Source organism: Rhinoderma darwinii, chromosome 9, assembly GCF_050947455.1.
Source record: "Rhinoderma darwinii isolate aRhiDar2 chromosome 9, aRhiDar2.hap1, whole genome shotgun sequence".
In the NCBI taxonomy this organism is placed as follows: Eukaryota; Metazoa; Chordata; class Amphibia; order Anura; family Rhinodermatidae; genus Rhinoderma; species Rhinoderma darwinii.
In genome coordinates this window covers 42,702,144-42,843,539 of record NC_134695.1, presented here as the reverse complement: position 1 = coordinate 42,843,539, position 141,396 = coordinate 42,702,144, and the positions used below count along the sequence as shown (strand labels likewise).

The window sequence follows — 141,396 nt, the reverse complement described above, 5'->3', positions numbered from 1 at the left end:
GGATCTGTGCGGTATATACACTGCTGCTATATATGGATCTGTGCGGTATATTCACTGCTGCTATATATGGATCTGTGCGGTATATTCACTGCTGCTATATATGGATCTGTGCGGTATATACACTGCTGGTACATATTTATTTATAGGTTGTGCGCAGTTTATTTTTTGCTTTGCTACTGTTCCATATGCCATTTTTTCTAAATATACATTTTTGCCCCTTGCAGTTAAAGGGGTTGTTCCAAGATTAAATGTTATCCCCTGTCTACAGGACAGGACATAACATGCTGATCGGTGGGGGTCCAACTACTGGGACCCCCACTGATAACTGGAACGGTGGTCCCTTGTACCCCTGAGTAACTGGAGCGGCAGGGTGTATGCTTGACCTGCAGCGTCATTAACTCAGGGGTACGAGGGACCCCCACTGATCAGCATGTTATCTCCTATCCTGTAGAGGGGGGATAACATTTAATCTTGGGACAACCCCTTTAACCGCTTCCCGACCGCCCACTGTATATTCACGTCGGCATTTGCTGGGCTCTGTGCAGTGCCGACGTGAATTCACGGTGGGTGTTAAAAGCGCGATCCGGGTGTCTCAGTGTAGCGCTGACACCCGGATCGCGCTGTTATCACCTGCCTCTGTTCCCGGAGATATGATCGGGACCTGATTAGTTCAGGTCCCGGTCATGTGATCGCAGGGAAAGTGTGTTGTAGCAACGAACTGGAAAGTTTGTTGCTATAACAAACTGGAAAGTTTGTTGCTACAACAAACTTTCCTGGGGACCGATTGCAGGTGCTGCAGTCGGTTATAAGGCAGAACCGGGGGCCATATAACGGCCCCCGGGTCTGCCATGCACAGCAGCCTATGAGAACCAGCCGGATGCTGGTTCTCATAAGCTTCTTGTCAGTGTGACTCTCAGCGTCACACTGACAGTTTATAATACGTTACACTACCTAGGTAGTGTAATGTATTATAGCAGCGATCAGAGCTGCCAGGCTTCAAGTAAAACAAGTAAAAAGTAAAAAATAAAGTAATAAAAAAGTTTTATAAAAGTGTAAAAACAAGTTCTAAAAGTTACAAAAAAAAATAATGCTTTTTTTTCCTATAATAAGTCTTTTATTATAGGAAAAAAATGAAAATGTTAAAAAAAGTACACATATTTGGTATGACCGCGTTCGTAACGACCCAAACTATAAAACTATAATATTATTTTTCCCGCACGATGAACACCGCAAAAAAAATAATTAAAAAACAATGTCAGAATCACTTTTTTTTGGTAATCAACCCTCCAAAAATATAGAATAAAAAGTGATCAAAAAGTCGCATGTACCCCAAAATAGTACCAATAAAAACTACAACCCGTCCTGCAAAAAACAAGCCCTTACACCGCTTTTTTGACGGAAAAATATAAAATTATGGCTCTCAGAATATGGTGACAAAAAATAAATCATTTTATCAAAGTGATTTTATTGCGCAATCGCCACAAAACATAAAAAACGTATATACATATGGTATCGCCGTAATCGTACCGACCCGCAGAATAAAGTAAAATGTCATTTATACCGCACGGTGAATACTGTAAAAAAAAAAAATACAAAAAACGTCAGAATTTATGTTTCTTTGTCACTTTGCTTCCAAAAAAATCTAATAAAAAGTGATAAAAAAAAAAAATCACATGTACCCTAAAATGGTACTAATGAAAAGTACAGATTGTCCCGCAACAAATAAGCCCTAACACAGCTCCGGTGGAGAAAAAATAAAAAAGTTCTGGCTCTCAGAATATGGCGATGCAAAATGTGCAGAGTGTTCCAAAAGCGGATAGGATCGGGCGCCATTTATCAGTGCGACACCGGCCACATATCTGCGAATTATTATTTATGTACCCCATTATTATATCCTCTTATTATGCCCTGATGTACTCTGCCCAATTTACACATACCCCCACATCATAAACTGAAATACCAGCAAAACCCCAAACAGAACAGTTACCAAACAAAATCTGCGCTCCAAAAGCCAAATGGTGTTCCCTCCCTTCTGAGCCCCACAGCGTGACCAAAACACCAGCTTACGTCCACATATATGACATTTTATATCCAGGAGAACCCGCTCAACATTGTATGAGGTATTTGTCTTCAGTGGCACAAACTGGGCACAATATATTGTGCATTAAAATGGCATATCAGTGGAAAATTTTAATTTTCACTTTGCACCATCCGCTACGCATTAACGCCTTGGCGCACCACGACTTAATAGCATGTCGTGGTGCGAGGGGTTATATATGGAGTGGGCTCATGCGCTGCGCACGCTCCATATTCTGCAGGTGTCCGCTGTGTATTACAGCTGACACCCGGGACTAACGGACAGGAACAGCGATCGCGCTGTTACAGGAGCCTGTAAAATGACATTATACTGCAATACATTAGTATTGCAGTATGTTGTACCAGCGACCTAATGATCGCTCGTTCCAGTCCCTTAAAGGGACTTTTGGGAGGTTTCCACTGTTTTGGTACCTCAGGGGCTTTGCATATGCGACATGACACCCGAAAACCATTCCAGCTAAATTTGAGCTCCAAAAGCCAAATATTGTTCCTTCCCTCCTGAGTCCTGCCGTGGGTCCAAACAGCAGTTTATTACCACATATGGTGTATTGCTGTAATCAGGACAAATTGCTTTACAAATTTTGGGGTAATTTTTCTCCTTTATTCATTGTAAAAATTAAACATTTCTATGTTTTTTCAGAAAAAAGTAGATTTTCATTTTCATGGCCTTATTCCACTAAATTCAGCAAAAAAACTGTGGGGTCAAAATGCTAACTATACCCCTAGAACAATTCCTTGAGGGGTGTAGTCTTCAAAATGGGGTCAGTTTTGGGGGGATTCCACTGATTTGCTTACTCCAGGGCGTTGCAAACGCGACATGGCACTGAAAACCAATCCAGCAAAATCTGCGCTTCAAATGGCGCTCCTTCCCTTCTGAGCTCTGCCGTGGGTCCAAACAGCAGTTTAGTACCACATATGGGGTATTGGCATAATCGGGAGAAGTAGCTTTACAAGTTCTGGGGTGCTTTTTAATCTTTATTCCTTGCAAATATTATTTTTTTTAAATATTTTTTCAGAAAAAAAGTAGATTTTCACTTTCACAGACAAACTCCAATAAATATAGCAAAATACCAGTGGGGTCAAGATGCTAACTGTACCCCTAGATAAATTCCTTGAGGTGTGTAGTTTCCAAAACCGTCTCACTTTTGGGGGATTTCCACTGTTTTGGCACCACAAGACCTCTTCAAACCTGACATGGTGCCTAAAATATATTTAAAAAAAAGGAGGCCCCAAAATCCACTAGGTGCTACTTTGCTTCTGAGGCCGGTATTTCCGTCCATTATCACACTAGAGCCACATGTGGGATATTTCTAAAAACTGCAGAATCTGGGCAATAAATATTGAGTTGCATTTCTCGGGTAAAACCTTCTGTTTTACAGAAAAAAATGTATTACAAATGAATTTCAGCAAAAAAAAAAATTTGTCACCTCTACTTTGCTTTAATTCCTGTGAAGCGCCTAATGGGTTAAGAAACTTTCTGAATGCTATTTTGAATACTTTGAGGGGTGCAGTTTTTAATATGGGGTGATTTATGGGGTCTATCTAGTACATAAGGCCCTCAAAGTCACTTCAGAACTGAACTGGTCCCTGTAAAAATAGCCTTTTGAAATTTTCTTGAAAATGTGAGAAATTGCTGCTAAAGTTCTAAACGTTGTAACGTCCTAGAAAAATAAAATAATGTTCAAAAAACTATGCAAATATAAAGTAGACATATGGAATATATAAAATAGTAACTATTTTGTGTGGTATTACTATCTGTTTTACAAGCAGATACATTTAAAATGAGAAAAATCATAATTTTTGCAAATTTTCTCTAAATTTTGGTGTTTTTCACAAATAAGCAATGAATTTATTGACCAAATTTTTCCACTAACATAAAGTACAATATGTCACGAGAAAACAATCTCAGAATCGCTTGGATAGGCAAAAGCATTCCAGAGTTATTAACACATAAATTGACACGTCAGATTTGAGAAAATGGGGCTGGTCATGAAGGTCAAAATGAGCTCGGTCTTGAAAGGGTTAAGGCCTGAACATGCAGTGAATAGTTTTCAGATTATATTACTGGCTCGATGATCACATTCATTCTTAGTCCGGTCTGTGCAGTTTCGGTTTACAAATATTACGGATTGGTAGTACAGATCCAACAGACGTGGACAGAAAGCAAGTACAGCATGCGTTACTATACTGACTGTAAAGTGCAGCGTGCGTTACTATACTGACAGTAAAGTGCCGCATGTGTTACTATACTGACTGTAAAGTGCAGCGTGCGTTACTATACTGACTGTAAAGTGCAGCGTGCGTTACTATACTGACTGTAAAGTGCAGCGTGCGTTACTATACTGACTGTAAAGTGCAGCGTGTGTTACTATACTGACTGTAAAGAGCAGCGTGTGTTACTATACTGACTGTAAAGTGCCGCATGTGTTACTATACTGACTGTAAAGTGCAGCATACGTTACTATACTGACTGTAAAGTGCCGCATGCATTACTATACTGACTGTAAAGTGCCGCATGTGTTACTATACTGACTGTAAAGTGCAGCGTGTGTTACTATACTGACTGTAAAGTGCTGCATGTGTTACTATACTGACTGTAAAGTGCAGCGTGCGTTACTATACTGACTGTAAAGTGCAGCGTGCGTTACTATACTGACTGTAAAGTGCAGCGTGTGTTACTATACTGACTGTAAAGAGCAGCGTGTGTTACTATACTGACTGTAAAGTGCCGCATGTGTTACTATACTGACTGTAAAGTGCAGCATACGTTACTATACTGACTGTAAAGTGCCGCATGCGTTACTATACTGACTGTAAAGTGCTCATGTGTTACTATACTGACTGTAAAGTGCAGCGTGTGTTACTATACTGACTGTAAAGTGCTGCATGTGTTACTATACTGAGTGTAAAGAACAGCGTGCGTTACTATACTGACTGTAAAGTGCAGCGTGCGTTACTATACTGACTGTAAAGTGCAGCGTGCGTTACTATACTGACTGTAAAGTGCAGCATGCGTTACTATACTGACTGTAAAGTGCAGCGTGCGTTACTATACTGACTGTAAAGTGCAGCATGCGTTACTATACTGACTGTAAAGTGCAGCGTGCGTTACTATACTGACTGTAAAGTGCCGCATGTGTTACTATACTGACTGTAAAGAGCAGCATGTGTTACTATACTGACTGTAAAGAGCAGCATGTGTTACTATACTGACTGTAAAGAGCAGCATGCGTTACTATACTGACTGTAAAGAGCCATTAAAGGAGCCCTGACAAGTTTGAACACTGACATTGTTCTTTCATTTTTGTGTTTGAATTTTGGATACACGCTGCCCTGGTCATTTTACTAGTATTTATAGCTGGGGCAATATAGGGATATTTACTACACAATTGCCTGTAGCATTATGAGACCTTGCAGTTTATAACAATGATGTTCAATAAGGGCCTGTTCACATCACCGTTCGATTCCGTTCCGTAGTCGACTCCGCTATTGATTCCGTCGGAAGACCGGAAACCAGCCGGAATGGTGACGAACGGAAGCCATTAGCGATGTTTCCATCAACATTGAGATCAATGGTGACTGAAACGGAAGCTGTGCTGTCACTTTCACTTTCCGTTGCGGGGTTCACCCGACAGAACCTCGGAACGGAAGCGAACGGTGATGTGAACAGGCCCTAATGTATTTTTTTGTTCACACAGCTTTAATTTTTTTGTTTCGTTTTACAAGTTGTTTCTTACTTACAATTTATTTTTAATTATATTTTTTGTGTGGAGGGGGGGGGGGGCGCCATTTCCATTTTCGCCTCAGGCAGCAGAAAAGCTAGAATCGGCCCTGCTGCTGAGGTGTTATCAATGCAGCGTGGCAAGAAGGTGATCAGCCTGTGGCACTGCTGAGGTGTTATGGAAGCCCAGGTTGCTTTGATAGCGGCCTACCGCTTGTCTGCATTGTTGGGTCTGGTGTCTCATCTTCCTCTTGACAATACCCCATAGATTCTCTATGGGGTTTATGTCAGGCGAGTTTGCTGGCCAATCAAGCACAGGGATACTGTGGTTATTAACCCCTTCCCGTCGTAAACAACTTTCAGATTTTCATTTTAGTTTTTTCCTCCCCACATTCCAGAATTCTTTATTTTTCTGTCGATATAGTCCTATGAGGGCTTTATTATTGCGGGACGAGTTGTAGTTTTTCGTAGCATCATTTATTTTGCCATATAATGTACTAGAAAATGGGAAAAAATTATTTGTGAGGTAGAAAATGAAAAAAAAAACAGCGATTCCTCCATGTTTTTTTGCGCGCCGTTTTTACGGAATTCACTGTGCAATTAAAACAACATGTTAACTTTATTCTGTGGGTCAATACGATTATTGCGATACCAAATATATATAGTTTTTTCTATATTTTACTACTTTTACAAGTAAAAACCTAAGTCTAAAAAAGAAAATTTATTTTGCGTCGCCAAATTCCGAGAGCCATAAGTTTTTTATTTTTCCGTCAAGTAAGTGGTATGAGGGCTTATTTTTTGCGGGATAAGCTGTAGTATTTAATTATACCATTTTGGTGTACATGCGACGGTTTTATCACTTTTTATTTCATTTTTTGTGGGAGATTAGGTGACCAAAAAATAGACATTCTGGCGTTTCCAATTTTTTTTTTTACGGCGTTCACCGTGCATGTTAAATAATTATATATTGTAATAGTTCAGACTTTTACGGACGCGGCGATACCAATTATGTTTATTTATTATTTTTTTTTACTATGCTCTAGGGGGAAAATGGGAAAAGGGTTTTTTTTTTAACTTTTAATTTTTTGTAATTTTTTTTTACACAAAAAAAAACTTTATTTAACAAATTTTTACTTTTTTTATTAGTCCCCCTAGGGGACTTCAACCAGCGATTGTTATTACATTAGTATTGCAGTATATCGTGATTCTGACAGGCACCTATTAAAGGGAATGTGTTGGCAGAAAAACATGATTATTTTTTTTTTAGTTAAACAATTAGTGTATAGGTGATTAAACATTGTTCTATTTTTTTTTTTTTTTTCACGAGTCAGGAAATATTATAAATTGGATTCAATTGGATTCTAATTTATAATATTTCCCATTGCTGGTCACTAGATGGAGCCATTCCCAAAATTGCAGCATTGCATGTGGTAAAGCAACCACATTGCTTTATGCTGCAAAATTGGGTAAAAAGCCCTCGCTCTAGTGAGCTCTCGACATCCCCCCCTCCTTTATCCTGGCTAGTGCCGGGATAAACGAGGGGATTCAACGGTCTAACCTCCTACACTGTGTGTCGCCATTTTTTGAGCTAACACACAGTGTAGAAGGTTTACATACAGTAGTAAACACACACAAACACGAACATACATAGAAATCTCTTACCTGCTCCTGCCGCCGCGGCTCCCTCCGGCCCGTCCGCTCCGTCTGCTGCCGCTGGTCAAAGTGCACAAGTCCGGAAGCCGCGACCGGAAGTAGTAATCTTACTGTCCGGCCGCGACTTCCGGTCCACAGGAAAATGGCGCCGGATGGCGCGCATTTCAAATTGGACTGTGTGGGAGCGGCGCATGCGCCGTTCCCACACAGGCGGCGTACATTGAAGTGGATGGAACGGGCCCCGTTCGCAGTCCCTATGGGACTGGAGCTGCCGTATTCCATGTCTGTATGTGTCGTTAATCGACACATACAGAAATGGAAAAAAAAATGGCAGCCCCCATAGGGAAGAAAAAGTGTAAAAATAAGAAAAAGTAACACACAAACACACAAATTAATCCAAAACGTTTTTAATAAAGCACTAACATCTTTAACATATTAAAAAAAAATTGTGGTAACACTGTTCCTTTAAGCCCTATCGGAGGCAAGACTTAATAGGTGTACAAAGATGGCGGACCTGGGGGCGTTCATTAAGCCCCCAGGCAGCCATAGCAACCATCGCCCCTCCCCCCCCCCGCGTTTGCGTTGCGTGGGGCGCGATGAGCTGTTAGAGGGGGTCGCCCCCCTCTTTCTGACGATTTAAATGCTGCGGTTGATATTGACTGCAGCATTTAATGAGTTAAACTAGCGGGATCGCGCTCGAGCGCGATGCTGCTAGTTACTCTGAAGTGTCGGCTGTAACATACAGCCGACACCGGCATCGTATAGAGCGAGCTCACTGCGTGAGCCTGCTACCCGACTTTGGCGTATGGATTTGTCAAATGTCGGGAAGGGGTTAAACCAGGCATTGGTACTTTTGGCAGTGTGGGCAGGTGCCAAGTCCTGCTGGAAAATGAAATCAGCATCTGCATAAAGCTTGTCAGCAGAGGGAAGCATGAAGTGCTCGAACATTTCCTGGTAGACGGCTGCGTTGACTCTGGACTTGATATAACACAGTGGACCAACACCAGCAGATGACGTGGCTCCCAAACCATCACTGACTGTGGAAACTTCACACTGGACCGCAAGCAACTTGGATTGATGCCTCTCCACTCTTCCTTTGGACTCTGGGGCCTTGATTTCCAAATGAAATGAAAAATTTATCTTTAATCTGAAGACAGGACTTTGGACCACTGAGCAGCAGACCAGTCCTTTTTCTCTTTAGTCCAGGTAAGACGCTTCTGACATTGTCTCTGGGTCATGAGTGGCTTGACACATGGAATGCGACAGTTGTAGCCCATAACCTGGATACGTCTGTGTGCGGTGGCTCTTGAAGCAATGACTCCAGCTGCAGTCCACTCCTTGTGAATATCCTCCAGTTGGCCTGAATGGCCTTTTCTTGACAATCTTTTTAAGGCTGCGGTTATCCCTGTTGCTTGTGCACCTTTTTCTACCACACTTTTTCCTTCCTCTCAACTTTCCATTAATATGCTTGGGTACAGCACTCTGTGAACAGCCAGCTTCTTTAGCAATGTCCTTTTGTGGTTTACCCTCCTTGTGGAGGTTGTCAAGGACTGTCTTCTGGATAACTGTCAAGTCAGCAGTCTTCCCCATGATTGTGTAACCAGACTGTTGGACCATTTAAAGACTTAGGAAACCTTTTGCAGGTGTTTTGTGTTGATTCGCTGATTAGAGTGTCACACCACGAGTCTACAATCTGCAACTTTTACCCAATATTCAAATTTTCTAAGAGACAACATTTTGGGTTTTCATTAACTGTTACCATAATCATCAACATTGAAAGAAAAACATGCTGGAAATACATCACTGTGTGTAATGAATCTATAGAATATATGAGTTTCACTTTTTGAATTGAATTACTGAAATAACTAAACTTTTTGATGATATTCTAATTGATTGTGAAAGTCTAGTATATGTGTGTGTGTGTGTGTGTGTGTGTGTGTGTGTGTGTGTGTGTGTGTGTGTGTGTGTGTGTGTGTGTGTGTGTGTGTGTGTGTGTTTTATATGTACACACTGTATTGTGTGTTATTCATGTACAAACACAAGAGGGCACACTAAATCCAGGAATTGCAAGCACCAATATATTCTTGTACAGCAATACAATAGCAATGAAAAGAAGAGTTAATCCGTAACCACCTCATCCATATTTTGTATTTGGGTTTTTCCATCTCTAAGGCAACCTTTGTTAGGCTCTGTTCACATCTGCGTCGGAGGCTTCGTTAGGGACCTCCGTTGCAGTTCCGGTAAGGAATGCCAGAAACTATAGGACAGCATGCTGCGCTATTTCTTCCAGTAAAATGACAGACACCCTCAAGGAAATCCGACGGAACTTATTAATGCCAATGGGTTCCATTGGGTGCTGTTAGCGTTTGTGATGCAATGGCTCCCGCACTTTTGTCTTTTCGTTCTTCTATTTCTATGACTGAACAGAAGAACGGTATTAGGTATGGAATACCATGTAAATTAATTGAATAAATAAAAGGCAACTCACATTGCATGGTAGAGGAGAGCAGGACGGCCAACAAGCAGCAGTCGGGCAGGATAGGCTGAAGATTTGGCAAGCATAACCCATCTATGACCATCATGTTTACATGTATTATTTTGTGGGAAGGGGCACCAAACTGAATCTGTGGCCTGGGTGACAGAAAGCTTTGTACCTGACATTAGAAATCTCTACTGTCGTTATATTATCAGATGCCATAATGACGTTAACCTAGAGGATGCAATACATTTCAGTGAATGGTGCCGTGTTGCCAGTAAGCGCTTCTTTTCATCCACTTACATTGGGGTAATGCGAATGTCTTTAGGGGCTGATATTGTGCCCACTTAGCAGGGCATATAATAGAAGCCCTAATTTACAGAGTTAACCTTATTTCAAACAAGTCTATTAACCCCCATTACTGCAACCAAGCTGGAGTATAATGTGATAGCAATAAAGACCCCCTAATCCTTAAATGGGGTTTCCCATGAGGCACATTTATGACATATCCATAGGATTTATAATAGAAGTCATGCACCGCCCCTGCGTCCCTGCACTAGGAATAACACAGTGTATCATTTTTTCCTGGAATGTTCCTTTAAATACCTTGAAGCCCATATAAAGTTGTGCTGCTGGACCCTTTGACCTTTAGCTACCTCTTCTCTGCTCCGATCATACAGAAATGGTCATCTGTTTAGTCCACATGAGACCTATATGAGCAGGGGCGTAACTAGGGAAGACTGGGCCCCATAGCAAACTTTTGACTGGGGCCCCCCCTCCCCCGGGTGTCACACAACCCCCCCCCCCTTGTAGATAGTGCCTTTTTTACAGACCCCCCTTTTTGATAACGCCATACAGCCCCCGCTGTAGATATCTACAGAGGGGGCTGTATGGTGTTCCCTACAGGGGGGGCTGTATGGCGTTCCCTACAGGGGGGGCTGTATGGAGTTCCCTACAGGGGGGCTGTATGGCGTTCCCTACAGGGGGGGCTGTATGGCGTTCCCTACAGGGGGGGGGCTGTATGGCGTTCCCTACAGGTGGGGGCTGTATGGCGTTCCCTACAGGGGGGGCTGTATGGCGTTCCCTACAGGGGGGCCTGTATGGCGTTCCCTACAGGGGGGGGGCTGTATGGCGTTCCCTACAGGGGGGGGCTGTATGGCGTTCCCTACAGGGGGGGCTGTATGGCGCTATCTACCGGGGGGCTGTATGGCGTTATCTAGAGGGGGGGCTGTATGGCGTTACCTAGAGGGGGGACGGGGGCTGTATGGCGTTACCTAGAGGGGGGACGGGGGCTGTATGGCGTTAACTAGAGGGGGGACGGGGGCTGTATGGCGTTACCTAGAGGCGGGACGGGAGCTGTATGGCGTTACCTAGAGGGGGGACGGGGGCTGTATGGCGTTACCTAGAGGGGGGACGGGGGCTGTATGGCGTTACCTACAGGGGGGATTGGGGCTGTATGGCGTTACCTACAGGGGGGACGGGGGCTGTATGGCGTTACCTACAGGGGGGACGGGGGCTGTATGGCGTTACCTACAGGGAGTCTGTACGGCGTTCCCTACAGGGGGGGTCTGTAGGGAACGCCATACAGCGTCCCCCCCCCAGTAGGGAACGCCATACAGCATCCGTCCCCCCCTGTACGGAACGCCATACAGCGTCGTCGTCCCCCCCTGTAGGGAACGCCACCCTACAGCGCCGTCCCCTGTAGGGAACGCCATACAGCGTCGTTGTCCCCCTGTAGGGAACGCCATACAGCGTCGTTGTCCCCCTGTAGGGAACGCCATACAGCGTCCCCCCTCCCAAAAAAAATGCGACCTACAGTGTGTCCTAATAAAAGACATGTATCCCCTATCCACAGGATAGGGGATACATGTGTGATCGCTGGCAGCGATAGGGAGAACGGGGGACTGAAAGTCCCCTAAGGTTCTCCATGACTAACCTCTGACTTCCGGCGTCTGCGCAGCTCACTAAAAATGAAAGGAGCACTGGTCACGCATGCGCACAAGCGGGCCCGGCGCTCCATTCATTTCTCGGGAGCTGCTGACACAGACCCCGGAAGTCCGAGGTTTGTGATGGAGAACTTCAGGGGACTTTCAGTCCCCCGTTCTCCCTATCGCTGCCAGCGATCACACATGTATCCCCTGTCCTGTGGATATCCTGTGGATAGGGGATACATGTCTTTTGTTTAATGGCAGAGCGGGGAGATACCTCCCTGCTCTGCCGTAGTGTTCATTGGCGTCGCGCTGTAGCAGCCATAGCGGCTGCTAGCGGAGCCTCCGGTCATGGTGGGGGCCCGTGCCGGCGGGCGACACGGGCCCCCTCATGCTGCTACGGCGGTAGTTACGCCACTGTATATGAGTTATTTCAGTTTCTTTCCAGCATTGAAATAGTTACATTTGTCTTTTAAGCATGTGCAGTAGTGCTGAGCAGACACAGTACCCTGTCACATTGATCTCTACCCCCTGGGAAATAGGGGAAAGGTGAGTGTTCGCTTTGTGGGTTATCAAAGTTAGATAAGATACATTTCTACAGAGACTCCATTTTATATATATATATACACTAACGTTCAAAAGTTTGGGGTCACCCAGACAATTTTGTGTTTTCCATGAAAACTCACACTTCTATTTATCAAATGAGTTGCAAAATGACTAGAAAATATAGTCAAGACATTGACAAGGTTAGAAATAATGATTTTTATTTGAAATAATAATTTTCTCGTTCAAACTTTGCTTGCGTCAAAGAATGCTCCATTTGCAGCAATTACAGCATTGCAGACCTTTGGCATTCTAGCTGTTAATTTGCTGAGGTAATCGGGAGAAATTTCACCCCATGCTTCCAGAAGCCCCTCCCACAAGTTGGATTGGCTTGATGGGCACTCCTTGCGTACCATATGGTCAAGCTGCTCCCACAACAGCTCTATGGGGTTGAGATCTGGTGACTGCGCTGGCCACTCCATTACAGATAGAATACCAGCTGCCTGCTTCTTCCCTAAATAGTTCTTGCATAATTTGGAGGTGTGCTTTGTGTCATTGTCCTGTTGTAGGATGAAATTGGCTCCATTCAAGCGCTGTCCACAGGGTATGGCATGGCGTTGCAAAATTGAGTGATAGCCTTCCTTATTCAAAATCTCTTTTACCTTGTACAAATCTTCCACTTTACCAGCACCAAAGCAACCCCAGACCATCACATTACCTCCACCATGCTTGACAGATGGCGTCAGGCACTCTTCCAGCATCTTTTCAGTTGTTCTGCATCTCACAAATGTTCTTCTGTGTGATCCAAACACCTCAAACTTCGATTCGTCTGTCCAATGTCTGTGTGCTTTTGCCCATATTAATCTTTTCCTTTTATTAGCCAGTCTCAGATATGGCTTTTTCTTTGCCACTCTGCCCTGAAGGCCAGCATCCCGGAGTCGCCTCTTCACTGTAGACGTTGACACTGCCGTTTTGCGGGTACTATTTAATGAAGCGGCCAGTTGAGGACCTGTGAGGCATCTATTTCTCAAACTAGAGACTCTAATGTACTTGTCTTGTTGCTCAGTTGTGCAGCGGGGCCTCCCACTTCTCTTTCTACTCTGGTTAGAACCTGTGTGTGCTGTCCTCTGAAGGGAGTAGTACACACCGTTGTAGGAAATCTTCAGTTTCTTGGCAATTTCTCGCATGGAATAGACTATCGAGTTTCACATGAAAGCTCTCTTTTTCTAGCCATTTTGAGAGTTTTATCGAACCCACAAATGTAATGCTCCAGATTCTCAACAAGCTCAAAGGAAGGTCAGTTTAATAGCTCCTCTAACAGCAAAACTGTTTACAGCGGTGCTATCATAATTGCACAAGGGTTTTCAAGTGTTTTCTAAGCATCCATATGCCTTCTAACACAGTTAGCAATCGCAATGTACCATTAGAACACTGGAGTGATGGTTGCTGGAAATGGGCCTTTATACACCTATGTAGATATTGCATTAAAAACGAGACGTTTGCAGCTAGAATAGTCATTTAGCACATTATTAATGTATAGAGTGTATTTCTGTTTAATTTTATGTTATCTTCATTGAAAAAAACGGTGCTTTTCTTTCAAAAATAAGGAAATTTCTAAGTGACCCTAAACTTTTGAACGGTAGTGTATATATACATATATGCTGCTAATTATTCTTTATGTAAATTATAGAACCAAGGCATGAATCATTTTCTACCAGCACAGATACTTCTACTCTCCTTAAAAAAAAAATCAGCGCTGGAATCAGGGAGACAGCGCTATTCAGGTCAGTAAACCTGCAGGGAAGACTGCTGACTTGACAGTTATCCAGAAGACAGTCCTTGACACCATCCACAAGGAGGGTTATCCACAAAAGGACATTGCTAAGGATGCTGGCTGTTCACAGAGTGCTGTACCCAAGCATATTAATGGAAAGTTGAGAAGAAGGAAAAAGTGTGGTAGAAAAAGTTGCACAAGCAACAGGGTTAACCGCAGCCTTGAAAGGATTGTCAAGAAAAGGCCATTCAAGAATCTGGGGGAGATTCACAAGGAGTGGACTGCGGCTGGAGTCAGTGCTTGAAGAGCCACCGCACACAGACGTATCCAGGTCATGGGCTACAACTGTCGCATTCCTTGTGTCAGTCAGCCAACTCATGACCCAGAGACAACGTCAGTAGTGTCTTACCTGGGCTAAGGAGAAAGGTCTGTTGCTCAGTGGTCCAAAGTCCTGTTTTCAGATTAAAGTAAATTTTGCATTTCATTTGGAAATCAAGGTCCCAGAGTCTGGAGGAAGAGTGGAGAGGCATCAATCCAAGTTGCTTGAGGTCCAGTGTGAAGTTTCCACAGTCAGTGATGGTTTGGGGAGCCATGATGTAGGCCAACATTTTGGTTTTAAAAATAATTTTTGAAATTGGGCTTATATAATATTAAAATTTTCTGAGACTAAATTTTGGGTTTTCATTAACTGTTAGACATAATCATCAACATTAAAAGAAAAAAAATGCTGGAAATAGATCACTCTGTGTGTAATGAATCTATAGAATATATGAGTTTGAGAAGGACCTTTATGTATATGCATAAATTGGGAAATGGTGTGTGAAGATAAACCTATGCTTTGCTGCAACCTCTGGTTTTATCTAACTTCTGACATGACATACAGACAGGATAGCGGTGTTGTAGGTCAGTGCGTGCACATTATAGTCCCATTTATTCCTATGGCAGCTTTATCAACATTTGCTTGGATGCAATCAGCTTAGCCAGAAGCACCTTGAATCCCCCTCTGTTGATCAGGGCTGCATAGGAGGTACTGCCATCTGGTGCGTGCCATGGGAGAAGCACCCACACAGTCATAGAAAACAAGAATTCTGGTTGCTGGCAGATGCCACAAGGAGAAGGGAAAGGATGGATCTCACTGTATAAGGATTTAAACAGGTCCTATAAGAGCTGTATGAATCCATATGCTATGAGCTCCCCCTAGTGGCGGCTTCAGACAGAATTTTATCATTTAATTCTATGGCTGTGTGAAGAGAAGCCAGGGATTTGTAGCCTTGTAAAGATAAAGTATGGAATTAAACTGCAGATACTTTTAGGGGTATATTATGAAAAAATTGTTGACAGCAGTCGAAGGGGCACAGCACTAAGCCGACACATAAAGAGGGTCTCGATCAATTAACTGTATGGGACCCTGAAAACTGATGGCAGCCCTGATATTAACTCTTATCTCTGATGGAAATAAAGGAATTGTCCAGTTAAAATTTAATTTATCAGATCCATGTTTTCCCTTGCAGAGACCGTATGTTACTGCCATAGACACTAGATTGTTAGCAGATCCCTCTGAGATCTGTAAGATCTACAAATAAAACTCTAATTTCTATGGCCAAATATAGTTTTCTAGTTCATTGTTAATAAGGCCTTTTTGATTGTATGGGGAAAAGTTATGTAAGTTTTTAGGATACTTTGTGTTTTAATTTCTCATCATCTTTCTGTATGGAGTCAGGATTGAACCCGTGTTTATTGTATTTTTGTGTGGATTTTTTTATTCAGTTCATGTTGTCTTCTTGTGAAGTTCCAGATTATTGTCAAGTGCCAGACTATTAGAACTCCTAGACTATCAGCTGATGGAATTAAGGAGTTTTACTGTTTTTATATGCCAAACATCCATTATCTGGTTTCAGCATTCCTTCCTCTTCTACGGTTTGTGTCTATCATTGCGTGGATTTTAAAAGGTCAGACTCTCCATCAGCCTGACATTCAATTTGCGGTGGCTGTAAAAAAATATAAATATGATAATGCAAAACTATAAAAACTATAGACATGCACTTGCCATGTGGAAAGGAAATTCTAAAAGTCTCCATAGCAATCAGGACAGTAGTCACAATAATGGAGACCACCACTTCTCCCCAGTCAGTTGCATACATACCATAGAGTCAACCCACTAGGATGTTATGGAGACCCACGGGTAGAGGGTCCAAGCCCGGTTTTGCATCAATGGGTGGAGGGAGCTTAAACAGGACTATCCCTCTCCACAGACTCTACAACATTAGTTAACAAGAGAGACTTTTACTATTCCTTTCTCCTACAAACGATGAGTAGTCGGGTAGTTGTAGAAGCATTGGGCACTCTTGACCCCAATGCAATTTCATAATAATTAGAAGATACATTTGTGATGTCTTAGGTGTATATAATTTGTGATGTCATTAGCTTTCTACGAAATTATGGTTTCCATTTTATATACTGTGTATTTCATTGTTTTTCTTCTCTTTTGTACTGCTGAGAAAGTTCTTCTTTTTGATTTTTAGAGACTATCTCAATGCAAGTACATGATGTATGAGTTCTGGTACTTGGCACCTGTGTTATGCTTTGCTTACAAAAACAGTGTAATCTTTTAGATATAACCTCCCCATGAGTTTTATAAGGTCATAGTGACCTTTAAAATATAGATGGAAAGTTTGAAACAATAAAAAGCAGAAACCTCAGATATCACAGAATAACAGACTTATATAATAATACACAATGGTGAGGTGTATATAAACTTTATGGACAGGAGCAACACTGTTTTCACTGTCGGAAAGAACCTTTTACACCCTCATCCGCTTAATGGTATAACTGGCATTGACGGCCCCCAGACGATTAATGGCTTGGCAGTAAACGCTCTTATAACCTAACAAGACCCACAGCCCACAAAAAACAAAAGACTTAATTATGCTTCACTTCTGTAAAATAAAAAAGCCTTACAACTGAACTGATATTTCAACCACTTTAAAGCTAAAAATAAACGCTATTCCCTAACACAATATTATTACCAAAAACAGTCCCTTCATCAACTGGAGTGATCAATAAATTAATTCTCCAACACTGCCCTACAGATGCAGATGGCAGACTATAGGCTGCTGTTTATGGCATTCTGTAGTCTGTCAGTAGATTACATAATTGTGAGAGTAGCAATATAAAATATTATTAGTTCTAGCGTCCTTGGCCGTGAGCCGTCAGGGTTCACACACCTCCCGATGCCCGCAGCCATGGATCTGTGAGCGCTGGTCCCCATCTCCTTCCTAGGAGACGCCAGCGCTCACTTCCGCTCCGGTCCGCTGTGTCCCATAGTGTGCGCGCGCACGCTCGTGCCCACTCTTAAAGGGCCAGCGCATGCACATGAAAATCACCATCATCAACCCACATGATTTCCAGGTTTTTAAGAAGGCCCCAGCCCTTCTGATCCTTGCCTGAGCGTTATTAGTTTATCCCAAGTCTGTCTTGCAAATGTTCCTTTAGTGTTTCCCGTTCCAGTTGTTACCCGTGCCCTGTTACCTATGCCTTTATCCCGTGCTGTGTTCTTGTTCCTGTGCCTACTAGTGTTGGAGTCGTGTCCTACTGCACCTGCTGTCGTTTGCCATGTCCAGTGTCTTCTGCCACATCCAGTGTCTTCTGCCACGACTTGTACTGCCCGCCACACCTGGCGCAACCTGCTGCACCGACCTCCATCCGTGCTGAAGCCACTGTCTGGACTAATTTAGGTATCTGAGTGTTACAAACTGCTGTAGACTTTCATATAGACTGAGACCTGGTCAGCTGCCTCTGCTACGACGGAGCGGCTAGTATACCCTGAGACTGTGACAGTACGCTCAGGCCATGGAACCCGCTGGCCAGCCCAAGACCAGTCCAGAAGATACAGTCGGAGATGCATGACCTTCGCACACGTCAGGATCGACTCCTTGAGGCTGTAAATTCTATCATGGTCCGTTTGGATCTACTCACTGTTCCACCTCCGGTTCTTCCTCCTGAGGCTGTTGCTGTACCACTGCCCGTTGCTCCTCCTGTATGTTCCGGATCCACAGTTCCTCTGCCTCTTCCTCCTCGCTATGACGGTGATCCCAGAGCATGTAGAGGATTTATTAACCAATACACAGTTCATTTTAGACTACGGGCTCATCTCTTCATTTCCCTTCTTGCTGGCAAAGCCCTGGCATGGGCGAACCCAATCTTGGAGCAATAAGGACCTGTATCCTCGGACCTAGCCTTGTTCCTGCAGTCCTTTCGTGCCGTGTTTGAGGCACCGGGTCAAACATCCTCTGCCGCAGCCACTCTGTTGACCCTCAAGCAACAGGGTTCCACAGTAGGGGAGTATGCTATCTCCTTCCGTACCCTAGCAGCCGAGCTGGCATGGAACAATGAGGCACTGGTGGCGATCTTCTGGCAGGGACTGTCTTCTCACATCAAGGACGAACTGGCGGCCCGCGACCTTGTTTCTAGCTTGGATGCCCTTATTCTGTTAGTCACTCGGGTTGACATGAGAATCCGGGAGCGCACTCAAGAAGTTCGACAGGAGAGCCGGGTCCACAGACCAGGACCCTCGGTCCAGAGACCACTATTGCCTTCCCCTACTGCGCTACCTGAAGAACCTATGCAGGTAGACAGAGTCCGGGTGTCTGAACAAGAGAAGCAGTGCAAACGCTCCTCGCTCGCACATGACTATCATCATCATCATCATCAACCCACATGGTTTCCTGGTCTATAATAAGGCCCCAGTCCTTCTGATCCTTGCTTGAGCGTTGTTAGTTTATCCCAAGTCTGTCTTGCAAATGGTCCCTTAGGGTTTCCCGTTCCAGTTGTTACCCATGTCCTGCTACCTATGCCTATATCCCGTGCTGTGTTCTTGTTCCTGTGCCTACTAGTGTTGGAATCGTGTCCTACGGCACCTGCTGTTGTTTGCCACGTCCAGTGTCTTCTGCCACGTCCAGTGTCTTCTGTCACATCTTATACCTCCCGCCACTTCTGGCGAAACCTGCTGCACCGACCTCCATCCGTGCTGAAGCCACAGCCACTGTCTGGACTAGTTCAGGTACCCGAGTGTTACGAACTGCTGTAGACTTTCGTATAGACTGAGACCTGGTCAGCTGCCTCTCTGCCACGGCGGAGCGGCCTAGTGGGTCCACTTACCCTGTGACCGTGACATTAGTTACATAGTTATATAGGTTGAAAACAAAAAACACAGGTCAATCAAGTCCAATCTTTAATGTATATTACTAATTAAGAAAATAGCTGCATTTAAACATTTAAGAGATATGTAAAAGTTTTATGTATAAGAATAGATTTTTCTTTGTTTAAATTCTGTATAGATAAGTCTCAGTTGTTCTGTCTACCCATGTACGTTGTTGCAAATGGTCCCTTAGTTGTATCATGTATCCTGTGTTCCGGTATCCTGTATCCCATATCCAGTAATTGTGTTTGTTCCTGAGTGAAGTCTAGTGTTAAAGTCGAGTTCATCCTCTGTGCCAAGTGTCATCTGCCACGCCAAGTGTCATCTGTGCCATGTGTCATTAGTGCCAAGTGTCTGCTACTCCTCGTGTCTGCTTCTCCTCGTGTCTGCTACGCCATCCGTCCAGGTACTCTTGTTCTAGAGACTGTTATTGACTATACTTTGCCCAGCTGCTACTCCGCTACAGTGGAGCGGCCTAGTGGGTCCACATACCCAATGGCCATGACATATACTGTATATAGAAAGAAGGCTGGACATGCATATCTTATACTGACTACTCTAACACATAATATAATAAAATTTTGACTGTTGTAAGACTACAACTAAAGCTACTGATGGGTCTACTAGCCAAGATCTGGTCATGTGAAATTCCTATAGCCCTTGTATATAATTATTATTATTATTATTATTAATATTATTATTATTATTAGCATCAGAATTCTCCCACAGCTGAAGAGTGAGATTCCAATTATTACATTATATTAAGGAGCTTCATTTATCCATTTTAATACATTCTGGCTTAACCTAGGCCTCATGCACATGACCGTAGCCATGTGCACGCCCGTGATTTTCGCGTCGGTCGGCAGCGTACTGTCAGCCGCAAGCCGCCCCCAAATCGCGGGCAATGCACATGGCCGCAGCCATTATTTTCAATGAGCCCGGACCGCAGAAGACGGCCGTAATAAGACATGTCCGTTCTTTCTGCGGTCCGGGCTCCCGGGCCATGCACAGACCGTAAAAACTACGGTCGTGTGCATGGCCCCATAGAAATGAATGGGGCCGCAATTCTCCCGTGGATTTTCGGGGGAATTGCGGCCGCAAAAGCACATTCGTGTGCATGGGGCCTTAAAATATTGAAATATCAATGTCTAAATGAATGTGTAAATATGTTTTCTGTAGTTTAGACCTCTGCAGAGGAAATGTATAATTACATGGTAGCCATGTAATACATACATGGCTCTAGTCTGACAGAGCAGGAGATGCTGCTTGTAAGCGTCTCTTTGCACTGGCTCATAGAGAGAGGTAAAGAACAAGGGGACGACCCCCTCTATAAAGAGCATATGGCAATTGTGATGATTGAGGGGGAGAGCAGGCTATGGTAATTTTTCTCAACAGGAATGTCGCAGACACAAGGAGTTGTTGCAGAACAAAAATCTTTACTCTCGAGGAGGCACAAGTTTTATAGCTTAGACTCAAAGGAACAGTTACTTAAACAAAATGTGAATAAGCAGAACAGTCCAGTTTCAACAGTGAACCTCTCTTGCAGTGAAAATGTGAAGTAGCTTTGGAGTTAGTAGTGAGATACGCCCAGGGGACCAACCTTCATGTCCAGTCCCTCTGGGAATAGCTTGTCTTCAGTTTTCTCGTGATATATTAGCCAGGTCAATGAGCGTAGTTTCTATGCAGTAAAAAACATCCCGCCTTGCGGTGGGCTCTGGCAAATACCATCGAGTAGCCTAAGACTCTGTTGATCAAAGTTGTGGCGGATTTGAGGTTGCAGATTTATATGCACACTCTCTCCCAGCAGTCTCCAGCTTTCTTAGGGGAATCGCTCTTCTAGCAATTCCATAACACACTAGCTGCGATAGAGCTCCGCTACTCTCGTAATTTCTATGTGGCTCGCAGCCTTTTATTAGCTGCAAACTCACTTTCTCCCAAAGTCTAAGGTAGGTATCACCTCTCTATAGACTCCCTTAGTTTCCTTGGCCCTACTCAGCACGGAACATCTCTCTGAACTGACTGTCTCGGCTCTGCATCCAACACGGAGCTGCCTGACCACTTCACAAAGGGACTGTGCACAAAACACAAACAAATTTTGGCGCCAACCTACCCTTTTTATATATTCTTACTTCCCTGCCTACTGAACGCTACATTGCAACATTTCTACGCCCCACACATTCCCTGACATCATCGCAGGGCCCTAAAATGATTGAACCTGCGCATGACGAACCTCACACGGAATGGTGGTGTTATGACTGCAGACGCAGACTGCTGCCGCTCAACTTCGGCGAACGGCCGCGACCGCACCTCCCTGGCTGTTTGCCAGCGTCTCCTTTCCCGGAGACGCAAGCTGGCGCGGCCTCCTCGTCCTGGACTGTGCGATAGGGTGTCCGTGCTCGTCCCCGGCCTTAAAGGGCCAGCGCCCACACTCTCTAAAAAGTTCATTAACCTATCCCCAGAGCACCCTGGACTATAAAAAGGGCTCTGCCCTTCCACTCCTTGCATGAGCGTTGTTGTAGTTTTCCCATGTTCATATTGCAAATGGTCCCTTAGTGTTATCCTGCTCCCAGTGTTCCCGTGCCCTGCTACCTGTATCCTGTGCTGTGTTTAGTTCTTGAGCCTGTCTAGTGTTGGAGTCGTGCTGTGCCGCCTGCCACGTCTGGTGACATCTGCCATCCCTGTTATCCTCCGCCACGTCTGGCGCAACCTGCCACGCCTGCTGGTATACACCACGTCTGGTGTCATCTGTCACTCCTGGTACCATCCGCCACGTCTGGCGCAACCTGCCACTCCTGGTACCATCCGCCACGTCTGGCGCAACCTGCCACATCTAGCCCCATCCGTGCAAGAGCCTCTGCCATTGTCTGGACTATCTCAGGTACCCTTGCGCTATGAACTCTTATATAGACTGTGCATAGACTGTGACTTGGCCAGCTGGCTCTGCACTACGGTGGAGGGGCGTAGTGGGTCCACATACCCCTAGATTGTGACAGGCGGCAGGGACTGTACTTCCCGTTGTCACTTCTTTGAACATAGCCAGGAGGTTTATGCCAATGGAGGTTTGACAATGGGACAAAGGTAACCATGCAACAGAAACCACAGTACAAGTTGAACAATATAGAACTGTAATGACGGGGGTAGGGAAACGGACAAGTGAGCCCTAATCTACCCGCCACTCTGTCCCTGCCTACTTGCAATGATCCGCCCTAGGCGACGGGGTACAACTGGGCGGCAGTCCCTACACTCAGTAAGTGCACGAGACAAACAGACAAGGGAACACAAAGGGAAAGGGGCAGTTGCCCACGGCAACACCGTGAGCAACAAGAGTGGTGAACGAGCCGAGTCAAACCAGGAGTGCACGAGGTACCAAACGCAGAGCAGGAGAGTAGTCAGAAAGCCAGGGTCAGTATGGAGCAGGATCAAATAGATAGAAGCTGTAGCTGGGCCAGGAAACCACACGAGAAGAATCACAAGCAAAGGAGGAACAGGAAAGGCAGGTATAAATAGACAGAGGGCGGGAGCTAGCTCCGTCTGGCCAGGCTGCGATAGGCTCTCCCACTCCTAAGCCTGCCATCCTGAGTGGTGGAAGATGGAGTCAGTCTCAGAGACATAGGTGCAGACTGATTACCTATGGGAGTATACACAGAAGTTGTGCCTGGCAGATCCTTTACAGTACCCCCCTTTTATGAGGGGCCACCGGACCCTTTCTAAGTGGACCTGGTTTATTGGGGAAATGAAGGTGGAACTTCCTGACCAATACCCCAGCGTGAACATCCCGGGCAGGTACCCAAGTCCTCTCCTCAGGCCCGTATCCTCTCCAATGGACCAGATACTGGAGGGAGCCTTGGACCATCTTGCTGTCCACAATCTTGGCCACCTCGAACTCCACCCCCTCAGGGGTGAGAACGGCAACAGGAGGTTTCCTCGAGGGAGCCAAGGACGGGGAGCAGCGTTTAAGGAGGGAGGCATGAAACACGTCGTGTATTCGAAAAGATGGGGGCAACTCCAGTCGGAAGGAGACAGGATTGAGGACTTCAATGACCTTATACGGCCCAATAAACCCGGGGGGCAAACTTCTTGGACGGGACCTTAAGGCGCAAGTTCCTAGACGATAACCACACCAGATCCCCGACCATAAACAAGTGGTTAGCAGAACGTCTTCTATCAGCCTGAGTTTTTTGTACGCTCTGGGACGCCTCTAGGTTCTTCTGAACCTGGGCCCAGACTGTGCACAGTTCCCGATGAACGACCTCTACCTCGGGATTGTTGGAACTACCAGGTGAAACGGAGGAGAACTGTGGATTAAACCCAAAATTACAGAAAAAGGGGGAGACCCCTGACGAGTTACTGACCCGGTTATTAAGGGAAAATTCGGCGAGGGGAATGAATGAGACCCAATCATATTGACAGTCAGAGATAAAACACCTTAAATATTGTTCTAGAGATTGATTAGTACTCTCAGTTTGGCCATTAGTTTCAGGATGGAAGGCAGAGGAGAAGGACAGATGAATCTCCAACTTTTTACAGAAGGCTCTCCAAAACAAAGAAACAAATTGTACCCCTCTGTCCGAAACAATATTGACAGGGACCCCATGGAGACGCAGGATGTGTTTGACAAACAGAGTAGCTAACGTCTTGGCGTTGGGTAGTTTCTTGAAGGGCACAAAGTGGCACATCTTACTGAAGCGGTCTACTACCACCCACACCACCGACTTGCCTTGAGATGGAGGCAAATCGGTGATAAAATCCATGGAGATATGGGTCCAAGGTCTCTGGGGAATGGGCAAAGAACGTAGTAAGCCCGCTGGTCGGGACCTGGGAGTCTTGGACCTAGCACAAACCTCACGACGTAGGCCTTAACGTCTTTAGGCAACCCAGGCCACCAATAGTTTCTGCCAATGAGGTGTTTGGTACCCAGGATGCCTGGATGACCAGATAGTGCGGAGTCATGGTTTTCCCTAAGTACCCTTAGCCGGTATTGCAGGGGAACAAACAGCTGGTCCTCAGGAAGGTTCCCGGGAGTTGAACCTTGATCAGCCGCAATTTCAGAGACTAAATCAGAATCAATAGAAGAAATGATTATACCAGGAGGCAAAATACAAGCAGGATCTTCCTCCGAAGGAGGGCTGGCCATGAAGCTACGCGACAGTGCATCGGCCTTAATATTTTTAGACCCAGCCCTATAGGTAACCAAAAAGTTGAATCTGGTAAAAAATAGCGCCCATCGAGCTTGTCTCGGGTTTAGCCTCCGGGCAGATTCTAGGAAAACCAGATTCTTGTGGTCGGTAAGGACCGTTACCTGGTGCCTAGCCCCCTCCAGGAAGTGGCGCCACTCTTCAAATGCCCATTTAATGGCTAAGAGTTCGCGGTTGCCAATATCATAGTTACTCTCAGTGGGCGAAAACTTCCTGGAGAAGTAGACACAGGGACGGAGATGGGTGAGGGACCTGGTACCCTGTGACAAGACAGCCCCCACTCCCACCTCGGATGCATCAACTTCCACGATAAATGGCTCCATTTGGTTGGGCTGAACCAGCACCGGGGCCGAGATAAAGCACTTCTTAAGGACCTCAAAAGCCTGGACAGCCTCAGGAGGCCAGTGGAGGAGATCAGCACCTTTGCGAGTGAGGTCCGTAAGAGGCTTAGCGATGACCGAGAAGTTAGCAATAAATCTCCTGTAATAATTAGCGAACCCCAAAAAACACTGTAACGCCTTCAGGGAGGCAGGTTGGACCCATTCCGCCACAGCCTGGACCTTATCAAAAAAATAGTAAGGATGCACTCCTAATCGTTGGTGCTATTATAGGTTCGGGTTGTACCCCACTAGTAGAGATAGAAAAACCTATAAGCACTCCAAGAACAAAAGGTCGTATAGATTCCCAAAGGGAATTATTTATTTCTTATTCATTCCACAGGGTTCAGTATGTACAGAACAAAAAGAGGTATAAATGCAAGCGATCAATATTACAGTAGACGTTTCGGCCCAACCTAGGCCTTTCTCACACTCGCTGCAAATAGAAAACAAAAATATACAATAACATATAACTATTCTTTTTGAAAAGGAAGAAAAAATAAATAATGATACATATACAAATTCAAGCGTTCAAATACAAAGAAATATAAATAAAATCATATACGAGAATAATTGAATGATATACATGGTACTCTGTATAGGCAGTAAGGTATAAACCATATTATCTGACTATTCCAATGATAATCCAGTATGTTAGAGAGTCATCTCCTAAAATAAAATAGAATATAGTATATACAGATACGCAAAGGGAAAAGAACCTCAGAAATATATAACCACTGCTTCTCTAGATAATAATGCGTAAATATAGATAAGATATATAGTGGGAGAGGTATTATAAAAATACCTCTCTAGACCATACCATAAAATACCGGTGTGGAAATAAATGGTGAATAATAATATATATAGATAAAGGGAAGGGAAAGGAAAGGAACAATAAGGAGAGGAACGATAGGTAAAAGATAAAGAAATACACTGTTGTCTAAATAAAAGAATAGAGTAGTGTCATACCTGCATAAACTCAAGAAGGATGTATGGGGTATAAACGGTGTCTACCAGACGCTCACAAGTGTGGGAGATCTCCCACGAGCGTCTGTCATTTAAAGCGCCAATTGCAAAACCGGAAATCCGGTATTTGGCACGCATATCAGTATCGATGCATGCGCAGTATGGGGAATGACATCCCCTGATGGAACGCAAGCTGTCATAGTTGTTATGACGCCCAATGAAGCCGGCATATGATGCGGTGTGAAGTCAAGACGTCCCGGATAGATGCTTAAAGTCGGCTATGACCCGATATGGTGGTCATAATAATGAATGTGAGTGTATCTGATGCATTTAAAGGTTAATGAGTAATGTAAAATATAAACAAATGAATACGTCAAAAGGAATTGGCTGAAGACAAAATTGGCGTAATGTAACAAAAAACTGTACATATCAGAGATCTAAATTGAAAATATACAAAATTATATATGTTATGTATTATGAAGTGAGTGAGGAAACAAAATATTTATAAAGCATTTATATATGGCATATATGTGTCATGTTGCAAACGAGAGCAATATAATATAAAGAAACATGAAAGTAAATAGTGTCAGAAAATGGGTAAAACTAAATTAGAAGGAACGAAAAAAAAAAGGAGAAAGACAAAGTGTGTGAAACCGGTTTTATGGTACCTGTATCTGGTCGTCAGCTCATTCTAGCGTGCCTGAGAAAGAAACAAACATATGGTATTAATAACATGGATCACTGCGGTCGACAAAAAACATAGTAATGGTATCAACATAATAAATCTAATTCTCTGTTCAAGCCTTTAGGTGTCAAGGTATCTACTGTATGAATCCAATAAGACTCCCGTTGTTTTAGTAAGTGTATGTGGTTTCCACCCCTCCTAGGTCGTAAGACCTGTTCAATGATTTGAAATCTCAGCTGAGAAATATTGTGGTTGAACTTGATAAAATGATCAGGGAGTGGTAACCACGTTTTCTTGCATCTGATTGTGGATTTGTGGCTCGAAATCCAATCTCTAATATGTTGGGTTGTTTCGCCCACATAAGTCAAGCCACAAGGGCATTTGATCAAGTATACAACGAAATTCGAGTCACGTGAAAAAACCTTTAGCTGGGAAGATTTTGTTGGTGTGGGGATGTTGAATGGTGTCACCTTTAATAATGTTGGAACAGCACGAACAGTGCAGACATGGAAAAGTGCCATTACGTTTAGTCTGTAAAAAAGTTTGACGCGGTACTTTAGAAAAGCTGCCAATGTCAGCTCTAATAACACGGTCGCGAACATTAGGGGGCCTCTTTGAGCACAACATCACCGGATTCCTGAATTCTTCGATCTCAGGGTAGGCGGTATGTAATACCGACCAATGTCTACGTACGCTCTGTAATAATTTCGGTATTAAGGGATGGTAAGTCAGTATCAGTGGTAGCCTAGCTTGTTTTGGTCCTCTGACCTTAATTTCCGAATTTATCCCTGTAAATCTATCGAGTTCTTTTGATAAAAGTCGTTTGGGATAGCCTCTCTGCTCAAATTTTCTAGACATATTCTGTAGTCTAATTTTTTTAGTGTCAATATCGGATACGATTCTAGATACCCTCGTGAATTGAGACCGTGGTAAGGAACAACGCGTGTTCCTAGGATGGTTACTATTGTAATGTAGTAAACTGTTTCTGTCTGTGGGTTTTGTGTAGAGGTCAGAGCTAAGGGAACCCGTCCCATCCAGTCCAATGATAGTATCCAAAAATGAGATCTTTTCTTTGCTAAAGTTAAGGGTAAATTTTAGTTCATCCCTCACCTGGTTGATGTAAATGACAAAGTCATCAAGTGATCCCATAGGGCCATCCCAAATGCAGAAAATGTCATCTATGTATCTAAACCAGCATAGGGCATGCTGTATAAAGAGAGGATTGTTGTACACATATTCCTCTTCAAATGAAGCCATATATGCATTAGCATAAGGTGGGGCGACATTTTCCCTTTGCGTATCTGTATATACTATATTCTATTTTATTTTAGGAGATGACTCTCTAACATACTGGATTATCATTGGAATAGTCAGATAATATGGTTTATACCTTACTGCCTATACAGAGTACCATGTATATCATTCAATTATTCTCGTATATGATTTTATTTATATTTCTTTGTATTTGAACGCTTGAATTTGTATATGTATCATTATTTATTTTTTCTTCCATTTCAAAAAGAATAGTTATATGTTATTGTATATTTTTGTTTTCTATTTGCAGCGAATGTGAGAAAGGCCTAGGTTGGGCCGAAACGTCTACTGTAATATTGATCGCTTGCATTTATACCTCTTTTTGTTCTGTACATACTAAACCCTGTGGAATGAATAAGAAATAAATAATTCCCTTTGGGAATCTATACGACCTTTTGTTCTTGGAGTGCTTATAGGTTTTTCTATCTCTACAGCCTGGACCTTGGCGGGGTCCATGCGGAATTCATGAGGAGTGAGGATTTGACCCAAAAATGGTATCTCCTGTACCCCAAACACACATTTTTCGGTTTTCGCAAACAGTTTGTGTTCCCTTGTCTGTTTGTCTCGTGCACTTACTGAGCGTAGGGACCGCCGCCCAGTTGTACCCCGTCGCCTAGGGCGGGTCGTTGCAAGTAGGCAGGGACAGAGTGGCGGGTAGATTAGGGCTCACTTGTCCGTTTCCCTACCCCCGTCATTACATAATCACAAGCCCGTATACCTAGTCTACCCTGCTCCCTGACACTACTATGGACCCCCTTGAGACCCTGGCCCAGCAAATGCAGGGTCTCTCCCTACAGGTCCAGGCCCTGGCTCAGAGGGTCAACCAGCCTGACGCTACCATGGTAGTGCCCCCCACCTCAAGTTGCCTGACTGGTTCTCAGGGGACTGGAGGACTTTTCTCTCCTTTCGGGAGAGTTGTAGGCTCTACTTTCGCTTAAAGCCTCATTCCTCAGGTTCTGAGAGCCAGCGGGTGGGTATAATTATGTCCCGGCTCCACGAAGGGCCCCAAGAGTGGGCCTTCTCCTTGGCTCCTGACGCCCCTGAACTTTCCTCCGTTGATCGTTTCTTTTCTGCTCTCTGACTCATTTATGACGAGACTGACAGGACTGCCTTTGCCGAGAGTCAGCTGGTGACCTTACGTCAGGGTAAGAGACCTGTTGAGGAGTATTGTTCTGACTTTAAGAAGTTGTGCCTGGCAGATCCTTTACAAGAACACAGTAAAATGCAAACATAGCATAATACAATAAATGCACCTCATCAAGTAACATTAGGAGATTTATTCCCCTGGGAGCACACTTACACAATGGATCTTATGCACACAAACGTATCGCAGAATCCCCCAACGCATGTGGTATTATGGCAATGCTTCTAGGGGAGAATACAATGTCTCTATACAGTACCACATAGAGTACTTACTGGTCATAATATGGCAGTGCTGCGGGCCCCTCATCAAAGACTCTAGATCTTTGGACTTAATGAAAATGCTATGAATGCCACTGTCTATGGGTTTATAGTTTTGTATATATACAGCACTCAAGAAAATGGCATCAGCACACTGCGAACACTAATGCCACCTAAGCCACTAAATATAAATAAACCTACATATTCTTGTGGATGGTAGGAACCAGGCGTTCTTGCTCCTGTATACACGTTTTGTTTCATTTTGCTGGAATGTGCTGTTTAAACCTATGTTTTTTGTGTATAACATATATGTGGGGTTAGTGACTGGCTCCATTTTTTGATCCTGCACTCCTCCCATTTTGCCCTGAGTGATTTTAACTTATTTTAATGCTGGTTCCTACCATCCCCGAGAATATGTAGGTTTAGTTCCAGTACTTTGTGTCTGTGTAGTGTAGGTTCCCACCTCATAGAGGTCGCCTTGTCGTGACAGGTGGGCTCACGCAATTTGATGAAAATGTGCTCTAAGAACCACCCTATTGTAAGTAGATTTAGCAGTAACGCATATTTATTTATATTTAGTGGCCTAGATGGCATTAGTGTTCGCAGTGTGCTGTCGCCATTTTATTGTGTGCTGTATAAATTTGCAGTCACAGGCGTTCTTGCACCTGTATACTCATTTTGTTGGAATGTGCCGTTCAAACTTTTGTGTTGTTTATGTGATTTAAATATATATATATATATATATATATATATATATATATATATATATATATTGTATTTCTAATGTCGCAGGGTATGAAGCAAGTATTTCCTACGTGTCTCAAGTATCATTCAACTCTGCTTTTACAGCTCTGCGAAAGGACAGTACCCTGTGTACTCTGCTGCGTCTCTGTGTATTTGGGTATGTTTCCGGCAGGGTTTTGTTTTTTTGGGTTGTACATCTTAAGGTAAATATATGTATATGTATTATGTATATTGTTCCCACGTTTGGTTACTCTACCATAATTGCATCTGATATCAATACATCTAAGTGCCCAGAATATTTGATTCATTCTATGTTGCGGTTTTCATCTCTTCTCCATTCTCCATGTACAATTTGCAGTGTATACATTGTTATAATGTTGACAGTAAGGGCGGTGCATTAAAATGTGAAGAATGCAGTTATATAACCCCAGGAAAAATATTTGTTGAAAACCAGATCAAAGAGGATAATAAGCCGTAGAATGTCAAAAGCCGCTTACAATGAAGAAAAGAAGGTGTAGTACCTTGAAGCAGCGCCTCTGTCAACCCTTCCCGCTTCCCCTCCAATCAGCTCCTGTGGAGATAAGTAATACAGCACATTGTAAATACACTTCTTACATTCTCACGTGTATGGTCTACAAGAGCCACACCAGCTTCTTCATCCTTTTGCTTGCTGTTCTCTATATGGCTATATCAATAGTGAATAGGATTGTATCATTTAAAGACAATATAAAGGGAATTTAACCAGTCAAAGGGCATCTGTCACCAATACAAGCCCCTTTAAATAGACCCTGTAAGTGTTGAATGGTGGTCCTATGGGTCTGCGCTTAGCGGTTTAATACCTAGAATCTCGAGTGGTCTAGATGAATAGGTTAATATTGATATCCATTATTCATGGTGGTCTAGAATGGTTATAGATTAATATCTAATATCCATAGGCCTAGGATGGTTATCACTTAATAAGGTGAAGGCGTTAATAGTGGAGGTTTAGAACAAGAAAATGTGCTTATAATTTATTTTTATTTCATCTAAATAGATTCAACATTCTTTATAGAGGTTTTGCTTTCCTTCACACTACCTTGTAGTGAAAGTATAAAATTCTATCTTCCTGTAGCTGCCAGTAGGGGGGAGCTCACAGCATAGAGATTTATACAGCTCCCTATAATAAATCAGTATTCGGTGAGCTCCTAACGACAGAAATATTTTTAACATTGAACTCAATGTTTCCTCTTGAGGGGGTTACTGGGGGTTACGGGTGCTAGAAAATTGTATTTATAATATATCTTCAGGGTGGTGTCTTAGCAGAATCTGGTACAGGCCCGGGGCTTAATTCAAGTTACCTCTGCAAAGCAATTTAAAGAGCTGCATTGGATACAGTAAACATTTGCTTTCACTTCCCCTGATTTGGACTGCGTGCAACTGTATCCACTAGCGTAGTTGTATTAAAGGCTATGTACACCTTCGACCACGATATTTTTTTATATTATTTTTTTATAAAAATGTCTATCAATATGTTCGGTGCAACTTTCTAATTAGTTTTTTTTTAAATTTAATTATATATATTTTTTGAGATACAACTACTTTGTATCCTGTATACAGAGCTGCTGTATCTTACACTGAATCCTGTATACGTCAGGTCTGCGGGACTGATGGGATCAGTGACAGTGGGTCCTGGGTGTCTCTCACACATGGGATCAAGCTGTTACCGATCACATCTAAGTTCATAACTTAGATGTGATCGATAACACGCAGGACCCGCTGACACTGAACCCGCTGAGTATCTTACCAGGAGTAAGCTTATTCATAAGATCAAGGCAAACAGTTACCATATGTCCACTCATTTTCATGAGCGACTAACCCCCTTCTCATAATGTGCCGTGACAATACATAACAATATGGGAGCGAGGGTGGGGCAATTTTTCTAGAGTGCGCTAAGGTCTTGCAAAGACCCCAGGACGCTGACACTTATAAAGCTCAGCCATCCTAACAATGTTAATTAAATAAACCAATAAAACACGGTCATCACGCACAGGGGAAATGCTTCCCCCTGCAACAGTGGCGACATTGGCCCACATCTGACCCAATGACAGCTGTGACTATGCAGCTGTGGAATTTACCCACTAACGTGGCGGGAAAAACATCGAAATACCTCAGGAGAGAGACCATGATGTTCAAATTCCCATGAGTCTACCTCCTGAGGGTCCGGGATCCCACATTCTGTTAGATGGTAAACACTTGTAGTAATGTATTGGGCAGCTGTAAATATTGGAATATACTCTTTAAACCAAGTAATTATGTAAGAAAAGGAAAAAATATCTATTGTTTTCTATAAATACTATGGCTATTCTAGAACGAAGAGGAACTGAAGAGTTACTATATGCAAATGCTCTTAATGCTTTGTCAATTAACACTTTCTATACATGTCCAGCCATTTTAAATTTATGAAGACCAACATTATACTGTGCTATCTATCTATCTATCTATCTATCTATCTATCTATCTATCTATCTATCTATCTATCTATCTATCTATCTATCTATCTATCTATCTATCTATCTATCTATCTATCTATCTATCTATCTATCCAGGGGCGTAGCTAAAGGCTCATGGGCCCCGATGCAAAGGTTCTTCTTGGGCCCCACCCCCCAAACTTCTCATGGCTGACGGCCCGCAGCTTTCAGCTGCATTGCCGTGTCTCCTAAGTGACCCAACGATGCAGCACTAGCAGCCAAGGGCGTCACTAAAATGTCAAGAGAAATAGTCCATTTTTGGGCCCCATCCCCCAAAAATTTGTGTGTATGTATGTATGTAGGTATGTATATATATATATATATATATATATATATATATACACTACCGTTCAAAAGTTTGGGGTCACCCAGACAATTTTGTGTTTTCCATGAAAACTCACACTTATATTTATCAAATGAGTTGCAAAATGACTAGAAAATATAGTCAAGACATTGACAAGGTTAGAAATAATGATTTTTATTTGAAATAATAATTCTCTCCTTCAAACTTTGCTTTAGTCAAATAATGCTCCATTTGCAGCAATTACAGCATTGCAGACCTTTGGCATTCTAGCTGTTAATTTGCTGAGGTAATCGGGAGAAATGTCACCCCATGCTTCCAGAAGCCCCTCCCACAAGTTGGATTTGCTTGATGGGCACTTCTTGCGTACCATACGGTCAAGCTGCTCCCACAACCGCTCTATGGGGTTGAGATCTGGTGACTGCGCTGGCCACTCCATTACAGATAGAATACCAGCTGCCTGCTTCTTCCCTAAATAGTTCTTGCATAATTTGGAGGTGTGCCTTGGGTCATTGTCCTGTTGTAGGATGAAATTGGCTCCAATCAAGCGCTGTCCACAGGGTATGGCATGTAATTACATTTTATTTAAAAAAATGCACTTTTTGAGATACAGCTGCTTTGTATCATGTATCCGTCAGGTCAGCAGGACTGACGGGATCAGTGAAACGGGCCCTGCGCTAAATTATAATCTTAGATGTGATAGATTTGAGGTGGATCCTGCGTGTCACTGATCCTGTCAGTCCTGCTGACCTGACGGATACAGGATACAAAGCAGCTGTATCTCAAAAAGTAAAAATATTTTTTAATAAAATCAATCAACCACACTGATACACACACATACATTATATATATATATATATATATATATATATATATATATATATAATTATAATATAACGTTTTTAAATGTGTACATAGCCTTGTGGCACTATCTACAAGGCGGAGTGCTGTGTGGCACTATATACAAGGGGGAGCGCTGTGTGGCACTATATACAAGGGGGAGCACTGTGTGGCACTATATACAAGGGGGAGCGATGTGTGGCACTATATACAAGGGGGAGCGCTGTGTGGCACTATATACAAGGGGGAGTGCTGTGTGGCACTATATACAAGGGGGAACGCTGTGTGGCACTATATACAAGGGGGAGCGCTGTGTGGCACTATATACAAAGGGGGGCTGTGTAGTGCTATCCACAGCGGTATGTGTGTGGCGCTCTTTATAGGGGGGGCTTTTTGGTGCTATTTACAAGAGGGGGAGGGCTGTGTGGCGCTCTCTACAGGGGGCTGTATGGCACTATCTATAGGGGGCTGTGTGTAACGCTCTCTACGGGGGGATGTGTGATATATAGAGGGGGTTGTGTATGGCGATATCTATGGGGGTGTGTAATATCTACAGGGGCTGTGTGTGGCACTATGTACAGGGGGCTGTGTGTATGTGGTGTTTTACAGTGTGTGGTATTATATTCAGGCGCGCAGTGTTTGGTGCTATTATATTTAGGGGCACAGTATGTGGCACCATGATAACTTTATTTTCGTTTATAGGTGTGGAAATGTTGGAAAAGTGAGGAGACAACTGAGTGGCAAATTCTGCAGAAATGAGTCATGGCCGGGAGAAGTCGTCACGAGCTCTGGACCGGATGGAGAAGAAAAGAGGAAAAAAACGACTAGAATCTGAGACGTCGTCACCTGTGAGTCACTAGATTTATAGAGAATCTGTCACTTCTCCTGACATGTTTATTATTTGAAATCCTTGTATTTCACAAAAAGTCTTTCTGCAGTCCAGGATTGATAGACAATTCCCCTTGTCCGGAGGATGTGTCCCTGCACAGTGTGATACTGTCAGTATGTAGGGACACAGCCCTGTGACAAGGGGAATCGTAACACCCATTTGTTAATGCTTGCCCAAAAAGGTAGTTTTAAAAATAGTTACGGGCGGCGGTGCGGAAGGGGGCCCAAGTTTGGGTAACAGCCCAGGGCCCGTGGTCTACTTAATCCGCCACTGCACATGACGTATTATGGAGGTATTCCCTCCAACAAGCATTGCATAATACAGAACCGTAGGTACTCTATGTGCATGGACCCTAAAAGATGAATGGACCTTCTTTACATATCCACATTCCTTGACCACTACTGGACTGGCAGATACTAAGACTAAGAACTAAGATCCAAGTTCATTCCATATACCTGTTTTTTGCATCTGCTCATCTTTTACCATTAGAAGGTGAGCGATAAATATTCTTTGTATACAAGACTATGTTTTGGTCTAGTTGCTATAAAAATGTTGAAATCTGAAAAGGGAAATTAGTAGATTTCACATAATGTATAAAACATTAAGTAGTTGAGGCTTGTATGGAAAATGTGTATGGGGCAGGTTGTCTTGACATGCAATGTGTCATCACGAAAGTGTACATGGGATTTATATCAAGGGAGTAGAAAAAACATGCATTCCACAAGGGTGTCAGATTAAGTGATGACGGACTAGATTCATTGTGATTATAGTAAAAAGAAGCTAGGAGTGTTACACAATATAACAGAGAAAGGAAAGAGATCTTCATAAAGTTCATTAACAATCGTCTCAGAATTTCCGAACTGTTGCTTTGCAAATGAAGGTTAGAAAATGTACAGCACGTTCCTCCGTACTACTATACAATGTGCAGCGCAAGCAGGAGCCGTCTGTACAGTAGGATTGTCACTAATTCTGTATTCTCTGAACTACGACAGGTGAGAGTCGCTTTAACAGCAGTGATGAGAAAGGAAGCATTCAACGATTGGCAAAAACCAAAAGCCAATCATTTTCCAAATTTAATTGAATCCTACGCTGTGATCCTATTGTACACTATAAAATCTGGGGTGATTTATTTCCAAAGGGGTTTTCCACGACTGGACAACTGATGACCTATCCACAGGATAGGTAATCCGTCACCCGGAACACACACCGATCAGCCGCTCCGGCTGCTTCCAGGCGCCGGATGTTTTGAACGTTATGCAGTAGTTGGAGCCAGAAGCAGATGGTTTCCCATCACAGAATAGCGGCCGAGCTGCAGTACTGCAGCTCTGCTCGTGTTCAAGTGAATAGGAAAAGAGCTGCAGTTCTGCAGAATGGCCGCGATTAAGTGGTCAGAGCCCTCTGCTTCCATCTCCAACTACTGCATACCGTTCAAAACATCAGTGCAGGATCCAGGTGTGGAAAACCCCTTTAATTATTCCTAATGCTAAACTTATATGTAAATACCTTTTTATATGAAAATATTCTCCATGTTTAAAGAGAATAAGTAAAAACTTTAACCTACAGACAGAGCAAACCCACAATGTCAGGAGTCCAAAACCTGTGTCCTTCTGCTGACTAGCCAAGAGGGATCACATAACTAACTCTACAACTGTTCTAGAAGAAACGCACAAAGGAGTTAATTAGATCATCTTTAGGCCAATAAGTGTTCACACTACTCTGCATGTAGTAAACGCTTCCTTCTGGCCCACGATGAAGCCTTTGAAAGAGTCTTACACGTAGATGTTGTGCACCATGCGGCCGATAACTGCACACGGTTTCACCACAAATTGACGTTGTTTTGCAATGCGGTACAAGTGAAGCACATAAAAACCATGCATTGCCAAACGTAGTAATTTGTGGTAAATTGTGTGCCACTTATGCAGCACAGGTACCGGAGCACTAAAGGTGTTGTTTCTTTCCCTCGACATCTGCCCTTGGGGGAGAGGGAGAGGTCCCCGCAGTGGGTTTGGCCAAGTTTTGCCTAATGTATATGGCCACCTTATGGGCACCCTAACTCTTTGAGTGCTGTTCTTAGGAGCCACAGCTGCAAACACAGAGCAATAATACAACTTTTGTGCGATTATTGGAAAAACATGGCAAAAAAACACTAGTTATCCAAGATTATGGCACAAACGCCGGAAGGTATGAAATAACGCTGCATTTTTGTCATGGTACTGCGTAACTGTAGCGTGTTATTTTATGCAAAAATACAGCCCAAAATGCCACAAATCACCCAGTTTTCAATAATCTACCATTAATAATACTATATGAAGAAATGCTGAAATAGGTCCTATAAGTGTATGCGGATAGGAAATATATATCATAAAATTAAAAAAACGGGCAAATCACACTTGTTTTTTTTACAATATATCTTTTTATTTAGTTTTTCTTTCTTTTAAAAAAAATGAAGCGCAAAGATAAAAAGAAAACCACATTATAGCAAACCTCCTATCAAACCACCAATGGCCTATCAATATTACATTTTGAGCTCAAAAGAGGGGGAACCACACAGGTCTTTGTATCTGAAGTTGTAATAGTTATTCTACTTCTTTTTAAATTATATTAATCCATTAAGTAGTGAGCTCGGTTTAGTCAATTTCCATATTCACTGCTCACACCACTCATTCCCTTATAGAGATAACGTTCCGCAGCTGCGGGTGCGCATCTAAATGTGTAACTTAAAGGGGTTTTCCAATGAAGGACATTTATGACATATCCACAGGATATGTCGAAAATGTCAGATAGATGCGGGTCCCACCTCTGAGACCCGCACCAGCAGTGGCGGATTATCATTAGGGCGTTTCGGGCGGTCGCCCGGGGCCCAAGGCTCCCAGGGGGCCCATGACCGCCCGAACCCCCTCATGCCCAGTGGCGTCGCTAGCACCGGAGGGAGCCCCGGTGCCAGGAGCGCACCTGTCAGGCGAGGGGAGCTTCGCTTCTACTTAGCAGCCGTGGTCTGTGCTGCTTTAGAAGCTCCCCCTCCAGCCCCCCTTCCCTGCTCTAAACATCTCTCCTCTGCTGCTAGCTGTCGGGACATGGGGGAGGGGAGACTGTCGGCGGGCTCTGTGCTGTGAGCAGGAGAAGAGCTGCAGTGAAGACATAAAAGGTAAGTACATGTGTGTTTAATGTCCATATTCATGTGTGTTTAATGTCCATATTCATGTATGTTTAATGTCCATATTCATGTATGTTTAATGTCCATATTCATGTGTGTTTAATGTCTATATTCATGTGTGTTTAATGTCTATATTCATGTGTGTTTAATGTCTATATTCATGTGTGTTTAATGTCTATATTCATGTGTGTTTAATGTCCATATTCATGTGTGTTTAATGTCCATATTCATGTGTGTTTAATGTCCAAATTCATGTGTGTTTAATGTCCATATTCATGTGTGTTTAATGTCTATATTCATGTGTGTTTAATGTCCATATTCATGTATGTTTAATGTCCATATTCATGTGTGTTTAATGTCCATATTCATGTGTGTTTAATGTCCATATTCATGTGTGTTTAATGTCCATATTCATGTGGGTTTAATGTCCATATTCATGTATGTTTAATGTCCATATTCATGTGTGTTTAATGTCCATATTCATGTGTGTTTAATGTCCATATTCATGTGTGTTTAATGTCCATATTCATGTGTGTTTAATGTCCATATTCATGTGTGTTTAATGTCCATATTCATGTGTGTTTAATGTCCATATTCATGTGTTTACAAGGTGTACTTTGTGTATAATGTGCATACTCGTGTGTACTTTGTGTACTATAAATTCGCTGTTTAAATTGATATAAATATAATTGTGCTCCCACAATATGAGAAAATTCAAAGGTTCACTGAAGTGACAACTGAGTAAAATATACCTTTTATTAGTAACTCGTTTTTAAAAACAGGGGTAACACACCACTGTGAAATAGGCCCCACCGTGTAAATTAAAAAATGAATTAAACAAGAAACACTGAGTCATTGTGATAAATATATCTCAGTGTTTATAACAATATTTTACTGGAACCAGCATTTGTCCTGGGCACAGCAATAGTACAATCCCCAAAAAGCACCAGTGTCCATGAGCAAACACCGGATCTCCTAGCGCTGGGTGTAACACAATGCTACTGTCCCCTATGCAAACATTCCATGTACAATGAAAGACCCTACGCGTTTCAGATACTCATCCTCAGGGGTCCGTATCTTGGTCACTCTGGCCTCGTCGCCAGCTATAATAATATTCAACAGCAGATATTCTGCTGTGCGTTACGGGAAGATGCTCGTATCGATGTCAACGGCATACTTCATTACAGGCGCTGGGTTACTATAAGCACCACGACTCCACCCCTCGTATTTGGCGGCGCTACATGAACTGACCAATCACAACGCCCTCACGATTCATGACACCTGCCCATGTGACCCCTCGCCGTCAGCTGACAGCCAGGGGTCATCATCGACCGCATCAAGCCGACCGCGCAGGCGCAATAGAAGCCAAGGACATATCGCCCGGACTGCCAAGTTAGAGGAAGGTAAGAGCAAAACGATAATTGATTTGTAAGTATGTTTTGCGGGACAGTTACCCACCGCAAGTGGACTACCTCAAAGAACAACTCTATAGTTTATAAACACATGTTGAGTGGACAAAAATGCAGGGTCCCTCCCACTTAGAAATTCTGACAAAAAATCTCTTCATTTGTTGCCTGGCCAAGATGGCCATATCAAAAACAAAATGCACTATGCAACATACAAAAATACACCACTCACCCAAAAAGGCAGCCCACGGTGAAAACCGGCCGCCTCAAGAGGAATGGAATTGCATATTAAATAAAGCATGTATAATTGGTCTGCTCGTTTAAACCCGCTGGTTGTATACATGCCAATCTATGGATCCATTGGGCTTCTTTGCGTAGAATTAAATTGTCCCAGTCGCCTCCTCTTTTAGGGGGTCTAATGAGTTCAATTGCTTGAAACTTTAAACATGCTGCACGGCCTTGGTGTTTAGCATGTACATGCTTTGATATTGAGGTGTCCCTAGCGTGGATAATATCTCCAACATGCTCCCTTATCCGGCGCCGAAATTGTCGTGCCGTTTTGCCCACATAGTTTAGGGGGCATGGGCATGTAATAAGGTAGACTACCCCCGCTGTTTTGCAATTGACAAAATCCCGAATGCTGTACTTTTCCTGTGTTGCAACACTGATAAAGCTATTCCCTTTGAGAATAAAGTCACAAGCTTTACAGCTACCACATCTAAACGTGCCTGGTGTTTGTCTGTCCAACCACGTACCCCTAGGTATAATGGGGTCAAAACAACTGTGCATGACTCTGTCCCTAATGTTTTTCCCTCTCCGGTACGTGACAGAGGGCCATTGTGTGATCTGATCTACCAAATCTGTATCAGAGCTGAGAATACGCCAATACCTTTTCAGGATTTGCATAATATCATTTTGTTTAGAATCATAGGTGCCTATGAGTCTCGTAACTTGTTCTTCTTTACGTTTTTTAGGAACCAGAAGACATTGCCTGTCTGTGTCCCTTGCTCCCTCATAGGCCTTTCTGATTACACCCTTGGGGAAACCTCTGTCCTTCAATCTTGTTTTGAGTTCCTGAGCCTGACTCTCAAAATCACCCATGGAGCTACAATTCCTACGTACTCTCATAAATTGGCCTTTTGGAATGCCACGTTTGAGGGGATAAGGATGACAGCTGTTCCATTGCAAGAAACTATTGGTTGCTGTTTCTTTACGGTGTACCTTGGTGCGAATTGTGCCTTCTCTTGTTTTTATAATTTTCAAATCCAGAAAGGACAATTCTTTTTCACTGATCTCACATGTGAACCTTAGCCCTATATCATTGGTGTTGAGGGCTGCTACAAAACTATGGAACTCCTCAGCTGTTGAGTTCCAAAGAAGCAGCACGTCATCAATATATCTAATCCATAATCCAACGGACGAAGTCCATTTGGCAAATTGGTCCCCAAAGACAATAGTCTCCTCCCACCAGCCAAGAAATAAATTTGCATAGGTGGGAGCAGCAGGACTCCCCATTGCAGTGCCACATTGCTGATGAAAGATCTTGTCTTCAAAGATAAATATATTTTTTTCAAGAACAAATTGTAGTAACTGCAAAACAAATTGGTTATGGGCTACAAACTGAGTGCCCCTTGATCCAAGGAAGTACTCGACTGCCTTGCACCCCAATTTGTGAGGTATGGACGAATACAACGCCTCAACATCCAGGCTAGCCAACAGTGTGTCTTTTTCCAAAGTAATACCGTCAACTTGCTTCAGAACATCCATAGTGTCACGTACATATGATGTGAGACTTAAGACAAAAGGGCGCAACACCTGATCTACATATGTACTCACATTTTGAGTTAAATTGTTAATGCCTGAAACAATAGGTCTGCCACGTAAGGGGGGATACCCTTTGTGGATTTTGGGCAGGCTATAAAAACACGCCATGATAGGAAATTGTGGGAACAGGAACCCAAACTCACTCGCACTGATCAAAGATCTGCTCTTTGCATCACTCAAGATGCCCAGCAGCTCCTTTTTGAACAGTGCTGTGGGGTTGTCCTTTAAAATGGTGTAACAGTCAGGATTGAGTAAAATGTCCTCACACATTTTTTTATAGTCATCTCTACTCATGATTACGATGTTCCCACCTTTATCAGATGTCTTTAGAACAATATTTTGTTTTTTCTCTAAAGTGGTCAGAGCTACTCGTTCGGACCAGGACAAGTTGTTGTCTATTCCCCTAATGTCCTGACTAAGATTTTTGATCTCATCCCCTACCATCTCCACAAATAAATCCACATTGGTAAAATCTCCTATAGGTGGCAACTTCCTACTCTTCATTTTGAGATTGGTGAAAGGACCTAGACCTGGGGTTCTACCAGATTCCTCTAGTAACCCCTCTAAGGCCACAAGGCCTTCCATATCAGATTCTTCTAAACCCAATTCCATACATTTTTTCCTATTATGGTGTTTGAAAAATTTGATCCATTTGAGCTTACGAGCAAACAAATTAAGATCTTTTATCCAAGAAAATGAATCGAACTTCACTGTGGGGACAAAGGAAAGTCCCTTTTCTAATAGCGTACTCTCTGATGTACTCAAATTGTATTCAGATAGGTTTATGATTCGTAGCCTATCCGTACTACTTCCCTTCACTAATCCTTTTGTCCCCTCAGCATGTAGCGGGAAATGGGGGGATTGTTGGCTAAAAAATTATTGCCACTATTAGAAGAAGCTCTAGCACGGCCTCTATTTCTGCCTCTAGCTCCTCCCCTGTATTTATGTTTCCCACCGCTACCACCAAAGAAAGGGCCCACTCTTTCAGAGTCTGTTGTTTCACTCTCTGATGTGGAAGGGTCAGAATCCCTCGGCCCTCTATTAGTTTGTTGATATTGCTGTTGTTGGGTATTAACAAAGTCGTAAGCTTTTTTCTCCCTAAATTCCTGTAGGTCTCTCTGGAACTGGAAGTGTTTACGTTCCTTTAAATGATTAGTGAACCTTTCTAGAGTTTGTTGTAGGATTTTATCTTTTTTATCAAAACCAGGGGTATCTACCAAAGACTTAGCTGCCTCGATCTCTTTTTTGAGCTCAGCACTAATAGAGTCAAACTGGACTTTCTCTTCCTCCACTAAAATCTGCATAAGCCTGAGTGAACTCCCTGTGATCTCCTGTTCCCACCTTTCTTTTATATTAGTGGTTTTTAATCTTGATGCTGGAACAATGGGGACCCTAAGGCCTCTGGGAACTATATTGTTTTTTAAATAGTTTTCCAAACTCTGAATCTCCCACCAGCTCCTAGTATAATCCTTATGTAGTCTATTAAGGTTTTTAAAAGTAGATTTGAGAGATGCACCTTGTGCTGTATACATCAGTTCACATTCAGAAAAGACACTTTTTGCCTCACTCATCCACCCTTCAGTGTTTAAATCAGAGAGTGCAAAGGCTGCCATACCCAGATATAATGAAAATAATAAACTGTATGGATTTAATGTAAATTCACTGTTTAAATTGATATAAATATAATTGTGCTCCCACAATATGAGAAAATTCAAAGGTTCACTGAAGTGACAACTGAGTAAAATATACCTTTTATTAGTAACTCGTTTTTAAAAACAGGGGTAACACACCACTGTGAAATAGGCCCCACCGTGTAAATTAAAAAATGAATTAAACAAGAAACACTGAGTCATTGTGATAAATATATCTCAGTGTTTATAACAATATTTTACTGGAACCAGCATTTGTCCTGGGCACAGCAATAGTACAATCCCCAAAAAGCACCAGTGTCCATGAGCAAACACCGGATCTCCTAGCGCTGGGTGTAACACAATGCTACTGTCCCCTATGCAAACATTCCATGTACAATGAAAGACCCTACGCGTTTCAGATACTCATCCTCAGGGGTCCGTATCTTGGTCACTCTGGCCTCGTCGCCAGCGATAATAATATTCAACAGCAGATATTCTGCTGTGCGTCACGGGAAGATGCTCGTATCGATGTCAACGGCATACTTCATTACAGGCGCTGGGTTACTATAAGCACCACGACTCCACCCCTCGTATTTGGCGGCGCTACATGAACTGACCAATCACAACGCCCTCACGATTCGTGACACCTGCCCATGTGACCCCTCGCCGTCAGCTGACAGCCAGGGGTCATCATCGACCGCATCAAGCCGACCGCGCAGGCGCAGTAGAAGCCAAGGACATATCGCCCGGACTGCCAAGTTAGAGGAAGGTAAGAGCAAAACGATAATTGATTTGTAAGTATGTCTTGCGGGACAGTTACCCACCGCAAGTGGACTACCTCAAAGAACAACTCTATAGTTTATAAACACATGTTGAGTGGACAAAAATGCAGGGTCCCTCCCACTTAGAAATTCTGACAAAAAATCTCTTCATTTGTTGCCTGGCCAAGATGGCCATATCAAAAACAAAATGCACTATGCAACATACAAAAATACACCACTCACCCAAAAAGGCAGCCCAAGGTGAAAACCGTCCGCCTCAAGAGGAATGGAATTGCATATTAAATAAAGCACGTATAATTGGTCTGCTCGTTTAAACCCGCTGGTTGTATACATGCCAATCTATGGATCCATTGGGCTTCTTTGCGTAGAATTAAATTGTCCCAGTCGCCTCCTCTTTTAGGGGGTCTAATGAGTTCAATTGCTTGAAACTTTAAACATGATGCACGGCCTTGGTGTTTAGCATGTACATGCTTTGATATTGAGGTGTCCCTAGCGTGGATAATATCTCCAACATGCTCCCTTATCCGGCGCCGAAATTGTCGTGCCGTTTTGCCCACATAGTTTAGGGGGCATGGGCATGTAATAAGGTAGACTACCCCCGCTGTTTTGCAATTGACAAAATCCCGAATGTTGTACTTTTCCTGTGTTGCAACACTGATAAAGCTATTCCCTTTGAGAATAAAGTCACAAGCTTTACAGCTACCACATCTAAACATGCCTGGTGTTTGTCTGTCCAACCACGTACCCCTAGGTATAATGGGGTCAAAACAACTGTGCATGACTCTGTCCCTAATGTTTTTCCCTCTCCGGTACGTGACAGAGGGCCATTGTGTGATCTGATCTACCAAATCTGTATCAGAGCTGAGAATACGCCAATACCTTTTCAGGATTTGCATAATATCATTTTGTTTAGAATCATAGGTGCCTATGAGTCTCGTAACTTGTTCTTCTTTACGTTTTTTAGGAACCAGAAGACATTGCCTGTCTGCGTCCCTTGCTCCCTCATAGGCCTTTCTGATTACACCCTTGGGGAAACCTCTGTCCTTCAATCTTGTTTTGAGTTCCTGAGCCTGACTCTCAAAATCACCCATGGAGCTACAATTCCTACGTACTCTCATAAATTGGCCTTTTGGAATGCCACGTTTGAGGGGATAAGGATGACAGCTGTTCCATTGCAAGAAACTATTGGTTGCTGTTTCTTTACGGTGTACCTTGGTGCGAATTGTGCCTTCTCTTGTTTTTATAATTTTCAAATCCAGAAAGGACAATTCTTTTTCACTGATCTCACATGTGAACCTTAGCCCTATATCATTGGTGTTGAGGGCTGCTACAAAACTATGGAACTCCTCAGCTGTTGAGTTCCAAAGAAGCAGCACGTCATCAATATATCTAATCCATAATCCAACGGACGAAGTCCATTTGGCAAATTGGTCCCCAAAGACAATAGTCTCCTCCCACCAGCCAAGAAATAAATTTGCATAGGTGGGAGCAGCAGGACTCCCCATTGCAGTGCCACATTGCTGATGAAAGATCTTGTCTTCAAAGATAAATATATTTTTTTCAAGAACAAATTGTAGTAACTGCAAAACAAATTGGTTATGGGCTACAAACTGAGTGCCCCTTGATCCAAGGAAGTACTCGACTGCCTTGCACCCCAATTTGTGAGGTATGGACGAATACAACGCCTCAACATCCAGGCTAGCCAACAGTGTGTCTTTTTCCAAAGTAATACCGTCAACTTGTTTCAGAACATCCATAGTGTCACGTACATATGATGTGAGACTTAAGACAAAAGGGCGCAACACCTGATCTACATATGTACTCACATTTTGAGTTAAATTGTTAATGCCTGAAACAATAGGTCTGCCACGTAAGGGGGGATACCCTTTGTGGATTTTGGGCAGGCTATAAAAACACGCCATGATAGGAAATTGTGGGAACAGGAACCCAAACTCACTCGCACTGATCAAAGATCTGCTCTTTGCATCACTCAAGATGCCCAGCAGCTCCTTTTTGAACAGTGCTGTGGGGTTGTCCTTTAAAATGGTGTAACAGTCAGGATTGAGTAAAATGTCCTCACACATTTTTTTATAGTCATCTCTACTCATGATTACGATGTTCCCACCTTTATCAGATGTCTTTAGAACAATATTTTGTTTTTTCTCTAATGTGGTCAGAGCTACTCGTTCGGACCAGGACAAGTTGTTGTCTATTCCCCTAATGTCCTGACTAAGATTTTTGATCTCATCCCCTACCATCTCCACAAATAAATCCACATTGGTAAAATCTCCTATAGGTGGCAACTTCCTACTCTTCATTTTGAGATTGGTGAAAGGACCTAGACCTGGGGTTCTACCAGATTCCTCTAGTAACCCCTCTAAGGCCACAAGGCCTTCCATATCAGATTCTTCTAAACCCAATTCCATACATTTTTTCCTATTATGGTGTTTGAAAAATTTGATCCATTTGAGCTTACGAGCAAACAAATTAAGATCTTTTATCCAAGAAAATGAATCGAACTTCACTGTGGGGACAAAGGAAAGTCCCTTTTCTAATAGCGTACTCTCTGATGTACTCAAATTGTATTCAGATAGGTTTATGATTCGTAGCCTATCCGTACTACTTCCCTTCACTAATCCTTTTGTCCCCTCAGCATGTAGCGGGAAATGGGGGGATTGTTGGCTAAAAAATTATTGCCACTATTAAAAGAAGCTCTAGCACGGCCTCTATTTCTGCCTCTAGCTCCTCCCCTGTATTTATGTTTCCCACCGCTACCACCAAAGAAAGGGCCCACTCTTTCAGAGTCTGTTGTTTCACTCTCTGATGTGGAAGGGTCAGAATCCCTCGGCCCTCTATTAGTTTGTTGATATTGCTGTTGTTGGGTATTAACAAAGTCGTAAGCTTTTTTCTCCCTAAATTCCTGTAGGTCTCTCTGGAACTGGAAGTGTTTACGTTCCTTTAAATGATTAGTGAACCTTTCTAGAGTTTGTTGTAGGATTTTATCTTTTTTATCAAAACCAGGGGTATCTACCAAAGACTTAGCTGCCTCGATCTCTTTTTTGAGCTCAGCACTAATAGAGTCAAACTGGACTTTCTCTTCCTCCACTAAAATCTGCATAAGCCTGAGTGAACTCCCTGTGATCTCCTGTTCCCACCTTTCTTTTATATTAGTGGTTTTTAATCTTGATGCTGGAACAATGGGGACCCTAAGGCCTCTGGGAACTATATTGTTTTTTAAATAGTTTTCCAAACTCTGAATCTCCCACCAGCTCCTAGTATAATCCTTATGTAGTCTATTAAGGTTTTTAAAAGTAGATTTGAGAGATGCACCTTGTGCTGTATACATCAGTTCACATTCAGAAAAGACACTTTTTGCCTCACTCATCCACCCTTCAGTGTTTAAATCAGAGAGTGCAAAGGCTGCCATACCCAGATATAATGAAAATAATAAACTGTATGGATTTAATGTAAATTCACTGTTTAAATTGATATAAATATAATTGTGCTCCCACAATATGAGAAAATTCAAAGGTTCACTGAAGTGACAACTGAGTAAAATATACCTTTTATTAGTAACTCGTTTTTAAAAACAGGGGTAACACACCACTGTGAAATAGGCCCCACCGTGTAAATTAAAAAATGAATTAAACAAGAAACACTGAGTCATTGTGATAAATATATCTCAGTGTTTATAACAATATTTTACTGGAACCAGCATTTGTCCTGGGCACAGCAATAGTACAATCCCCAAAAAGCACCAGTGTCCATGAGAAAACACCGGATCTCCTAGCGCTGGGTGTAACACAATTCTACTGTCCCCTATGCAAACATTCCATGTACAATGAAAGACCCTACGCGTTTCAGATACTCATCCTCAGGGGTCCGTATCTTGGTCACTCTGGCCTCGTCGCCAGCGATAATAATATTCAACAGCAGATATTCTGCTGTGCGTCACGGGAAGATGCTCGTATCGATGTCAACGGCATACTTCATTACAGGCGCTGGGTTACTATAAGCACCACGACTCCACCCCTCGTATTTGGCGGCGCTACATGAACTGACCAATCACAACGCCCTCACGATTCGTGACACCTGCCCATGTGACCCCTCGCCGTCAGCTGACAGCCAGGGGTCATCATCGACCGCATCAAGCCGACCGCGCAGGCGCAGTAGAAGCCAAGGACATATCGCCCGGACTGCCAAGTTAGAGGAAGGTAAGAGCAAAACGATAATTGATTTGTAAGTATGTCTTGCGGGACAGTTACCCACCGCAAGTGGACTACCTCAAAGAACAACTCTATAGTTTATAAACACATGTTGAGTGGACAAAAATGCAGGGTCCCTCCCACTTAGAAATTCTGACAAAAAATCTCTTCATTTGTTGCCTGGCCAAGATGGCCATATCAAAAACAAAATGCACTATGCAACATACAAAAATACACCACTCACCCAAAAAGGCAGCCCAAGGTGAAAACCGGCCGCCTCAAGAGGAATGGAATTGCATATTAAATAAAGCACGTATAATTGGTCTGCTCGTTTAAACCCGCTGGTTGTATACATGCCAATCTATGGATCCATTGGGCTTCTTTGCGTAGAATTAAATTGTCCCAGTCGCCTCCTCTTTTAGGGGGTCTAATGAGTTCAATTGCTTGAAACTTTAAACATGCTGCACGGCCTTGGTGTTTAGCATGTACATGCTTTGATATTGAGGTGTCCCTAGCGTGGATAATATCTCCAACATGCTCCCTTATCCGGCGCCGAAATTGTCATGCCGTTTTGCCCACATAGTTTAGGGGGCATGGGCATGTAATAAGGTAGACTACCCCCGCTGTTTTGCAATTGACAAAATCCCGAATGTTGTACTTTTCCTGTGTTGCAACACTGATAAAGCTATTCCCTTTGAGAATAAAGTCACAAGCTTTACAGCTACCACATCTAAACGTGCCTGGTGTTTGTCTGTCCAACCACGTACCCCTAGGTATAATGGGGTCAAAACAACTGTGCATGACTCTGTCCCTAATGTTTTTCCCTCTCCGGTACGTGACAGAGGGCCATTGTGTGATCTGATCTACCAAATCTGTATCAGAGCTGAGAATACGCCAATACCTTTTCAGGATTTGCATAATATCATTTTGTTTAGAATCATAGGTGCCTATGAGTCTCGTAACTTGTTCTTCTTTACGTTTTTTAGGAACCAGAAGACATTGCCTGTCTGCGTCCCTTGCTCCCTCATAGGCCTTTCTGATTACACCCTTGGGGAAACCTCTGTCCTTCAATCTTGTTTTGAGTTCCTGAGCCTGACTCTCAAAATCACCCATGGAGCTACAATTCCTACGTACTCTCATAAATTGGCCTTTTGGAATGCCACGTTTGAGGGGATAAGGATGACAGCTGTTCCATTGCAAGAAACTATTGGTTGCTGTTTCTTTACGGTGTACCTTGGTGCGAATTGTGCCTTCTCTTGTTTTTATAATTTTCAAATCCAGAAAGGACAATTCTTTTTCACTGATCTCACATGTGAACCTTAGCCCTATATCATTGGTGTTGAGGGCTTCTACAAAACTATGGAACTCCTCAGCTGTTGAGTTCCAAAGAAGCAGCACGTCATCAATATATCTAATCCATAATCCAACGGACGAAGTCCATTTGGCAAATTGGTCCCCAAAGACAATAGTCTCCTCCCACCAGCCAAGAAATAAATTTGCATAGGTGGGAGCAGCAGGACTCCCCATTGCAGTGCCACATTGCTGATGAAAGATCTTGTCTTCAAAGATAAATATATTTTTTTCAAGAACAAATTGTAGTAACTGCAAAACAAATTGGTTATGGGCTACAAACTGAGTGCCCCTTGATCCAAGGAAGTACTCGACTGCCTTGCACCCCAATTTGTGAGGTATGGACGAATACAACGCCTCAACATCCAGGCTAGCCAACAGTGTGTCTTTTTCCAAAGTAATACCGTCAACTTGTTTCAGAACATCCATAGTGTCACGTACATATGATGTGAGACTTAAGACAAAAGGGCGCAACACCTGATCTACATATGTACTCACATTTTGAGTTAAATTGTTAATGCCTGAAACAATAGGTCTGCCACGTAAGGGGGGATACCCTTTGTGGATTTTGGGCAGGCTATAAAAACACGCCATGATAGGAAATTGTGGGAACAGGAACCCAAACTCACTCGCACTGATCAAAGATCTGCTCTTTGCATCACTCAAGATGCCCAGCAGCTCCTTTTTGAACAGTGCTGTGGGGTTGTCCTTTAAAATGGTGTAACAGTCAGGATTGAGTAAAATGTCCTCACACATTTTTTTATAGTCATCTCTACTCATGATTACGATGTTCCCACCTTTATCAGATGTCTTTAGAACAATATTTTGTTTTTTCTCTAAAGTGGTCAGAGCTACTCGTTCGGACCAGGACAAGTTGTTGTCTATTCCCCTAATGTCCTGACTAAGATTTTTGATCTCATCCCCTACCATCTCCACAAATAAATCCACATTGGTAAAATCTCCTATAGGTGGCAACTTCCTACTCTTCATTTTGAGATTGGTGAAAGGACCTAGACCTGGGGTTCTACCAGATTCCTCTAGTAACCCCTCTAAGGCCACAAGGCCTTCCATATCAGATTCTTCTAAACCCAATTCCATACATTTTTTCCTATTATGGTGTTTGAAAAATTTGATCCATTTGAGCTTACGAGCAAACAAATTAAGATCTTTTATCCAAGAAAATGAATCGAACTTCACTGTGGGGACAAAGGAAAGTCCCTTTTCTAATAGCGTACTCTCTGATGTACTCAAATTGTATTCAGATAGGTTTATGATTCGTAGCCTATCCGTACTACTTCCCTTCACTAATCCTTTTGTCCCCTCAGCATGTAGCGAGAAATGGGGGGATTGTTGGCTAAAAAATTATTGCCACTATTAGAAGAAGCTCTAGCACGGCCTCTATTTCTGCCTCTAGCTCCTCCCCTGTATTTATGTTTCCCACCGCTACCACCAAAGAAAGGGCCCACTCTTTCAGAGACTGTTGTTTCACTCTCTGATGTGGAAGGGTCAGATTCCCTCGGCCCTCTATTAGTTTGTTGATATTGCTGTTGTTGGGTATTAACAAAGTCGTAAGCTTTTTTCTCCCTAAATTCCTGTAGGTCTCTCTGGAACTGGAAGTGTTTACGTTCCTTTAAATGATTAGTGAACCTTTCTAGAGTTTGTTGTAGGATTTTATCTTTTTTATCAAAACCAGGGGTATCTACCAAAGACTTAGCTGCCTCGATCTCTTTTTTGAGCTCAGCACTAATAGAGTCAAACTGGACTTTCTCTTCCTCCACTAAAATCTGCATAAGCCTGAGTGAACTCCCTGTGATCTCCTGTTCCCACCTTTCTTTTATATTAGTGGTTTTTAATCTTGATGCTGGAACAATGGGGACCCTAAGGCCTCTGGGAACTTTGTGCATAATGTGGTACTTTGTGTACTATGCATACTTTGTGTATAATGTGCCTACTTTGTGCATATTGTGTGTACTTTGTGTACTGTGTGTACTTTGTGCATAATGTGTGTACTTTGTGCATAATGTGCGTACTTTGTACTGTGCGTACTTTGTGCATAATGTGTGTACTGTGCGTACTTTGTGCATAATGTGGTACTTTGTGTACTGTGCGTACTTTGTGCATAATGTGCGTACTTTGTGCATAATGTGCGTACTTTGTGCATAATGTGCCTACTTTGTGTACTTTGTGCATAATGTGGTACTTTGTGTACTGTGCGTACTTTGTGCATAATGTGCCTACTTTGTGTACTTTGTGCATAATGTGCCTACTTTGTGCATAATGTGGTACTTTGTGTACTGTGCGTACTTTGTGCATAATGTGCGTACTTTGTGTACTTTGTGCATAATGTGCGTACTTTGTGCATAATGTGCGTACTTTGTGTACTGTGCGTACTTTGTGCATAATGTGCCTACTTTGTGTACTTTGTGCATAATGTGTGTACTTTGTGCATAATGTGCCTACTTTGTGTACTTTGTGCATAATTTGCGTACTTTGTGCATAATGTGCGTACTTTGTGTACTTTGTGCATAATGTGCGTACTTTGTGCCTACTTTGTGTACTTTGTGCATAATGTGCGTACTTTGTGCATAATGTGCGTACTTTGTGCATAATGTGCGTACTTTGTGCATAATGTGGTACTTTGTGTACTGTGCGTACTTTGTGCATAATGTGCCTACTTTGTGCATAATGTGCGTACTTTGTGCATAATGTGCGTACTTTGTGCATAATGTGCATACTTTGTGTACTGTGTGTACTTTGTGCATAATGTGTGTACTTTGTGCATAATGTGCGTACTTTGTGCATAATGTGCGTACTTTGTGTACTTTGTGCATAATGTGCGTACTTTGTGCATAATGTGCGTACTTTGTGTACTGTGTGTACTTTGTGCATAATGTCTGTACTTTGTGCATAATGTGCATACATTGTGCATAATGTGCGTACTTTGTGTACTGTGTGTACTTTGTGCATAATGTGCCTACTTTGTGTACTAGTGTTTAGGTAGTGTTAGCAATAGTTACGGCGCGGCAGGGTGGTGGTGGAGAAGGGGGGCCCAAGTTTGGGTAACAGCCCAGGGCCCATGGTCTTCTTAATCCGCCACTGCGCACCAGTCTCTAGAAGGTGGCCCGCTAAACCCCGTTCTAGATTTTTTGTACTCATGCTGCCTCCCGGCCACGTATTGATTACATGGTCAGGAGTTACGGAAACAGTGTAACTCGCTGAGCTACACTGTTTTCGTAACTCCCATAGAACTGAATATTAGTTATGGAAAAAGCGTAGCAGCGCATGAAGCTATAACTATTATAGCTTCAGATACATCTTCAGATCTGCGTGGCTCCCCTCTTTTGAGCTCAATATGTCCCATATAACTGAATAGTAGTTATGGAAACAGCATAGCTCGCATGCTACGCATGATACTACTATTGGAGCTACAGAAACAGAGTAGCTCAGCAAGTTACGCTGTTTCTGTAACTCCCGACCATGTCTCTGAAGATTTGTACCTGTGGAACGAGAAAACCCCACGCTGTATGAGTGTAGAGCGATTTACCGCTACAGAGCACGCCAGACACCTCCTCCTGTTGAGGAGGGGACAGGGTAGCTGCGAGCAAAAGACAAATGACTCCAGTATTCGTCTGGGCCTTCTTTATGTTCTAAGCCATCTGAGTTTCTTTGGAAAAAATATGTAGACTAAGTCCAACCATACCCTGAAATTAGCATAATAGCGAATGAAAATTCCATCATACTATCTACTATTTCATTCTACAATCGTACAATATCTGACACCTGATTTGTCCTCTTCCTGGGATGTGATCTCCCATTGTTCCGCCAATATCACGACCATGGAATCAGCATACAAAGTTCTCTCTCACTTGTACCTTGTCCCTGGTCGGATCGCACATTCTGTCCTGGGGTACCCTGCTTCTTGCTTCCATGGTTGCCCAGAGAAAGGGGACTTGTTACATGCCCGGTGGACCTGCCTCAGGGTTGTTCGCCTTTGGGTTAGAATTTTCAACCTTACCCACGCTGTCTTCCACACCCCAGTAAGCTGGGACCCCTGGACAGAACTGTTTCACCTTCGACCGCTGGGACTTACAGGCTTACAATTCAAACTCTTCACTTTTCTCCTTCTGGCAGCAAAGCAGACCATAGCTCAAGCGTGAAAAATACCCTACTCTACCATTCTCCACTGTTAAATCCAGATTAGATAACTGTATGGTCAACGAATATCTCTCTAGTCTCCTGAATAATACGACAACCCGTTTAGAAAAAATATGGCTTCCTTGGATTTCTTAAACCCATCTATCGATGACCCTATCTTCCATGATCCAACTCTGATCTAGGGGTTCACCATGTTCGTTGCTGGCGTATGGCCCTTCAGGTTGAAATCTCTTATCCTCTCCTCCCTCTTTTTTCCTCCTTTTCTCTTCCTCTTCTTCTCCTCTTATCTCTCCCTGTCTCTAGGGTGAGGAATTTTCTCCCTTATTCCCTTAACTTTCTACCACCGTTCTCCTCTGTGTTTCAGTTGTATTACAACCAAATTCTGTGGTTGTAAATTCTATGTTATGCTATGTATATATTATATAGAAGATTGTTTTATATGTATTACGTCTGCTGCCCATTCAGGCGATGTTATCAAGATCTGTTTTACTTGTATTTTATGATAACATTAGTTGGTTTTACCCATTCTATTCTTGTAAAAACAATAACAATTTTGAAAAGAGAAAACTAATGCAGTTACATATTGGAGAAGTGGTGTAGTCCAAGGCTCCACAATAATCAAATCTCTTCAATACCTTATGATATGTTATGATAATAAATGTTTACTCATCCCCTACCCTCCCTCTACCCACCCCATGTGCCCCAAGGGAGGAGAAGAAAAAAAAAAAAAAACATAAATAATTTTTTAACAAAGTCGCTTCAAATTTTCAGTTCTGATCTAAACTTATCTAACCATAATAGACACAGAAATTCAGATAAAAACAATTATCTCTCTTCCACCCTTGATATGAGCACCTTTAATTGAAAAACCTCAGTAGATAAAATAAAAGGTATTACATCGACTATATATAGAGTGTCACTAGGTTCAGACTCGACAGCGATCACTTTTCCTTCACAATAAAATTGGAATAGGATATTGGTTATACCTCCTCTCAGCAATGGGGGCAGATATATAATTTTATTCCTAAAGTTTTGGTCAATCATAACAGCAGAATCACGCAATTTATGTTTGTACACAGGTTATACTTAACTACTAAATTTGTAAAGAAAATTGGTAAAAGAACCACAGATGAGTGTCCAAAGTGTCGGGGGCCAAAATATGATTGGCTTCGCATGACATGGAGATGCCCCAAATTGTTTCTCTTTTGGAACAATATTGTATCCCTGATGGGACCTATATACCACAGGACACGAAAATGTGTCTATTGGGCGATAAGAAGTTAATTTCATCTAGTGGAACCCGTGCTATAGCTATTTTGAGAATCCTTTTCGTAGCAAGAAAGACTATTGCATTATTGGTGGATGTCAAATACGGTGACCTCCCTTGCAAGATGGAGACATGAATGTCAAAGATACTTACTTTAATGAGGTATATGTATATAAAAAGAATGGAAAAATGGCTGAACTCACACCTTCATCATTTGAAAAATATGGCAGTGCTAATTTTCCAGCAATAGCTTTCTTCCCACAAGGTTACACTGCTCCAGCAGGTATTGGTCAGGAACATTTACCTATTTTAAGGTTATAAAGTGCATGTTCACACTGGGTGACAATGCTTTCTCACTGTCGCTGTAACATATTTATACAGTTTAGACTCTTGAGGACTTGTGTCTAATTATATAAATCTTAAGGCAAAACAACGGCACTCAGGAAGGAACCTTTATTATAGTATCGAAAGCAAAGGACAATTACTAAGCTCCAAAGACTTTGTATTTGCCCTATAATAACTTCGTTTTCTCCTTTGCCTTAAAATCTGGTTAATAATCCCATATATTCGAACTGTTCATATTCTGATCTAAAATAGAAGAAAAGAATCCACTGGGAAATTAGATGCCAGATGGAACTTCCTTTAATGAGAATAGAAGGAACAGGAGCTTTGGGTTATTTAGAATTTCTCATTGGACTGCTACAATGAGAATGCAAATAAAGGGAAAAATATACTACTTTTCTCAGAATATTTTGACTTATTTTAAGGTTATATATTTAGGAAAGGTTCACCTAAAGATTTATACACATATGTGTAAATGATAGTATAAACTTTTCCTATAAGGTCTCATGCACATGGCCGTATTATGGCTCTGTTTTTGGTTTTTTTACAAAGCCATATTAGTGTGCCCATACAAGTGCATGGGGACTTTACTATACCTCTGTATGGCTTTGTATGCTGACTAATTGTTTAGTGTTCCTTTGAAGGGGTCATAAACTTTTACATGGAAAAAAAAAAGATAGACTTTCTAATACTGTTGCAGTTCTACCTCTCGTACATGTTTGGGGCTTGCAAATAGAGCAGTTTTGTAATATCATGTTCTTCAAGTCTTGTCTATGAAGTACTCTCTCATTTACAGAAGAGCCTCACAAGTTGATAAATATCTGCAGGCACTTGGCAATGTCTTTGCTGGATAGAGGGAAGAGAGCCAATTTGGAGGAAAGAGTTCCAGTTTGATCATATTGTTGGACAACTCCCAACAGTCCAAAGGATTTTGATGAAAGCTTGTTGATGGTTTTTCACAACTTGTATGATCTTCTTTATGCCTTATCTGGTAATATCAGTGGCTACAATGTTCATCAGACATGGTTTCTACTGGATTCTATGTAATCTGAAGTTACCAGACAGTAGACCCTTTTAAAATTAAATCCTGATGGATGGTTCCATCATAACTCCAATAAATATCCAAAACATTCTTTATCGGATACAATTGCTTTAAATGGACTGGAGTTAGGGGAGAAGGAAGAAGTGTGAATTGCCCAATTCATAGTGTTGGAGTCCCTCAGTATATGACTGGCTATAGAAGACATTATTGCCTTCACGCCAAGATGTGTTTAGACTATCAATCAAACTTCCAAGTTTTTGCCGTTCACCTAAAATATGTACAGGATAAGACAAAGTCACAGCAGCAGTAAGTGAGAAAGCTGCACCTCTCTTAGGCCTCATGCACACGAACGTATTTTTGTCCTCCCGTAAATACTGGCGTAAATACGGGTCCTTGGTCACACGTATTCGACCCGTATTGCACCAGTATTTACGGACCCGTGCCCGTAAATACGGGTCCGGTGTCACCAGTATTCCACCCGTATTTACAGGCACGTTTTCGCTGCAAAATTGCACTGCAGTAATCGTCAGCCCTTCTCACTATCAGTGCAGAATAAAAGTAAAAGAAATTCATACTTACCCGGCCGTTGTCTTGGTGACGCGTCCCTCTCTTGACATCCAGTCCGACCTCCCTGGATGACGCGGCAGTCCATGTGACCGCTGCAGCGGTCACATGGGCTGTAACGTCATCCCAGAAGGCCGGACTGGAGGAAGAAGCAGGGAGTTCTGGGTAAGTATGAACGTCTTTTTTTTTTTACAGCTTTATCTATATTGTGATCGGTAGCCACTGTCCCTGGTGCTGAAAGAGTTACTGCCGATTGTTTAACTCTTTCAACACCCTGGACGGTGACTATACACTGACGTCGCCTAGCAACGCTCCCGTAATTACGGGTGCACACACGTAGTCACCCGTAATTACGGGAGCCCCATAGACTTCTATGGGCCTGCCCGTGCCATAATTACGGCCTGAAATAGGACATGTTCTATATTTTTCAACGGCACGGGCACCTTCCCGTAAGCATATGGGGAGGTACCCGTGGCCAATAGAAGTCTATGGGCCCGTAATTATGGGCCGTAATTACAGCCCGTGATTACGGGCGTTTTTACGTTCGTGTGCATGGGGCCTTAGGCCTTATTCACACGACAGTGAAAAAAAATGTCCATTAAAAACTGCATCAGTCTGTCTCTAAATTTTCACCCATTTCTAGTCCGTCTGTCCGTTTTTAATGGCCGTGTGATATCCGTTTTGCATCAGTTTTTCATGCCACACCAGTCTCCCTGTAGATGATGCCACACCAGCCTCCCTGTAGATGATGCCACACCAGCCTCCCTGTAGATGATGCCACACCAGCCTCCCTGTAGATGGTGCCACACCAGCCTCCCTGTAGATGGTGCCATACCAGCCTCCCTGTAGATGGTGCCATACCAGCCTCCCTGTAGATGGTGCCACACCAGCCTCCCTGTAGATGGTGCCATACCAGCCTCCCTGTAGATGATGCCACACCAGCCTCCCTGTAGATGGTGCAACACCAGCCCCCCTGTAGATGGTGCCACACCAGCCTTCCTGTAGATGGTGCCACACCAGCCTCCCTGTAGATGGTGCAACACCAGCCTCCCTGTAGATGGTGCCACACCAGCCTCCCTGTAGATGGTGCCACACCAGCCTCCCTGTAGATCGTGCCACACCAGCCTCCCTGTAGATCGTGCCACACCAGCCTCCCTGTAGATCGTGCCACACCAGCCTCCCTATAGATCATTGCCTACATACTCATGGGTGCAGCGCTGTCTCTTGTCTTCTTCAGGTGTGGTCACTCGTCTGCACGGGATCTGGCAAGGCAGCGCGACGGGGCGATGGCGTCATCGAGGCGCCTTCAAACCCGTGAAGACGAGTGACCATACCTGAAGAAGCGCTGCAACAGTGAGTATGCCAACGACAGCCAGCAAGAGAACTAGTAGTTCCCTTGCCAATCCCCATGTAACAGATCCGTTTTTAACGGTTGTTACATGTATTGACAGCCGTTAAAAACGGATCCATTGACTTCTATGGGGGCCGTCAGGCCGTTAAAACGGCCCAAAAATTGGACATGTCCTATTTTTTGATGGCCATTATTTACGGGCCGTTAAAAAAACAGCCGTGTGAATGCACCCATAGAATATCATTGTTCTGAAAACGGCCATGTGAAGGCCGTTAAAAGGACGACCATCACACGGCCGTTTTTTACTGTCGTGTGAATAAGGCCTTAGGCTTCATGCCCACTTCAGTCTTTTCCTTCAGGGTGCTATCCGTTTTTGTCACTGATAGCACCCTGAACACATTCATTTCAATGGGCCCATGCACACTTCAGTTATTTAAACGGATCCGTTGTTCCGTTCCGTCAAAAGTAGAGCATGTCCTACTTTGGTCAGTGATTCAGTGACCGTGTGGCCCATAGAAGTCAATGGATCAGTCAAGGCTTCCGTGTGCCGTCCGTTTTTGACGGATCCATTGCCATAGCAACGGCTGGGTGAGTCAAAGTTCACAGACTCACAGACTTCAGTACACATTCATTCCTGAAGATGGATGTGGAGAGACTCATAGCATTGGTGCATGATCACCCAGAACTATGGGAGACGCGGGCAGAATGCTACCACGACCACTATAAAAAGGCCGCCGCGTGGGAGGAACTTGCCCTGGAGCTTTTGACGCACAAATGGCAGCAGGGAACTAGTGCCCAGCATCACAAGATAAGTAAGTAAGTGCACACATTTCACTCCAAAAATCCAAAAAAAACAAAGCAAGCCAAGCAGAGTAATCTCAAACTGTTCTCTATGCTCTGAAAGCCTCAGAAAACATCACCAAAAACTTCTTGTAACCTTTCTATGGCTGTTTCCTGGGACATGTGACAAGTTCAAATGAAGTTTACCTTCATTTTTAAACGGAAGCCAAACGAAAGCACAACGTCTGTGTAAAACGGAAACAAAAACAGACACACGGATCCGTCAAAAACGGCCGATAAAACGGTGATGGAAGTGTGCATGAGGCCTTAGGCCAGTTTCAGATGACTGAAATCTGCGATTCTGCTGACGTTAGATCATCGTGGTCTAAGTTCGGTTCAGTAGAACTCCTGGAGGTCCAGGTATTGCGGCTGTTATAGGAATGCTAAACTACGACCCCATTACGGCCATCTGAGACTGGTTTTAGGCTGTATTTACACTTGTCTACTGTTTGGGCCCATTTGGACCATCTTTTGACCTCAGATGGTCAGAAATGGACATCAACATGTAACCTCTTGAATTTAATAAAATAAATTTCTGCTGAATATGTCATCCGTCAGTCATCCATTGTGGCGAAAGACCTTGTCGGCACTAACAAAGCCATCCATATGTCAGTCACAGTTTTTAATAATGAAGTCAATGGGACACCAGATCAAAATGGTAAATGTCACAGATGATTTTACATTTTTGCCACCATCATCCCATTGATTTCACTGTAAAAAAGTTATTTGGAAAAACTGACGACCACTTTATGCATTTGTCATCCACTCTACAATAGGAAAGGTGACAAATAAGTGTGACAGTCTTATCAACCTTTTGAATTTAATGAGTTGTTTGCTTAAAGTAATATGTAAGTTACTCATAGAGCGGAGTCCTATATTTTTCATATTTGTTAATGTCAGGTATTTACTTGCTGCACCATCTGGTCATATTTTTCATTCAATAATAGACGCTGAACAAGTATTTTTCCTCAGTTGGCACTGAACATATCGTTCCCTTTCTTTTAATTAAATTAATTCAGGTAGAGAAGAATAAAGGGCTGATGATTTAATTGCTACGTCTTTTGTTTTTTTAAATCTTAAAACAATAATTGGATGAAATCTAAAACTTTTTCACATTTGTTGATTCAAGTCTAATATGTAAATATAGGATTACTAAGTGAAGGATCCTGGAACGATCACTGCACTGTAATCCTTGAGAGGAAGGTGCCAATCTTCTTACATAATATCTTGAAATCACATGTCATGAAAGCATTTGTCTTCCCCTGCAATACATTGTCTGCCTAGAGCTAGGTGTATCCATTAAAGCGCACATAACCATTCAGGTGACTTTTCAGAGTAAGCTGTCATATGTGTGTACATGAGGTATAACACTCTTTATTGGCCATTATATCACTTGTATTCTGCATTTTTTTTTAATCAGTTTTCCCCTCTCTTCTTATATTTACTTATACTATTGATCTATGCAGAGTTTATTTAAAGATCTGTTCCTATTTAAAGGGGTTGTCCAGGCACGGACATCTAATGACCTATCCACAGGATAGGTCATCAGTATATGATCGATGGGGAGCAGATCATAATCTGCCCCTATTCACATAAATAGGAGCAGAGCTGCAGTTCTGCAGCCCAGCCGCTATGCAGTGTACGAAGTCATCTACTTCCGGCTCCGTACTCTGCATACACTGCATAACATCCAGCGCCTGGAGGCAGCCGGAGCAGCTGATCGGTGCGGGGACTGGGTGTTGGACCTCCATCGATCATATACTGATGACCAATCCTGTAGATAGGTCATCAGTTATCTGTGTCCAGTCAACCCCTTTATGGATTAAGTGGTTACTTATGGATTGTGCTATATCTTAGTATGTTTCTAAACTGGTTTCCATATGCTTAATGGTAAACATTGACTTAAAGCAGTTCTCCGGGTATAAATTTTTGCAATTATGGGCTCACACATTGTAATATATGGTGTAAAGTTAAGGTCATACGATGAGATCCTCCGGTGCAACGGGCTCTGACATAGTAATGGGCTCCAAAGGTCCAGCATAATATAACACCATTTGGGACTGACTTTGGAGACAATCACTTGCCACTATGGTCTATTTCTTATGGGTTGATTCACAAATTTGACCTTATTAATGAGATGTCATGTGCGTACAAAGTTTATGATGGAATTACAAGTCGACTTGTTCTGTATTATTGGAGGGTGGGAATTATTATCTCTACTGGACCCAGGGTACCCCAGTCTGACACTGTGGGATCTTTGCCGTGGGGGCAGTGGTGCTTGTTTGCCAATTCGACCAAATTGACTGAATTGAATAAACTACACATACTGCTATCACATTGCTGTGGCGCCTTTTGCATTGTTTACTGCTTTCTTTCACTCAGCCATGTCAAACCTCTTTTCCATTTTCAAATGTTGGAGACTACACTTTATTCTGTTCAATAATCATGTCTTAATGCACTTTTCTTACACATAATATTCATCGACCAGCCACGACATTAAAGGGGTTTTCCGGTGAAATAAAAGTGATGGCCCATCTTCAGTATAGGCCATAAATATTAGATCAGTGGGGGTCCGACTCTTGGCACTCTGGCGAGTGCTGCTTCCCCTTCATTTCTTAAACAGCTCCATACTACACTACGAATGAGTGTGGATATCACTGTACCTTTTTTAGAGATGTATATGTGCTATGAGTCACATGGGCACTTATGAGTGATTTACATCATCTATGTACTGGAAATGTACGGGACTTCAGTAAATACAAGCCCAAAGGCTAAATTCACACAGAGCAAATATGCTGCGCAAAAGGTACAGAGTGTATCCGCCCTGTTGCCCGCAGGGAATTCTGGCCGGAAGACCACACCAAAATGTGGTGCAGTTTTTCGCCCGGAATGTCCGTTGTTGAAATCCTGCAATGCAAAAATATAAATGGCTATGCTTACCATGGCGGCGCATCCCTCCGACGTCCTGATGATCCGCAGCCCTGGGATGACGTTTTATTCCATCTGATTCTGGGTAAGTATTAGGGCACATTCAGACGTGGCAGAATTGCTGTTGAATTCCGCTGCGGACAGTCCGCAGTGGAATTCTGCAGCAGCCGTTTTTTACATTTGTTTCTATACATATTTAGGAAACTTAAGTTCAGACGTTGCAGGGAAATAACTGTGTGAAAATTAGGCTGCGGTGTAGAATTTTCCCTCCGCAGCATGCACATTATATTGCGGAGAAGAAGCGGAATTTCACTGCGGATTTCAGCATTTGCATTGCAAAGGCTGAAATCTGCAGCAAGTCTGCTGTGATATCCACAACGTCTGAATTACCTGTCAAATATGAAAAAGCAACATTTTCAGCGGAAAAAGAGTTGTTTTTTTCCTGAGTTTCTTTTTTTGCGGTGGAATTGCAGCTCTTCCGCCGCAAAAATTGCAACATCTGCTATTTGTTGTGGGTTTTGTCTCCCCATTGAATTAAATGGGAAAAACCCCCAAAAAAAGAATCAGCGATTACGCAAATACAATTGACATGCTGCGTATTATAAAAACTGCACCCCATGTCAGTTTCTGACCGTCTTTTCCGCTTATTACTTACGCAGCGTGTGGATGATATTTGTTCTAATCTCATCCACTCTTCTGCTACTGTATCATGCTGCGGATTTTCCACGACAAAATACGTTTGGGAAAAACCACAGTATTCACGCAACGTGTGAACTTGGCCTAGTTATCATTTTGACAGCAGTTTGTGATCATACTTCTGTTCAAGTTAGATGTGGCTAATTTTAGTGAAAACCATGTCTTTACAACTGTGTATCAGCAGCTCAGATCTAGCCATTATTATGGACTACAATAAAGTTCCCTTCACCTTTTGTTAAATACATACTCCACCTTCGGATAAATACACTGTCCGGCTTCTGGTGTCATCGAACAACAACACCCAACACTGCCTGGAGAGCCAGGTGCGCATGCACCGTGCTACATGTCTGCGTTTGGGAACTAGAGACTCCTGAGGAACCCGAGATACCTTTTATTATGGCATCTCTAATTCCCTTGTGGATCTTGTAAGTGCAATTGCTTTTATACAGTATGGCGTGTTACGTGTAAAATAATACAATATCAGGCGTGGGTCTTTATTTTCTTCTCAATCTTGAAGAAACTCGACAGTACATTCCAGTGCTGGTTACCCCATCCACCTTATGTGAGCATCAGAACTGGAAAATGGAGCAATGGAAGAAGGTGTCCTGGTCTGATGAATCACGTTCTCTACAATATAATTTAGCTGACCGGGTGCGTGTGCGTCACTTACCTATAGAAGAGATGGCACCAGGATGCACTATGGATAAAAGACAAGCCGGCGGAGGCAATGTTCTGCTGGGAAACCTTGGGTCCTGGCATTCGTGTGGATGTTACTTTGACAGGTACCATCTACCTCAACATAGTTGCAGACCAAGTACACCCCTTTATAGCAATGATATTCCCTCATAGCAGTGGTCTCTTTCAGAAGGAAAATGCGCTCTGCTACACTGTTGTTCAGGAATGGTTTGAGGAACATGACCAAGAGTTCAAGGTGTTGACTTGGCCCCTAAATTCCACAGATCTCAATCTAATCAAGTATCTGTGGGATGTGCTGGAAAAACAAGTCCGATCCATGGAGGCCGCACCTCACAACTTACAGGACATAAAGGATCTCCTGATAACGTCTTGGTGTCAGATCCTACAGGAACCTTCAGAGGTCTTGTGGAGCCCATGCCTTGACGGGTCAGAGGCAGAGCTGTTTTGGCGGCATGAGAGGAAACGACACAATATTGGGCAGGTGGTTTTAATGTTCTGGCTGATCGCTATATATTCATTAAATGTGAGCGTCCAGTCTTTAGTTCCTTATATCTAAAAAGCAAGTACTGCGCATGATGTTTCAGCAAATCCTACCTTGTCGTTTTATTAAGGACGAGAATGTTGAAATCACAGAGAGTCGACTGCCTCGGCCATTATGCAATGCGGGAATTACGGGCGTAAGTTTGACACGTCTGTAACAGAGAGGAGTTTTGTCACAACATAAAACGGTTTGTATATTCACTGAATACCTGAAATATGTGGATGACATTGACAAGTAATACAGCAGAGCTAACACCGCTAGAGTATGGATACACATTAAGACAGCTGTTTAAATGAGTTTCCAGACTTGCACTGCAGCGACTGCCTTAGACCAACATTTTTAACCTTTTAGTGACTAGATGCATTTTGTAATTTTGTGCGGTGTTGGTAAAATAGCTAAAAATAATTTAGATTTCATGTGAGATACATGGATTTATTTCATATCCTTTGGATACCTAAGGCTTCGTTCACATCTGCATCAGGGTTCCGTTCTGGCGTTCCGTCGAAGCTTTTCGTCAGAACGGAGCCCTGACTGAAACAAACAGAAACCATAGGTTTCCATTTGCATCACCATTGATTTCAAATGTGACGGATCTGGTGCAAATGGTTTCCGTTTGTGTCCGTCATTTTGGGGGGATCAATAGCGTAGTCGACTATATATACAAATATTGCAAGTATAAAAATAATAAAAATTTACAATATGTAAGTTGATACTACAGGTAAATGATCACTAGTTACAGTTCCCATGGAGTTGAAAATACAAACATTCTTTATATTATTCTTGGAATTAAATACATACTACATATCATTCTTGAGTAACCAAGAAATATTTGTTTAAATCCTCCAGCTTACACACCTTAAGAATATGAGAAGAGAGAACATGGGAGAGACGTGAAGCCAAGTTACTAAGATTACGCACTCATAAATTATGTAACCTTCTCTGCTAAGGTTCAACTCAGCATCACTTTGATTTGAATAGGATTCCAGGGGAAACGTGATGTGGGAACTAATGTAAAGACAATCACCACTTTTGCCTCCTATATAATGTGTATTCGGTAAATATTGCCAATTTCAAGACTGCATTTTCTTATCAGGTAGAGATTATGTACCCTGAGGGTAAGTTCACACGGCTTATTTTCAGCTGTTTTTCGGGCCGTAAACGCACCAAAAAACAGCTGATAAAATGGAAGCTGAGCGCCTCCAAACAGCTACCTATTGATTTCAATAGGAAAAATCGGTGTTTCGTTCCAACAAGGTTTTTTTTTTTACGCAGCCGTTTGAAAAAACGGCGCATAAAAAAAAGCCTTGTAAAAACAAGTGCATGTCACGTGGTGCTTTTCTGTTTACATTCATTATTTTACTGCTGTTGCGCGAATCACGCGCGTCCCACGGAAGTGCTTCCGTGTGGTGCGCGTGATTTTCACTCACCCATTGACTTCAATGGGTGCGTGATGCGCGAAAAACGCTCAAATATAGAACATGTCGTGAGTTTTACGCAGCGGACTCACGCTGCGCAAAAATCACGGACAGTCTGCACTGCCCCATAGACTTGCATAGGTCCGTGCGACCCGCGTGAAAACCACGCGGGCTGCACGGACGTAAATCACGTTTGTGTGAATCCGCCCTAAGGCCGATTTTCTGCCTGCCAAAAACTCTGTGTGAACCCAGCCTTACGCTTGTCAAGTACAGCCTGGCATTGAACCTCATTGCTTGTATTAATAAGTGATAAGTCCTATTTAAAAATCAGGCTTTAGTATGTTGCAATTGTAAATATTTATCCCGCTTTTATATTCATACGGTTGATTGAAAGTGGAATTATCCTTTAAAGCCAAGGTTTACCTCTAAACCCTCTCTTATGTATTATGGAATCACTTTTCGGACAGTTTCACATAGTTTGGCAGCGTTTTTCATAGTGATTGTGATTTGGGGTTTGCTGTGGCCAGACGTAAGTTAAAAGTGAATAGCAAAATATTGAAATGTCTCCGTACATAAATAGTGTTTTGGTTTGTGGCGTATTAGTGGCATTTTTGTTGAAACGCAGCCTCCTCTAGGTAAAGCTTTTCTCAGGCGTTTTTCTTCATATGCTTCTTAACCCTTTCCCGTCACAGGCATTTTTGGGATTTTCGTTTTAATTTTTTCCTCCCTACCTCCCAAAAGCCATAACTTTTTTATTTTTCCATCGATAAAGCCATATGTGGGCTTGTTTTTTGCTGGACGAGTTGTAGTTTTTTACGGCACCATTTATTGTACCATATAATGTATTGGGGAAAAAAATCTTTGTGGGGTGGAATAGGAAAAAAACTGTGATTCCTCAATCTTTTGAGGGGTTTCGTTTTTACGGCTTTCACCATACGGTAAAAATGGCATGTTAACTTTATTCTACCGTTTAATACGATTACAGCAATACCAAATTTATTTAGTTTTTTTTATGTTTTACTACATTTACGAGGAAGAAACCGTCTTTCTAATGTCTTAGATGCTGCGATTGTGATTGATCACAGCATCTAAGGGGTTAAATGTCCAGGAGCAGCGCTATTGTTGTTTCTGTCCGTTAGTCCCGGGTGTCAGCTGTAATACACAGCAGACACCCGCTCAGCGGGTGAGCCCGCTCCAAACATCACCACCCCCTACACAATGACATGCTATTACGTCTCTTCAAAAAGACCTAGAAAAATGCATGAACAAAATGACACTAAACTAAAAAAAAACACCATAAAAAAAATGCTTCAAACTGCTGATGGTTTTTAAGCGCATTTTAAAATGCAGAAGAAAAACCTTGTGTGAAGGAACCTTACATCAATTTCACAAAGTTTATCTATTCATTGAATAGCTCCCTTCACAGGAGCAATTTAGGAGTGATCCTGTTAATTGAGAAGGCAAGGTCTTGTAAATAAAATCTCTGCATACTGTCAATGAACACAAGAGATGGTCTTCTGTGTTTCACAAAAATTTTTTGTATTTTTGTATTGCATGAGCCCAACTTTACTCATTTCATAATTTTCAGTTTCAGTTGCTCAAAGCAACCAATCACAGTGCAACTTTCTTTTTTCAAGAGCAGCTTAAGAAATGAAAGCTGAGCTCTGATTGGTTGCTATAGGCAACAAGGCTAGTTGTAATATTCTGGAATCTATTGACTGGTATCTGTATTTGTTCAAAACACGGCTTCTCAAGCCGGGGATTCCGCTCCTGGAGGAGCCCTTGGCATCGCTACCCATAAATGGACAGTCATGTCAGGGGTTCCTCCAGGAACGGAATCCTAGGCCAGAGCATCAGGTAAAGTTCTGGCTGAGGATTCTGCTCCAGAAGGAGCCCCTGACGTCACTGTCCATATATGGATAGTGACGCCTGGGGCTCCTCCAGGAGCAGAAAAACAGGCCAGATCATTGCTGATGCTCTGGCCATGGAAAATGGACAGTGTCATCAGGGGTTCCTCCAGGAGAATCCACGGCTAGAGCGTCGGCAACGCTCTGGCTGGGGATTCCGATCCTAGAGGGAGCCCGAATGGCGCTATCTACAGGGGGGATAATCTACTCGGTGGGGTGTGGTGCTATCTACAAGGGGGGTGTGGTGCTATCTACAAGGGGGTGTGGCGCTATCTACAGGGGGGGGTGGCGCTATCCAAGGAGGTGTGTGGGGCTATCTTCAAGGCAGATCTGGTACTATCTACTTGGGCACTGTGGCACAATCGAGAGGGTACAATGTGGAATTATCTACATAAGCACTGTGTATAGCACTATCAACACAGGCAATGTGGCACTATGTGGGCGCTGGCACTTTATATGCGGACCTATGGCACTTTATACGTTGGCAGTGTTGCACTATGTGGGCACTGGCACTATGTGGGCACTGTGGCACCATGCGGGCGCTCGCACTATGTGGCCACTGTGGCACTATCATCATGGGCACTGTGGTGTTTTCACGGGGTTTGGACAAAAAAAACCCTGACAAATGAAATCCATCCGTTTTTTAACGGCCATGAAAAATGGATGACAAATGGCCTATTAAAAACGGACAGACGGACTGGAAATGGATGGAGATTTGGAGACACACTGATGCAAAATGTCCATGAAAAACTAACAGTTGATCAGTTTTTAATGGCCATCTTTTTTGCACTATTGTGTGAATGTCTTCTTGGGTTATGCCTAGCACAGGCCTGAAGAGACAGTGCATGACTGGTATTCTCTCTTTGGTGCCCTTTGTATCCCTCTGTCATTCACAGCCCCTCAGTGGAGACGTGGCCATGCATTCATGCTATTTTCTCCATTGCAGTTAATGGAGTTGCAAAATACCCTAAAAATTGGAACCCCACCTTCCAGACATTATGGCATTTAAAGTCAATATGCCATAAACATCCCAGGTGGGGAGACCTTTTAAAGTTTTAGTGCGGCCCCTTGGAGTGGTACAATCTGACAATGTGGCCATCAGACCAGAATGGGTTGAACACCTCTGGACAGGGTCCGTATTCATTTTTAGGTGTGATGAAGGGAGTCAAATGGGCAGGGCATATGGTAAAAAACATGTGTGCACCGCTTAATTCATCGCTTCCTGGAGTCTCCCTGATGTCATGTCTCAAAAATAAGCAAGTATAATGTCATTAGAAATGAATAAGGCCTCATGCACACGACCGTAGCCATGCGCACGGCCGTGGTTTTCAGGTCGGCCGGCTGCAGAGTGTCAAATCGCGGGCCGTGCACATGGCCGCGTCCATTATTTTCTATGAGCCTGGACAGTGTGCATGGGCCCATAGAAATGAATGGGGCCGCAATTCTCCCGTGGATTTTCGGGGGAATTGCGGCGGCAAAAGCACGTTCGTGTGCATGGGGCCTAATTCTGCTGTACATTATTTTTGATTCCCTATAAGAATCTTATGTAACCACATTCGGTCTTCCCCTTACATGGAATGAGCAGGATGACTGTGGAATATGACAGTAATAACTAACACATCGCCGTTCCAAGTCTTCAGCTGAATGGTATGTGGTCTAATTTTAGATCTGGAAGCTCTGGTAGATTACATGAACATCTCAATTTCCCACTCACAGCTGGATCTTTTAAATTAATCTTTGAAAATAGATTTAATACACAGTAAGATTATGTGTCAGTAACGTCCGTGAGGAATGCGTTCAGATAAGAAAAATGATTGGGAGGAACAGCAATTAGGAAAAACTGATATAATATACTAGGTAGGAATATATGGAAAAACGCAACAAAATGTCAATGAAAATTCTAAAAGAGAATACTAAGTAATACGAATAGACATATATTTTACAACTTAGGGTATGTTCACACGCCCTATTTACGGACGTAACTCAGGCATTTTACGCCTCGAATTGCGGCTGAAAAAACGTCTCCAAACCGCAGGCGGGATTTTTTTTTTACGCGCCGCTGTCAGAAGACGGCGCGTAAAAAGACACCCGCCTCAAAGAAGTGCATGTCACTTCTTGGGACGTAAATGGAGCCGTTTTTCATTGACTCCAAAACCAGCTACAGTTACGTCCGTAAAAGACGCCACGAAAAACGCGTGCACTCGCCTGAAAACAGCTCCGTAATTTCAGACGTAATTGGCGTTGCCGTGTGAACCTACCCTTAAAGTGAAGCCCCACATTATAAACGACTTTATTGCATTAAAAGGGTCAATCCTTCAGGAAAATTCCTCTCCATATGACCTATTAGGGAATATGGACATCAGAGAGGGAGGACCCACGCTTGGGTTCTTTTTGAACATGGGTTGTCTCCATATAACAACTTCTTGACGGAAATTTCTTATAAGCAATTGCCTAATATATAGCTGTTACCCTATCACTATCTTTATGAGGAGGGGAAGACTTGGATAATACAAGAAAACAGCAGAAATCGATTTCATTTTCTACATTTGTATGGGTTTTATATGGCATTTTACTGGAGTTTTTAATATGTATTTTTTTGGACAAATTTTTTTTGAGACATGAGACATACTCTATATAAAAAAAAACAAAACTATTAAAGTCTATGGATTTAAGCACCATGAAAAACATCATACCCAGAACATCTGCAATATGGTCAAGATACGCTTAAGATCTCATTTAACAAAACTGTCTTAGGCCCACTTCACACAGAGTTTTATGGCGCTGATTTTAATGCGGAAAACGCAACAGAAACCGCGCCAAAAAACTGCCAAAATCGCCTCCCATTGATTTCAATGGGAGGCGGAGGTGTTTTTTTTCCTGTGAGCGGGAAAATCCTCTTGCTGGAAAAAAAGTGATATGCTCTTTCTTCCTGTGGTTCCGTCTCTGACCTCCCATTGAAACCAATGGGAGGCAGAGACAGTGTTTTTCGCTGCGTTTTTTTGCCTGCGGTGCTCAATGGCCATAGCTGAAAAACGCAGCGAGAAACGCTTCAAAAAACGCGGCAAAGAAAGTGCCGACAGGTCAAAATCTGCCTCAAAATTCCTGACGGAGTGGCGTTTTTCGGCCGTGGGCATTGAGCCAAAAAAAGCTGCGAAAAACGCTTTCTCTGTCTCCCATTGATGTCAATGGGAGGTCAGAGACGGAAACGCCCGAAGAAAGGGCATGTCGCTTCTTTTCCCCACGAGCGTTTTTTCTGCTCGCGGGAAAAAGACGCTTCAGCCTCCCGAGGCGATGTCGGACATTTTTTGTCACGGTTTCCAACGCGGTTTCCGTGGCAAAAACCGTGGCAAAAAACTCAGTGTGAACAGGACCTAAACCCTCTGGATATCAGCAGCTTTTTTCTGGAAATTCCCATTTTTCTTTGCTTCCTTGTTGGAATGTATTCTTGATAATAAGCGGAGGTGATCCATCACCCGCCGGTCGGGGATAGCAGCAGCTGACAACTTACTATTCGAACGCACACACTAGTGTTGTACCTAGCATGCACAACCAGACGAGGTGAGCGCTTATAATCCTTAAAACGCTCACGTAGAAACCTGTTGGTTTTATTAGACAATTTGGCCCCCTCTTTTTTCTCCTAACAGATGAACTGTCCTTGTTGCCCATAGCCACCAATTGCAATTCAGCTTTCATTTTTTCGGAGCAGTTTAAGAAATAAAAGCTGAGCTCTGATTGGTTGCTATAGGCAATAAAGTCAGTTTTTCTGTTAGACAGTCTGGATAAATATAGCCCATTAGGTAGAGATATTTATAGTTTCCGATAGATTAAGGCCATGTTCAGACGAGGTAGATTTGTTGTGGGTTATTCTCATGTAGAAGATTTTTCCACTGCGGATTTGAGACATACTGTGAATTACAAAATATTAGCCAGCCATAAATTTGGCTAAAAACACCTGAATAAAAACACCACTAAAAGCACAGCAGAAAACGCCTCAAAAAGCGGTGTGTGAATGCAGTCCGAACATAGCAAAATCCAGTAGGCACATATTAGGAATTTGATCCTTATACAATTTCCCGGTTAAAGTGACTTCGAAGGCAGAGATTCATTTTACAGGGGGGGGGGGGGGGTTGAAATTGACATCCCTGATTTGCCCTCTTCTGTGACTTATTATAATACTTTATTCTCCTGTCATCTAAGGCTACGTGCACACGGCCATTGTTTTCGTCAGTGTTCTATCCTGATAGCACACTGGGCCATTCATTTCTATGGCCCCATGCACACTACCGTGTCGGTCTCACCTATTCAAGTGTATAGCGACATGAAACCCACGGGCAGCACACGGATGCCATCAGTGTGCTGTCCGCATTTTGCGGATCCCTTGTTTACTGACCACGAAATACAAACGTGTGCATTTAGCCTAACAGATGGTGGATTCCCAAGGTGATAACCAATAATGCCGGCCATTACTGGGTCCACGGGGATTTTTAACCAAATTGGAATGAATTTGCATTGTTACATCCCCACCCTGTTTCCAGTTCCCTCTTTTTTACTGCTGTGCCTGTATACAGCTGGATATACTAGCTGGATATACATTGGACATTTCTTGAAGGATCTTCCTCATTTTCAAAGGTATTTCCCAATGAAGTGATGTGTATAAGGACAGTCTGACGTTCCCCATCTCCCATCCACTCTATGGACAGTTTGGATTTTATCCCCTGTGATCCCCTATTCCACTGTGGAGATAAGAGGCACCAGATGTGTCTGGCAGCTTCTTGTCATCTTACAGAAACGACATGCATGCTCGGCCAAGTTGAACGTGCATGTTTACGAAAAAATAGTAACATTAAAGTGTTTTCATTCCGGAATCATGAATAAATCTTATTTATTGTATTATGAAAAGTTACACAATGTAATAATATACTTTATGTATCAATGTCTACTGTAATAAAATTGATATGCAAAGTATTCATTTATTATCCGTAGCAGGGAATACTGTTCCTGACACAGCAATCTATGGGACTGCTGAAATGCACCACGTTCCGTGTGTTTTATGGTTTTACATGGTAGTAAAAGGAGATTTAAAAAAAAAATCCTGTTAATACACTACTGCGAAAAATACTTTTTAAAAAATATATTTTTTTTAAAGGCACAGAATGGTCTATTCATTGTGATTCTATTCCACCAAACCAGTAGCTAATCACTGGGGATCCCTGCTAAAACCTAACTTTTGTTACACCCTTGTGTGTGGATGTTATGTCGCCAGCGGGGCTCACACTGTGATTTTAATATGTGCAGCCCAGTGTATGATCGTAGCCTTGGGGTTATTCTGATGTCATTTATTTTAGTAGTGGATAAAAGGCTTAGGAATGTTAAAAAAAAACACTGTTCAAACACAATGGCAGAACAATACAGGGTGCTGAACCGACAAGGACATCCAAAAGACCCTGAGATCCTGAAGCTCAAAGCAATATCATGCCCCATCCTCCTTGGCATTACGTACAGGACAGAATGGCAGTGGCCACCTTTATAAGCTGTTGATGTTTCTCTTAAAGGACTTGTATACAAATGTGTTGTTTAAAAACGCATGATGTAAAAATCTGTAGGAACAATGCATTTTTGTAGGGGGGCATCTATAAAAGAAATCACCCAAAACCCAGAAACTGATCCAGTCAATCATATCTACATTTGGCAGGGAACATAGGCTAGCTTTTTTGGTCATATACCTTTCAGGATATATTTAGGCGTTGAGGTTGACGTTGAGGTGCGGTTGAAACCGCATTAAAAAAACCTGCAAATCTAACATTTGTCAATCACTTGTGACAAAATTATAATTTCTCATAGAAATATATTGATCTACCAAATTTGTGAGGCCGTATAGGCACATGGGGCGGAAATTATACAGATTTTTCTACTGGATTTGCGGATGCAAAAAATGGCAACATAATACAGTACCAACTATGTAGATGAATTTTCGTCAAATCTTATCTGCATGCTGCAGAAGTTTTCCGCACGGAAATTGACCTGCCGTGTGTATTTTAAAAACTGCTGTTGTGGATTTTCAATGTGGATTGCATTCCTTTTAATGAGAGGGGTGAAATCCACAACATATTCCGCAACAAAATCTGCATGTGTAACATGCAGATTTTGCGGCGGATTCACCACAGATATTTGGCAGATTTTTGTGCCTCATGTGAAGGTACCCATACACTTCTATAGGTGCCATATTTTAACATTTCACAACTTGGAACTTGTATGGACCCATAATATGCCCATGTGCATGATCGTTTACTGGTATAAACAATGTAGAATGTTGACCCAGAGATCTGTCCAATTGCCATTAAGCATTCATGGATTATTTCCACTGTAAGGCAAAACGCACTATAGCTTTCTAGAGTTTTACCTGCTTCTGGATCAACAGGGGTTAATGAAGATTTATCTTTTAAACAACCCACTTGATTTACTTAGCCATGCATAGTGAAATTGTTTTAAAACATTCTATGAAATTACAACACTGTGGATTTGTCCTATAGAGAAGCCTATGAGAAAAACTCGTAAAAAAACGCTATACTGAGAGCATTTAAAAAATGAAAAACGCCACTGAACCCAAAGACGCCACAAAAACGACACAAACCAAAACACTTTGTGTGCAGACTTTATAATAATTTACTATAGACTTTAAGGTAACAGCTGACCGCAGCGTTTTTTTACCTTAAAAAACCGCAGTGAACATGCGAACGTAAACGCCACAAAAAAGTTGTGTGGCAATCCAGCCTAAAACTCCTTCAAGATACAAAACCAACACAGAGTATGGCAAAAAATGTTGGTTGTTCCCAGTCAGCTGTGTGTAAAATGTGGTGCAAATATAAACAAAAGTTTTGGAATTGTGGAAATCACGGGATCGATAAACATGTTAATGATATGCAAATGATAAAAAAAAATGGAAACAAATTCTTCCAAACATCTTGATTTATTCAGTGTCGAGTATGAGTGCCATGCAGGCCATGGTAGCACGTTCTAGGCCACACAGGCTGTTCACAGTAGCACAAGCAACATGCCCCCTGGCGTTGTCCTGTTGAAAAATGGCTTCTAGGACACTTTGAAGAAATGGCTGTACCACTGATTCCACGACCAAATCAATGTAACTCCGAACTGTTAGTGTACCTGAAATGAAGACTAGAGCGGTCTGATTACTGTACATTATACCACCCCACACCATAATCCTGGGGGTAGGAACGGTGTGACATTCTCTTGTGAAGGCCTCTTCATGGCGTTGCCCACTTGGTCTCTAGACCAATCTCTGGCTATCATTGCATCCGAAACAAAAGCGGTACTCATCCAGTCTCCATTTTCGTCTTGCTGTGCACCATGATAGCTTTTGAGAGCGGTAGCGTGCGGTCAATGGAACACCTGTAGCTGGAAGTCTGACTCATAGCCCAATGTCGTGCAAACATCTTGTAATGGTTTGTGTCGACACTGGTTGCTGCCTTAGGCTTGGGATGTAATATGCAATTTCACTTGCAGTACAGAATGGATTACTACATGCCATTCTTCCAATCAGGCGATCCATCTGTGCAGAGGTTTGCCTCCGCGCATCTCTTACTGCAATTCATGTTTGTTGTAGTTCTTCCAACCTCTGGGGCACGCAACGTTGAACAGTGCTGACATCTCGGCCTAGGTGCGTAACAACCTGCCAGAGTGATAAACCAAGGTCTCTCAGTTAAAGGATTCTGTGCCACTAAGTTTGCGACAAGTGGTGATAACTGGCACATCAACGAACAGGAGGATCGCACAATCAACCCACACCACTTGATCCGATTTTTGAGGTTTCATGTGGTTACACAACTTTGCTTTTAATCTGGTTTTTATGCCTCCCCCACATGCCACAGATCGGAGCTCGGTGTTTGAAAATGTGATCATTTGCAGATCTTTGTGACACCTGCTACTTCCTCGATTAACATAACCTTACGGCTCGCCCTTCTTAGTGTTGCAGTTTTAATGTTGAGGAGTATAGAAAGATAACTGCTTGAAGAAATCTATTAAATGTCACCAATCATTTCTAATATGGCGTAGCATCTCAGGTAAAGGACCTGGGAAGATGTCAATCCTTACTTCAACAGTCAAGGCACAGGTGCCCCTAGACATTTTGGACACTTTTTCTCATTATAGCGATAAAAAATAGGCTTGGTGATGAAGTAATTTTTCTGGATGATAATGCATCTTGCTCAGAGCAAAGAGTGTTAGGGTATGTGCACACGATAGCTGCCTTTTACATCTGAAATTACAGACTGTTTTCAGGAGAAAACAGGTGCGTCGTTTCAGACGTAATTGCTCGTCCTTGTATTTTGCGAGGCGTCTGTAATGATGGGGGTAGGGAAACGGACAAGTGAGCCCTAATCTACCCGCCACTCTGACCCCGGCCTACTTGCAACGACCCTCCCTAGGCGACGGGGTACAACTGGGCGGCGGTCCCTACGCTCAGTAAGTGCACGAGACAAACAGACAAGGTACACAAGGCTAAGGGAAATGGGGCAGTTGCCCACGGCAACACTGTGAGCAACAAGAGTGGTGAACGAGCCGAGTCAAACCAGGAGTGAACGAGGTATCAAACGCAGAGCAGGAGAGTAGTCAGTAAGCCAGGGTCAGTATGGAGCAGGATCAAATAGTCAGAAGCTGTAGCTGGGCCAGGAAACCACACGAGAAGAATCACAAGCAAAGGAGGAACAGGAAAGGCAGGTATAAATAGACAGAGGGCGGGAGCTAGCTCCGTCTGGCCAGGCTGCGATAGGCTCTCCCACTCCTAAGCCTGCCATCCTGAGTGGTGGAAGATGGAGTCAGTCTCAGAGGCATAGACTCAGGTGCAGACTGATTACCTATGGGCATATACACAGAAGTTGTGCCTGGCAGATCCTTTACAGCGTCTTTGACGGCCGTAAATTTGAGCTGTTCTTCATTGAATTCAATGAAAAACGGCTCAAATTACGTCCAAAGAAGTGTCCTGCACTTCTTTGACGAGGCAGTCATTTTACGCGTCGTCGTTTGACAGCTGTCAAACGACGACGCATAAATGACAGGTCGTCGGCACAGTACGTCGGCAAACCCATTGAAATGAATGGGCAGATGTTTGCCGACGTATTGTAACCGTATTTTCAGGCGTAAATCGAGGCATAATACGCCTCGTTTACGTCTGAAAATTGGTCGTGTGAACCCAGCCTTAAAGCTTTTCTTCATGAAAGGCATAACAACTCAATGACACGGCCAGCAAAAAGTCCACATCTCAATCGGATGAAAAATTTACGATGGAAATGTAAAAAAATTGGCCTAGGACAAGGCTCCATCCTGCAAGTCTGATTTGTCAACCACTTTTTGAGGAATACTCCTATCACAAAATACAGGCAAGATAGCCAGTGTAATGCAAAATAAAACATCTTTATTAGATACAAGATAAAATACAGAATATAGAGTGGAACGACAAATCCATGATACAATTATCCCCACATGTAAATACTAAAAACCTCCTATAGAAGAAAAAAATAAAAATACATGGGTAAACACAGCAAAGTGCATTATGTCAATGGGCACGGTGGTATTGCTGGATGTAAACAGCACACTGTAGAGGCAGCATGGTGGCCACGCCCACACTATGGACGCCACCGTAATCTACACCATGCTGCCTCTACACTGTGCTGTTTACATCCAGCAATACCACCGCGCCCATTGACATCATGTCAGTAATCACGTGAGGACACTTTAAGTATAATTACAGGGGATGGTGCTAGTCATCAGTATCGTTTGTTACCACATGTGTGGGGATGTTACAATTGGCCAGACTTCCTTTATATACCCTCCCTTAAGATAGCTGGGTTAAGACCCCCGGACGAAGAAAGTGGCGAAACGCGTGTTGGGGATCAGGGTCCCCCTCTTTTGGTCTGTATTCTGTCCTCCTTTTTGTGCCTGTCTAGTTTAACCCCTTCCCGCCGCAGCCCCTCCCCACGTTCCAAAAGCCATAACTTCTTTATTTTCTCGTCGATAAAGTCCTTTGAGGGCTTGATTTTTGTGGGATGAGTTGTAGTTTTTTGTAGCACCATTTATTTTGCCATATAATGTACTAGGAAATGGGAAAAAAATTATTTGTGGGGTAGAAAATGAAAAAAACAGCGATTCCTCTATGTTTTTTTGCGCGCCGTTTTTACAGAATTCACTGTGCAATTAAAACAACATGTTCGCTTTATTCTGTGGGTCAATACAATTACGGCGATACCAAATATATATAGTTTTTTTCTATATTTTACAACTTTTGCAAGTAAAAACCGAAGTGTAAAAAAGAAAATTTATTTTGTGTCGCCAAATTCCGAGAGCCATAACTTTTTTATTTTTCCGTCGATAAAGTGGTATGAGGGCTTATTTTTTTGTTGGATAAGCTGTCGTTTTTAATAATACCATTTTAGTGTACATGCGACATTTTGATCACTTTTTATTTAATTTTTTTGTGGGAGATTAGGTGACCAAAAAAAAAATATAGAGATTCTGGCGTTTACAATTTTTTTTTTTTATGGCGTTCACCGTGCGGGTTAAATAATGATATATTGTAATATTTCAGACTTTTACGGATGCGGCAATACCAGTTATGTTTATTTTTTTATTTATTTTTTTTACATAAAAAATAACAACTTTATTTAACTCCTTTCTACTTTTTTTTATTAGTCCCCCTAGGGGACTTCAACCAACGATCGTTAGAGCGCTTGCACGATATACTGCAATACTATTGCAGTATATCGTGATTCTGACAGCCATCTATTAAGGCCTCGTGCACATTTCAGACACCGTTTTCACGGCCATTTTTGACGGATCCGTGTGCCCGTTTTAGCGGCCGTGTGCACTCCGTGTTTCCGTTTCCGAACACCGAGCATGGTACTGTCCAGGGTGCTGAAAGAGTTAATGGGTTGCACTGATCGGCGGTAACTCTTTCAGCACCCTGGACAGTACCATGCTCGGCGCTCGGAAAATACAATTTGAATGAAATATTTTTATTTTTTTTCATAGTTCATACTTACTTTCCTCCTGTCCGGCCGCCAGGGATGACGTTTCATCCATGTCACCGCTGCAGCCAATCACAAGCCCTGCCGGAGGTGCACAAAGATGGCGGACCTGGGGGCCTTTATTAGGCCCCCAGGCAGCCATAGCAACCATCGCCCCCCCCCCCCCCGCGATTGCGTTGCGGGGGGCGCCAATGAGCTGTTAGAGGGGTTCGCCCCCTCTTTCTAACCATTTAAATGCTGCGGTTGCTATTGACTGCAGCATTTAACGAGTTAAACTAGCGAGATCACGCTCGAGCGCGATGCCGCTCGTTACTCTGAAGTGTCGGCTGTAACAAACAGCCGACACCGGCATCGTATGGAGCGGGTTCACTCCGTGAGCCCGTTCCATACTTCCCCTACCTGAGGTATGGATACGTGAAATGTCGGGAAGGGGTTAATTGCTTTCTCTAACTCGACACTTGTCAATATAGGGCTGCTGCATTTATTGTTCAGGCACTTGCACTTTGCAGAGTTTACATATGTATTTTATTTATTTTTTTATAGGTCACATGGGAAACAACGTCATCCCAGGAGGCCAGCCTGCAGGAAGGAGGAGGGTGTTCTGGGTAAGTATGATTTTTGTATTTCTTCCGGCATTGCGATTTTTGCGGCGTAAACGCTGCAATTACGCCGCAAAAGTCACAATGCTTGGCTTTCTGTTGCGGATTTTGCCTCCCCATTGAATTCAAAGGGGAAAACCCACAATGGAAATTAGACATTTGCACTTACCTCCTCATAGAAACCGAACATGTTGGTTAGGCACGACCTGTCCTCATGAATCTATGCTGGTTATTAATTATTAGTTTATTCTTCGCTATATACTATTGCAGTTCATCTCTTAGAATACCATCAAATATTTTACATACCACAGATGTTAGACTTACTGGACAGTAGTTACCATTTTCTACCTTCTTAAATATTGATACAACATCAGCCGTCTTCCATTCCTGTGGCACTGATGCTGTTACAAGAGAGTCGAAGAAGATGAGATATAACGTTCTATCAATTACTGAGCTCAATTCCCTGAATGCTCGTGGATGAATGCCGTCTGGGCCAGGGGATTTATCAATATTTAATGTGCTCAGATGCAGCTGTACTTCCTTTTGTGGTTAATATTGTGGGAGAACTTTTATTAGGGTATGTTCACACAGGCTATTTTCAGACGTTTTTCAATCCCATTGATTTAAAAAACGGCCACATAAAAAAAAGCATCGTAAAAAGAAGTGTATGTCACTTCTTGAGCAGTTTTTGGAGCCGTTTTTAATTGACTCAATAGATAAACAGCTCCATTAAAGAGCTTAAAAAATGGCTGAAAATCAGGAGGCTGTTTTCCCTTGAAAACAGCTCCGTATTTTCAGACGTTTTTTGTTAAGCGTGTGAACATAGCCTTACTGTTGCCCTGAATATCTGTCACTGGGAGAATATCAGTAAACATCGAGGAAAAGTATTTATCACAATGTACATACAAAGCGATCCCAAAGTGAAAGGAGAAACGTTGCTGTGTTGAAGCCCATAAGATACAATAGTGATTATTTCAGTATTGTGGAGGCTGGAATACGAAACTGCATCAGTCATGAAGGAGGGACATTAATCTGGATATCTGTAAATACGGATAGCTTAACGGGGTTGTCCAGTGTCAGCAAATTAACGTTATTTTTTTTTGTACAATTAAAAGTTATACAATTTTCCAATATTCTTTCTGTTTTAATACCTCATAGTTTTCAAGATCTCTGCTTGTTGTTATTTAGTAGGAACATTCATTGTTTACTTCTATTGGATATAATTCTGTCCACGGTCATGTGCTGGACACACAGATGCACGGCTCGTTACAGTTACAGTATGTGTATCAGAGCTGTGTCTTCTAACGAACCGTGCACCTGTGTGTCCATCACATGACCGTGGACAGAATTATATCCAATAGAAGTAAACAATGAATGCTCCTACTGAATGACAACAAGCAGAGATCTTGAAAACCGTGAATAATTAAAACAGACAGAATATTGGAAAATTGTATAACTTTTAATTAAAAAACAAACACATTAATTTGCAGAAACCGGACAACCCCTTAAGCTATCCGTATTAACAAATATCCATATTAACCCCTTAACGACATGTCACGTACATGTACGTGACAGCCGACAAGGGAACGTATGGAATGGGCTAAGCGCGCTCAATGCTGAGCGCAGGTGTTGGGTGTATTTTATAGCCGATACTTCATTGCAACGGGCGGAATCAAATATGACTTTGATTCTGTCCGTTTAACTACTTAAATGCTGCGGTTATCCAAGCCGTTAGAAAGAGGGTGTCAGCTCCCTCCAACAGCCCATCGCCCCAACACCCTCCCTGCGCTATATTGATGGAAAAATAAAAATAGTTATGGCTTTTGGGAGGCGGGGAGGAAGAAGCAAAAATGAAAAACTGAAAATTGGCTGCGGATGAAAGGGGTTAATTTCTCTGCTTCATGACAACAGCAATATTGAAATAAACACTATTGTATCTTATTGTGGTTGTCTCCTTTCACTTTGGGATTCCATTGTTTGTACATTGTGATAACTTTCTGAAAGTGAAGTACATTTACCTGCAGTCCTGTGTAAGACCACAGATAACACCGCGCGATCACACAACGAAAGCAAAGCAAATGACCCACTCAGCTCTGCTGCATCTGCAATGTGTGATACGGTATCAGTTCCTCAAGTTTCTGAAAATTCCGTAAACTTCCTTCTGCAGAACACCCTTATCCGACATGCTAAAAAAATGTACGCTTGATCTGTATGAGCCTGTTCTTTTCCAGATTGTTCTGTCCTGGTTGGTTGGGCCTCTCGCCCTGCCCTCTCCATGTCTCCCAGCCTCATCACTGTCATGCCGGTTATGTGACTAAGCCTGAGCCCATTCATAAGATCAGTAAACTGAGCCATGCTGACTCATGCTTATAGCATGAAATGTGTAGGACCGCCCCCTACATTCCAGGCCCCGCCCCTACATCATCTAACTACCTGTTACCAGCTATATATAGCAGACAAGAGGCTTGCTGCACATGGAGAGATCTGGGCAATCGCTAGGATCACAGGACTGGCTGCCTCAGTGCTGTCATCTCTTACTGGTAAGAAACTTGCAGAGGATGAAATCTGATCTTACTTTACGTTGCCATAAAATTATTAAAGAGACTTTACAACTATATAAATATGGCTGAAGTAAAAGTGCACAAGGAGTGTTTTAACTTGTATTAAATACCGTCCCTAAGTTGGGACTGCAGCTGTGTGAATGTCCAGATTGCCTAGTGATACAGCACATGTGGCTCATCTGTTGTGGAACTATATCTCCCAGCATGCCTTGCTGTCAGGGCATGCTGGGAGTTGCAGTTTTGCGACCGCTGTAGACCCACAGGTTGGAGATCACTGATCTAGTCTGCTATAGGGTCATGATACATATGTAAATACCATGTGCTCTTTTAAACCAGCAATATTTCCATCCAATGTCTCTGGTAATACAGAGGTAAAATTACTTTCCACTGTTTGTGGGTCATTTGCTTTGCTATACTGATAAAATTGTGGGGTACACGGGGTGAGATTTATTAAAACTAGTGCAAGAGAATGGCAGTTGCCCATAGCAACCAATCAGATTGCAAGTCTAATTTTTTCTAAGAGGCCTGAATAGTTGCTATGGGTTTCTAAGAGGTGTGATTGGTTGCTATGGGTAACTGCTCCACTTATCTCTTGCACATATTTTTCTACATTTTGCCAACAGTGTTCAGTGGATTGAAGGCTCAAACTGTTATCACTTTACAATATATGTATTATAGATGGCCCGGGCTAGACAACCACTTCAGTTGCATGATACGAGCCAGGATCGGCTTATTGGGGTCACGCAACTTTTCCCAGTTTGTGTTGCGCTCCCCTGGAGGTGAATGGGCAAAGCAGCTTAACAGTTGCGCGATTGCTTGGTCCTGTTTCACTTGTATTGGAATCAAACGGCTGAAGTCTGTCTATCCCAGGTTATGGGGCTGCCACACACTGTCACGTGATAGCAATGCTGCCTGCATGCGACTTTTTCATCCTGTGTCTTGATGTTTTGTGCGTGCAACAGTTTAGTTAAAGTAGCCTGATGGCTGCAAGTTGTTGCACCGCTCCGTGTATTCCTATAGAATGCAACTGTTGTGCTACAGAATGTCAAACTCTGATTTACCGCCTTCCCGTCACAGCGCTGCCTATATACGTCCTAATAGAAAATGCCACTTTAGATTGCGTCGTGAATAGGTGACTGCCCGGTCCTCGTAGGGACAACGGTTCCGGAGCGTCCTTCTTCGACCCCCCACTAACTCCCCGCCTCTGTCTCTACCTGTGGTGGGGATTGTGTACCTGATTGGCTTGATTAGAGTCCTAGGTCAATAGCAACTGCAGTTTGACAGAGGGAGGGGGCTCCCTTCACCTGCCCATCGGTGTCCCCCCTCAATGCTTTCGTGGAGTGCCAATGGGTTTCAGCTGGGGTCCTAACAGGCAAAAAAAATAGAAAATAGTTAGGGTAATGTCCCATTCGTACCCACCTGTAGAAAAGATGATAAAATACGATTTTTAAACCACAGTGTGAAAAAAAAACACAAAATACATTGCCGGAGTTTTTTTGAAATAAAAGTTAATCAAGAAATTATATGTACTGTTCATATAAAAAAATAAATACAACTCCTCCTGCAAAAACTACCGCTGCTTTGTCAGCAGAAAAATATTCGTTGTAGCTCTTGGAATGCGTCGAATGCAAAATGTAAAAAATCGCTTGGTCTGTGCAGCTGCTGTCCCCATATGCATCAATGAAGAGGTCCTCTCCATTAGTCTAGAGGCGTTACGAAAAAAGCCAAGTGCTGCCTGATCGCCTCTTTCTGTAACTTCCATGGAGACAGAGAAACATGTCATTTGTATTCTGCATATTATTCCTGTGCCTTCTCTGCTCACTGCAAATTCAGTCTAGAGGTGAAGACCTGAGTAAGCTGAGACAGACTGGTTGCTAGGGACACGGTGCCTGACAACCACGTATAAAAGCTGTAGCTGTTGTGCGGTGTATACCCTAGTAACCACATTGCCTCAGATCATTCCCCTGTTCAGGTCAGTGCAGCGAACTGTCTGGAAAGGAAACATTTAGCTTGGCAGCAGTCAGTCTATGGCTACATGCACACATTGCGGAAAATACTCAACAAAAAAAGCGCACCCGAAGGGGTGTTTTTTAAATGTGTTTTTCATTGTGATTTTTACATTTTGCCATGGAAATCGCTGCATTTTCATGCTGTGGGTTTCGCTGCGTATTTCCGTATAACTACAGGGATAGAATTCGCATGTGGGGTAATTTGACATGCTGCTGTTTCAAAAATACACACCCTAAAAATACTGCATCGTGAACATGAGATTCCCTGGAATGCTGGTACTGTACTACGCTGCGGTTTTGCCGCACGCGAAACTGCACGTAAAATGTGTCTTGTGCATTGACCCTATCAGTGTGTGTGTGTGTGTCAGTCACACCTCTCTAGTCTGCGATGTTCAGACTATTTAGGCAGCATTGATGCTCTGGTACATATTACAGTGATCATATAAGGGACTGCACAGTATCTCACTAATAAAATGAGCACCAAGTACACATGACAGCAGCGTCATCCGACATAACAGGCGCATGCCGTAATGTGGTGACATATCACACAGTTAATCTATCACCACAACTTCAGACCAGTCATTTGCATAAGAGAAGACCAAATGAAGGCATTTAATATATAGATATCAGTTGGGGGTGGACATATCTGTACAAATGGGAATATATAATGGATCTCTTGTACACTCAACAGGAAGAAAAAAACATGCGTAGGGGACAAACGCAACCTTCGTGTAGATAACTTTATCTTGTGTAATATACATACTAATGGCATTTATTCGCCTAAAATAGCTGCTTCATATTGTCCCCAGGTGTGACCTGCATAGTATAAACCTGTGATGAGGTGTGAGCTGGCAGAGATCTTGAGACGTAACTCCATAAACTTTCTGCAGAGTCACTGTTACTAAGGTTATCCCTAATATATGTGTGTGTGTGTATATGTATGTATGTATATATATATATATATATATATATATATATATATATATATATACACACACCTACCTCCCTCCGGTGTGTCCTTCTTGGCTTTACATTTCACCTATTTCTTGTAAAAATATAGTCTTTATGTGAAAGTGTAGTAGTGCAACCTGTACTAAATTCATGTGTTACATTATTTAAGGGCTTGTTTGGTTTCCGTCGGAGGAACCCATCAACGGAAAGGCAAACTGAAACCATGGCTTACGTTTTCATTGCCATTGATTTCAATGGTAGCTCTTCCGTTTCTAATGGTTTCCGTTTGTCTCCGTTCCATATGGTTTCTGCCAAAAAAAAGAAACCTTATGTCGACTACGCTGTGGATTCCGCCCAAAAAATGGAAACCGTTCAACGCAAGAGTTACCATTGAAATTAATGGTAATGCAAACGGAAGCTATGGTTTCTGTTGATGGGTTCCTCTGACGTTACCCATCAACCGAAACCAAACGCTGATGTGAACACCGCATTAATGTTTTGCTTTAGGGGCCTGGATAGGTGTTTATTTAGAGCTGTGGAGTTTGGTGGTATTTATAAAGTAATTATGAGCATTCTTTATAAAAATAACAATTCTGGAGCATCTTTTCTGATGGTAATAGTGGTCTATTTATGTCTACATTTCCAGGAGGAATAACAGAGGAGCCACACAGAACAGGGCTCAAGAAAAATATTCCAGCATTATTTCATAGGCAATACAAGTATTTACTAAAGAGGCATGCTAGGAGAGATACAATTCAATGCCCAAATAAAATTTTTATTCTGGTGGTTCAGGGCAGTGAGGGTTTACTTGCTCCACTCTCAGGTTGATTCTGGGGTTAAGCCCTTGGGGCTCTGTACTAATACCCAGTTTGCTACCCCTTAAAACTAGCCATGAGCCCAAAAGAACTGGTAGCATGTATTGATACAGACCGAGCACCTCTGCCCCACTATTTCGCAGCTCGGTTATTTATTTCTACTTGGGAGGGGGGGGGGTCGAGCTACGTACTTTATCTCTCACATACTGTATGTGATGTACAATCATTTGCTTCTCACAAACCATACACGAGACTGTGTATTAACAGGGGGCTGTGCTCCTACACGTAGTCTTTATTTACAAACTCTCGGTTGTACTATAGAACATGTGCCAGCACAGTCACGTGGCTGGGTGTGGTCTGCGTGCTGGGTAATGATTAATACGAGACCGAACAGTGGAGGGATCCAGGAGGAGGGTGGTATAAAAGTGACGCAGGGCTGATAATGCCAATCTATAAAAACCATGTCAAGTTTATAACTTAACTACCAAAAAGTAATAACCGCCGTAGTCACATGATATTTATATATTTATCATGGAGATTACCCATCACTTAGCGTCTTGGGCTACATGCATATTTTGCTGCAAAAAATATGCACCAAAACCGCAGCAATGTGCAGGTAAAAACCACACGTGATCGTGCATTATTCTATGCGTTTTTCGGCTCCTTTTTATTCTACGGGTATTGGTACTTATTTATTTTTTTGCCAGCACTAGGCAGATACAATTCGCAAGCGGAAACGCAAGATAAATTAACATGCTGCAGATTTTAAACTTCGCACCGCAAGTCAATTTATGTGCGGAAAAATACTGCAGCGTGTACATGAGATTTCCTGGAGTCTCATTGAATATGCTTGTACTGTATTACGCGGCGGTTTTTCTGCACGCAAATACACTGGGCAAAACCGCACATATTACGCATCGTGTGCATTGACCCTTGAGGCCTGGGCAAATACATGGTCAGATGATGAGCTGGTATAAACGCTCGTTCCTGATCATCGTCCAGTGCGATTAGCTGACGACTTGCTCCTATGTCGGCTGATCGCGTCGTTTATGCTGCCAGAAAAATGTTTTTGTTGGTAGCAGATCTCCCTGTGTAAGCTGGGGATATGCTGCCGCCAAGATGCAAAATATGAGGATGAACAATCGTATTAACGGTTCCCAGGTGGGTTGCCACCCTAGATTCCCAGATTCTTAAAAGAACTATCATATCACTGATCGTTCGTCTCCATATTTCTGATCATTGCTCCATGTAAATTAAGCAAACGAGCGTGATCGACATGCTGTTATCATTGATCACCGCTCGTAACCAAACAGAAATCTGGGGAAGGGTCCCCAACCAAATGTGTTACCCTGGGGTCTCCACCAAACCTTACTACAGCCCTGGCAGGCCATATTGTCTGTTACCCAATTCTACAAATATAATAATGGAATTCACTGTGGGGATCCAGGTCTCTTACAAAATGTCATACATGTATTTAGTGGGGAAACCTCCTTTAAGCTTTATTTACATAAAACCGGGAAAAACTTCAAACATTCTTGTTTTTAAGAGCTTAACCATACAGTAGAGGGTGTAAGTTATGAGATTGTATTAAAACCCCACCTCTGGCATTCTACAGAGCAATGTCGTTCCTTGAAGGATTCCAATAAGTTTACTGAAGTACAATTTGTACAAGTTTGGCAGATACTAGAATAATGTTCCTCATTATGTAACAGTCCAACGCAACTGCACAGGTTTAATGAGTAGCTGTCAAACTTTCCTCCCCCTATTAAATAATGGAGGATGGGACAAATCCTATTTAGATTGCTGGCGTTCACCTATGAAATCTTCTCTTATGCACTGGATGACGTCCAAAGTTGTTTCTGTTGCCTATGCAAATCAGACAAACCGGTGCCCCTTGTTCAGTGGAATCTCGGTCTACTTGTCACACACTGGGTCTGAGTCACGTGAGATTTAAAGCTGTATTTAAGTGAAAAAAGGTAGACCCCTGCATTTCACAGAGTATATGTCTAGTCATATGGAAGGGAAACGTAAGAGGCCTTTCTTAAAGGACAACTCCACCTGGACATGCCTTTTAATCCTGACTCCTCTTCTGTATGTGGTATAGTGTGATCCAGGCTACATTACTTTAAAGTGTAGCTAAACGTTTGACAAACTTCTGACATGTCATAGTGACTTGTCAGAAGTTTGGATTGGTGGAGGTCTGAGCACGGAGACCCCCACCAATCGCTAGAATGAAGCAGCTGAAGCGCCCGTGTGAGCGCTCAGACGCTTAGTTTCTGTTTGGTGTTTTCCAGAAAGCCAATGTATTGGAGTACGGGCTCATAGACTTTCTATTAAGTCCGTACTCCAATACATTTATAGCCGTAAAAAGCCGAACAGACACGAAGCGGCTGAGCGATCACACGAGCACTTCAGCTGATCCGTTCCAGCGATTGGTGGGGGTCTCAGTGCTCGGACCCCAACCAATCTAAACTTCTGACATGTCACTATGACGGGTCAGAAGTTTGCAAACGTTTAGCTACACTTTAACCACCTTGAAGATCTACACTAGGCAGTAGAATTGGGTGGGGTTTTTTTTTTTGCTAATGTATCCTTATGAGAAGGCTACTTGCATCCATGTATAATATTTTTTTTACCTAGAAATTTCCCTTAGTTAAATTTGTTAGGGGCTATTCAGACATGCAGTTTTTCACGCAGCGTGTTTCCGTTGCGTGAAACTCACTGCATGTCCTATTCTTGTGCGTTCTTTGCACATCATGCACCCATTTAAGTCAATGGGTGCGGGAAAATCACGGACAGGGCACGGACGCACATCCATGATTCTCGCACAAGTTCATAAGAAATCAAGAGTAAAAATAGACGTGTACATAAACAGACAACAACTGATGCCACACGGAACTACAACGCATGACAAACGTGTCCGTTTTTTGACACTGACCCTTTCGTGTGAATAAGGCCTTACACAGACCAATATGACCGCTGTATTTTACCAGTAAGAATGCATGAGACTGCAAAGCATAGGATCTGTGACTGACATAAACAGGAAATGCGGGTTTGCTGTCGTACAAAAAAACTGGTCTCTCAAGTCAGCTGTTAAATTGCTGAATGTAGCTTTCTGTAAGCAGAAGAACATGTGATCTGGGAAATGTGTCTTACAGATAAACTGTATGTCCCTTAGGGCTTATTCAGACAAACGTTATATAAGTCCGTGCAACGCGCGTCATTTTCACGCGTCTCGCACGGACCTATAAGTCTATGGGGCCGTGCAGACAGGTGTGTGATTTTTACGCAGCGTGAGTCCGCAGCGTAAAACTCACGACATGTCCGTTCTTTGTGCGTATTTTGCGCATCACGCACCCATTGAAGTCAATGGGTGCGTTAAAATCACGCGCACCACACGGAAGCACTTCCGTAGGATGCGCGTGATTCGAGCAACAGCTGTCAAACTATGAATGAAAACAGAAAAGCACCACGTGCTTTTCTGTTTACAAACATCCAAACGGAGTGTCATAATGATGGCGGCTGCGCGAAAATACGAGGATGACACACAGAGCTGTTAAGTACCTTTTGCGCATGCAAAACGCACACGCTCGTGTGAATCTGGCCTTAAACGTTCCTACACGCGGGACAGGCAAAGGCCATGTACTTCCTTTTTAAAGCGTGCAATTCTCAAATGAAGGATTTACTATTTATGCAATTCTCTACTATATTCATGTAGGTTCACCATTCATGTCTTAAAGGCCCTTTTACACGTGCCAATGATTAGGTGTATGAGCGTTTATCCGAACGCTCGTTCTCTATCATTTCCCTGTGTAAACAGGGCAAAGATCCACCGATGAACGAGCAAAAAAAAAACTGAGCGCTAGTCGACAGCACATCTGTGATGTGCTGCCCACAAGATGAAAATGCATGGGGACGAGTGGTTGTAAGGCAGCTAACACTGCCGGGATCTGCAGAGCATTGCTGAGTTTTAAATGTAGCATTAAGATAGTTTTACATGGGCAGAAATTAATGAGGGGTTGTCCAGTCATAAGAAATTGATGCCTTTCTTCAGGATAGGCCGTCTATCTCTGATCGGTGGGCTCCAACACTCCCGCTGATTAGCTGTTTTGAAGGGGCCGCAGCACTCGTACGAGGTCTGCTTCCCCTTCATTCCTTATCTGCTTATACTGTGAATCGCTGACACTTGTAGCGGCGGTTAACATTATTACAGCTTTCTCCTATTCACTTCACTGCAGAATGAAGTGGAAGCAGCACACCTACAAGCGCCGTACCCTACCAAAACAGCTGATTGATAGGGGTGCCGAGAGTTGGATCCCCACCAATCGGATATTAAATGGGGTTTTCCACCTTCTGATGACCTATCCACCGGATCCAAATTGGTGCGGGTCCAATACCCAGACCCTGTGCCGATCAGCCACTTCGGCGGGCTGCAGGCATAGGATGTTATCGCACATAATGCTATATACGGAGCTGAAAGCAGTTGGCTCCGTACAATGTATAGCGGCCGTGCTGCAGGTCTGCTCCTATTTGCTTGAATAGGAGCAGAGCTGCAGTACTGCAGCTTGGCCGCTAGTCCGTGGACAGAGCCAACTGCTCCCAGCATGTACGTCTGGTGCACGGACCCAGCTAATCGGTGCGGGGTCCGGATGTCGGACCTCCACAGATCATGTACTGATGACCTATCCGGTGGTTAGGCCATCGGTTGTCAGAAGGTGGAAAACCCCTTAATGGCCTTCCTGAGGGTAGGCAATCAGTTTCTTATGAGTAGACCTCCCTTTTTCACATATCTGTGCTTAATTGCCAGACAAAATTGAAATTTTGGGAAAGCTGTGGACCACAAACTTTTGAGTAGTCTGGCATGGACTACTGTATTAATGTATATGTTTATTCCTTTATGACCATATACAAAAATGACTTAGTTTTACTCAAGGCCACTAAGATAGCAGAACGCTGATATGTAGAAATCTAAGTGACTGGATAAAAGTAGTGACTATCCCAGTAATAAATGAGTGCGTTCTATATACAGTTGTGTAATCATGTAGTAAGGCCAGCCAAGTGCATTATCGATTTTACTGCATTGAGCGTGGGTTAGTTATTAATTGTGTTTTGGTTTTTTCCCTTTGTTAAACATTAATTTATGTATCGTAAATTACGAAGGGGAGGAGGGGAGTGTTAATGACCATATAGGTAATTTTATCTTTATGACCTAATGACTCAACCCTGTCATAAATACTATATCTAAACCATAAATTAAGGAGCACACTTTTTTTTTTTTTTTTTTGTATGACCCATTACTGGCTAGAGAAGCTTTACATGTAACTCTAGCTTAACTTATCAGCCCAGAAAGTGGATTCCTAGAATTGACCAAACTTTCACCATAGGTGAAGGGAGGTCTCTTATCACAAGAGGCAGGCGACTGAGATGCTTACAGTCTGTGCAAAAACGGTTAAACCCTTAAGACAAACCCCTATAGGATGTTGCAGAAGGCTCCAATTAGAAAAACTGTATTCTGGGGAATATGACGAGCTTCTCAAACTTCAACATTCTGATTATATTAGGTGGGTATTCCAATAGAGCAGAATTTAGTATAGCTGGCCTGTAATAAGCTATCCTCTTCATGAAGATATTTGATATGGTGACACCCAATTGTCAATATATTCATAAATTTCCAGGAGGAATAAAAGGAACCACACAGTTCTAAATTTTCCAGAATTGTTATTTCATAGGGAATACAAGTATTTACTGAAACAGACCTGCTAGGAGAGGTACCATTCTGTGCCCAAATAAAACTTCCATTCTGGTGGTTCAGGGTAGTGAAGGCTTAAATGCTCCCCTCTCGGGTGTTCTGAAACAGGGGCTCTGGGTACGGCTGGGCAATTTTTGTCCAAATTGAATCTATATATAATTAATTTTTTTTCAACCCTATGGGCAAATTTCGATTTTTGAATCTCTATTTTCTTATTACTGTTAAATAGAAAAAAATACCAAGACATAATTGAATACATTTTCTTTATACAAACTGTTTAATATTCCTTACTATAATAATTGTAGGTAACTTTTAACCTCTACAAATACTTTTTTCTTTTTTAATCAGAAATACAATTGGAAAAATATATACCTAACGGATTTAACTTCTGTTAGCCTGTTCCCCGGAAAACAGGTTAACACTGTCTCGCTTGAAATAAGGGGCTTATTTACATATCGGGCACCAAATATAATGTTCGCCGATATGTAAATAACGGAGGAAGTTAGAAAAAATTATTTCAAGTGAGATGGTGTCTGTAAAGCCCTGCCTGTTACATGCTGCACACGTATGGGCAGGTGAAAGGTTCTCTAAGGCCAGATTCACATAACAGTGATTGGGCCCTGAAAAACGGTTCGTGTGTCATCAGTACATTAGAATGGGCCTACTGGCATTGTAAGCATTTAGGCTACGTTCACACGACCATAAGGAAAAACTCAAAAATGGCCATTAAAAACTGATCAAACGTCAGTTATTCATGGCCGTTTTGCATCAGTGTGTCTTCAAATTTTCATCCACTTCCAGTCCATCTTTAATGGCCGTCCTTTTGACGTCACAATGACGTTTCATCTTTCCCAGGACAGGAGTCCCCGGCCAGAGATCTTGTGATGCTCTGGCCGGGGACTCTGCTTCTAGTGGGAGCCCCTGAAGTCGCTGTCCATATAACCGATACTGAAGTCCTTTTACAAGTAACACATTTTCATTTAAGATCCGAGAAAATTTGTGTTACTTGATCTAGACCTACCTTGAACCAATAACATGAACATTGTAAGCCATTGTATCTGTCCCTTCTCCAACCCTTTTTTGGATTTTGAAAACGTATAGGACTATATAGAAACATATCACTGACATTAAATGGGTTAAAGAGTGCTATTATGATTTTGTAGTTGGCATAAACAGCGATTTGTCTAAGGTTTCTGTTATCATAATTAATCTTACGGGGGAAGTGGCATGACAAGCAGGTACAGTATATTGATGGGCAGGGCTGTGAGTGGCATTGACAGATGAAATCTTGATTTTATTCCTAAAAGACAAAAGTTTTTCACCCACTGCCAATCATACACCAAGAACTTGCCAGTTTTCTTTGATTCACTTGAAATGTAGGCGCTGGCAGGGCAGCTTACTATGGGCTACCTGCCGGAGAACCGAGAAACCGGTTACAACCAAAGTCCACATTGTAATTTTTACTACTTCTACATGAGATATATATATATATATATATATATATATAAATTTTTTTTTTTTTTTTCTTTTAGAATGTTTTTCCAAATAAAGTGACTCCAAGTTATAATTCAAGCTTGAGACGTTTATATTTGGGTCATCAGAAATACTGTAAGCCCCAGCAATTCAATAGAAACATGCAAAAACTGCAATGATAGAATCTTCTATACCCATGAATATACAAGTGATTTTGGCCAAAGCTGGTAGTCCTAATTCTTTGGCCCCTTTTATAGTGTAGGGTGAGGTCTCCCCAACCATTAGTGCTACTATGTCTTACTGGATATCTATTGATCATTTGATAGACAAATAAAATATTATATGTATGTGAAGCAAAACTTAAGCATCTTTACAAATAACACAATGTCTTCTTATTACAGAACCTTGGATTGGACTCATAAGTGACCAATATGTCTACAGAATTAGCAGAATACCACACCAGTTTAAGATCACCGCTTCCAGTGCTTGTTATAGGTAAGTTTCTGGCTCCTAAAAGCAGGTGTAACGCTTTATATTGGACTAAGCCTATAAACCTAGCTGGATGCCGGTCTGTTGCTAGCATAGTAAGAACTTTAGTGAAGTTCCAGGGACAGTGACCCAGAGTAGCACAGTGGGAACAGATTTCATCGACATCCGTGCAGGAGAAATTATTCAGCGGACAGAGACAATGAATGACTAAGACCGTTATTGAGTGAGTTCAAGCTAGCCTGGGATTCGGAGTCTATGGAATTCCCCGTTCTTCACCCGCAAGGAGGCATTGACTTTGCCGGTAAGATTCCCAGGTCGCAGTCCCCAATAGATAGTTAGATGGCAGGTGTGTAACGTCTCGTGGTCAAACAGATCAGGGTCAGTAACAGGTGGGCAACGTCCAGTCAAGTAATCCGTATCCAGAGACAAAGTCAGATTTAGGCCAGAGGTCGAAAAAAGATTAAGCCAGGTCAAACGCAAGGGCTGATAACCTAGTAAGGAATTGCAGGAGAAGTTCCCCTTTAAAGGAATGTAGTGATGAGGAGGCCAGATGCTGGAGCAGGACAGTCAGAGGAAATCTGTGGCGTCCCAACGTCATGGTGATGCCACAGCTCTGAAAGGCCCATGGCTGACACCAGGCACCGTACCCACGTCACATAAACCTCCATAATGTCATTTGCATACTGGATTTGTGACCATGTGTGCGTCAGATTGATTCAATTCACCAGTGACCTACAATTCAGCTCAATTAGTGAAATCCTTGCTTTATAGACGCACAAGGACGAGCTACAACTTGTATTTCATTACATAAGTGACCTTGCCCAATCCAGCTGAAGAGGCTGCCCAGCAGGTTCTCCATAGGGTAGTAACACTTTATTGTTGTGGATTTAGCAGGGTCTCCTTAACTATCTCAGTGGGAAAAAACATTCATTACATTAGTGACATATTCCCACAGAGCAGGGAAAGCATTTCTATTACTATAGTCAATAATGCACCATAGAAACTTATCAGACTTACATTTACTGCAGTGAGTGGCTTGTAACAAATGCCCTTGAATTCAAAGTATTCGTCTGGGGAGATTTTATGTATCAGACATAAAGAAATTCACTACATTTTTAAGTATATTGTAAGCCAGGGGCACACATACGACTGAGGCAGCCCCGGTAGATTGGGGGATTCTCAGACCTACCATCGATCAGTCATTGCTTCTAGTGATATGCCATCATTCTTGTGGTGGGAGACCCCCTTTAAAAGAATGATCCTAATAAGACAAACTCTTTTTATCTGAAAAGTTTCCAGTTAATAAGTTAGTCAGGGATTTAAGTGCTCCTGGGATCACCGTGATCCGTTGTTGGTGAGGCACAGGCACACGGGCTTCCCATGTAATGCACAGATGCGCCAGGCTCTTTGTAGCAGCTCAATGTTCTGTTTAATGGCGTGTGGGTAATGTATTTTGGGCTCCTATCTCCCTAATGGGGCATCTGGAAATGGGGTTGTCTTACCAGACAACACTTTATGATATTAAAATCAAATTGATGATAGAAATAATTATTGCGATAGTTTGAGGGGTGGATACTTTAAGATGGGCATGACCACTGTTATTACAGGCACTCAGAAGACTTCAATATTACATTTTTGGGCTTTATCAGAAGAGGGTCACAATATGTGTCATTGGGTAATATAATTTGAAGTAGATTACTTCATGGCGTGACCTTTTAAGAACCATTTTGAATGTTTTCTATTTCCAGGTAATGGCCCATCCGGCATCTGTCTCTCATATTTGCTGTCTGGTTATACCCCATATGTGAAAGACAAAGAGATGCATCCAAACCACTTGTTGCAAAGAAAACTTGAAGAATTCCCCAATGTTCCAATCACTCAACAGGTTAGGATTTTTTTTGTAGTCCTCATGTAAATACTATGTTATATTGATATTATGTATGTATTGTATTCTCCCCTTTTCAAACACCATTTATCAGTATACATATAGTCTTTATTTATAAAGTTACTTAACTTTTATTTTTACATTCTTTGCTTTACTTGTTTAGTACTGATTCTGAGTTAAAGCCTGTATTACATTCCAGAGCTGCATTCACAATTCTGCTGTCTTATTCAAAACCACTCTAGAATGAAGCTGAGCTTCAGTACCAAACCAAGCTGTATGGACAAGAGCATCACTTTGTTGGTTACTGCAGTGAAGGGTCTAGCTCCCCAGCAAGCATTGCAACTCCATAGTTCTGTTGATCAATAGGGAATAGGACCCCCAATTAATGGTCACACAATGATGGTCTGCCCAAAATATCTGGAAAAACCCCTTTAAGCAATTGATGATCAATCTTTTGCATTCACCAAAGGTTTACACTTTGATAGTCATCTTTGTTCATCTTGTGCTCTCTAGACAATTGTGATTTTATGTATTATATATTTTTTTTTATTACCTTTTCAGGACCTAGAGTATCTATCTGAGGGTTTGGAAGGCCGTTCCAACAGCCCCGCTGCTCTTTTGTTTGATACATTGCTCAAGCCAGACACTGATTTTCTGGGCGATGTGGATTCTGTATTGCATTGGACTCTAGAACCCGAAAGAGCAATTCCTCACCTGGTGATTGGTCGAGGCCCCCCTGGTGGAGCATGGAATGTATGTATTCATGGAAAACCAGTTAATATCCAGAATTAGTACCAGGCAAGGGAGGGGCATCCATTATAACCAGAACGTGAAGGCTTTAATGTCAGCAACATCTACTGTGTCTACTCTAATTCTTTATCTAGCATAGCTTACATTCATATAAAAATTTTTTAAAACTAATACAATATACTGTGACCACATATGGCGTAAGGTCATTGAGACATATAACGAGTATCACAACTTTGTATTTCAGGCAATTGAGGGATCGATGATAACTCTTAGCCGAGGGGACTGGATGGGGCTCCCTGATTTATCTTTTAAAGACTGGATGAGGACGAAAAAAAGGTGAGATCAAAAGTCAATCCAGACATCTAAAGTTTTTCTAATCCAAGTTAAAAGAAAACTCTTTTGTTGCCCGTTACTGCGTTCAAGTAAAATAAATATTCATCCCAAAAAGAAATCTACATAAAGCTGGTGTAGATTTGACTTTCTGGTGCATGGATAGCCAGAGATGCACCAAATTTATTAAGAGGCGTGTTCCTCTTAATCAATTAGCCGCATCTTACTCAAGTGCACTTTAGATTACGACTGTTTTATTAAACGCCAGTCTTCATAAATACCACCAATAATTCCAACATAAATCACTGGTTGCTCCCAATGGACTGGCTTTGTGGCTCCATATCTTAAACGGGTAGTCTCGCAACGACAGTCCCTTTCCATATGCCCCATTAGGACATATGGGTGTCATAGCGGAGGTCTAATAGCCAGAGCAGAGAGCCAGTAATAGGGTGGCTCTACTGTTTGTAAATGGCGTTCATGGGGGAATATTGTGAATTGACTCCCATAGTCCCTTACACATTCCTATATGATATATAAATTGGCCTTGTGAGGTTGCTTGGAAAAATATTACTACATTGGTACTATCCCAAGAAGACCCTACTTAAGCCTTTGCAAAATGGTGACTTTCTATGTGCTCATATCACAAGGAGCGATGCTTGGTTATGTATGGGGATGAGCAATCGTTACGATCGCTCGTCCCCATACATTTCCATCATGTCGGCTGCACGTTTTCCGGTTTACACAGATGTGCTGCTGACAACATAGTATTTATGACTGCATAAATTATACAATCTGCCGATGAACAAGCGTTTGCTTGTTCATCTGCTGATCGTTGCCCTGTTTACACAGGTTAATGATCGGGAATGAGCGTTCATATGAATGATTGTTTGCTGGATAGTTGGCCGGTGTAATCTTTAATCTGTTGGGCTGGAGGGAGCAGAAAACATCTAAAGGGTGAACATGATGATAAAGTTACAAAAGGCTCCGCTTTACAATACAGCAGATACCATCTGAAGCGGATAATTGCTGTAACATTAGCACATAGCCTCCAGAAATTCTTATCACCCCTATTTATCTCAGTTATTCATACTGCACATAACTTGCATATGACTATAACCATGTCCTGCACAGCCACCCATACAATTATATCAAATATTATGCAGCCTGCTACATTAAAGAGCTTTTAACGGTTCATGTACTCGGAATAATTCTGAAGTTTTTAATGTTCGGCTAATCAACTATTTCCAAAATGACAATGAAGCTTCTTGCGACGTTCACAATAGAATCTATTTTCCCCCTTCCCACTCTGAGTAGAACTTAAATTTGATAGATATTTTAAAATAATGGGTCCTGTCTGGTGACAATTAAGCTCATGACGTCCAACACGTTTCTGCTCAAACATTAACAAAAAGACGACTGAGCAGGTGTACAGATTTAACAAACCGGATCTAATATCACTCAAAGAAGCTTCGATGGTTACATGTTATAATTTTCAAAATCATATTGAAGGGTTTATATGCGTTATAAAAAAAGTTTGCTTTCTTCCCAAAATCGCATCACTCTTGTCTATTAGTTGTGTCTGGTATTGCAGCTAAGCCTTATTCACTTGAATGGGAATTGGCTGTAATACCAGACACAGCCCATGAATAGGAGTGGTGCTGTTTTTGGAAGAAAGCCGCTATATTTTTCTATCCTCGGCCAGCCCCTTTTAAAATAATACGAAGTAGAATATAGAAGCACAAATGAAACATGCATAATATCAAGTTGAGAGGTTCTTTATGTATAGTAAGCGCTGCTAAACTAATAGCACATGTGGCGATGTATCTTGTTATAGACGCCACATGTCTTATTCTAGAAATATTTGGACCCTGCAATGCTTCTGGACCGTGTGTCAAGAAAATGGCGACAGACCACTGCCAGCACTAATGCATAAATATGCATTACTGCTAAATCTACTTGCAATATAGAGGTTCTTGGTGCACATTTTGCTCAAATTGTGTGAGCCCACCTGCCACGACCAGGCGCCCTCTATAAGGTAGGTCCCTACACTGCACATACACCCAGAACTGGGACTAAACCTACATATATCTGGGAATGGTAGGAACCAGCATTAAAATTATTAAAAGCATCCCATCATTTTTGTTAGGTTATGAGAGAATATGAATGTATAGTACAAAAATCACTTGATGGCATCAGTTAAAGACCTTTTTAAATTGAGCTTCTTTGGGGTGTGATTCCCTATCTCGCTGAAAAGACCTGAACATCTCATTGATCTTCAGTTACCAAGGTAATGGAAGTGTTCTTTAAAATAAAATGATGTGAGGCCTACATTATGCGAAGTCTATATGATAATAAGCTGATTGTAATCTATGAATGGCATAGTTTGTGTTCTCTTCAGCAATATAAATTATTCAATTCTGCTGAATGTTGGCCGTATAATTAATTTTGTCTTTTATTGTTTTTAGGAACCTCAGAAATGATAGGTCCACTGCAGGGGATATCCTGAATTACTACCAGTACTACATAAAGAATAAAAGACTAGAGGATAATTTTATATCTGGTGCAGTGGTAACCTCTGTCACAAAAATCACCGACATGGAAAACACTAACACTTTTGGGAATGAGATCATTTGGAATAATGCAGAGAATGAAGAAGATAAAAACCAGGGCAAGAACGTCTTCCAAATCAATGGATTTATCAAAAATGAACAAGGTCCCAAGCAGAACTTCTGTCTCTATGCTGAAAATGTCGTACTGGCTACAGGCACAAATGACAGCCCTTCATGGCTGGGTATCCAAGGAGAAAACCTTCCATTTGTCTCACATCAGATCTCTGCCCTTGAGGAGGCACTAAAATCAAAGCGAGTTTGCCAAGACTCTGACCCGGTGCTAATCATAGGGGCAGGACTGACTGCAGCAGATGCCATTCTGCTTGCGCATCATTACAACATCCCTATAATCCATGCTTTCCGAAGACGAGTGAACGATCCGGCACTCATCTTCAACCAGTTACCACATGTCATGTACCCAGAGTACCATAAGGTACACCAAATGATGAAAGAACAATCAGTCTTTAAAGGAGGACCCTACAAAGGCTACATGAGTCTTCCAGAACACCATGCTATGTGTTTTGATGACCGCAAGAAATGCACCTTCAGAGACAAGCATGGTCAACACAAAACATTCAACGTCTCTATGGTTCTTATTCTTATTGGTTCCAATCCAAACTTGTCTTTTCTTCCTAAAAATGGTAGGGACCTGGCTCTGGATACTGAGCAACCAGTCAACTCTAAAAGGAATCCCTTTGATATTTATCCATTCACATACGAATGTATTCAGCAGAAAGGACTGTATGCAGTAGGACCTCTAGCTGGTGACTATTTTGTACGATTTGTTCAAGGAGGAGCATTGGCTGTTGCCAGTTCTCTCCTAAAATCTCAGAGGCCCCCTAACGATATACAATAATGCATTCCATGATACTTTCAAGAGCTGCAGTTCAGGTCGGCAACATCAACCGGGCACGTGGATATTTTTTCATGAAAAAAGAAAGCATGTCTCTTAGCCGACTGTTTAATAAAGATGAAATCTGTAGACCATTCCAGCTAAGGAGAAAATACTATTTTCTGTCGACTGTTTCCATCATTTTATAAGCTATCATTTGTATAGACTTTTATTTATGTAAAAGAATGCAACTTGACAATTTCTGTTTGTTACTATTACACAACCATATTCTGCTATTGAGATTTTATAAATAGTATATAGTTCAATGTATGAATTAATACATGAGACTATCACAATCTTTTTATACTTAAATATATTGTTAAAAAATGTATCGTATTTTACCCAGACACTCTACACAACAAATTTGCCAGCATGTATAAATGTTCCTTTAAATCTTCGAGATAATGGAAAATATGTGTATGTATAATATATTTCTACTGTTAGGGCCCTTTTGTACTGGCCAATTATTGGGCAAACTAACCTTCACAGAACGAATGTTCCCAATCATTGCCCTGTGTAAACAGGGCAACGATCAACCGATGAATGAGCAAACGTTTGGTCATTGGCTGATTTGATGATTTCGACTGCATAAAGGATACAATGTCTGTCCCGTCCCCCCCCCCCCCCCCCCAAACATAGCGCCTTGTGAAAGGAGCAAAGGTACATCTATCAACTAGCTATCTCGTTGGCCGGCGCTCGTTTACACGGCCCCAGTCTGGCAGTGTAAGACCACCCTTAGGGTATGTTCACACATTTAGCAAAAAACGTCTGAAAATACGGAGCTGTTTTCAAGGGAAAACAGCTCCTAATTTTCAGACTTTTTTTTTTTATTTTATTTTTTTTAAGCCACTCGTGATTTTCACGTTTTTATTTACAGCCGTTTTTGGAGAGTTTTCTAAAGTCCATGAAAAACGGCTCCAAAAACGTCAAGTGTCCTGCACTTTTGACGAGGCGTCATTTTACGTGCCGTATTTTGACAGCGACGTGTAAAAGAGGCTCGTGTGAACAGAACATCGTAATTCCCATTGAAAGCAATGGGCAGATGTTTGTAGGCATTTTTTCAGGCGTAAATCGAGGCGTAAAATGCCTGAATTACATCTGAAAACACTGAACATACACTCAGAAGCCAATTCAAAAGAAAAGATCGAATTTCGGATTATCCAGTTGGCTAAATTACAAAGCTATCTGAAGTGGGAAAGGGCGTGCTTGGCTTGGTGGCAGTCTGGTTAAAAATTGAAGAAGACTATCGGTCCAAAATGTACTTTTAGGGTAATAGATATGCAGCTTGCTAGGCTGAAATTGAGGCTGTTGGGCAGCAGGTCACAAGGTCCATCAGATGACAGACCACTTTCCCCTTAGGTCCTGTTTACATTTTGCATCAAGGTGAACCAGATTTCACAAGATCCCGTTTACAATACTCAATGGAGAGCAATGCAGACTTTAGGATAAGTTCTGTTTTAAATTACTACGTTAATGGCCTTTTTCTTATTGATCTCCATGAGATACAAATGCGCCACAAAACTTCAAGTAAAGACCATTCTTACAATGTGGTCTTCTATAGCATGAGTTCTACTTTGCTAAAACTGCAAAATGGGTTCTGTTTTAGGGAATTTTGAGTTAGAGGGGAGTCTTCCATTCAGGATCCTCCTATATTATCCAGAGCCTCTACAAAGACACTCCACATGCGTGCATTACATGAACAGCCATTGGTATCAATGGGAATCTTGTAATACTTCACTTCGCCTGCGGTGGCACTGCAGTAAAATTTAACACTTGCTGCCAGATTTCTTCTTAGATTAGCTGATTTCTAAGTTTCCCCTTAGCATCATACCCAGTGTTTAGCTTGTCAGTAGAGCCTTCTATCAAAATAGTATTGTTTAAAAAGGACAACTCCTCTTATCAGGCCACACCACTACCACTAGGCCTGAACAGAATGTTATGGCCAAATTAACACCTAGTGGAGAAGAGGCAGCCGCTCCCTGGTCAAATCGTCCCATGAGATCTCTAATGTCAATGTGATAATCTAACTTAACATTTTTGCTAAATATAACGCTAATTTCTTCCCTATTTAGACTTGAGAAATGTAATTTAACATTCTAGTTTTTAAACCGTCAAAATTTAACCTATAACTGTTAAAATTAATATTGCTGAACTCCTCGTACATTTTTACATTCTATTTAAGATCTGAAACTGTGTGTGTGTATATATATATATATAATATGTTGTAGTTTTAAACTATTAATTTTTGAAGTGTGTATTTTTATAACTACTGCTAGAGGGTTTTATATGTTAATCTCTTTGTACAATAAATGACATTTTTAAAGCTGTCAAGTCTTCACATTATAATATGTAAATTGAAATTTGTGCATATTTTTATATGTATATTTGTGGTAAGGGAGTTTAAATGGAAAGTACCATAAACTGATGATCCTTTTCTGAAATCGCATTAGACTGTAGTAAGTTTGAACTGAGAAGTCGGATGCCATGTCTTGTTAGGAAACCCCTTCAACTGAGTAATTGGTTCACATATGTCTAAAAGAAAAATGTAACCCGTCCGTTGTGGGGAAATTTGGGTACTGTGATCGCACTATAGACTGCGGATACCGGTCCATAAATATGGGTGACTACAGAACCATATTTATGGATAGATGAAAATACGGTCATGTACACTGGGCCTTAAACCTTAGTTGCCATCTTGTTCTTATCTATGTTTTACCATGGTGAGGGATCTCAGTGAGATTTAAATGAGTTGTAGTTGATAAAGGAGGGGGTGTGAGGGTTTGGAGGAATAAGGTAATAGCACTGATGATGGTCAGGGGTCTTGGCAAGATTGGGGTAATTAGTGCGGTTTCAAAGAATCTAGATAAAAAATTTTTACAAACAAGTGTGTGCTGAGTTTATAGTCCTGAATTACTCCCATCTGTCCTCTTGCTAAACTACCACATGTAAGAAGTAGGGGACAACTGAAAGTGACTGCAGGATCAGACTACGGGTTGTTTATAATCTGTAACCATGGAGACACATCTCTGCATAGTAGCTGTTTACACAAAACATGTGGGGCATTTTTAATTCAGACTATTAAAGTTGCTTAATTTTAGTTCCTTTCTAGAACTTACATTAGGTCAAAGACATGTAGGTCATTAAACCAATACTAAGCATTAATGTCCCTAATCTTTGTATATAGTAATGGACCGATTGGGATTAATGGAAATGTTAAAGGGTTGTTCCCAATATAGACATTTATACCATATTCAAAAGATACGCCATAGATGTGGATCCCGCTTTTGGGATCTGTGCTTATATCAAGAAAGCAGGTGCCCTGAACCTTGACATGCCTGGTGAGGTGCCCACCAGCCACTGCATCCAGGTGGAAAATAATTGGAATGGTGGCAAACTATTCCCTGCCTGGATGATGTGAATGGTGGGACAGGGGTTGGTGATCCCCATTTTAGAGCTGGGTGCAGGTCCAAGAGGTAGGACCCACATCTATCAAACATCTATGGCAAACCCTGTGGATCTGAGAGATATATATATATATATATATATATATGTATGTGTGTGTGTGTATCTGAGCTGGGAATACCCCTTTTAATCTTACCTTTTTTTAGTTTTTGCTAAATTTCACTCATCTTTGTAGACATAAAAAAAAAAATACTATCTTATTTGGTTGACAATTATTTGATTGTTGGCCCCACTGGTATGGAAAAAAATATATACATTTTCATGAATATTAAGGTCTTCTAATCTTATAACAAACAAAAGAACTCTTCGCTGAACAAGTGGAATAATGGTCCCCAAATTTGACATTGCAATGCTTCTGGTCATCCTGGGTTCCTTAGGTGCAGTGGTGTACATAGAGGATGGGGACCCCATAGCAGGGATAAAATAGAGACTGCTGTCAGAAGCTGCTTAGCACTTTTACACTCCTAATCTCTAAACATGAGGTCCTGGCACCCTATCCCATTTCTGATATTTTTCACTTTTCGGCACCTGCAGAGACCAAATTCCTGTACAAGATCCTACCACCTATTAAAATGAAGGTGTTAATTCTTCCAATCGATCCTTAAAATCCCCCCTAAGTTGAACAAATGCCTCTACATCACAGGTGGCAAAATAGTCATGCTCTTCTGAAGTAGCACCCGCCAACCGGTTTAGAACCTCTGATATATGATTGAAGCACAAACTAGAAAGAAATTGTGAACCAATATGGCACTACATCTAAGACTCTCATTGCCCAAGAAAATGGGGTGTCCTGGGTATTGTAATTTGCAATAGAAAGCCGACGATAACTGGATCTGTTGTGTGGGGGTGTCGAGTTCTGAATGGAGGACACGTAGGAGCTGAGTGAAATGGGCATTTGAATTTGGGAAAAAAAAGATGTCAAGACAACCCTATTAATGGGCACCGGTCTCCGTTTGAGTGGCCTCCGATGATCATGATAAGCTGTTCTGTAACCATGCCAGACTAGCTGTAGAGCAGTTTGTACTCTCAAACTGGTTGAAATAACTGGCAGAATGTTGGCATGTGGAAGAGAGCCAAACATTCATGTTGCATATAATAACAGAATCCTCCCTACTTTGTGAGCAGCGTCCCAGAAATATTGATGTTGAACATGTTGGGATATGTATTTTACAGTTCTCAGATTCAGGACATGCTGTATTTTTGAGGATTTGTCAATAGAAAATTAAAGACTGCTTGGAGCAAGGTATTATAATTTTCAGAGTTGACTTTTACATGTTCTAATACATAGACTGATAATGTGCGTGCACACATGAGTTTCTTTTTTTTTCTTTTCTGTTTTTATTTATTTATCAAAGGTGAATGACGGAGAAATAAAACATTTCACGACTGTAGAACATAGTTATGACATGTGAGCACCAATGTAAATTATACCGTCATAGAGAACACAAAAAAAAAAAAGAGTGTGAACCGGAAAGGTGAAGGAAAGAGCGGAGGAAAAGAAGGGTATAAACGGGGAACTTATCCTCAGGGTCCACCCCACAAGCAGACGTCTCGTAGGAGGAATACTTAAATACAATTACGCACTATTAGGACATTCGATCAAGATACTCCGAAGAATTCGCAAAGCTTACCCACGGAGAACACACACACACACGTACACACACACACCCCACCCCCCCCCCCCCCCCCACCCACCCACCCCCCGGAGGGAAGCCGTAAGCTCCGCCATCCGTTTTACTTCGTGGATCTTCTGAAACCAAAGGCGTACCAAAGGGGCCTCTACCTGTTTCCACATAGCCGGAGTGCAAGCACGTGCCGTGTTGATCAGATGCCGTATTATTGACTTCTTGTATGTGGAGATCGGGATGTCACACAGATGAAGCAGGAAGAAGCCCGGGGATCTGGGCAACATGTAGTCAGTAAACCGAGATGTTACATTCCAAACCGTCTCCCAGAACGTTTTTAAGCGCTGACAACCCCAAAACGTATGTAAGAGATCACTGACCCCCACCCCGCATCTCAAACACAAAGGAGACACCTCTGGATAAAATTTATTAAGCCTGGAAGGGACCCTGTACCACCTCGTCAGAATCTTGTATCCCGCCTCCTGAATTCTACTTGATATAGAAGACTGATGAGTCATGGTATACAGTCGAGTACGCTCATCCGCGATAATACTTATGCCAAGATCCGTCTCCCACTTAGCCAAGTATGAAGGGTGTGTGTCTGCTGTTGGGGAATTTATGAGACTATAGTTTACCGAAAGGGCGTGAATGACCGAGCCCGACATTGTGCAGAGCATTTCAAATGTTGTAAGATCACGCGAAAATTCGGACGCAGGAGCAAGAGATAACAGAAAGTGACGGAGCTGGGAGGCCTGCCAAAGCGGAAGGTGTCCCGGATCCGCGCCGTCCGCTAATTGAGATGTCGTCTTCCAACTGCCGTCACTGATATAATGCCAGGCCTGTGTCGCTCCGACTAAACGTTTGCGGGAAAATGGCCCGGGGTCACAACCCGGCTGAAAAGAGGGATTGACTAATACTGGGTATAGCGGTGATGGGGAGATCCGTAAATGTTTGAAAGCCTGCATCCACATGAAACGCAAAGTCCTTCAGACGCATGGCCTGATTACTCACGGATGTGGAGAGCGTTGACACCTCAGAGGCTAAGGATCGGTTGTTGTTCTCTAGACGAGTGACTCGGTCGTCCAGGGAGCGCACAGATTGGGAGACTTCCAACAAGGCTTTGGCCTGTTTTTCCTCCAGCTGAGACATGTGCGCTGCCATGTCGGCTCGTGTGGGGAGAGCTCTTACCATCTCCCATAGTCCAGCGAGGGTACGGTCCACCTGTGTGCCCAGCTCCTGAAACCCTATGGAGGGCACTACCGGCAAGGGAGAGGCCGACAGGAGAGCTGCCGGAAAGTCCTGCGATAGCTCCGGCAGGACGCACGTGGTCGGAGCAGTGGAGGACGCCATGACAACTGCAGCAGTTGGGCTTCTGCTGGTGGGCTGGCGCTGGCTATAAGAAACGAACCAGGGAGGGTTCACGGGAGGCTCTGGGTGTGCCGGGCTTAGATTTGCCCCTTGGCATGGCTTCACGGTCCAGTACTGGGTGAGTAGTCGCTGTTAGGTTGGCTGATGTGTCCGGAGCTCCGAATGAGTGTTGCCTCACACCGCCATGCCCAAGCCACACCCCATGAGAGTTTCTTTACTCTTCTACATTACTTGAGAGTATATAAATACTTATGTACTTATTAAACTGAACCTCTGTGGAAGACCTGCAGAAAGGTACTAAATGACTTGCTCAAGTCTGAAATGGTTCGACCAAAAGAAGTGTTCATGCAGGGTTTACATGAAAAACCAAGAACGGGCAGGCACACCGCCTATCTATGGAGTGCAAAGTCTATGCCCTAGAACAAAGAACTAAAGCTACCAGCGGTAGTAGGGCAATAAAAGAGCAGCAGTATCGCTCGTTTTACACTGAATCCGTCAGTCCCACGGACCTGATAGGATCAGTGTCAGTGGGTCCTGCATGTCTGTGACACTGACTAATCTATTTATTCAAAAAAAAAAAAAAAAAAAATGCCCTCAAATGTGTCTATAGCCTTTAAAGACTAAGTACACTTTTGAAGCCTTTTTTTATTTTTTTATTTTTTTTAATAATAAATCAATGTTTTGTTTCATTTTGAACAACTTTTGTATTGGTTTTTATTTAAAAAAAAAAATGTTTTACTTTTTGTGATACAGCTTTTAGGTATCCTATATACATATAAGCTGTGTCTTGCATCCAAAACCAAATCCATTAGGTCAGCAAGACTGACTGCTTCAGTGACAGGCAGGATCCACCTGTTATCGATCACATCTAATTTCAGAGAAAACATCACATTTTATTTTCACAATAAATTTGATAAAATTCCTACTGGCGCTAGTGGTGCACACACGGCCACAGTCAATATTTCACTTTGGGATGCACGAGATTAGTTACGGGTCAGGTTCACAAGATGTCTGGCTTGTTCTGTATGAGCAGCAGATACAGGGTCAAAGGCACCCCTTCTTGATACAGGGGCTATCTGCTTTACACATGTTAGGCCTCAAGATGGTGGCTGCTAACTTCATTACTTCAGGCCTAGTCACCCATGAGATCGTGGCTCCTGACTGCTCTGTAAAAAGATTCTGATAGTTTCAAAATTGGACCAACTCCCAACCCTTAGTCTTTCTCCAGTGCTGGCCACTGACCGATACACCTCTCTGACTGTCTTAGGTCAAATCTCACTCTCTTGCACCCCTTTACTGCTACCCGCTCAGGTATCTGTACAGTAGTGGTCTGCCACACCACCCTCTGATCGCTGTTTAGGACCTGTCGCCACCCTAGGCCCAATGATACATACTAATGATGGTCCTCATCCGTCCAATGTAGCCTCCTCCGTTCCAGCTCCTCACAGTTAATCTCTTGCCATGTTTCAGCTTTCACTACTTTCCTTAATGCAAAATCACCTCTCTCCCTTGTAATCGCAGAGCTCAGGTCATGTGAACTTCCTTCCAACACAAAACTGTTTGGCGGACTCACTGATATTTTATACTCTAAGCGATGCCCCCAGGCAAGATGATTTAGATGTGAACAATCAATAAACACAACAAGATGCAATATATACACAATGTCTTTGGAGGTCGGATTAACCACTATCTTCTCCTATGTAGCATATCGTAGCATATCTTCTCCCATTATTGCCCGACAGTGGCCGATGTAACCACTGCCACCTAGTGGCCGATGTAGCCACTGCCACCTAGTGGGGGGATAAAGAAGACAGCAGCTACAACACAGCATAGCAGTTCAACAATACTTTACTGATGATGTCCATGTACAGCAATTCCATCATCTAACATTTTAGCAATATATAAGTAGTGAGAGTAATCTCAATATGCTGCAGAGTGGGATCTGTGTCTCAGGAGAAAGGCCCTACCCCTGAATATTTGAAGGTGTAATGAAGTCCTGCAATAAATAGTAAATGTCATATTAGTGCATGCTAAGCTCTATTAGCTATAGGATCTATTATTTGGCTTTTGAGGTCCGCATATGTCCATTGAAAATTGGGCACCCAGATTCCAGATTGGAATCCTCTCTGCAATAACAGCCTGAGGGACTCCTAGAAAGGGCTGTCTCCAGCAGCCCCATAGAAAGTGAATGGAGCGGTGGCCGAACATGCGAAGTAGCAATCCATTCATATGGGGCGCACAGGGACGCCATGTATTCGGGAGTCCATTCTCGGGATCGGTGGGGGTCTCAGAGGTCGGATCCCCACTGATCAGATTTTTATCACCTATCCTGTGAATAGGTGATAAATATTGTTTATGGGAAAACCCCTCTAATACATCTTAAAGAAAAACAAGAAGCCCATTTCAAATAGTTTTGATTATAAATATCCTACCCTTTTGTGTGTACAACTCTTATTAAGACCTTGTGTAGTCTGATAGTGCTGTCATGTGTTAAGGTCCTTTTACACTGGGCAATTATCGGGCAGACAAGCGTTCATAGTATGCTCGTTGACGATAATTGCCCTGTGTAAACAGGTCAGCTATCATAAGATGAACGAGAAAACGCTCGATCATCTGCTGGTCGTATAGTTTAAAAAAACTGAAATATTATAGTTGATGGCAGCACATCTCCCGATGTAAACAGGGAGACGCGGTGCCGACATCATAATAATGTATGGGGATGAGCAATTGGAGTAATGACCGCTCGTCCCCATACTAGCTTCTTGTGACAAGAGCAAACGAGCGCCGATCAACGAGCTGTCTCGTTGATCGGCGCTCGTTGCACTGGCCAAAATTGGCCGGTGTAATAGGGCCTTTACTCCCTTGCATCTGCCCTATACTTATTGCTACACTACTAAATGTACATTAGAAAAAAGTAGGGGACAGATGGAAGTGAATATAACTGCAGGATCAGACTACACAGGGTTTGTTTGTAGTCTGTAACCATGGAGACACAAAGACCTACATAGAAGGTGTAGATACCAAACAGTAGTTTATTTTTCATCAAGAATATTTTCAAAATTGCTCCATTTTATTATTTTAGATGCATTGGAGAAATAAAACAAAAAATTATTGTGAACGTGAACATGCCCTTTAAGAATATCAGAAGTGACCTTGCAGTAACAGAAGACAGCCCTATGTGTCCTGTAAAAACTATATATAACTAGTTTGGTTTAACTAATCTAGTAAATTAAGAAGTGGAAGAATCTATTGCACGTGAATTCTGTGTTTCCTTATTAGCACATATTATTTTTATTGCATTTTCTAAGTAACCGTTATCTACGAGAGCATTACGACTGCCATAAAGATAGCAGATAAATAAGAGTATTCTCATATGAAAACAATGTAAGCACTGAACGTACAAGAGGCAGAGCTCTTTTTTTTCTGCTTGCTTTATGGAAAACTACTGTTGTCAAATATTTCTTGAGATTTGTGAAGTTTGGTTATTCGGGTCGCTAATCCGATACCTCGCAGCTTGACAGTTTTATTTTAATTGGTGGATAAAACTTTAATCTTTCCCCGTTCTGTCACTTGAATTAGTTTAAGGGGTTATGTAAAAACTGGAAATAAGCTAAACAAATTCTGACGTACCGTAAGAGATATATTAAAAAACCGCTCATCACTGTATGGGTTTTACTTTGTTACTTAGAGAAATTGATTTTCGGTTAATAAATGTTCACTTTACAGAGAAAGATCACTCTGAGACGCCATTATGTAAATGTTATAAAATATTTCACTTAAGAGGAATTTATCTAAGACATCTGGTTTGCATGTCAGAGGCTTATGGGAATCTCAGGCTATAGGCACAGAATGTTATAATTGGTACCTGTGTTTGATAAGAAATGGCAAGGATAACAGTGAAAGGAAGAAAGTGGTTTTGATAGCTGAGCCGGCTGCACTATAGTTCTGTATTAAAAATGATCAATTATAATGTGGCCTCCTATTCTTATTCTTCTTCAGCGATCAGGGACAATGACTTGAATAGTAGAACTATTATGCCAAACCCAGAGTGACAGAGAATGAATTACATACACTACATGTAATTATTATACCAAATCGGTCTGTTATGCCTGGGCCGAAAAATGGAGCGCTCACAGTTTGCAATATATATTTCCTGCAGTAATTCTGTTCCCCAAGAATATTAAGGACCTTACACGAGGACCTTACACGGACTGTATACAAAGCATCCACGGACAAGTAATTTGTACGACCTTGGGGAGGGTACTTCAAGTGCTTTTTTGACTAAATGAAATTATAAAAACACGAAGAACCCCTTTAAAATGAAACGTAATATAGTTCAACTTCCATATATGTTGGTACGCCCTGTTAACACAGGATAACTATGGTAAGAATTTTGGGTTGTTTATATGGATTGTCTGGTTTATCTGAAGCTACAAGGAGAGCCTCTCTTGCTCTGGAGGACTAGGCGTGCCTATGTATTATATGTAGCACATTAATTTCAATGGGCAATGTGTAATGCTTTATTTCTCCTACGGTGGTGCTACAGAAAAATTGAACACTTGCTCCCATAGATTACAGCTGTTCACAAGGAGACCCAGCAGCAGAACAATCAGCTTATTGTCGGGGGACACTTCTAACAAAAAGGTATTATTCAAATCAAATAGGATAACACCTTTAAACAAGAGGTAGAGACACTATTGAAAGGAAAATCAGTGAAACAGTAATCAATCCAAAGTGACATTAACAATGCATTAAACACATAGGTTTTGCTAAATATTTTCTCTTACTCTGAATTTTTCAGCTCAATTCCCATCTGCATTGTGGCTTCCATTTAAAACGGAGGTCACAAGCAGTGCTAGATCCGTGGCACGTCATATACCAATGGTGCCCAAAGGATCCCATTCACTTATAATGAAGGCAGTTGGGTACCGCCAATGTGTCGTCATTTTGACGGGAAAAATAGCACTGCATGCAGCTCCATTTTTTCCATCAAAGTTAACAAGCATATCAGCGGAACTTGACTGTCAGGATTTGAGACTCCTGTGTCCCAGGCAGTGGCTCGTCTCATTGAGCCATCTGAAATGTATGGAGGTATTTTTTAGGCGTTGTATGGTGGTATTATTTGGGCACTGAATGGCAGAATTCTGCGAGCATTGTATTATTTGGCAATATTTGGGTATACACAAAAATTACTTTGCTTGTTGCCTTGGGCACCAGTTTCTAGAAAACCGGCCCTGAACCTATAGGCAAGAATATGAACTTAAATGGTCAGATAATTTGAATATTGGCTGAAGATTTAAGCTACACCTATGCTTTTGGTTTAGAAAAAAATTCAAGCGGGATAGACAAAAAATTCACTGTATAAGCCAGCATATAATAAATATTTAATTATACAATATATAGAGATATCTACACTCACCTGTCCAGCACAGTGACATCACACAAGCATAGAGATCTGACAGTGTCACCCCTTGGCTTCAAAATACATTTGCAAGCAATGTTATATACGGTGCTGCCATACTGCGCCTACAGCTCTGTGATACACAACCATAGGGACTCTCTGTACCGCTCTACAGGGTCTGTGCAAGAGGCTTTGTTATCTGCTTGGACCCTACTGGACCTTATCCCTTATTCTACCACTACCCATGGCAGCTAGAACTACAAAAATAGAGGTTCCCCATCTCAATACACTTTTCGTTTTTAAGAACAGTCGCTTTCCTGCTGTTCCAAATAGATGCCCATTGAATTAATATATAAACCAGATGGCACATGTTTCAGATGTGATGTCAGATGTAAACAGTGCTCATCAAAGATCCATTGATTTTCTGGAGCAAAGGTGAGTACAACGGAGATAGCTGGAAAATTCCACGCACACACCTTGAACCAGGCAAATTACTTACTGTAGATATTTACCATATTTACCTTAATAGAGGTCAAGTCTTTAGATAACACCTGCAGATCATTAAAATGTATTGCCACATGTACAGATGTAGCAGAGCTGAATATATTGCTATTTATACCGATGACCCAAATCTGAATTTATCATTGAGCTGTTTCTTTTGTGCATTACAGTAACTGAATGAGTACCTAGTGCCAAATAACTCAGCTCTGCTGCATCTATATGTTTTATACCTGAGTGCAATTAGGCATTCAGAAACAGTCAACCTCACAAGACACAGCTTTACGCTTCACACTTGCTCTCATGTAGCTCTAGTAGTGGTATAGGCGATGTGCTATTATATAAGCATTTCAGGAATTGATTATACAACTAAAGTACAATATAAAGGACTAGATCAACTGCTGGGAGTAGTACGGACCCGCATGGGACTTCATATACCGCCGTATAATGCTCCGCTCGATGCCGTATGTATGGAGCTATTCGCCCCTAGAAGCAATCAGAATTTGATGGAGCAGTCCAGGATTTTGTCTGTAGAATTTGTACGGTATCTAAGGGCTTATGCACACGACCGTAGTGGTGTGCACGGCCTGTGATTTGCGGCTCGGACGGCTGCGAAGTGTCATCCGCGGGCCGTGCACATGGCCGTGTAGATTAATTTCAATGAGCCTGGACTGCAAAATGCGGCCGTAACAAGACATGTCCTATCTTTTTGCGGTCCAGGCTCCTGGGCAATGCACGAACCGTGGAAACCACGGTCGTGTGCATGGGCCCATAGAAATGAATGGGACCGCAATTCACCCGCAGATTGCGGGTGAATTGCGGCCGCAAAAACACGTTTGTGTGCATGAGGCCTAACAGAAAAAACTCTGTATGCCTCCACGTAAAACACATATATATATATGTATAGTAGAGGCCCCATACACCTTATAGGTACCCTATTTTCCGTCTCCTTACGGATGCATAACATGGCTGTGTTAGTGAGGCCTCGACCTCTCCATTGGGAAGACTGCAGACTGGAGGAGCAACAGCTGTGATTTATTCTACATACATATTTTCTAACGCACACCCATCTAAGGCTTCGTTCACATCTGCGTCTGGACTCCGTTCATGGGTTCCAACTGAGCTTTCCGTCAGGGGAACACTTAAACGAAATCCAAACTGAAACAAATGGAAACCATAGGTTTCCATTTGCATCACCATTTCTGTCAAAACGACGGAACCCTTACACAGCGGTGACAAACGGAAACCATTTGCACTGGATCCGTCACCATTGAAATCAATGGTGATGCAAACGGAATGGGTTCCCCTGACGAAACCCATGAACGGAGTGCCAACGCAGATGTGAACGAAGCCTAAGATCTATGTAGAAGAAATCTCTCACCAGGGCTGAGGGCTTTAGTTGCTTTAGTGAGCGCTTTGGCCCCTTCATCTCACAGTCAGCGAGGGTTCACATGTTAACAGACGCACAAACTGGGATTGGATCCAAAACTAGAGAGAGGTGTAATGAAGAGGGAATAGAGACAATAAAAGAAAACTGGTCATAGAAAAGTATATAAAAGTCAATTGAGGGTAGGGAACTTCCAGGAAAAAAAGCATAAAATAAAACAGAAAAACTACTATAACTTTATTAGAAGGTTCTGGTTGTAGTCGGATTATCAGATTTCCAGGAATATCAGATTCGAGGCTTAATGCTCTTCCCACTTTGATCCAAGGTTTGGAAAATCAAAACATCACAGATGGATAATGCATTGAGCCACAACCATTATATGAGATTCTTCATGGCTGCAAGGGTGGATTCAAACATGGTAGATTTTGTTGTAGAAATTTCGGCGACTAAAAATCAGTTCCATTCATCTAAATAGGGTTGTTTCTGCAGCAGGTGCATGGATTTCTGCAAGTTCCATTCAGATGAACAGAACTGATTTTCAGTCACACAAATTTCTGCCGCATGTGACTGCACCCTTAAAAGGGTTGTCCCAGAATGAATGAAAAAAATAAATAAAAGCAGACATAATGCAGTGCACGACATTCTCTTTTTAACTAAGCTAGAACCAGTCCTGTATCTTACATGGATCCCGAGATCTCCCCATTCATTGCTCTGATTGCTCTGCTAGATTTTCTTCTGGCCGGCAGCTCTAGGGCGTTTCCTTTCTGCTGCAGCTCCTCCCCCTCCCTGTCATAGCTTGTTTAGACAGATCGTTCTGTTTCACTGCCTTCGCCTTCTCTCTAGGAGAAGATTTACAAATGCCCCCATTACATGTCTTTTTAGAGGGAGAGCCCAATGCCATAAAACTGAAGAAGAGGGAGAGCCTGCAGCTTACACACAGTGAGAGGATGAGCAGGAGAGAGGAGAGCTCAATGCTGAATGTAAGCAGTGCTGTCTACAGGCTCTCTTCATCTAAGCAGACTGCTGGCTCTCCTGTGTGTTTCTTACTGTGTGAGTCTCTATTGGCTGGTGGCAGTTGGAGAGTGCAACTGAGCATGTGCATCTTCCCTCATTCAGCTCAGTAGGAGGACGTGCACATTTCTATACAGACGGAACACCAGGTGGCGCCATTATTTTGTATTAAAGGGAATATCTTGAAACTGGAGCATTTTTTAAATATTGGGTAAATTACAAAACAAATTCATTTTTAATGCGGAATTATATTGCAATAACATTTAATACTAGGACAACCCCCTTAAGAGCTGGTAATGAGGCAAAAGTATCCACTAAATCTCTTGCTGATCTCCAACTCCCTGGAGTCTGACGATGAGGAGATCTTGGAGATACCACCTGTTTTCCTCTTGGATCTTGACACACTCAGGACCTGAATGGAATCGCTTCATGAAACACTGTATCCTCTAAATAAAGAAACACCTTCTCCAAAGTCATACGTACAATAGAGGCAAACCATGCGTTCACTATAGGACCCGTGAGAAGAGGGACCCAGCTCAGGCTACCAAGTGAGGAGGAAACACCCAGAGGGTATTGTGGCCCTTTTTTCCTACAAGTGATGGTAAGAGTGTGAGGGGGCAACAAGTTTTGGGCCCTACTGTACTGGAAGTTGGCGTGTGATGGTGTTAAACTGCACAAGCATAGGGCCTCAATACCAATATATTTTAAACATATTGGTCGGCATTGCTAATGGGAGCAGTCTCTGGCTGGCACTTTTATGTAGCACTCTGTATTGCACGCTTTATGGGGGCACTCTGTCAGTATTTTCAGATTCCATGGCAACTAATCAGGTTTCAGCTTTCAGTTTTCCATTACAGATTAGAGAATAAATGAAGTAATTATCTGATTGGTTGCTATGAGCAATCACGTTGTGTCCTCTTGGGTTTTTTATGCCTGATGCCCGGAGTCTCGAGCAGCATCAGGCGATCTGTATCTCTACTGCTCCCATAGTTCTTTTTTTAGCCTTTTTACATTAGGTTTTTACAGTTCGGCAATATCCTTCTTAAATGATTTTGCTCAAGGTTAGCTCTAATTATTTTTGGCAAGACAATCTCTAATTCATTTCTAGCATTATAGTGGCTAATGTGTTCTGAGGACTGATGTTAATGAACGGAGAGAAATGTGATAATGAAATCTGATTTTTCATTTTTTTTATTCTGCGATGTGATAAATCATGGGTGTTTATGGTGGAGGAAATGGAATTTTGAAGTGGGAATTAAATAAAAGATGGAGTGGCACCCAGGGCATTGCTACTGTGGTGGTTGATATGGCAAGGTTTTGGTCTGTAAACACATCTGTAATTTAAAGTTTCCAAACATGATCATTTTATTTAAGTTAATATAGACAGTAATCATTAAATCGTACTTTTAATTTTCTAATATAATATCATTTATTTTTGGAATATAATACAACGGTACCAGAAATGTCAATGTCAGATTATTAGCAATGCATTCAAAACAGACACATATGCATGCGCGCACACACACACACACACACACACACACACACACAGGCACACACGCACACATACACAGGCACACACACACGCACACACACACATACACGCACGCACGCACGCACACACACACACACAGGCACGCATGCACGCACGCACACACACAGGCACGCACACACACACACACACACACACATGCACACACAGACATGTATAGTTACAGGGTGATCGTCTGTAACGTAGCATGGGTTATCTGCCAATGTGAGAGCTGTAAACTATTTTACCCCCCCCCCCCTTTTGCTGATACATAGGAAAGGTTAGCGCCGTTACCTCCTCTTCCCCCTGGTACTGGAACCTAGAAGTGTCCATCATCCCGCCTTCCCCCCCTTTTGGATGTATTGAGCAGTTTTTAGGTTTGTAATGATATTTCTCTAATGTTTTCTCTTCAAGTCACAGTGGCGGTCAGATAAACAAATGGAGAGTTAGACCAAACAACGAATAAATTAGGAGCTTGAAACCAAAAGGATAGATATATAGACATAGATATATAAAAATGTAAATCTTTTATTTAGTTACATATTTAAAAACAGAAACATGAATGTTTACATACATTGTAAATAAATATTTAGACACAATGTATCAAAGAACAATGGTATCAACAATTTACATCGCTATTTTTAAATGGACTAGAGTAAGTCTATATGAAGTATTGTCTATAGCATAAGAGAAATCATGGTGGATGCATAGGTATATATTTAGTGAAAAAGATTTAGGTATTCATCTATGCTGAACAGCCAACCATTTTATATAAGGGAAAATAGACCCCTGCAAGCAGTAAATACTCGGTAAACTACAGGGACAAATGTTGTATCACTATTTCAATGGTATAGCATCATGCACTAGAAATAATATACTGAGTTATGTTTTTTTTTAAAGTATAAGAAGTTCAATATTAGTATGACTTACTTATCCTTAGAAGATATTTATTTAAGATATTTACTTGCCTGGTTTCAAGCTCCTAATTTATTTGTTGTTTGGTCTAATATATTTGAGGAGTCTAACCACCGTAACAGTGTTATGGACTTTAAATGAGTACAAACAAATGGAGAGTGGTGGGTTGAAGGCAGACTTGCTCGCCGGGAGTCTGGTGGTTTGACATAACGCTTCAGCCCGGAAAAATATGTGCCTTAAATGTTTGGTTACGTCATTCAATTAAATAAACTGTGACCAACCCTCATCCACAAAAAGCTTGTTGTCCGTGTTTTTATTTAGTATGGGACGGTTAAGAGGTATTAGGTATTACCCTAGGATCTCAGCAGTCAGGACTCATCTCCTATTGCACTAACGGCTAGTCCAGTTGGGTGGCATGACCCAAGTAGCTTACACCCCCCCACTCTTTAACCCCAATTCAGTGGTTGTAACATGGGCACATAGATGTCCCTATGTAAAGTGCACCTGTCATGGTCTGTATGCTAAAGATTCACTGCTGATAAGGCTATAATAGCAAAATAGTAACATGATTGCTTTAAAGCATCACCATGCCCCTATACAATGCTGCTATATAAAGCAGAGGCGTAGTTATAAGGGGTGCAGAGGCCAAAGTCGCACCCAGGCGAGTGGGCCCATAGACCCCTTTGCCACTACACCAGTATTATAAATAACACTTAGTAGGCGGGTGCCCTGTTTCAGATTTTGCCTGGGGCCCAGGTGCTTAAAGTTATGCCTCTGATACAAAGAAGTACAAATATCAAGTGACTAAACTGCATCTTAAAGGGGTATTCTAGCATTTTTTCACTTATCTCCCGGATAGCAGAAATTGCTAGATCGGTGGGGGTCTGAATGCTTGGACTCTCACCAATTGCCAGAAAGGAAAACCCTGGTTCTCCGTTCCCCCCAGCTATATGACAACGGATAGGAGGAGTTTGGAGGGAGCGGGGGCCGCACATTTAAGTTGCAGCTCCATTCAAAGTCTATGGGGCTGACGGAATCAGCCGAACAAAGCGCTGGAGTACCACTTTTAATGAAATCCACATTTTTTTGCTTGTGCTCCTTTGGACCCTCAGCACTCCATCATTTAATAGCCAATGGATCAAACACTTTTGGACTTTGTTTTGTTTGCTGCTAATTTAGAAATCTCTCCGGCTTTGTGTTTTTGCAGCAGTTTCTAGAACGTGATCAAACAGCATTTACTGATCACAGGAAGGAATAGAGCTGCCAGGAGCTGACGGCTTAGTGACCTTTATCCAGCCTTCCCCAGTGTCTGTATGCATTCTATTAGTGGCTGTGACAGTGACTGTCTGAGTAACCCTTCCAGTTCCATGGTCACACTCACTGGAAATTTCCTGAAAAAAAAAGCAGATACATTCAGCCAGTCCTTTCCTCTACGTCCTATTCTAAAGCCTCAATTCCAGCAAGATCTATATTTCATCTTAAAGAGGCTCTGTCACCACATTACAAATGCCCTATATTGTAAATAATATGATCGGCGCTGTAATGTAGATTACAGCAGTTTTTTTATTTAGAAAAACGATCATTTTTGGCGGAGTTATGTCCTACATTAGCTTTATGCTAATGTTTTCTTACTGGACAACTGGGCGTGTTTTACTTTTTGGCCAAGTGGGCGTTGTACAGAGGAGTGTATGACGCTGACCAATCAGTGACCAATCAGCGCCATACACTTCTCCCCATTCATTTACACAGCACAAAGCAATATAGCTATATCGCTATGTGCAGCCACATAAACACACTGTAACGTTACTCAAGTGTCCTGACAGTGAATATACATTACCTCCAGCCAGGACGTGATGTCTATTCAGAATCCTGACACTTCGCTAACACAATCCCAAAACTACAGCACAGCAAGCGTAATCTCGCGAGATTACGCTGTAAACTGTCATTTAAAACGAGATTAAGCTTGCTGTGCTGTAGTGTCGGGATTGTGTTTGCGAAGTGTCAGGATTCTGAATAGACATCACGTCCTGGCTGGAGGTAATGTATATTCGTTGTCAGGACACTGCAGTAATGTTAGAGTTTGTGTATGTGGCTGCACATAGCGATATAGCTATATTGCTTTGTGCTGTGTAAATGAATGGGGAGAAGTGTATGACGCTGATTGGTCACTGATTGGTCAGCGTCATACACTCCTCTGTACAACGCCCACTTGGCCAAAAAGTAAAACACGCCCAGTTGTCCATTAAGAAAGTCATTAGCATAAAACTAATATAGGTCATAACTCCATCAAAAATAGTTTTTCTAAATAAAAAACACTGCTGTAATCTACATTACAGCGCCGATCACATCATGTACAAGATAGGGCACTCATAATGTGGTGACAGAGCCTCTTTAAAGAAGCTGCTAATATCATTCACACATATGTGTTTAAATGGCTATAGAATTGGTCAGACCCAGAGACATGTGAGGAAAAGTTGTGATCATGGGGGCCTGGATTTTCTGGACTAATTGTTGCTACGCTGCAACATTTCCTGATAGGACGACATTGAAGTCATGTCGTGGTAGTGATTATCCGGTGATTTTACCACATCTCACATGTGTCCAAATATCACCATTTATCTCCAGATTTACAGACAATATTCTCATTAAAGACCATTACAGACATGCTCTCCACAGCTTGAAATGGCTGATAACAGGGAGCAATGATTAAGAGCACACAGCAAGACAGACATTAGGTCTTGTGTCTCTTTATATTTGAATCCTTTAAGATTCTATATTTTTTTAATGGAATTTCTACTTTGTTGTGCACAACCCTATGGCCTTGTTTACACAGTGCAGATTGATGCAGATTTTGCATGCATTTTTTAAACCAAAACCAGACTTGGATACAGGGGAGGAGACACTTTAATGCCTTCATTTATAGATTTCTTCTATATGTGCAATCATTTGATTAGATACTGAGGGTAACTAAACTTTCAGAAAACTTCTGACATGTCATAGTGACATGTCAGAGGTTTTGATCGGTGGGGGTCCGAGCACTGACACCCCCACCAATCATTAAAACGATGGGGCAGAAGCACTCGGGTGAGCGCTGAGCCGCTTGGTTTCTGAGCAGTTGGTGTACGGGATCAATAGAAAGACTACGGGCCCGTACACCAACTGCTCGACTTTCCGAGAAAAGCCGATTAGAAATTAAGCTGCTCAGCGCTTCTCCTGCTTCATTTTAGCGATTGGTGGGGTCTCAGTGCTCGGATCCCCACCACACAAAACTTCTGACATGGACATGTCAGAAGTTTTCTGAAAATAGTTACCCTTTAATAAATAGACATTTATTTTTTACGTATTCTGGGAATGAATCCCTTTAGGAAAGCTTCACAAATAAACCTTAAAGGGTAGTTTCTGTTTTAGACATTTATGTCATTTCCACAGGATAGCCATAAATGTCTCATAGATGGGGGTCCGAACTCTGGCCAACACCGTTACAAATTGATGCCCTATCGTAAGGATATATATCAATGTATATTCCCAGAATCAACAATTATCACCTAACCACAGCATAGGTTATAATTGTCTGATCCCTGGGTGCTCCACCGCTGGGACTCAGCGATCGCGAGAACAGTGGGTTTCGAACCTCCAAATCCTCCTTACTGTACCCCTTACAGTGAGGAAGAGCTTGAATGGAGCGGTGTTCGAGTATGCGCCCGTCATTCCATTTAATGTCTATGGGAATGATGGAAACAGGCGAGCACTGTAATCTGCTTTTTCCGTTATTCCTATAGATTTTAAATTGAGCAGCAGTGCACATGCTCGACTGCCACTCCATTCAATGTCCTCCTCACTGCGGTCGAGCTGTGGATAGGAAAATGGGGTTCAGTACCCCCGTTCTTGCGATCTGTGGGCTCCCACACAATTATCACCTATCCTGCAGTCAGGAGATCATTTTCAATACTGGGAAAAACCCTTTAATGTCCTGAGAAGCCAACTCAAAATCCAGACCTCAATCCAACTGAGAAATAGTAGCTGGATTGGAATCCTTTTCACTTATGGTCCCAATGCAAAATGCCAAATGCACTTCTACAAAACATGAGGGGTGTGAATGGTTATGCGTTTAATTACTTTGCATTTCATAACCTTAATGAATATAGAATATTTTGTTTTATCTTCCACATTATTAAATCTTTTTCTAGTGATTAGTGTCAAGCAGTGGTAAACAAACAAGAGAGGGGGCCCCCATAGCAAAGATGGGCCCCCATCATGGTGCTGGGTTTGGCCAACCAGAACAGAAGTGCCCAGTCTTTGTATCCCCCTCTATGGCATTTATACGACACTTATGCCAATTCCCCACCCTCTAATGATTTTTTAGGCGAACAATGAAGTTCCCCTGTAGAGGGAAGAATAAAAGACAAGAATGGCCCTACATAGAGTAAGTACGTTCACAACATATTACTTGTGATACAGTTGATGTCAAGGCTCACATTGTCATGTTGTGCTAAATTGTAAGCACAAAACAATATTTAGGTTTATACAGGTTTAGGAGCTGCTGCCGGTGCCAAAATCTCCTCTGCGAATAGAGCCCACTCTGCTGGGGGTGTGCAAATTATCCAAAATTCGACCAGCCAGGATATTTGCTCCAAGCTGGAAAAACAACACTTTTCTGGTGCAATCCCTATTCAGAGTCACTCGTCTGATAAAAAATTACTTTTATTTCAGGAAACAGGTCTCAGGTCTGTCAGTTATAATAAAAGTCATTTTTTATCATACGAGTGACTCTTAATAGGGATTGCGCCAGAAAAGTGCTGTTTTTCCAGCTTGGAACAAATATCCAGGCTGGTGGAATTTTGGATAATCTGTAGAGGGAAGTCCTGCATGGGTTCTTACCACACAGTAGCAAAGATGATAGGACAAACCAGGCTTGGGCCCCTAACTCTAAGGGCCTATGTGGCATGTAGACCCTTGGTGGCAAGAGAAACTAAACCCACAGAATGAAACATGAAAGTCCAAGGTTTATGAAAACTTGTCACCTTCCATGTAGGTACATCAAAGCTTAAAGGTGTTTTACAGCCACTAAAAATTGATGGCCTATCCACAGGATAGGCTATCAATAGCAGATGGATCGGGGTCCAACTTTCGGGACCGCCGGCGATCAGCTGTTTTAAGGGGGCCACAGCGCTCTTCTTGCTCACTGTGGTTCGTCGACATGCATTTAGCGGCGATTCACAGGTATTGCAGTCTTTTCTGAGGATAGGCCATCAAATTTTAGTGGCTGGAAAACCCCTTTAACCAATCATTATATACAGTGCAGTGTACACTCTATATACACCCAGCCCTTGCAGCATGACTTCTAAAGCAAACCGGCAGCTATGTAAATACATTATACGATCTAAACAAATGACCAGGCTGTGAGGATGTCTAAGCCATATGTATGTTGTTATAGATTGTCTATTGTGTTTACTTGGCTGCCTGTACTTCCTCTATAACATTTAACCCCTCGCAGTCACAGTCATTTTTCGTGTTTTCGTTTTCGTTTTTCACTTATGGCCTTCCAGGAGCCATTACTTTATTTATTTCTTGATCGATTGAGCGGCGTGGGGGCTTATTTTTTGAGCCGTAGTTTTTATTGGTACCATTTTTTAGGTACATATGACTTTTTGATCACATTTTGTTACATTTTTTTTTAGTTCTAAGGTAACAAAAAAACATTAATTCTGGCGTTTTGAAACTTTTTTTTACGGCATTAACCTGTTTTTATTTTTTGTATTACTTTAGCAAAAAGTGGGAAAAGTTTTTTTTGTACTTTTAATATTTTTGGGGTTTTTGTACACTACTGAAAACGTAAATTATTTTTGATACTTTTTATTAGTCCCCCTAGGGGATTTGAACCAGCAATTGTCAGATGACTGGTTCAATACACTGCAATACTAATATACTACAGCGTATTGTAGTTTTCACAAGCTCCTGTTAAAGGGGTTGTCCACCGGATAAGTCATCGGTATAGGATCGGTGGGGGTCCGGACCCCACAACGATCAGCTTCTCCAGCTGCCTTCTCTCACCGGACGTCCATGCCGGTAGCAGATGGCTCCAGCCACGGAATAGTGGCCGAGCTGCAGTACTGGAGCTCTATGTCACGGCGCGGGGTGTGGACCCACTGGGCTGTACCGCGTAGCGGAGTAGCAGCTGGCCAACAAGGTACAAAACAATGTCTATAGTTCAGAACGGGTACCAGAGGCAATGTAGACAGTAGCGAAAGCACGACTTGACTTTCACAGCAGGTGGCACCGTGGATGCAGCAGAAGACACGACTTCACTTTCTCAGTAGATACGGTAGCACGGGATACAGGGTACAGGCAGCAGGAACGGGTAACACTGGTAACTGGAAAACACTGGGAGACCATTTGCAAGACAAACTTAGGTATACAACAACGCTCAGTCGAGGAACAAGTGGGCAGAGACCCTTTTTATAGTCCAGCAGCCATTTGGGCTAATTATTGGTTGGTGACAGCTGGACGTGTACTGGCCCTTTAAGGCCGTGCACGCACGGGCGAGCGTGCCCTGCGGGAAACAGTCCGAGGACCCGGAAGTGAATGCCAGCGGAGGGAGCTGACGCTGCGAAGACAGATGTCCATGGCCGGGGCCGTCAGAGGGTAAGTCTGAACGACGGCCCCCGGCCATAGACGTTACACTCTGCTCTTATTCAAGTGAATAGGAGCAGAGCTGCAGTTCGGCAGCACGGCCGCTATGCAATGTACAGAGCCAATTACCTCCGGCTCTGTACACTGCATACTGTGCAATGACATCAGGTGCTTGCAGGCAGCCGAAGCAGCTGATTGTGTGGGGTCCGGGTGTTGGACCCGCACCGATGATATACTGATGACCTATCCGGTGGATAACCCGGTAGTGGACAACCCCTTTAAAGAGGCTCTGTCACCAGATTTTGCAACCCCTATCTGCTATTGCAGCAGATCGGCGCTGCAATGTAGATTACAGTAACGTTTTTATTTTTAAAAAACGAGCATTTTTGGCCAAGTTATGACCATTTTTGTATTTATGCAAATGAGGCTTGCAAAAGTCCAAGTGGGCGTGTTTAAAGTAAAAGTCCAAGTGGGCGTGTATTATGTGCGTACATCGGGGTGTTTTTACTACTTTTACTAGCTGGGCGTTCTGACGAGAAGTATCATCCACTTCTCTTCAGAACGCCCAGCTTCTGGCAGTGCAGACACAGCCGTGTTCTCGAGAGATCACGCTGTGTCGTCACTCACAGGTCCTGCATCGTGTCAGACGAGCGAGGACACATCGTCACCAGAGGCTACAGTTGATTCTGCAGCAGCATCTGCGTTTGCAGGTAAGTCGATGTAGCTACTTACCTGCAAACGCCGATGCTGCTGCAGAATCAACTGTAGCCTCTGGTGCCGATGTGGCCGACACGATGCAGGACCTGGGGCAGGAAGTGAGTGACGTCACAGCGTGATCTCTCGAGAACACGCTGTGTGTCTGCACTGCCAGAAGCTGGGCGTTCTGAAGAGAAGTGGATGATACTTCTCGTCAGAACGCCCAGCTAGTAAAAGTAGTAAAAACGCCCCGATGTACGCACATAATACACGCCCAGTTGGACTTTTACTTTAAACACGCCCACTTGGACTTTTGCAAGCCTCATTTGCATAAATACAAAAATGGTCATAACTTGGCCAAAAATGCTCGTTTTTAAAAAATAAAACCGTTACTGTAATCTACATTGCAGCGCCGATCTGCTGCAATAGCAGATAGGGGTTGCAAAATCTGGTGACAGAGCCTCTTTAAGCCCTGTTAGGCAACCAATCATCTATGGGTTTTAGTGTAATGTGCTGATCACCTTGCTAGGGGGCAGCAGAACATCCTTTAGGCCAGGATCACACACAGTTTTGATGCAGTTTTTGGCTCCGTTTTTGACCAAAACACAGGAGTGGACTGGACTCTATAAAAGGAGATCCAAATTTTGGCTTCGACTAAAGAAAATGAGTTAAAAACGGCATCAAAACTGCATTTGTGATCCTGGCTTTACCTACAAAATGGTGTGGTACAGATAGTACTGTCTCCCTGTCTCTACCTGCGTGCTGAGTGCTGCTGCAGCATCTCTCATTCCTTCTATTACTCATTTTGCATGAATCCTGAGTTTGGACTCAAACACACAGTCATATTAAGGATCCATGTTGTACAGATTTATAATATGGTGCCCATATACTGCTGTACCACTATGTGCTTCTGGTTTTTTTATTCAGAAGCACACATGCTCCACCTCAAGCGGTGTTAGGGTGCGCTCACATGTGGCGTATTTGAATTGTAAAAACTTCGGAAACTACAATGTATGTAAGCCTATGGAAAAAAAAATCTGCAACGCAGACAAATTTCTCTAGTTCTTGAATTGTGAAATATTTTTGGCGGTAGGCATACATTGTAAAGTTTTCTTCAGCATAGCTTTACACTGCGGAAATACAATGCAACATGCCATGTGTAAGCTCGCCCTAAGGCTTTATTCAGACGAACGGGAATTACGTCCCTGCAACGCGTGTGTTTTTCACGCGCGTTGCACGGACCTATATTAGTCTATGGGGCCGTGCAGACATGTGCGTGATTTTTACTCAGCGCGAGTCCGCTGAAAAAAAGTCACGACATGTCCGTTCTTTGGGTGTTTTCCGCAAATCACGCACCCATTGAAGTCAATGAAGTCACTTCCGTGCGAACAGCGTGATTCGCGCAACAGCTGTCAAACTCTGAATGTAAACAGCACCACGTGCTTTTCTGTTTACAAACTTCCAAATGGAGTGTCATAATGATGGCGGCTGCGCAAAAAGCACGCAGCCGCGCATCATATGCTGCTGCCACACGGAGCTGTTAAGTGGCTTTTGCGCACGCAAAACGCCACATTTTTGTGTGTGCAAAAACGCCACGCTCGTGTGAATCCAGCCTTACAGAACTATTCTCCCCTAGAATACGCTGCGCACAGAGGCACCGTAAGGTTGGCACATGGAATGGCTCCATAATACCAAATTGTAAGGACTCCATGTGCCACTGAGCAGGCTTCATACACAGCTATAGCGTATGCATAAGACCTTGCAACCTATAGTAGGTGTATGTGCCATTTATAATACTGGTGTACCAGGGCCCGGTTGCGACTGTCATCTCTGCGCCACCTATGGCTTTGACCCTGCGCTATGGGGCACATTTATCAATTTATCTACGCAAGTTTTGCCAAGCAGTACTATCTGAATTTCAAGGTATGAAGTACAAACTTATTTATCTAGAAAAGTCATGTTAGCATTAGGTTGAACTTGAATAGTACCATGTTTGCTTCTTTTTAATGGTTTACTGCTCGGCTTACTTAACTGATTTCTTATCGCTTGTAAATACCTAGTAGTGTTTTTCTATTATTGCATTTCTGTCTTTGCTGTAAGATTTCTGCTTTTATTATTAAAGTGGATCTGTCACCTGCACATGGTGTCCGATTTTAGGGCAGCATATTACAGGGACAGGTCTGGTCGACTATTAGTCCAAACTACACAAAAACAAGTCTGTGCTGTTTGGCTGATAGAGCCTAAGGAAGAATACAGCAGACTCAGTCACTGGTGAGGGGGGGGGGGGGAGGCAGGGAAAGGTGGGAGCAGCACTCTCATCATAAATCCAGCAGTTTGTTTTGTGTCAGTTGCTATTAGCCAAATGCCACAATATTTTGTTATGCCATTTGGACTAATAGTCCCTGTAATATGCTGTCCTTAAAGTGACTGTCCAGTCCTGAGCTTAAAAATTATATTTAAGTCAGTACCTAGAGGTGATGCTTACCAGCTATTTTATCTCAGCTCCATTAGGGCAGAGCTGTGATCTGTGACTACAGTTTAGCTACAGAGTATACAGAGAGTCTGAGATAATCTTAGACACACCTCCTTTCTCATCATTGGTTCAGGCTGTTGCTCTCTCCCGCCCTACTTCAGCTCGGTCTCTTCAGATTGGCTGTTGTGTATAAACACAGGTCCATTACCAGTAAGTCAGTTCATGGAGAGCTGATTTCTATTACAGCAAGGGCAGTATCATTAGAAAGTACACATTAATAAACCACCATTGAGAAATAAGATGATTATCATGTAACTGTCACACGTGGAGTGAGAGGAATGAGCCTGAGGCCTAGTAAGGGGGAGCGTGGAGGGTTGCTTTAAATAGGACACCATATTAAGATGACAGCTACATATCTATCTTTATGTCTACAACAAAAAGAGGGAACACTCCAAACGTTTTCAAAATGAAAGAGTGTTTTTTTATTCACCCATCAGTGTGCGACGTTTCAGCCCCGGGTTTGGGAAAGGCCCATGCTTGGGGCTGAAACGTCGCACACTGATGGGTGAATAAAAAAACACTCTTTCATTTTGAAAACGTTTGGAGTTTTACCTCTTTTTGTTGAAGTCTTTGTGAGAAGGGCTGGAGGTTGGGACCCTGAGGGTTGCACCCATACATCTGCTATCATAGTGCTGCTCTCTTTGGATTTTCATTTTTATCTTTGTATCTATCTATCTATCTATCTAATATCTATTTCATATCTATCTATCTATCTATCTATCTATCTATCTATCTATCTATCTATCTATCTATCTATCTATCTATCTATCTATCTATCTATCTATCTATCTATCTAATCTATCGGTCCAGACAAGCATCTGTCTGTCTGTCTATTCATATATCTCTCCAGTACCAGTCTAGTAAGCATAGAAGACTTTTTCTTATTATTACCATATTCTACTTACAGTTTTTCGCAATTGTTTCTATACTTACATAAATAATACAAAATTATCAATAATGTTGAAAAAAGATTCTAATATTTTAGGCTATGTTCAGAAATAACCTGAAAATATAAAAGCTGCAGCCATATTCCTCAACAGATAGGGCATGCAGATTTGAAAATTCCCAGCATGCCCACAATCAGCTGCAGACTTTCTCCACAGCACATGAATGGGGTTTTGTAAAACTTAATTTACATGTATTGTACTGCACTTTGTATGCGATATGTGAACATGGCCTTAGGTTCTTTTAAATAGCACTGCACTTTGTATAAATCAATAGTATAAGCAAATATAAGAAACTTTGTAATATATTTTATTAGTGAAAAAATGTCTCCTGTCAGCTACACTGCTCCTTACTGCTGTGTAATCTCTCTCATGCTGCTACGGTTTTCTATATATGTAATAGATTGAAATAGAACAGGATCCTCTTCTATGTACAAGGTAAAGAAGACATGATAGCCATTAGGCTGCACTCACTAGTTCAGAGAAAACACATAATTAGAGATAGAGCCTGCAGCGGGGGAAAACATGCATAAATATGCCACATACAAGTCATATAATGGCCAGAAATAGTGTTATTACTCATGTACACACATATGACAGCTTATTCTGAAACGTCCTCTCAAAGTGTAAGTATGCTTTAAAGAGGCTCTGTCACCAGATTTTGCAACCCCTATCTCCTATTGCAGCAGATCGGCGCTGCAATGTAGATAAGAGTAACGTTTTTATTTTTTAAAAAACGAGCATTTTTGGCCAAGTTATGACCATTTTTGTATTTATGCAAATGAGGCTTGCTAAAGTACAACTGGGCGTGTTTACAGTAAAAGTACAACTGGGCGTGTATTATGTGCGTACATCGGGGCGTTTTTACTACTTTTACTAGCTGGGCGTTAGGAATGGGAGTGTATGATGCTGACGAATCAGCATCATCCACTTCTGTTCGTTAACACCCAGCTTCTGGCAGTTCAGACACACAGCGTGTTCTCGAGAGATCACGCTGTGACGTCACTTCCTGCCCCAGGTCCTACATCGTGTCGGACGAGCGAGGCCACATCGGCACCAGAGGCTACAGTTGATTCTGCAGCAGCATCAGCGTTTGCAGGTAAGTAGCTACATCGACTTACCTGCAAACGCCGATGCTGCTGCAGAATCAACTGTAGCCTCTGGTGCCGATGTGTCCTCGCTCGTCCGACACGATGCAGGACCTGGGACAGGAAGGGAGTGACGACACAGCGTGATCTCTCGAGAACACGCTGTGTCTGCACTGCCAGAAGCTGGGCGTTGTGAAGAGAAGTGGATGATGCTGATTCGTCAGCATCATACACTCCCATTCACAATGCCCAGCTAGTAAAAGAAGTAAAAACGCCCCGATGTACGCACATAATACACGCCCAGTTGTACTTTTACTGTAAACACGCCCAGTTGTACTTTAGCAAGCCTCATTTGCATAAATACAAAAATGGTCATAACTTGGCCAAAAATGCTCGTTTAAAAAAAAATAAAAACGTTACTCTTATCTACATTGCAGCGCCGATCTGCTGCAATAGGAGATACGGGTTGCAAAATCTGGTGACAGAGCCTCTTTAAGTAGCCACCCTTTGTCTTGATAACAGCTTTGCTATCTTTTGCCATTCTCTTGACCAAATTGCATTTCCAACAGTTTTGAAGGATTTCTCATACAAACAAGCACTCATTGTCGGTTTCATTCTCTAGTCCAACTCATCCCAAGCCATCTCCATGGCTAACATCTAGTCTAAAAGAAGGTTAAGTGATACAGAAGGTCAGAGGTTTGACTTAAAGGGGGCGTACAAAATTAGAAAAAAGTGTCTGCTGCTTTTTTTCCTAAAAAACAGCACGCTCTTGTCCATTGGTTTTGTCTGGAATGGCAATGCAGCCCCTCTCACTTGAATCGGACTGAGCTCAGTGGCGTAGCTATAGGGGTCGCAGCGGTCGCACTTGCGACCGAGCACCTAAGCCTGGGGGCCCGCGGGCCCCCGTTGCCAACCGGCGCTAACTGTAGAAAAGATTTTTTTAAACTATTACTTGCGGTGACGCCGGCACTAGGCAGGGCCCTCACATGACGTCACGATCACATGGTACACTCAGTGAGGGGCGTTCCAGGCATTCAGGAAGAGAATGCAGCGTGGTGCGGACGGAGGAAGAGAGCCTGGATGCACTGGAAGTTGGAGCCGATCATCCGACTTCTCTGAAAACAAAAAGACCTGGTGAGGGGGCCCGTAGTTTAATGTAATGTAATGTGTAGTGTAGTGTAATGTAATGTATTGTATCGTGCCGTCTGTGTTTGTGGTGGAGAGAGGACAGCACAATACAATATATTACAAACTGTGGGTCGCGACTCCCTGGGGGCGTCGTGTGAAGACCTCCGGGGGTTGGGAGCCACTAAACGAGGTTCCTATTCCAACTGTATCTGTGACGTCAGGACACAGATACATTTGAATTCAATGCTGGAGCAAGGAGCTGACGGCCCCTTGCTCCAGCATTCACTGTGCCGTCAGCCATGAACGCCGCAGCCATGCGCGATGTAGTGAGGTGATCGCGATGTAGCGAGTCACTCACAGCACAGTGGATGAGAAAGATCTCCACCCGTTGGGGGAATGGGGCTAGGTAAGTAGTTTTCTATTCGGCACATATGGGGCATTATACTGGGTATGGGAGGGGGGCTGTCTGCTATGGGGGTGCATTATACTGTGGGGGCAGCTATGGGGAGCATTATACAGGGGGGGCTGTCTGCTATGGGGGTGCATTATACTATGGGGGAGCATTATACATGGGACTGTCTGCTATGGGGGTGCATTATACTGTGGGGGCAGCTATGGAGGTGCATTATACTGTGGGGGGAGCAATATACAGGGGGTCTGTCTGCTATGGGGGTGCATTATAATGTGGGGGGAGCTATGGAGGTGCATTATACAGGGGCACTGTCTGCTATGGGGGTGCATTATACTGTAGGGGCAGCTATGGAGGTGCATTATACTGTGGGGGTGCATTATACAGAGGGGCTGTCTGCTATGGGAGTGCATCATACTGTGGGGGGAGGTATGGAGGTGAATTATACTGTGGGGGAGCAATATACAGGGGGGTTGTCTGCTATGGGAGTGCATTATACTGTGGGGGCAGCTATGGGGAGCATTATACTGTGTGGGGGCAGCTATGGTTGGCATTATACTGTGTGGGGCAGCTATGGCTGGCATTATACTGTGTGGGGCAGCTATGGCTGGCATACTGTGTGGGGCAGCTATGGCTGGCATTATACTCTGTGGGGGCAGCTATGTGGGACATTCTACTGTGTGGGGGCAGCTATGTGGGACATTCTACTGTGTGGGGGCAGCTATTTTTCCTGCTTATAGGTCTGCCACAGTGTGTCCTCCCAGTACCCGGGCCTCTACTTTTTTATCTTCAGATTTTTTTATTTTTCAATAAAAAATATATATTATTTACTACTATGAGATGTTATCCCTATTATTATTATTATTATTATTATTATTATTATTATAATGTATTCCCTTAATAAGATTTTGGTCCTGCCGTTGGGCAAGGTGACTGTGTATAGGTGCGAGCAGGGTCTGCTTGGGGAGGAGGAGGGGGGCCAAGTTGAATTCTTGCACCAGGGCCCATCAGCCTTTAGCTACGCCCCTGACTGAGCTACAATACCAGACAAAGCGCATGGACAAGATTGGCACTGTTTCTGAAAAAACCCAAAAACAGCCATTCTAATCCTATACAACTCCTTCAAGGAGTGAGAAACGATATTCAATTCTGTATAAATGGAATCTGTACTTAAAGGGGTTTCCGAGCTTATAAAAAACTTAGAAAAGTACCTATATGTGTATGAATGGTTACCAGGTGATGCCATCATAGTCCAGAAGTGGTTACTTTTCATTTTCATTATGTTGCCCACCTCTCTGCAGCACTGTTGTTTTTATATTGCTATGACTTGCTGTGGGTGGGATTACAATGTAAAGGACTACAGTTCCCATGATTCTTCTTTCTCTTTCCCCTCTCACAGACATTGCCTCCAATCACAGCTGCCTGTAAGTCCCCTCCTGGTCATGTGACTGCATGTGGCATGGGTTTACAGAGAAATTTTGGCTACAGACAGTACATTAGTAAGTGACTCATCTTACTGCAGTTAAAAACAATTGCACACAATTTTTATAAACTGGGTAATCCCTTAGAGAACAATATTTTTCTTTGGTTCTATTTGATTTGTTCTATTTCCAGTTTTTTTCCAATTCATCCATGTTGAATCAAGACAAAACCCATTTCAGATCGGGTCTCTAAAACTTCAATTTCTTAGAATTACTCTGTCTAATTAATAAAACCTCTAACAGATGTGTTTGGGTAACGGCCAGAGCTGCAAAAATTCGTTTTATTTCCCTTTTGATGAAGTGAATTCCCTGACTGGTCGCTTCACCGTCCAGTAATCGCTGATTCACCACAACATATCTCATCCTTAAGAAAGCCAGATCGATTCCCACTCTGTACTTGTCTCTCGCTTGATGGTTTTTATATACATTAACTCATTACAAGGCACATTGGTTTAAAGCAGGGGTCTCAAACTCGGCAGGGTAATTTGATACAACACAAAATTATTGTTAATAAATTACTTATTTGAACTACTATAACACTATATTACTATAATAATAATAATAATAATAATAATAATAATAATAATAATAATAATACTACATTACTATAAAATTAATACTACATTACTATAATAATACTGCTAGGTTTAAAATTTGAGATATTTCTCCACGTGTTTATTTCAACAATCCAGTTTTCCAATTTAAGTGTCGCTAAATGCAATCCGGCGGCTCAGTTGGCAGCGTTTGGCAGACACACATGTCAAGATTGGGCAGCTCCTTTTTAGATAGTGCCACTGTGCCCTTTGTAGATGCTGCCTCAGTGCCCTCTGTGGCTGCTGCCGCAGTGCCCTCTGTGGATGCTGCCGCAGTGCCCTCTGTGGATGCTGCCGCAGTGCCCTCTGTGGATGCTGCCGCAGAGTCGTCTGTGGATGCTGCCGCAGAGTCTTCTGTAGATGCTTGCAGTGCCCTCTGTAGATGCTGCCACAGTGCCCTCCATAGATGCTGCCACAGTGCCCTCCGCAGATGTTGCCACAGTGCCCTCCGCAGATGCTGCCACAGTGCCCTCCGCAGATGCTGCCACAGTGATGTCAGGGGCTTCCCCAGAGCTGGAGTCCCGGAGCAGAGCCGCTTCTAGCACTCTGCCTGGGATTCCAGCTCTGCTCCTGACATCACTGTCCATACATGGACAGAGATGTCAGGGGCAACCCCAGAGCTGGAGTCCCGGGCAGAGCGCTACATTGTCCGCTTCTTAAATAAAAATAAAATCACTTCCCTCACTCCAGTACGCCTTTAACGGTCTGACGAGAAGAATACTCAAAGGGGATGTCTGGGACCTTCAATTGGTAGCCTATCCTTAGTGTAACAGCTGCCACTCAACGCCACTGCCATATACTTATCTCTTCCCAGTGTCTTCTGGCTCATGGCTAGAGCCGCCTCCCTCTCTACGGTATGGTCACCACAGCTCTTCTACTGCATCTTAGCCTCATAGTAGTTACCTGCGACCATGGCCGGTCTTAGCTATGTTCGACCAGTGCGGTCCCACAGGGCGCCATCCGCCACACGGCAAGAGGGGCGCCAGCGGGTGTGTATGCAAATAAATATATATAATTTTGACAATGTGATTTTCTGTTTTTTTTTTAAATATAATCTATCTCTCACTGGTAAAATTAACCTAGCCTAAAAATTCTAGACTGTTCATGTCTTTGACAGTGGGCAAACTTACAAAATCAGCAAGGGATCAAATACTTATTTCCTTCACTGTATATGGACAGTGACATAAGGGGAAACTCCTGAAGCGGAATCCCCGGTCACAGCATTGCAGACTCTATGACCGGGGATTCCACTCCAGGAGAAGCCAATGACGTCATGGACACAGACGACAGGAGCTTCTCCTGGAGTGGAATCGACGGTCATAGCGTCTGCAACGCTGTGACCGGGGATTCCAATTCAGGAGCTTTCCCTGATGTCACTGTGCAACCAGTGTGGCAACCAGTGTGGCTTTGAAATGGACAATTGGGCATTTTTTTTTCGTTATGTCCAACTGGGCGTGTATTGTGTTTTTAACTGGGCGTGTTTACGTGTATGACGCTGACCAATCAGTGACCAGTCAGCGTCATACACTCCTCTCCATTCATTTACACAGCAGCGATATGCAGCCGCATACACAGAGATTAACGTTAATCAAGTGTCCTGATAATAAATACACATGAAATCCAACCTGGACGTCATGTGTATTCAGAATCCTGACACTTCTGACTCTTTTCTTTGTTTACCACCGTAATCTCGCGAGATTACGCGTGGCTTGCTGGAATCTCACAGAAAAGATTCAGAAGTTTCAGGATTCTGAATACACATGACGTCCAGGCTGTATGATCATGTGTATTCATTATCAGGACACTTGATTAACGTTAATCTCTGTTTATGTGGCTGCACATCGCTGCTGTGTAAATGAATGTAGAGGAGTGTATGACGCTGACTGGTCACTGATTGGTCAGCGTCATACACGTAAACACGCCCAGTTAAAAACACAATACACACCCAGTTGGACATAACGAAAAAAAAACGCCCAATTGTCCATTTCAAAGCTCATTTGCATATATATAAAATAGCTCATAACTTGGCCAAAAATGAAAGTTTTAAAAAAAATAAAAAAACGTTACTGTTATCTACATTGCAGCGCCGATCACATGCAATAGGAGATAGGGATTTGAGAATCTGGTGATAGAGCCTCTTTAAGGATGGGATCTCATAAAGAAAGTAAGTTATTGTGTGACAAACGGCTTCTTTGTCCTTGTAAAAGCATGTTTAAATAGAAATATATATGTAAGTAAATATATAAGAATGCTATATCCTTCATGGCTCTGTCCCCGTTACCTTTCCACTGATAAAAACAAAAGAAAAAAACGCTATTAACAGATTTCATGTTTAGATTTTATACGGTCTGCCTTCTTAAAGAGTTTGATAGACTTATCATCGAATGTCTGACATCCGGCATCTCTCAGGTCACATTGATGCCAGGTTAATGGAATTTGACTATAGTAAAAACACTTCCGTAAAACTTTGCCACATTACCTCCATAGCACCCTCACTATTAATACATTTTCTCCTGGCCATGTCTCTGTGGTCAAATATGTCTAGTTATGCCATGACACATTAAAGGGGTGTTCCTGCTTTGTTAAGGGACGGCCTCAAACCCTTTGTTCTCATGATCGTTATGATTCGGAGGAACTTCACTTTACTACATCCTATAAAAAATAACATAGTTAAATTCTGTGACATGTTCTGTGTACATAAATAAATAATATGAGCATAGTGGTGTTTATATTTACTGTAGTAAGAACAAAGTCCAGCTTACCCTAACCTAGAAACTTCCAAACCCCCATGTCTGCGGTCTCCTTGCTCCAGGTAGCACATACAATGTCTAATAAAGACCAGCACTAGCTACATGAATCTATTTTATATGGTAAAGTTTAGGCTTATTACTGCATGTAACACAAAAAAATAAAAATACATATACTAGTAATATTATTAAATATAATAATAACAAATATAATAAAAACTATTATTAATAATATATATATATATATATAAATATATACACACATATACACAAATATATACACACACACACATATATATATATATATATATATATATATATATATATATATATATATATATACACACACTACTGCGTCGATTTCTCTCTAAAGGATGAACGTTATATGTGTGTTTTGCACAGAAATTAGTCTACTGTTTTAAAGACTTTCAGAACTTGCATGCATAGTATTTATATATTGTTTATATAAATATCCTTGAAAACTTTAGTTTTTAAAGAAATAGGACCATGAAACCTGTGTAAAAGAGGAACTGTCTTTGTTGCCCGCAGCAACCAATCACAGCACAGCTTCCATTTTTCAAGCTCAGAACATGAAATGAAAGCTGCGCTTCGATTGGTTGCTCTGGGCAACAAAGATAGTTTCTCTTTTACACAGGTTTTTAATCCACACTATTCATAGTGAAGAACTCCGGTGTTCCCCTTGTATTGTGATACTGTTTAAATTTGTGAAAACGTGTAGAGTGGTCTCGTAAATGGCTCCCAGGAAGGAGTTATCAATTGAAAAACAATCTGCCATAGTCAATTCGAGAAATGCAGAGCATAGCCTGTGGGAAATTGCTTGCCTGGAAATGGTTTCTGTAATGTCAGGATAGGGAGACAGACAGGTGAGCCCTAATCTACCCGCCACTCAGTCCCTGCATACTTGCACAGCCCGTCCTAGGCGACGGCGTACAACTGGGCGACGGTCCCTATGCTCAATATGTGCACGACAGACAAACAAGACAAGGGAACACAAAAGCAAGGAATGTGGGGCAGTTGCCCACGGCAACACGGTGAGCAACAGAGTAGTGGACGAGCCGAGTCAAACCAGGAGTGTACGTGGTAACAAATGCAGAGCAGGAGACTAGTCAGTCAAGCCAGGGTCAAAATGAAGCAGAGGTCAATAGTACTAGCAGGAGCAGCAGAGCCAGGAAACGGAAGAATCACATTCAAAGGACAAGCAGCAAATGAAGGTATAAGTGGACCAAGGGCGGGAGCAAGAACCATCTGGCCAGGCTGCGATAGGCTCTCCCACTCCTCAGCCTACCAGCCTGAGTGGTAGCAGATCGAGTCACTCTAGCAGACCTAGGAACAGATGCAGGCTGATTAACCTCGGGCGTCGACACAGGCAAATCCTTCACAGTTTCTTTTGGTGGCGTGCAGTGTACCCTCAAGAGGTACTCCGAAAATAAGAGTGTACGTGATCGACAACGACCTGGACAACGTCCAATAACCACAAAATTGGAGGCCAAACTTATCAGTGTGTTCCAAACGGGACTGATAGAAAACAGCTCATGAAATCCGTGCTGCTCTGATGGAAACAAGGAAGAAAAGCGTTTTAATCTCGACTGTCAAACGCCGCCTTGTAGCCAGTGGCTTGAAGGGATGTGTTTCTGCCCAAAAACCGTCACTTAGGTGCATTAATAAATTATTTTATCAATCCAGTACAAAAAATTGGCAGTACAAAGATGCAATATTCACCATAATTAGGATCGTATATTCCAGGCAGTGGCTAAGGTAGACTTAATATCAAATAGAGTCCATGTTCAATGGAGAGACATGGCCAGAGGAGAACAGGCATTAGAATTAATGCTTTGGGTGAATCTGATTTATGCCCGTTTAGCAATCTATTACGTTTTTTGGATCTGAGGTCTTTAGTGGATAGTTAATTTCTAATTCATGAGGATGGTAGCCGACATGAATGAAGCAATGATTTGTCGCAATAGTAGTTGGGAATCTAACCGTTTTAAAATTTATATAAGGCCTGATTTATCTGTGATTGGATCTATTTTAGGTTCTGAGAAGATATCCATTTGTATAGTCGGGCATTCTTACGTTTTTTGGTTTCGGAAGAGGGCATCAGAAAGAAGTTACACAGAGAATTTGTCATTTGACACTGAAGAATTCAAGGTTTATTGGTTGGGCATTTAAGGGGCTAAAATGGTGAGAATTATTAGGTAGAATTTTAAATAGAAAAGAATTTTGTCCGTCCCCTAAGCTTTTACGGTTCAATCTCTTTATTAAAGTTTTCACATATAACAAGCATGACAATATACTTATTGGTTTCATAAGCACAGTACTACACAATTTGTCATACATAAAGTCAAGTAATATTTTCAACATAACAAAAGCCTTGAATAACACGTAAAATAACACATAAACATACATAAAGTCCACAAAGTTGACATTAAGATGCCTCTTTAAACTTACATTAGCATTTATCTTGTATACATTTTTAACAATTTTGTCTCAGATTGTTTTTGTCATTTCTTCTTACTCAGTACCTTTAGGTTCTCCCCCTCCCATTCTCCCCAGCCATTGAAGCCATTAGTTTTTAAAATTAGGATTTATTCTCCATGCATCCCATATATTCGAAAAGGATTGGGGAGCCGGTGATCCATATGCCACCATTTTCTCATACAGATATGTATTATTTATTTCTATTATCACTTCTTCTATTGATGGGACGTAATTGGATTTCCAATACCTGGACAGGATAATTTTAGCTATTACCAATATTTTGCATATCAGAACTCTGAATCTCGGAGGGATAATCTGAAGTTCCATAAATAATAAAGCCACCTGAGGTGTTCCTATGACAGTTGTCCCGCTAATATCCGAGATTAGATTGAATATCTTTCTCCAGTACCCTAAAATACAGGGACATGTCCACAGAGTGTGTAATAAGGTACCCTTTTGGCCACAACTCCTCCAACACAAGTATGAGGATGTTGGATACATTTTGCTTAACCGTTCTGGAGTATAATACCATCTCAGTATTGTTTTCATTGCTGATTCATAACGCGAGCTGCATATTAGAGATTTGTTAATCCATCTGAACGCCTTGGCCCAATCCTCATTTTCAAAGGTAATACCTAAATCTCTTTCCCATTCCCGAAACGGATATGTCTTACCAAACTTATTTTTTCCCTCAATAAAAGAATATATATGTTTTAACCCTTTGCTTTGCTGTGTGAATACCTGAAAGATAGGTTCATTACCTCTGATCTCCTCCTGACATCTCACTGTCATAAAATGTTTAATTTGTATATATTTATATCTATCTTTCTCTGTAAGAGCATATATATCCGATATTCTCTCAAAAGGCATAATTTGGGACTTTACACATATTTTAGAGATGTCCGTGATACCCTTTTGGATCCATGTTGTCATATTTAAATTTGGGATCGCTAATTCCAATAGTTCCGTGGGGTAGGAATCTATATCTAAAACATTGTTTGGTATTGACAGCTCGTGAAATTTTTACCACATATGTAGGGAGGCTTTAATTAATGGAGAAACCTTTAGACAAATGGGCATCTTCCAGTATGCAGCCTTCATCATCAGTTTCAAATTAAACGGTTGAGCTCCGTGGTTTTCAATTTGTACCCAATGTTTGTGGGTGTCCATTTGCCACCAAGATACTAGCGGAGATATTAGAGAGGCCATATAATAGTGGTATATGTCTGGTACACCAACCCCGCCTGCTTTCCTATCTTTGGTTAATAGTGTATATGAAGTCCTAGGTTTACCCCCGGCCCATATAAATTTTGAGATAATCTTCTGTATGGAAGCAAAGAATGACTTAGGGATTGAGATAGGGAGGGTGCGGAAGAGGTATAGAAGCTTAGGGAGTAGCATCATTTTAAAAGCTGCTATCCGTCCTATCCACGAAATTTCAAATTTAGTAATTCTCTGAGTCTCAAGTTGAACAATGTTTAACATTGGTATATAATTGCGTTTATAGAGATCCTTATGAGCTGAGGTTAATACTACCCCTAGATAATCTATCCCTTCTGATTGCCAGTCAAAAGAGAATCGATTTTTCATAAAAGAAAGTGAATGACCAGCAATATTTATGGGGAGAACTTGTGATTTGGAGGTGTTCAGTTTGTAATGTGAGATGCGCCCAAATTTCGTGATAATGTCTACTGCTGCCTCAAGAGATTCCTCTGGATCTGATAATGTGAGGATCACATCATCTGCATATAGTGAAACGGTATGTTCCCGCTCTCCTATCTTTACCCCTTTAACCAAAGGGTCTTCTCTTAAGGCTTGTGCTAGTGGTTCTATTGATAGGACAAATATTAGGGGGGATAACGGACATCCCTGCCTGGTCCCATTGGAAATATGGAACGCGTCTGATAGAGCTCCATTTGTAAAAACCCTTGCTGAAGGAGCCGAATATAATGCCATAATGGCTGTCAATATGTTACCCCTGAATCCCATATGTTTAAGGACCGAAAACGCATACATCCAATTAATCCGGTCGAATGCTTTCTCAGCGTCTAATGATACCAGTATGGAGGGTATGTTCTCCGTCTCCAGATAATGTAAAATGTTTAGAATGCGTCTGGTGTTGTCCGGGGCTTGTCTGTTTTTGACAAATCCAACCTGGTCAGGATTCACCAAATCAGGTATCAAAGGAGCTAATCTAACAGCCAATAATTTGGCATAAATTTTCAGATCTGAATTCAGTAATGATATAGGCCTAAAATTTTGTGGAACATCTGAATGCTTTCCTGGTTTGGGCAATGTTACAATTAGGGCCTCCTGGTTTTCCCTTGGGAACGAACCCGATTCCATAGCCTTCTCAAACACCCTTTGCATGTATGGGGCAAGAATAGGTTGAAATGTTTTGTAATAGTCATTTGCCAGTCCATCTGGTCCCGGCGATTTAAATGTAGGAAGGGAAGCGATAATTTTAGATATCTCTTCCTTTGTCACAGGAGAGTTCAGCTCCTCTATTTGTTCTTCCGTTAGTTTGCTAAGTTTTAATTTAGACAAGAACTGTTGGATTTCTGTTTCTAGTATTGGGAAGGAAAAAGGGTCTGAGCGCAGGTCATAGAGCGTACCATAATAGTCTTTAAATCTATTAGCAATCTCAATAGGGCTATATAGCTTACCAGTCTCTGTTTTATTTTTCAGATAGGGAATTCTATTTTTAGTATGTTGTATCTTGATCCGGGAAGCTAGAAGTTTAGTTGCTCTATCATTCTGGGAGTAGTATTTGGCTTTCACCTTTTTTAAATTTTGTTGATAGCGAAAAAGGAGAGAGGTACGGAGTTTCTGTCTAAGATTCGCCAGGGCCTCTACTTGTGCCGATGTTTGTTGGGCTTTATTAAGTACTTCTAGTTGTTTGATTTCTTCAAGAAGCTTAGTTATCTGCTCATTCCGTACTTTTTTGTCCCTATGTCCCAGCTTAATAAATGTTCCCCTTATAAAAGCTTTATGGGCATTCCATAATGTGTATGGATCATTCACCGAGTCAACATTAGCCTCAAAATATTCCTGTAAATCTGTTTCAAAAATAGGTCTATATTTTGAGTGATTTAAGATGTATGAATTACTTCTCCATATGTATGTCTGTTTGGAATTGTGCGTCTCCTCTATTGACAAAGTAATGGCGGCATGGTCCGACCACGTGATGTTTTCAATCGTGGACGCCTGAGTTTTTGTTAAACTTTCTTTGTCTACTACAAACATATCTATTCTTGAATATGTTTTGTGTGCTGCCGAGAAGAATGAATAATCTCGTTCTGTCGTATGATGTGTTCTCCATACATCATACAACTCCCTCTGCCACAGTACTCTGCCCAGTGACGGCACATTTCCTCTGGCAGAAGAGGTTGTATCCACCTCAGGATCTGATATAGTGTTAAAATCCCCACATATGACAAGTCTCCCCTGTTTGATCTTATTTACCCGTCTTAATAGTTTGTGCACAAATCTTATTTGGCCTTTATTTGGAGCGTATATAGATGCTATTGTGTATATTACACTATTAATGGAGCAGACCAGTATGACAAATCTACCCATTGGGTCCACCTCCTCAGTAATAAGTTGGAAAGCCAGGGAATCTTTCATAGCAATAAGTACCCCTCTAGATTTGGAATGATAGTGTGCTTGAAACACGCATCTGAAATTTGGATGCTTCATCCGAAAGGCATCCTTCTGTACAAGATGCGTCTCCTGAGCACATATGACATCGCACGATAGGCTTTTTGCTTCCGCCCACAGGGATGCCCTTTTTTGTGGACTATTCAGCCCTTTTACATTTAAGGAAAGAATTTTAAGTACCATTGGGAAATACAACAAGATTGATATATGTTAGAGATGCACCTGTCAGCGGATGAACTTTCACATAATGATGTGACCTCCGTATACTTAAACATATTGTCAGACTTTGTGGAAAAACAGACAAACAATAAACTTGAATAACCATGAGTAACCATGACTTTGTGGATAATGCCCTTGCGGGCAGACAAACAAAAAGGTCTAGCATATTAGCTAACCTCAAATTTTCGGGTTTAGAGAACATTGTCCCTGAGTACCGAGTCTACAGGAAATAGCCGCTCGGTTTACCCGAGATCTCTCTTAGGAACCTCAGATCTTATCCCTTCTCCTCTGTTTTGCGGACTGCCATCCATCCGATATCGGTCTCGGAATTTGTCGTTGTGTTGGCTCTGCATTCGGTGCTTGTAAATTCCACTTGCGTAATAAGGCCATCCCTTCTTCCATATTCCTAACGATGTGGAATTCGTTATTACTGGATATAATCAGCCGCACCGGAAATCCCCACTTATATACAATCTTGTTTTCTCTCAATACTGCAGTAATCGGATTCAGTTGTCGACGAAGTTGAAGCGTTGCCGCTGATAGATCTGTAAATAACATTAGCTTCCGGTAGGGCTCTGGTAGATTTCCTAGCTTTCTTGTCGCCGCCATTAAATTCTCTTTGGTCTGATAAAAATGGATCCGAGCTAATACATCTCTAGGTATTGATTCTTCCAGGTGTCTAGGGCGAGGGACTCTATGAGCTCTGTCTATCAGCATAT

The 141,396-nt window shown here is 42.3% G+C and overlaps 1 protein-coding gene and 1 long non-coding RNA gene across 2 annotated transcripts; one reads left to right on the top strand and one right to left on the bottom strand.

The window, feature by feature from the left end:
• Window positions 1-26,589: 26,589 nt before the first annotated feature.
• Window positions 26,590-111,015, bottom strand: LOC142660333 (uncharacterized). The gene is made up of 4 exons (XR_012850463.1): window positions 110,727-111,015; window positions 63,436-63,533; window positions 30,593-30,642; window positions 26,590-26,627 (listed from the first exon to the last, which is right to left on the bottom strand). It is a non-coding gene; the product is annotated as an uncharacterized LOC142660333 (long non-coding RNA).
• OSGIN1 (oxidative stress induced growth inhibitor 1) lies at window positions 80,803-99,094 on the top strand. Its single transcript, XM_075836930.1, has 6 exons — window positions 80,803-80,879; window positions 92,299-92,392; window positions 94,135-94,271; window positions 94,833-95,024; window positions 95,266-95,357; window positions 97,817-99,094. Exons 2-6 carry the CDS (start codon window positions 92,329-92,331, stop codon window positions 98,814-98,816), a joined length of 1,485 nt encoding a protein of 494 aa, XP_075693045.1. The 5' UTR covers window positions 80,803-80,879; window positions 92,299-92,328; the 3' UTR covers window positions 98,817-99,094.
• Window positions 111,016-141,396: the final 30,381 nt, after the last annotated feature.

Coding starts and splice junctions, on each gene's coding strand:
- OSGIN1 (XM_075836930.1), top strand. CDS start 92,329: ATGTCTACAGAATTAGCAGAATACCACACCAGTTTAAGATCACCGCTT. Junction 95,025..95,265: donor CCCCTGGTGGAGCATGGAAT/GTATGTATTCAT, acceptor TTTGTATTTCAG/GCAATTGAGGGATCGATGAT. Junction 95,358..97,816: donor TGGATGAGGACGAAAAAAAG/GTGAGATCAAAA, acceptor TATTGTTTTTAG/GAACCTCAGAAATGATAGGT.